This window comes from Rhinopithecus roxellana, chromosome 20, assembly GCF_007565055.1.
Source record: "Rhinopithecus roxellana isolate Shanxi Qingling chromosome 20, ASM756505v1, whole genome shotgun sequence".
Taxonomy (NCBI): domain Eukaryota; kingdom Metazoa; phylum Chordata; class Mammalia; order Primates; family Cercopithecidae; genus Rhinopithecus; species Rhinopithecus roxellana.
Genome location: NC_044568.1, coordinates 70,716,874 through 70,849,581, shown reverse-complemented (window position 1 = coordinate 70,849,581; position 132,708 = coordinate 70,716,874). Strand labels below are relative to the sequence as shown.

Here is a 132,708-nt window from a genome sequence, read left to right as displayed (position 1 = left end):
GCTTTCACCTGAGAAAAAATATATTCCCCTTTCTGTCCCCGGTGGAAAAATGTTTTCTGTAAATGAAAATCTCATTTTTGTTATAATAATAGTATGTAAAAATTAAAGCATATATTACATTTGGGAAACAAAAAGATTGAGAAGAGAAGAAACTTCCTGCTATCCGAGGTTTTTTTCTTTCTCGCAGTCATTTTTGCTTCAATCACATCCCCACAAAGAGTGCATAACCTTTAATTCATTCTTTCATTAAATATTTACTGAGTTCCTACCATGTACCACCTCTGTTCTTGTGTCTGGGGATTCAGTGTTGGGAAAAAAAAAAAAAAAAAAACAGAGCAAAAGATTCCTGCTTTCACAGAACATAAATTTGAGTACGGATGTCAGATTAAAGAAGCAAATAAATAGCATGTAAATCATTTAAAAGTGCTAAGAAGAAAAATAAACATGGAAAGTTGATATGACATCTATAGGGATGTTGAAATTTTATATAGAATGATCAAAAAGGCCTCACTGAGAAAGTCATATTTGAGGAAAGATCTGAAAGAAATAGGGGAGCTAGCAGTGTTGATACACAAGGGAAGTGTGTACTTGACAGATATGAATTTTGAGGCAAAAGTGTGTTTGGTGTGTTTTAGGAATAGCAGCTATGCCTGTGACACAGGAGCAGGGAGAAGGAGAGAAGTAAAGTAGGAGACAGAATGAGATAAGAAAGTGAACAGGCAGTATATCATGTAGAACTGTGTAGTTCATTGTAAGACAAGGCCTTTGCTTAGAGTGAGATAAGAGCCAGTAGAGAGTTTTGAGCAGAGAAGGAAGCATGACCTGACTGAAACGGGGTCACTCTTATTGCTGCATGGACAATGGATTGCAAGGTGGCAAGGGCAGATGTACTGGTACCACCAAAGAAGGTATTGCAGAAATCCCAGCAAGGGACGATAAAAATAGGGGCGGTGAAAGGGATTGAATTCTAGGTCTGTTTCAGAGGTAGAGGCAACAGGATTTGCTGACTAACTAGATTTGGAATGTGAGAGAGAGAGAAGTCAACAATAATCCTGTACAGAATTAAATACTGGGCCGAGCACGGTGGCTCACACCTGTAATCCCAGCACTTTGGGAGGCCGAGGTGGGCGGATTACGAGGTCAGTAGATCAAGACCATCCTGACTAACACAGTGAAACCCTGTCTCTACTAAAAATACAAAAAATTAGCTAGGTGTGGTGGCAGGCGCCTGTAGTCCCAGTTACTTGGGAGGCTGAGGCAGGAGAATGGTGTGAACCTGGGAGGCGGAGCTTGCAGTGAGCCCAGATCGCGCCACTGCACTCCAGCCCGGGCAACAGAGCGAGACTCCATCTCAAAAAAAAAAAAAAAAAAAAAGAATTAAATAATGTTGATATTTCGGTATTTAACCTTCCAGTTTTTTTATATACATGTTCATAATTTTACATATTTTTAATTAAAATTGAAGTCATCCTCTACCTACTACTTGTAACCAGTTCATTTTGTAACATGTTGCTTTCCTGTATTATTAAAAAAGAATAAGGCCAGGCCAGATGGCTCACACCTGTAATCCCAGCACTTTGGGAGGCTAAAGTGGGCAGATCACCTGAGGCCAGGAGTTTGAGACCAGCCTGGCCAATATGGTGAAATCCCATCTCTACCAAAAAATACAAAAATTAGCCAGGCGTGGTGGTGGGTGCCTGTAATCCCAGCTACTCGGAGGCTGAGGCAGGAGAATCGCCTGGATCTGGGAAACGGAGGTTGCAGTGAGCCAAGATCACACCACTGCACTCCAGCCTGGGTGACAGAGCAAGACTCCGTCTCAAAAAAAAAAGGGTAATAATCCTATAACTCAAAGAATGCAACTGGCATTAACAGTGAAGAAGACTGTAAGACAATCTGTTTTAACAGGAATGAGAAAGCTCAGTTTGGGCATGTCAACTTTGAGATGAAACACATGGAAATACTGAGCCAGCAGTTGGGTATCTGGATCTAGAGTCAGAGGCAAGGTCTCGGCTGGAGATACAAATTTAGATGTCATCAGCATATAGATGGATTCAAATCTAACAGCTGAATGAGATCACCTAAGGAGAGCACAGACTGAGCGCTGGAGTGCATTTAGAGATGGGAAAGAGGAGGAAGTATCAGCAAAAAAGACTTAGAAGGAATTGCTAGAATGATAGGAGGAAAAGTCCATCACAATGATCTAGAAGCCCCAAAGAAGAAAGTTTTCAAGGATGAAAAAGTAACGCAACACTTTTGTACTATGCATAACATTTCTCCTCATTTGTTTGCTGACTAGTGGTGACCCCTCCTCTTCAGCTAGGAAAATGGCAGTGTTCAGAAAGTTAAAATAACTTCTTTGGAAGCATTTCATCTTAAAGATGGGTATGGTTATCTGTGGGAAGATATAAGTCCTTGGGAGGGATTGAATGTTTCAGTTACATTGGTTCATAATAACGGGTTAAAGAACAATTAAGAACTTTACATGGACAGGGGCCCTTTTCTGCAAATGAGTCATGTCGTTATTAAAGATGACATCATTGTTACTGATTTCCGGCCATTGGTGTTACAGAAAGGTTAAAAGGAGATGTTTCAAGCTAATTCTTATTATGTGTTTTTCTTTTTCATGTGTGGGGCAGGGAGACTGGAAGAAATTAAAGTGTTCTAAATGGAAGAGCATTCACCACATGTGTTCTGTTTGGGGTTAACATTTAGCTTTTGTTTTTATTTTAGAAACAGAAGACTCTGGTAGCAATCCTTGAAATCTTGATGCCATTGCCATTTTCTGCAATTGTATTGTATCTTCGTTGTAATAGTGCTCCAATAAAAAGACCTGCCACTAGCTACCATGCAATTGATACCAGTTCATTGCCAGACTGCTTCTACAATTTTCCTTGGAAAAATAGATTTCAGCTAGTTTATATCCCTTCTAAAAGTGACATTTTGAAGGCTGTCACCGAAATGGTGGAACAGACCTTTGATGTTGAGTTTGAAGGTTAGACATAAAGATGGGTAAGGATTGGGAGGACATTTTTATAAAGTGTAGTTTGAAGTTTTCCCCTGAGAGTTCTTACCATAGTGATTCGAAATCTAGTGTCTCCAAATTCTAAAGAGCCTATGAGGTGGTAGTTGGGGGGAAGCTGTCCATAAGATATTTTTATTATTTCAAACAATATATGGAGTTGTGTCTATATATGTCAGAAGGCTTCAAGGCCAATTAAAATGTTAAATGTTAAGTATTTGTTTTTAACTCACTATCATGACACCTGTTATCTCATATTAATCCAAAGGTCTGATTGGCAATTATGTGTCTCTTATAAAAAATGGAAGGCATTCAGAGGGTCAGAGGGTCTGAAATCGCTTCTAACTTTTTTTTTTTTTTTTTTTTTTTTTTTGAGACAGAGTCTGGCTCTGTCGCCCAGGCTGGAGTGTGATGGCCAGATCTCAGCTCACTGCAAGCTCCGCCTCCCAGGTTTACGCTATTCTCCTGCCTCTGCCTCCCAAGTAGCTGGGACTACAGGCGCCCGCCACCTTGCCCGGCTAGTTTTTTTTGTATTTTTAGTAGAGACGTGGTTTCACCGTGTTAGCCAGGATGGTCTCGATCTCCTGACCTCATGATCCGCCCGTCTCGGCCTCCCAAAGTGCTATGATTACAGGCTTGAGCCACCGCGCCCAGCCCGCTTCTAACTTTTTAACTGGTCCCTGCTTCTCCTCTTGTCCCATTCTACTCCAGTCTCCATGTGGAGGCACAAAGATCTTCAAAAGCTCAATAGGATCTGGCTAGTCTCCAGCTTAAACCCCTTCAGTGGCTTCCCATTGCCCTGAGAGAAAACCAACTCTTCTCCAGGTTCTGACCCTGCTTTTTTCCCAGTCTTAATCCAGTTTGGTTCTTTACTGTACTCCCACAGGCTGGTCATGTTGGTCTTTTACTTCCTAGAAAGCAGCTACATGAGGTTCTCTCCCAACAGGGTCTTTGCACCAGCTGTTCCTTCTGACAGTGCCTTGCCCCCAGTCCTCCCTGTGCATTGCTCCTTCTTAGTCTTCAGGTTTCAGCTAAACTGACACCTAGGAAGTCAGCTAAATCGGTTTTAGGTTTCTCACCTCTGCATTGAACCCTGTTTTATACTTTCTATCAAAAAGGGAATTGTTTTTTTGTTTTTTTTTTGAGATGGAGTCTCGCTCTGTCGCCCAGGCTGGAGTGCAGTGGCGCGATCTCCGCTCACTGCAAGCTCCGCCTCCGGGTTCCCGCCATTCTCCTGCCTCAGCCTCCCGAGTAGCTGGGACTGCAGGCGCCCTCCACCTCGCCCGGCTAATTTTTTGTATTTTTAGTAGAGACGTGGTTTCACCGTGTTAGCCATGATGGTCTCGATCTCCGGACCTCTTGATCCACCCGCCTCGGCCTTCCAAAGTGCTGGGATTACAGGCGTGAGCCACTGCGCCCGGCCCAAAAAGGGAATTTTAATAAATGTTTACATACATATTCACCTTCTTACTTTCTGTGTATAGTCTGCCTTTCTCCACTGGACTCCACCTCCATGAGGGCATAGGACCATGTCTGTTTCATTCATCACTGTGCCTGTTGTAGTACCTAGCCCATAGTAGGCGCTCAATAAATATTTATTGAATAAATTAATGCAATTAGGTAGATAAAATTCTTCAAAATATGCAGTTTATAGGAGAAATTTTTCAAAATTACTGTAATTTCTCTACATGCTATTGTAAAAGTATTATATAGGACATAAAGTAATAGAGATTTTTCTCTTCAAACTTTAGTGCCTTTAGTGGCATTCAGTGGGGATAGGTCTTTTTTTTTTTTTTTTTTTTTTTTTTTTTGAGATGGAGTTTTGCTCTTGTTGCCCAGGCTGGAGTGCAATGGTAAGATCTCGGTTCACTGCAACCTCCATCTCCCGGGTTCAAGCAATTCTCCTGCCTCAGCCTCCTGAATAGCTGGGATTATAGGCACCCGCCGCCATGCCTGGGTAATTTTTTTTTTTTTTTTTTTTTTTTGAGTCTTACTCTGTCGCCCAGGCTGAAGTGCAGTGGTGCGATCTCAGCTCACCGCAAGCTCCGCCTCCCAGGTTCATGCCATTCTCTTGCCTCAGCCTCCCGAGTAGGTGGGACTACAGGCGCCCGCCACAACACTCAGCTAAATTTTTTGTATTTTTAGTAGAGACAGGGTTTCACCGTCTTAGCCAGGGTGGTCTCGATCTCCTGAGCTTGTGATCTGCCCGCCTCAGCCTCCCAAAGTGCTTGGATTACAGGCGTGAGCCACCGCCCCCACGCCACGCCCGGCTAATTTTTGTATTTTTGGTAGAGATGGGGTTTCACCATATTGGCCAGGCTGGTCTCAAACTCCTGACTTCAGGTCATCTGCCCACCTTGGCCTCCCACAGTTCTGGGATTACAGGCATGAGCCACCATGCCCAGCTTCAGAGGGGATAATTCTTTTAAAGGCTTTCAGTTCCAGGAGTTTGAGACCAGCCTAGGCAACATAGTGAAACCCTGTCTCTACAAAAAATGAAAAATTAACCAGGTGTGGTAGTCGATGCCTGTAGTCCCAGCTACTTGGGATCCTGAGGTGGGAGGATCTCTTGAACCTTCATACAAGTTAGAGGTTACAGTGAGGTATGATGGTAGCACTGTACTCCAGCTTGGGCAGCAGAATGAGACCCTGTCTCTAAAAAAATAAAAAATAAAAATAAAGTCCCTCAATGGTAAAATGTGGGGAATCACTGTTTTGAAAGTTGTTCTTCAGCCGAGAGCAGTAGCTCATGTATGTAATCCCAGCACTTTGGGAGGCCGAGGTGGGTGGATCACTTGAGATCAAGAGTTTGTGACCAGCCTGGCCAGCATGGTGAAATCCCATCTCTACTAAAAATACAAAAAAATTAGCCGGATGTGGTGGCACATGCCTGTAGTCCCAGCTACCTGGGAGGCTGAAACAGGAGAGTGGCTTGAACCTAGGACACGGAGGTTGCAGTGAGCTGAGATTGTGCCATTGCACTTCAGCCTGGGCGATAGGGCAAGACTCTATCTCAAAAAAAAAAGAAAGTTGTGCTTCATGCTTGTCTTCTATCCTAGTTATTGCTGTCATTATTGATAATCTTATGGACTTCAGATATTGTATGAGTGTGAGTTTCTATGTATTCTATGCATTCTAATTCAGTTACCTTATACATATGAGATTATGAAATTTCTTTCTTTCTTTCCTTCTCTTCTCTTCTCTTCTCTTCTCTTCTCTTCTCTTCTCTTCTCTTCTCTTCTCTTCTCTTCTCTTCTCTTCTCTTCTCTTCTCTTCTCTTCTCTTCTCTTCTCTTCCCTTCTCTTCTCTTCTTTCTGAGAGAGAATCTTGCTCTGTTGCCCAGGCTGGAGTGCAGTGGCACCCGTAACCTAGCACTTTCGAAAGCTGGGGCAGGCGGATTGCCTGAGCTCAGGAGCTCAAGACCAGCCTGGGCAACATGGCAAAACCCTGTCTGTACTAAAAATACAAAAAATTAGCCGGGCGTGGTGGTGCCCACTTGTAATCCCAGCTACTTGAGAGGCTGAGGCATGAGAATCGCTTTAACTCCGGAAGCGGAGGTTACAGTGAGCCGAGATCAGACAGAACAAGACTCCATTTCAAAAAAAAAAAAAGAGGCCGGGCGCGGTGGCTCAAGCCTGTTATCCCAGCACTTTGGGAGACCGAGACGGGCGGATCATGAGGTCAGGAGATCAAGACCATCCTGGCTAACCCGGTGAAACCCCGTCTCTACTAAAAAATACAAAAAACTAGCCGGGCGAGGTGGCGGGCGCCTGTAGTCCCAGCTACTCAGGAGGCTGAGGCAGGAGAATGGCGTGAGCCCGGGAGGCGAGCTTGCAGTGAGCTGAGATCCGGCCACTGCACTCCAGCCTGGGCCACAGAGGGAGACTCAGTCTCAAAGAAAAAAAAAAAAGAAAAGGAAAAAATGTCTAGATGAAGGAAAGAACCCAAAGAGATCCTAAACTGCTTTTGATCAAACATTCATCATACTAGGGAAAATTCACTGCTTGTTTTCATAGACTTGTAAGGCACAGAGGGAAAGAAGAAAAAGTTAAGGCCCATTCAAGGTGGGGTGTATATCTGGAGACTATCTCACCTGAAATCTGGGAACCCAAATGCCTACATCGTTCTGGTGGTACTTAATGTAAGGTTGTGCTGGATGTAAACATGCCCCCGAGTGCCTGAATGTTGCCTTGGAACTAAGCACAGCAGGGAGGGTCCTAGCCCTGAGATTTGTAGCTCAAATTCACATCACTTGGTTGCCAAAAAAAAGAAAGGTAGCAAGGAAGGAAGGAAGGAAGGAAGGAAGGAAGGAAGGAAGGAAGGAGAGAGGAGGGAGGAGGGAGGGTGAGGGAGGGAGGGAGGGAGGGAGGGAGGAAGTAATAAAAAGGGAAGGCAAGGAAGAATCGAAGTGCTTTTTTTGTAGTAGGATAAGTCCTCCTCCTGTCCTTTTCCCTTCTTTTTCCTTTTTTTTTCCTTTTTTTCCTGCCGCTCCCTCTCCCCTATCGTTCCCTTCCTTCCTTCCTTTCAAGCCTTCCTTCCGTGTCCTCTTCGCTTACACGCCCGTCCTGAAGGAAGGCAATCAAAGAAGAAAAGAGAAATCCCTCAAACTGTGAAGTGGGACAGTGGGACTCACATTGACAGATGCAAATACATTTTTTTCCCTGGAGGAATGTACCTTCATTCTGTATCTCAAGACTCACCACAAGACTATCAAGGTCAGTGAACAAACGTACTAGGAAACAGGACACCGAGAATGATTATCAGTATAAAAACAGACAGCAAAAACAGACCTGGAAAGATTCCAGATAATGGAATTATTAGTCTCATGTTATAAAATCACTATGTTTAGCTGGTTTGAAGAAATAAAAGACAATGTAAAAGGATTTATAGGTAGCATGTCATTATAAAGAGTCACCTAGCAGATTTGGGGGGAAAAAGGAACTAGAACTTCTAGAAATGAAAAATAAAGTCATCAACATGTAAAACGCAGGCTAGAAACAAGCCTTGAAAGGATGAAACTGAACTTAAACTTCCTACAAGAACAAAACTCATTCTTTAATGAAAAACCACAAGGCTTGATCCAGGTCTCAAATCATGTGATCAGCACTTACATTCTCTCTTCCTTCTTAGCATTACTTTCTTGATGCCCCAAGATAGTTGCCAGCAGTTCTTGGGACTATAGACCTCCCAGTTAAAGTTATGACTTGAAATAACGAGAGTCATTTCCCTTAACTTATCTCCCTTATTTTCTGTTTTGTGTATTTGCAGAACGAATGCTTGAGTGAATGCAGCAGTCAGCTGTCAATCTTAAGTCTCCTTAGGTAGAGAACGGGCAACTGGGCAGCCTTTGACTTCACACCAGCCATTCACTGATGGGATTTTTCTCTCTGTAGTTTTAGGCTATTCTTCAGTGCCTTTGTTTGAACATTATATAATTGATGATCCCAAAGCTTTCTATATATTGGAATTGTTTTTGACCATAGCATCAATAACAGCAATGGATCTTTGCCACTTGCAGTAAGAGCATTCTTTCTCTAACAATTGTACTGTGCTACTAAGACTTGAGCATGTGTTCCTTCTGTAGTGTTGTTGGCTGACCTGCCCCCTGCTTTCCTCTGTGGCAGCTTTGTCATCTTATTTCCAGAGGAGATAAGTAAGGGCTCCTGTGTTTCATGTCTTACAACCTAGACTTTGAGGTCCCTTCCAGTTTTCAAATTCTTTAGAAGACTTGTTCTGAGCAACTCTTTATCCTTAGGGTACAAGATGGCATATATTAAACTGCCTGATGACAGATGCAGACTACAACACCAAGCTCCACAGACTTGAGTCCCAGCCCTGCAACTCACTTGGGAAAACGTTTCTGGGCCTCAGTGTCCTTATTGTTGTGAGGGCTAAAAGAGTTTTATGCCTATAAAGTGCTTAGAACAAAGCCTGGAACAAAATAACTTTCCAGAAGAATTAGTTATTGTCATTACTAATAATCTTATGGACTTCAGATGTGGTATGAGTGTGAGTTTGTTTTTTTTTTTTTTGTTTTTTTTTTTTTTTGAGACGGAGTCTTGCTCTGCCGCCCAGGCTGGAGTGCAGTGGCCGGATCTCAGCTCACTGCAAGCTCCGCCTCCCGGGTTTACGCCATTCTCCTGTCTCAGCCTCCCGAGTAGCTGGGACTACAAGCGCCCGCCTCGTCGCCCGGCTAGTTTTTTGTATTTTTTAGTAGAGACGGGGTTTCACTGTATTAGCCAGGATGGTCTCGATCTCCTGACCTCATGATCCGCCCGTCTCGGCCTCCCAAAGTGCTGGGATTACAGGCTTGAGCCACCGCGCCCGGCCGAGTGTGAGTTTGTTTAAGGAAAAGTTCGTGTTGTAAACATGGGAATGTTTGATTTATGTTCTGGGATGGGAGAACCACTCATGTATAGCTTTTGTGTTGTGCAGTGTATATGATGATTAATTGTTGGAAGTTGCATGGGCTATTGGTAGATGGAAAGAGACAAGTTAATAAAGTAACCAACAATGTTTTTCAAGCATTTATCAATGCTAGGCAACACAGATACCATCTGGCTCAATCCTACTGTAGCCTATGAGGTAGATGTTGTTAATATCATCCCCATTTTACTCATGAGGAAACTGAGGAATGAAGTTTACATAACTTGTCCAAGGTGATGAAGTTATTCAATAGGAGATTTGGGGTTAGAATCTGGGTGGTCTGGCTCCAGAGCTCTTGCTCTGAACTGTTCTGCAGCACACCATTCCTGAAGGGGGCTCAGTAGCAGCTTTGTGTTTCCCAGGCTTGCAGCAGGGAGAGTTTCTAGAGTCCACAGGGAAGACCACTGTTGCAGCATGCTCCCCCAGGGGACATCTGCCAGTGTGGGCGCCCTTCATCCTGTTACAGCTGACATCAAGCACAGATTTGCTGCCCTGTGCCTTTGCTGAGTTTCAGGATTTCATAACCAAATTTGTTTTCTCTTTGTTCTTCACAGGTTAATTATAAATTGTGCTTCAGTTACTTTCAGAAGAATTTTATACTGGGGAAGAATATATTTTTTCAAGATGACAAAGAAGGCTGGTGCACATCCTTTCTTTACTCTCCCAATCCATGACAAGAACCCTGGGAATTTCCATTTGCTGATGGGGGAAGTCCTGGTGAGAAAGCCCCGAAGCCTGTTCGTGTTAAGAGCATGGCCGCAGCTGGACGCGGTGGCTCACACCTGTAATCCCAGCACTTTAGGAGGCTGAGGCGGGTGGATTACCTGAGGCTAGGAGTTCGAGACCAGCCTTACAACATGGAGAAAGTCCGTCTCTACTAAAAATACAAAATTAGCTGGGCATCGTGGCTCATGCCTGTAATCCCAGCTACTCAGGAGACTGAGGCAGGAGAATTGCATGAACCTGGGAGGCGGAGGTTGCGGTGCGCTGAGTGAGACTGGGCCATTGCACTCCAGCCTGGACAACAAGAGCGAAACTCTGTCTCAAAAAAAAAAAAAAAAAAAAAAAAAGCATGGCCACTTTTGTTGTTTTGCTTGTTTTGCTGCCAGCACATAAACTAACATTTCAGAAGAGGGTGAAGGAGTTACATTTAGAAATGTGGCGTTCAGTAAAATGCTTACATTCTAGAGTAAGTAAAACCGGTAGTTATGAATTTGATTGTAACAATATTGAATTGTTTGAAGGAAGGATGGAAACATTTTACTGGAACAAGGAGTACAGGCACCAGTGGGTGGCCAATTTAGCAGCTACATTTGTCATCATGGAAGAAACATGATCTGTGCTTTATGCATGTTAAGATTTTCTTGGCCTCCCTTTTCCACCTGCAAGTACGACTGCTATTCTGCCTTTATTTTATTTTATTTTATTTTATTTTATTTTATTTTATTTTAAGACGGAGTTTCATTCTCATTGTCCAGGCTGGAGTGCGATGGCACGATCTTGGCTTACTGCAACCTGCATCTCCCAGGTTCAAGCAATTATCCTGCCTCAGCCTCCTGAGTAGCTGGGATTACAGGTGCCCACCACCACACCTGGCTAATTTTTTGTGTTTTTAGTAGAGATGTTGGCCAGACTGGTCTCAAACTCCTGACCTCAGATGATCCACCCACCTTGGCCTCCCAAAATGCTGGGATTACAGGCATGAGCCACCACTCCTGGCCCTATTGTAGCTTTTTAAACACATGTCCTGTTCAACACACATGCCACATTGTGTGATCTACATCTAACATGCCTCCATTGTGATCTCCACTGACCGTGTCCTTTGCATTTCATCCATCTCATTTAATTTAATGAATAGGAAACAGAAGATAATCATCCACACTCTAGCGACTCCCTGCGTGCCTGTGCAGCTCCTAAGAGTGGTGGTGCATGCGTGTAATCCCAGCTACTGAGGTGGCTGAGGCAGGAGAATCGCTTGAAACCAGGAGACGGAGGTTGCAGTGAGCTGAGATTGTGCCACTGCACTCCAGCCTGGGCTACAAAAGCGAGACTCCATCTCAAAAAAAAAAAAAACAAAAAACAAAAAACTCGTATCAAGTACAAGAAATAAGCAGAAGACTAGAAATAAAAGACAAATACCAATGAGGTCAGAAGCACAATAAATCAGGACCAGAGGGGAAACAAATAGAAAGGAAAAGTGCCAAGTCTTGGGGTGTATATACCATACAACCCAACATTTATAATTAGTTGATTTTCAATAGAGGGGCCAAGACAATTCAATGAGGAATGAATAGTCTTTTCAACAACTGGTGCTAGAATAACTGGATATTCACATTCAAAAGAATGAACATGACCAGGTGCAGTGACTCACACCTGTGATCCCAACACTATGTTAGGCCGAGGCAGGAGGATTACTTGAGCCCAGGAATTTGAGACCAGCCTAGCCAATATGGTGAAACCCCCATCTCTACTAAAAATAAAAATGTAGCTGGGCATGGTGGCGAGTACCTGTAATCCCAGCTACTCAGGAGGCTGAGGCAGGAAAATCGCTTGAACCCAGAAGCAGAGGTTGCAGTGAGCTGAGATTGCCTCCCATTGCACTCTAGCCTGGGCAACAAGAGTGAAATTCTGTCTCAAAAAAAAAATACCCAGGCATGGTGGCCTAAGCCTGTCATCCCAGCAACTCTGGAGGTTGAGGTGGGAAAATCAGTTGAAGCCAGGAGGTCGAGGCTACAGTGAGCCATGATCTGCGCTCCAGCCTGGGCAACAGAATGAGACCCTGTCTCAAAAAAAAAAAAAAAAAGAACATGGAGACCAATATCACATCATACACAAAAATTAACTCGTGATAAAAACAAACCAGGATATAAAGGAACTTTGTCAACCTGATGAAGGGGCATTTATGAAAACCCCACAGTTAGCATTATATTCAGTGCTGAAATACTGAAAGTCTTACCCCTATGATCAGTTACTAGGATGCCTATTTTCACCACTTCAACAGTGTACTGGAAGTTCTAGCCAGAGAAATTAGGAAATAAAAAATGCATCCAATGGGAGAGGAAGAATTAAAACTGTCTCTATTCAAAGATGATATGATCTTATATAGAGAAATCCTGAAGAATCTACTACTAGAGTAATAAATGAATTCAGCCAATTTTCAAAAATCAGTTGTGTCTCTATAGACTAGCAATGAACATTCTGAACAGGAAATTAAGAAAACAATTCCATTTAGAATAGCATCCAAAATAAGATACCTAGGAATAAATTTAACCAAAGAAGTAGAAGACTTTTACACTGAAAACTATGAAATAATGCTGAAAGATAAAAAAAACTTATCAAAAACCATCCCATTCTCATGGAGTGGAAGGCTTAATATTGTTAAGATGGCAATATGCCCCAAATTGATACAGATTCCATGCAATCTCTAATAAAATTCGAGGCCAGGTGTGGTGGTTGACACCTGTAATCCCAGCACTTTGGGAGGCCGAAGCGGGCGGATCACGAGGTCAACAGATCAAGACCATCCTGGCCAACAAGGTGAAACCCTGTCTACTGAAAATACAAAAATTAGCTGGGCATGGTGGTGCATGCCGGTCGTCCCAGCTACTTGGGAGGCTGAGGCAGAAGAATCACTTGAACCTGGCAGGCGGAGGTTGCAGTGAGCCGTGATCACTGTGCTCCAGCCTGGTGACAGAGCAAGACTCCATCTCAAAAAAAAAAAAAAAAAAAAAATTCCTGAGGCCCTTTATTTTTTCCGGCAATACACAAGTCAGTCCTAAAATTCTTATGGAATTGCGAGGGTCCTCAAAAACCAAAACAATATTTTAAAAGAAGAACAAAATTGGAAGACTCACATTTTCTGATTTTAAACTTACTACAAAGCTACAGGGATCAAAACATAATTTTTTTTTTTCCTTTTGAGATGGAGTCTCGTCACCCAGGCTAGAGTGCACTGGCATGATCTCTGCTCACTGCAACCTCTGCCTCCTGGGTTCAAGCGATTCTTGTGCCTCAGCTTCCCGAGTTGCTGGGATTGTAAGTGTGTGCCACCATGCCTGGCTAATTTTTGTTTTTTTTTTTTTTTTTTTGAGACGGAGTCTTGCTCTGTCGCCCGAGCTGGAGTGCAGTGACCGGATCTCAGCTCACTACAAGCTCCGCCTCCCGGGTTTATGCCATTCTCCTGCCTCAGCGTCCGGAGTAGCTGGGACTACAGGCACCTGCCACCTCGCCCGGCTAGTGTTTTGTATTTTTTAGTAGAGACGGGGTTTCACAGTGTTAACCCGGGATGGTCTCGATCTCCTGATCTCGTGATCCGCCCGTCTCGGCCTCCCAAAGTGCTGAGATTACAGGCTTGAGCCACCGCGCCCAGCCTAATTTTTGTATTTTTAATAGAGACAGGGTTTCACCATGTTAGCCAGGCTAGTCTTGAACCACTGCCTCGGCCTCCCAAAGTGCTAGGATTACAGGCATGAGCCACCGCGCCTGTCCAAAACAGAATGATTTTGACATAAGGACAGACATGTGGACCAATGGAATAGAATTAAGAGTCCAGAAGTAAACCTATACATCTATGGCCAATTGATTTTTGGTTTTCTTTTCTTCTCTTCACTCAGGCTAAAGTGTAGTGGCACGGTAACAGCTCACTGCAGCCTCTACTTCCTAGGCTCAAGCAATCCTCCCAACTTAGCTTCCTCAGTAGCTAGGACCATAAGCACATGCCACCATGCCTGACTGATTTTTTATTTTTTATCTTTTTCTTTTTTCTATTTATTTATTTAGAGACGGAGTTTTCCTTTCTTGCCCAGGCTGGAGTGAAGTGGCTCGATCTTTGCTCACTGCAACCTCCGCCCCCCTGGTTCAGGCAATTCTCCTGCCTCAGTCTCCTTAGTAGCAGGGATTACAGGCCTCTGCCACCACACCTGGCCAATTTTTGTATTTTTAGTAGAGATGGGGTTTCACCGTGTTGGCCAGGCTGGTCCCAAACTCTTGACCTCAGGTGATCCACCCACCTCAACTTCCCAAAGTGTTAGGATTACAGGCGTGAGCCACTGCGCCCTGCCTTTTTTATCTTTTTCTAGAGATAGGGTCTCTCTATGTTACCCAGGCTGGTCTCAAACTCCTCAGCTCAAGCACCCCTCCCACCTTGAGCTCCCAAAGTGCTAGGATTACAATTATGAGTCAGAATACAGGCATGTGCCACACCTGGCACAACTGACTTTTGACAAGGGTGCCATGACCATTCTATGAGGCTAAGAATAGTCTCTTCAAAGGCCGGGCGCGGTGGCACAAGCCTGTAATCCCAGCACTTTGGGAGGCCGAGACGGGTGGATCACGAGGTCAGGAGATCGAGACCATCCTGGCTAACACGGTGAAACCCCGTCTCTAGTAAAAAATACAAAAAAAACTAGCTGGAGAGGTGGCGGGCACCTGTAGTCCCAGCTACACGAGAGGCTGAGGCAGGAGAATGACGTAAACCCGGGAGGCGGAGCTTGCCAGGAGGTGAGATCCGGCCACTGCACTCAAGCCTGGATGACAGAGCGAGACCTCGTCTCAAAAAAAAAAAAAAAAAAGAGTAGTCTTTTCAACAACTGGTGCTGGGAAACTTGGATAACCATTCATTAAAAAATGAAGTTGGGCTGGGCGCGATGGCTCACGCCTATAATCCCAGCACTTTGGGAGGTTGAGGCAGGTGGATCACCTGAGGTCAGGAGTTCGAGACCAGCCTGGCCAACATGGAGAAACCCCGTCTCTACTAAAAATACAAAAAATTTAGCCAAGCATGGTGGCGGGCACCTGTAATCCCAGCTACTTGGGAAGCTGAGGCACGATAATCGCTTGAACCCAGGAGGCGGGGGTTGCAGTGAGCTGAGATCGTGCCACTGCACTCCAGCCTGGGCAACAGTGTGAGATTCCGTCTCTAAAGAGAAACAAAGAATGAAGTTGAACTTTTACTTCACTCCGTGTAGCTCAAGGTAAAGAAACGGGTAAACTTCATGACCTTATATTTGGCCATAAATTCTTAGATTTAACATTGAAAACAGGAGCAATAAAAGAAAAAAAAATACATAAATTGGACTTCATCAAAATTTAAAACTTTTGTGCATCAAAGGACATCATTAAGAAAGTGAAAAGATGGCCGGGCACAGTGGCTCACGCCTGTAATCCCAGCACTTTGGGAGGCTGAGGCGGGCGGATCATGAGGTCAGGAGATCGAGACCATCCTGGCTAACATGGTGAAACCCCGTCTCTACTAAAAATACAAAAAAAAATTAGCTGAGCATGGTGGCGGGTGCCTGTAGTCCCAGCTACTAGGGAGGCTGAGGCAGGAGAATGACATGAACCCGGGAGGCAGAGCTTGCAGTGAACCGAAATTGCTGAGGTGGGAGGATCACTCGAGCCCGGGATGTGGAGGCTGCAGTGAGTTGTGATTGCACCACTGTACCCCAGCCTGGGTAACACAGACCCTGTCTCACATACATACATACATACGTACATGCATGCATACATACATACAAAAATAAAAATGGACAAATTAGCCAGGCACAGTGGTGCACACCTTATAGTTCTAGCTACTTGAGAGGGTGAGGCAGGAGGATTGCTTGAGCCCAGGAATTTGAATCCAGCTTGGGCAACATAGTGAGACCCCCATCTCTAAAAAAAAAAAATAGGCCGGGCGCGGTGGCTCAAGCCTGTAATCGCAGCACTTTGGGAGGCCGAGACGGGCGGATCACGAGGTCAGGAGATTGAGACCATCCTGGCTAACACGGTGAAACCCCGTCTCTACTAAAAAATACAAAAAACTAGCCGGGCGAGGTGGCGGGCGCCTGTAGTCCCAGCTACTCGGGAGGCTGAGGCAGGAGAATGGCGTGAACCCGGGAGGCGGAGCTTGCAGTGAGCTGAGATCTGGCCACTGCACTCCAGCCTGGGCGACAGAGTGAGACTCCGTCTCAAAAAAAATAAATAAAATAAAAACAAAAAAATTTTTTAAAAGGGCAGATGACTTGAATAGACATTTCGCCAAAGATTTAAAAATGCCCCCCACTCCAAGAAAAGAAAGAAGAAAGGTATTCACCACCATTAGTCATGAAAGAAATGCAAAACAAGGTCGGGTGCAGTGGCTCACGCCTGTAATCCCAGCACTTTGGGAGGCTGAGATGGGCAGATAACCTGAGGTCAGGAGTTCGAGACCAGCCTGTCTAACATGGTGAAACCTCATCTCTACTAAAAATACAAAAATTAGCCAGGTGTGGTAGTGGGCACCTGTAATCCCAGCTACTCAGGAGGCTGAGGCAGGAGAATCACTTGAACCTCGGAAGCAGAGGTTTTAGTGAGCCGAGATTGCACCACTGCACTCCAGCCTGGGCGACAGAGCAAGTCTCTGTCTCAAAAAAAAAGCAAAGGTTGTTAAATGGGATTAAAAAGGAAAACCCAAGCCATACCATGGAGGAAACCTATCATAATACATATATCTGACAAAGTCCTGGTTGCCAGAATATAGAAAAAAACTCCTAAAATTAAATAACAAAAAGCCAAACAAATCAATAAAAACTGGGATAAAGACTTGAATCAACCCTTTAATTTATTTATTTATTTTGAGACCGAGTTTTGCTCTTCTTGCCCAAGCTGGAGTGCAATGGCACGATCTTGGCTCAGTGCAACCTGCACCTCCTGGGTTCAAGGGATTCTGCTGCCTTAGCCTCCCAAGTAGCTGGGATTACAGGTGTGCACCACCATGCCCAACCTATTTTTTGTATTTTTAGTAGAAATGGGGTTTCACCATGTTAGCCAGGCTGGTCTCAAACTCCTGACCTCAGGTGATCCACCCACCTTGGCTTCCCAAAGTGCTGAGATTACAGGTGTGAACCATCGCTCCCGGCCGAATCAACCCTTTTAAAAAGAAGATACACAAATAAATGATTAGGCAGAAAAAGGTGTTTAACATTATTAGTCATCATAGAAATGCAAACTAAAACCAGAATAAGATACCACTTGAAGCCGGGCGTGGTGGCTCACGCCTGTAATCCTAACACTTTGGGAGGCCAACATGGGTGGATTATGAGGTCAGGAGTTCAAGACCAACCTGGCCAAAATGGTGAAACCCTGTCTCTACTAAAAATACAAAAATTAGCCAGACATGGTGGCAAGCGCCTGTAATCCCAGCTACTCACGAGGCTGAGGCAGAGAATTGCTTGAACTCGGGAGGTGGAGGTTGCAGTGAGCCGAGATCACGCCACTGCACTCCAGCCTGGGTGACAAAGCGTAACTCCGTCTAAAAAAAAAAAGGACTCACTGTCCTTTTCTCCATTGAATAGTCTTGACTCTTCCAGGAAATCAATTGATTATACATGTAAGGGTTTATTTCTGGGCTGTATGTTATATTCCATTGATTTTTAAATCTAGAGTTTGAAAGATTGGTGTTAATTTGTCTTTTTTTTTTTTTTTTTTTTTTTTTTGAGACTGAATCTTGCTCTGTCACCCAGGCTGGAGTGCAGTGGTGTGATCTTAGCTCACTGCAACCTCTGCCTCCCAGGCTTACGTCATTCTCCTGCCTCAGCCTCCCGAGTAGCTGGGACTACAGGCGCCTGCCACCATGCCCGACTAATTTTTTGTATATTTAGTGGAGACGGGATTTTACCGTGTAAGACAGGATGGTCTTCATCTCCTGACCTCGTGATCTGCCCACCTCGGCCTCCCAAAGTGCTGGGATTACAGGTATGAGCCACCGCACCTGGCCAAGTCTGAGTCTTGCTCTTGTTGCCCAGGCTGGAGTGCAATGGTGCAATCTCAGTTCACTACAACCTCTGCCTCCTGGGTTCAAGCAATTATCCTGCCTCAGCCTCCCTAGTAGCTGGGATTACAGACATGTACCACCATGCCCGGCTAATTTTTCTATTTTTAGTAGAGGTGGGGTTTCATCATGTTGGCCAGGCTGGCCTTGAACTCCTGACCTCATGATCCACCCACCTCGGCCTTCCAAAGTGGTTAATTTGTCTTTAAATGTTTGGTGGAATTCACCAGTGATGCCTTCTGGTCCTGGGCTTTCTTTGTTGGAAAAGAGCATGAGGGACCTGTGGGACACTATTAGGCATACCAAACAACATGTCATGGGAGTCCCAAAGGAGAAGAGAAAGAGAAAAGAGGCAGGAACAAAAAATTGGAAGAAATAATGGCTGAAAACTCTGCAAATTTGATCAAAGATATGAATTTACAAACCCCCAACGCTCAAGGAACTCTTGGCAAGATAACTCAGAAATCTACAACAAGAAATATTATAGTTAAATTGTCAAAATCCAAAGACAAAGAGAGTTTTGAAAGCAGCAGGAGGCCAGGTGCAGTGGCTCACGGCTGTAATCCCAGCATTTTGGGAGGCCGAGGTGGGCAGATCACCAGGTCAAGAGATCGAGACCATCCTGGCCAACGTGGTGAAACTCCATCTCTAATAAAAATATAAAAATTAGCTGGGTGTTTACATGCCTGTAATTCCAGCTACTTGGGAGGCTGAAGCAGGAGAATCACGTGAACCCAGGAGGCAGAGGTTGCAGTGAGCCGAGATCGTGCCACCGCACTCCAGCCTGGCAACAGAGTGAGACTCTGTCTCAAAAATTAAAAAAAAAAAGAAACTTTTCACATACAAGAGATCCTCAGTAAAATTAACAGCTGATTTCCCTACAGAAACCATGGGGTTCAGAAGACAGTGGTATGACATATTTTAAACTTTTAAAGGAAAAAAATCCTGCAATCAAGAACTCTGTATCTGGCAAAACTATCTAGAAATTAAGATATTTCTAGATAAAAGCTGAGAGAGTTCATTACCGGTAGTCCTGCCCTACAATAAATGCTAAAGGGAGTCCTTCAGGCTGAAATGAAAAGACACTAGATGTAACTCTAAGCCATTAGAAGAAATAAAGGCCACTGTTAAAGGTAACTAAAGCCAGTATTATTGTACTTTTCGTCCATAACATTTCCTTTTTTTTTCTATATGATTTAAAAGGCAAGTGCATATGTGTTAATGTGGATGTGTATGTTAATGGACACACAATGTATAAAGACACAATCTGTCACAATAACAATATAAAGGGAGGGGGCAGAGATGTATATGAGCAGAGTGTTTGTGTTGAAACTAAGTTGGTATTATTCAAATTTAGTTGTTACAAGTTTAAGATGTTAATTACTATACAGTTGCCTTTTAAACTTTGTATGTCAGTTTCCTATTGCTGCTGTAACAATCGGTTACATACTTAGTGGCTTAAAACAACATACATCTACTGTCTTATAGCCAAGATCTGAAATGCATTTTGCTGGGCTAAAATCAAGGTGTCTTCACCTTGCTGGGCTGTGTTCTTTCTGGAGACAGTAGGGGAGAATGAATTCTTTCCCTTTTTCAGCTTTTAGAAGACACCTGCATTCCTTGGCTCGTGACCCCTTCCTCCATCTTCAAGGCCAGCAGCAGATCACTTTCGAATCTCTCTCTCTCTCTCTCTCACATGTGCTTCTATCATATCTCCATTTCTCACTCCTGCCTTCTTCTTCTAAGGACTCTTGTGACTACATTGAGCCCATCCAGATAATCTGGACTAATCTCCCCCTTAATCACATCTGCAGAGCCCATTTTCTTTTTCTTTTTTTTTTTTTTTTTTGAGACGAAGTCTCACTCTGTCACCCAGGCTGCAACGCAATGGTGCAATCTCAGCTAACTGCCTCCTCTGCCTCCCAGTCTCGAGCGATTCTCCTATCTCAGCCTCCTCGGTAGCTGGGATTACAGATGTGCACCACCACGCCTGGCTAATTTTTTTTTTTTTTTTTTTTTTTTTTTTTAGTAGAAACAGGGTTTCACCGTGTTGGCCAGGCTGGTCTCAAACTCCTGATCTCAGGCGATCCACCTGCCTCAGCCTCCCAAAGTGCTGGGATTACAGATGTGAGCCACTGTGCCTGGCTTTTTTTTTTTTTTTTTTTTTTTTTTTTTTTTTTTTTTTTGAGACAGCCTCTCACCTCTCTGTTGCCCAGGCCAGAGTGCAGTGACAGGATCTCAGCTCATTGCAATCTCTGCCTCCCAGGCTCAAGTGATCATCCTGCCTCAGCCTCCCAAGTAGCTGGGATTACAGGCATGCGCCACCATGCCTGGCTTATTTTGTAATTTTAGTAGAGACAGGGTTTCTTCCTGTGGGTCAGGCTGGTCTCAAACTCCTGACCTCAGGTGGTCCGCCTGCCTTAGCCTCCCCAAGTGCTGAGACTACAGGCGTGAGCCACCGCGCCCGGCCAAGAAATCTTAATATAGAACCATGTAGCTAAGCCACTCTCGAATTCCTGACCCCCAGAAACTGTGTGAGATAATAAATGTTTACTGTTGTTTTAAGCTACTAGCTTTTGGGATAATCTGTGTCACAGTATTAGATAACAAATACACCATCTTTTACAGAGTCATACTGAAGGAAAAAAGTCAATTTCCTGGGTTATTTTGCTGTGACAAATTCTTAGTAGAATGACGGCCCAAAGCCTCTGACTAGAAATAGTTTCCTGGCACACTGACACTTTGCTGCCAACAAAACACATCTTTTTGCCTAGAGCAGGGTTCAGCAGACTTTTTCTTTTTTTTTTTTTTTTTTTTTTTTGAGACGGAGTTTCCCTCTGTCGCCCAGGCTGGAGTGCAGTGGCCGGATCTCAGCTCACTGCAAGCTCCGCCTCCCGGGTTCACGCCATTCTCCTGCCTCAGCCTCCCGAGTAGCTGGGACTACAGGCGCCTGCCACCTCGCCCGGCTAGTTTTTTGTATTTGTTAGTAGAGACGGGGTTTCACCATGTTAGCCAGGATGGTCTCGATCTCCTGACCTCGTGATCCGCCCGTCTCGGCCTCCCAAAGTGCTGGGATTACAGGCTTGAGCCACCGCGCCCGGCCAGACTTTTTCTTAAAGGGCTACACAGCTGGGCACGGTGGCTCACGCCTGTAATCCCAGCACTTTGGGAGACTGAGGCAGATGGATCACGAGGTCAAGAGATCGAGACCATCCTGGCCAACATGGTGAAACCCTGTCTCTACTAAAAATACAAAAATTAGCTGGGTGTGGCGGCCCGTGCCTGTAATCCTAGCTATTTGGGAGGCTGAGGTGGGAGAATTGCTTGAACCTGGAAGGTGAAAGTTGCAGTGAGCCAAGATCGCGCCACTGCATTCCAACTTGGCAACAGAGCGAGACTACATCTAAAAAAGGATCACATTGTAAGTATTTTATGCTATGTAGGCTTAGCAGCATAATCAAGGTTATTATGTGAGTAATTATATAACTAGTTCCAGGCCAGATACAGTGGCCCATGCCTGTAGTGCCACCTACTTGGGAGACTGAGGCAAGAGGGTCCCTTGAGCCCATGAATTCGAGGTGGCCATGAGCCATGATCACCACTGAAATCCAGCCTGGGCAAGAAAGTGAGACCCAGGCTCTTTTTAAGTGTGTGTGTGTGTAAAATTAGCCAGGCATGGTGGCGGGCGCCTGTAGTCCCAGCTACTCGGGAGGCTGAGGCAGGAGAATGGCGTGAACCCGGGAGGCGGAGCTTACAGTGAGCCGAGATCACGCCACTGCACTCCAGCCTGGGCGATGAGCAAGACTCCGTCTCAAAAAAGAAAAAAAAATGTGTGCGTGTGCATACACATATATACTATGTACTATTTATACATATATATGATTATATATACTTACATATACACTATAAATGTATATATACAAGCTATATATATGTGTATATATACATATGTAGTATGTGTATATTTAGTATGTGTATGTATATATGCACATATTAATAAATATATTTTACATACACATTACATTTTATTATATAGTACATATATACACATATATAGTATATATATATACACATATTAGTATATATATACTTTACATACACCTATTTGTGTGTGTGTGTATATATATACACTTTAAATATATTTGTGTATGTACATACCTATACACACATATTGGTTAGTTAACTCAGTACTTGGGACTTATTTAAGACTCTGCAGCCAGGCGCGGTGGCTCACACCTGTAATCCCAGCACTTTGGGATGCCGAGGCCGGTGAATCCCGAGGTCAGGAGATCGAGACCATCCTGGCTAACATTGTGAAGCCCCGTTTCTAATAAAAAAATAGGAAAAAAAATTAGCCGGGCGTGATGGCTGGTGCCTGTACTCCCAGCTACTCAGGAGGCTGAGGCAGGAGAATGGTGTGAACCTGGGAGGCGAAGCTTGCAGTGAGCCGAGATCGTGACACTGCACTCCAGCCTGGACGACAGAGCGAGACTCCGTCCCAAAAAAAAAGAAAAAAAAAGACTTTACTAGCCAGTTTATAGCCAGTATATACTATATACTGTATACATACTATATATAGTATATACTGGCTATATATATACATACACGCACACACACATACACACTTATTTATTTGTATATGTGAGTTTCAATGTTTAGGGTTATGTTAGATGGTTGTATAATTACAACCATTCCTCTGACCAGGAAGAAGATAGAATAAAAGTACTAAATCTGCTAGCCAAAAAGTGTGTATCTTTCACTAGAAAACAGATCATGTATTGTATCACTTAGAATTTAAAATTTGTTTAAATATATCCTTATGAAATATATGGACAACCTGTAATGTTCTTTTAATGTTGAAAAAAGGATATTGGGCTGGGCATGGTGGCTTACACCTGTAATCCCAGCACTTTGGGAAGCTGAGGTGAGTGGATAACCTGAGGTCAGGAACTCGAGACCAGCCTGGCCAACGTGGTGATACCCTGTCTCTACTAAAAAAAATAGATAGATAGATAGATAGATAGATAGATAGATAGATAGATCTCAAAATTAGCTGGGCATGGTGGTGGGTGCATGTAATCCTAGCTATACTTGGGAGGCTGAGGCAGGAGAATTGCTTGAACCCTGGAGGTGGAGGTTGCAGTGACAGTGAGCCAAGGCTCCAGCCTGGGCAACAAGAACGAGACTCCATCTCAAAAAAAAAAAAAAAAAAAGATATTGGTGTGTGGTTGGGCACAGTGGCTCATGCCTGTAATCCCAGCACTTTGGGAGGCTGAGGCGGGTGGATAACCTGAGGTCGGGAGTTCGAGACCAGCCTGACCAACATGGAGAAACCCTGTCTCTACTAAAAATACAAAATTAGTTGGGCGTGGTGGCGCATGCCTGTAATCCCAGCTACTTGGGAGGCTGAGGCAGGGGAATTGCTTGAATCCAGGAGGCAGAGGTTGCGGTGAGCCAAGATCATGCCATTGCACTCCAGTCTGGGCAATGAGAGCAAAACTCTGTCTCAAAAAAAAAAAAAAAGAATATTGAGGTGCATTTTATGAAGTGTTCTTGATTTAGCTATCCACAAGTATTAAGGTAAAATAAGACTGACTTTTGTGGGTTAGTCAAGAGATTAACTTTATTGTTTCATAACCTTGAATCACACAATTACTGGGAAGCTGTCATCCGCTGAGCCTCCAAGTTGGGAAAGGTCTTGGGGTCAACTAAGTCAGCCACCTATCTCATACAGGAGGCAGAACAAGACCCCATCTCGTCAAAAAATAAAAAATTAGCCAAGCGCGATGGTACACGCCTGTAGTCCCAGCTACCAGGGAGGCTGAGGTAGAAGGATCGCTTGAGCCCAGGAGGTCAAGGCTGCAGCAAGCCAAGATCACACCACTGCCCTCCAGCTTGGTTGACAGAGTGAGACCCTGTCTCAGAAACAAACAAAAAAAGTCATAAGTTCAAAGAGTTCTGGCCAGGCGCGGTGGCTCGCACCTGTAATCCCAGCACTATGGGAGGCCAGATGGGTGGATCATGAGGCCAGGAGATCGAGACCATCCTGGCTAACACGGTGAAACCCCATCTCTACTAAAAATACAAAAAAAAAAAAAAAAAAAAAAAAAATTAGCTGGGTGTGGTGGCGGGCACCTGAAGTCCCAGCTACTCGAGAGGCTGAGGCAGGAGAATGGTGTGAATCTGGGAGGGGGAGGTTGCAGTGAGCCAAGATTGCGCCATTGCACTCCAGCCTGGGCAACAGAGCGAGACTCTGTCTTAAAAAAAAAAGAAGACTTCTAACTTGAAGCAAATTTTGAACATAATTGAAAAGTTAAGGCCGGGCACAGTGGCTCACACCTGTAATCCCAGCACTTTGGGAGGCCAAGGCGGGCGTATCACAAGATCAAGAGATCAAGACGATCCTGGCCAATATAGTGAAACCTATCTCTACTAAAAATATAAAAATTAGCTGGGCGGTGGTGGTGCATGCCTATAGTCCCAGCTACTTGGGAGGCTAATGCAGGAGAATTGCTTGAACCCAGGAGGTGGAGGTTGCAGTGAGCCAAGATCATGCCACTGCACTCCAGCCTGGCAACAGTGCAAGACTCCGTCTCAAAACAAACAAACAAAGAATTATTTTGATCTGTATATCCTGATATGGTCAATGTCCATTATATACTTTTAAATGTAACAAGTAAATTGGAGAAGATAATGCATAGTATAATTCCGTTTTCATTTTAAAAGATAGTATCTAGAAAATATGGAAGGATTATACACAAAACTGTAGCAGTAGTTTTGGCAAGTGGAAAGGTACCTATACTTTCTAATTCCTACTTGTCCCTTTTTTTCCATATTGTATAATTTTAAAATACATGAATTCTGGGCTGGATGTGGTGGCTTACACCTGTAATCCCAGCACTTTGGGAGGCCAAGATGGGTGGATAACCTGAGGTCAGAAGTTCAAGACAAGCCTGGCCAAAATGGCAAACCCCCATCTCTACTAAAAATACAAAAATTAGCCTGGCATGGTGGTGGGCATCTGTAACCCCAGCTACTCAGGAAACTGAAGCAGGAGAATCACTTGGACCTGGGAGGCAGAGGTTGCAGTGAGCCAAGATGGCGCCACTGCACTCCAGCCTGAGTTACAGAGTAAGACTCCGTCTCAAAAAAAAAAAAAAGGAAGAAGATAGAGGCCTCTGAGTGTTTTTTACATGAGTGGTCAGTTGAAGTTACAGGGTGATTAATGATTGATAGAAGAGCCACACATGTAAATTTTTTTTTTTTTTTTTTTTTTTTTTTTTTTTTTTTTTTGAGGTGGAGTCTCCCTCTGTCGCCCAGGCTGGAGGGCAGTGGCACAATCTCCGCTCACTGCAACCTCCGCCTGCTGGATTCAAGCGATTTTCCTGCCTCAGCCTCCCAAGTAGCTGGGATTACAGGTACCCACCACCAAATCCAGCTAATTTTTGTATTTTTAGTAGAGATGGGGGTTCACCATGTTGGCCAGGCTGGTCTTGATCTCTTGACCTCGTGATCCGCCCGCATCAGCCTCCCAAAGTGCTGGGATTACAGGTGTGAGCCACCGCGCCTGGCCCAAACATGTAAATATTTTGTGTTTCAAATAGCTGTGATATGGATAGGGAGAACCCTTTTACTTACTTCATTTTTTAGTTAACAAAGAAAAAATTAATATATTTATTGTATACAACATGAAAGAAGTCTTTTATTACATTATTTTTATAGAACATTGGTTATAGCAAGGGAAACAAAATATTACTCTTGTTTACCATTTGCTAGGATGTGGTTATAGTACTGATGACAGTAATGCTTCCTTTAAATAATATTTGTTGTAAGAGGAATGCACCTACTATATGTAAAGGTGAAGAATAGCCTTGAAGATCACCCAGAGTTTAATAACATCTACTTGTCCTATTTTAGCAAAAGGATATGTGGTCCAAAAGAACACCTATGCCTGAGAGTCACTAGGTATGGGGAAGTACCTCACAGCTCTGGCGATTTCAGGACCTGTGTACATCATCCTGCTTTTCTTTGTTGGAACCAATATGTTCTGGAAACTGAAAACCAGGGTGTCTGACTTCTGCACGAAGCAAAATTTGGTGAGTGGGTCAACATGTAAATCTTCTAGGGGCTCCATAGCTTCCTTCCTGTGGTCTGTAGCTGCCTTGATTCTCAGCATCAGAGGGAGCCTGCAGATCATCTGGTCCCATCTCAGAGCAGAGAGGTGACAGCTTGTGCCCAGGGACTCCCAGAGAGGGAGGAAGAATGGGGCTTAGTCCCTAGGTCCTGTTAATGATGCTGGCCACCTGTGGGGCTTTCAGTCCTGCTCATCAATGAATAGAAACAATACTCTGGGATTGGTCCAGGCATGGTGGCTCACGCCTGTAATCCCAGCACTTTGGGAGGCTGAAGTGGGTGGATTGCCTGAGGTTGGGAGTTTGAGACCAGCCTGGCCAACATGGTAAAACCCCATCTCTACTAAAAATATAAAAATTAGCCAGGCGTGGTGGTGGGTGCCTGTAATCCCAGCTACTCAGGAGGCTGAGGCACGAGAATTGCTTGAACTGGGAGGCAGAGGTTGCAGTGAGCCCAAATCGTGCCATTGCACTCCAGCCTGGGCAACAGAGTAGGACTCTGTCTCAAAAAAATAAAAAATAAAAAAATTACCTGGGATTCCTAAAACCAGTCACCTTCCGGAACACCTCTTTCCCCACAGACATCCATGAGCCAGACAGGAGAAAGTTCTGCCCAGTCAGCTCTTGGTCTGACTATCTTCCAGAGGTCAAGATCACCCAAGGAAACTGTAGAAAATAGGCGTTTATTATATTTTGACATCCCCAGGTTATAAGTCATCTAGTTTTCCTCAAAAGTCAATGCCATTTTGTTTGCATGTCCAAAATATCATGGTCATGGCAATGTGAGTTCAGTTTTTGATACCTGTAGTTGCTTCTGGAATAGGGGTGGGAGGTTTTATGAGAACCAATGTCAGCTGGGCACCTTTGAGGCCTTCCCGGAGAGGATCCAGTCTTTGTAGGTCCTTTCAATTGCTACCTCCTACCATCACAAAAGCAGTTACATTTTCCCTCCTTGTCTTAGAATACAAGCAGTGTTGCACAAAGTAGCATTAGTGCCTGAAGACCAAGATGTGCAAGAGGAGGCAAAAAGTATCCAGACTAGTTTGCCAACTAGTGGAGAAAACTCCACTAGTTGTTAAAGAAATGTCAAAGTTAAAGTCAGACTTGTCTTTAAAAAGTCATGAACATTCTTCTTTTGGGCCCTTTGCATAAGGAATCAGTAAGTTGAAGGGCTCCCAGCCTTGCCTGCAGGTGTGGAGTATTGGCAAGTGCCTCAGAGTTAATCACATGAGTTCATCTGTGTACCCAGAGACAGAAATTTACAGCTCAGCCCTCCACTGTCTCTTTTCCTGGAAGACAGGAGGGCCTGGGATGGGAGAGGAGCCAGAGTCATGAACCTCAAGAACCAAGGATGTGGGCCAGGCACGGTGGCTCACGCCTGTAATCCCAGCACTTTGGGAGGCCAAGGCGGGCAGATCACTTGAGGTCAGGAATTTCTGAGACCAGCCTGGCCAACATGGTAAAAGCCCTTCTCTACTAAAAACATGAAAATTAGCAGGGCGTAGTGGTGGGCACCTGTAATCCCAGCTACTCAGGAGGCTGAGACAGGAGAATTGCTTGAACCCAGGAGGCAGAGGTTGCAGTGAACCGAGATCACAACATTTTGCTCTCCAGTGTGGATGATGAGAAACTCTATCTCAAAACAAACAAACAAACAAACAAAACCCTTCAAACATCCTCCCCAATTTTTTATTCTTATTGTTTCCCTGTGTTTACTGGTGGTTAAAAACAAAATCAAGGCCAGGTGCAGTGGCTAACACCTATAATCCCAGCACTTTGGGAGGCCGAGGCGGGCAGATTGTCTGAGCTCAGGAGTTCGAGACCAGCCTAGGCAACACAGGGAAACCCCGTCTCTACTAAAATACAAAAAAAATTAGCCGGGCGTGCTGAGGGGTGCCTGTAGTACCAGCTACTCGGGAGGCTGAGACAGAGAATTGCTTGAGCCCAGGAGGCGGAGGTTACAGTGAGCTGAGACCACGCCGCTGATCTCCAGCCTGGGTGACAGAGGGAGACTCCGTCTGCAAGGAAAAAGAAAAAAAAATAAAAAACAAACCCTCAGGTAACATCAAAAAGTTTTGTTTGCTTCAAGGACAGAAGGGAAAGGGCCTATCTTAGGGAACTAAGTTCTCAATATGCGAAGACAGTTGGAGAAGAGAAAACTTTAATAAACCCTGCTGGGAATAGCAGCTGAGAGAAGGCAAGTGCGAACCTGGGTACAGGAGAGGCCATGTGGGCCCAGAGGGCAGCTGGTACCTATCCCAGAGCAGGTTTGCACCAAGCACAGTGCAACCCCTGGACTGCTGACTGCATGGCAGCCTCCTCACTATGTCTCCTATCTTGTGTGTCTCAGATCTACATCAACAAGGTGCCCTGCTGTCTGTGAACAAAGTGTCCTTCACTGTGCAAGCACAAGAATGCTCTGGCCTTCTTGGCATCACTGGGGCTGAGAAGTCTTCCATTTTCAAAGTGCTGACTGGGCAGAAGCCCATAACCTCTGGGGACGACTTTGTCAAGGGCCTCAGCATCAGCTCTGATGTAGGGAAGGTGAGTTTGTCCCTGGAAACAAACGTGGGGCTGTGACGCAAGATTTGGGGAACAGGAACTGGAATGGGACTTGCTGTCTGAAAATTCCATGTATCTGTTTCATCTGTGACTGCCAAATCCATAGCTCTATCCTAGATTGCTTCTCTGAGCTCCAGATCATATGTCAAGTTGTTTACTTAACATAATCTCATGAATGTCCCACAGGAACCTGAAATTCAGCGGGCCCCAAGTCTCCCCACAGCTCCGTAACCTCCTCTTACTTCCTCCCTCGTGCTTCCTGGGGGAGTGAGTGGTACACATCCTCCTGCTGTTCAAGGCACCTCTCCAGACATCCAGTCAAACAGTCTGTGGATGCTCTCCCAGCAGCTCTTGAATCTGCTGCCTCTGGACCCAGTCCTCCTGCACTCCCCCTAGCTGAGGAGACTCCTGATGTTCAGTCTGTGTTTTCCAGACTGTGTTCGCCAGGCATGGTGGTGGGTGCCTCTGATCCCAGCTTTTTAAGAGGCTGAGGCAGGAGAATCACTTGAACTCATCTGCAGCATTCATAATGCTGGCCTTTTCTGCCTTCAAACTCTAGCCTTCCTCTGTTAACTTCTGTAGCTTTCCCCGCTCCTGGTCTTCTCAGTCACTGACACGTCCTTCTCAGAAAGGAGTCTTCTCTTTCATCTGCCCCTTACATTTCTCAGGGGCTGCATCATCAGCCACGTCTTTCTCACTCCCGATGCACTGTCCTGCCTGTTGGCTTCTCACTGTTGTGGCTCCTGTTAACATCTGTCTGTGGATGCCTCCCCAGTAGGCACACCCCAGCCCACTCCAGCCCTGTGCTTCAGTCCTGCACGTTGATGCCTTCTCATCAGCCTTCTTTGGGCATCTCGAAAATGTTTCAAACTTGAACTTAATATCTACTCCTAAACCTGACCCACTCTTGGAGTCTCTATCTCAATGTTGTCACTGGTTCAATGAGACACTTCTTGAAGGCCTTGTGTGCCCAGCTGTTGTGCTAGACCCAGTGGTTCTCACTTGCAAGGGGCTCATCAGCACATGAACAAGCCATTGCCATGAGGTAAGTGCATAGCCGAGGTGGGGGTGGTGCAGAGGGGATGCGGTGAAAGGCGCCCAGAGAGACCGCACTGCAGAGGTACGATCAGAGTTGTACTCTTCACAGCAGACGCATGCATGAGTCACTATTACCAAGAAGTTTATCAAGCCGACCTCGATGTTCATGCCCTAATCATGTAGAGAGAAAGCAGAAGAACCTACCCAGTCTAGTTCCAGAATCCGCACCCTCAGTTGCCACTCTATGTTGTCTTTCGGTATACCTAGCTTAGTTGGACAATTATAACCAACATAAGCCCTCCTTGGTCATGAAATATTCACTATTAATTTTGACTTTTTATTACTTTAAAAATCGTGGTGAAGGTCTTCTAGTAATGGCAAACGAGGAAATTCTGGCCCCTCCTGCTGAAGATAACTAGAAAAACTGGGCCAATGTTAAAAACATGTTTGAAAGCTTCAGAAAGCTAACAAGATAGTGAAGACTTACTGGGCCAGGAGGAAGAAGAAGATAGAGGCTCAGGTAGGTGAGCAATTCAAGGTTTCACAGCTGAGAGCTGAGTGTTGCTTTTTATGCTGAGTGACAGGGATTGGAATTCAGAGTTTACCTGGGGCAAGCACATGCCTGGTGAATGCATCTTTTCTTTGAGTTGAGACCCTGAAGGGCTGCACTATAGACACAGGGGTGAGCTATGCTTATGCAAGCTTATACAATGATTGCAAAACAGGCTGAACTTAATAGCAGTCTTTGACATGAAATTAATGTGACCCTAAACTGCCAGTGCTCCCAGACATCTATCAGAAAAAAAGGGCAGGGGCTTACACCTGTAATCTCAGCACTTTGGGAGGCTTAGGTGGGCAGATCACTTGAGGTCAGGAGTTCTAGACTAGCTTGGCCAATGTGGTGAAACCCTGTCTCTACTAAAAATACAAAAATTAGCCAGGCATGGTGGTGGGTGCCTCTGATCCCAGCTATTCGAGAGGCTGAGGCAGGAGAATCACTTGAACCCAGGAGGCGGGGATTGTTGTAAGCCAAGATGTTGCCAGTGCACTCCAGCCTGGGTTACTGAGCAAGACTCTGCCTCAAAAAAAAATACAAAAAAATTAGCTGGGCATGGTGGTGGGCACCTGTAGTCCCAGCTACTTGAGGGGCTGAGGCAGGAGAATGGCATGAACTGAGGAGGTGGAGCTTGCAGTGAGCCGAGATTGTGCCACTGCACTCCAGCCTGGGCAACAGAGTGAGACTCTGTCTCAAAAACAAAAACAAAAACAAAACAAAACAAAGCAAAAAAGAACTGGCCAGGTGTGGTGGCACACGCCTGTCATCCCAACACTTTGGGAGGCTGAGGCGGGTGGCTAAGTTGAGATCAGGAACTTGAGACCAGCCTGCTGCCCAACATGGTGAAACCCCATCTCTACTAAAAATACAGAAATTTGCTGGGCATGGTGGCACATCCCTGTAATTCCCAGCTACTGTGGAGGCTGAGGCAAGAGAATCACTTGAACCCGGGAGGTGGAGGTTGCAGTGAGCTGAGACTGAGCCACTGTGTTCCAGCCTGGGTGACAGAGTGAGAGACTCAGTCTCAAAAACAAACATACAAAAAAACAAAATCCCAAAAACCAAAGGTAAATCTTCTCCAGGGAAAGAGGATATCATCCTAGTCCTCAAATGATTTCTACAAACAATTTGGCAAATGCAATGCTTGGTGCACAATAAAAAAATACTCAGGTACATGTGGATAAAATATAACACCCCAGCCCTACAAAAAAAAATAAGAGGCCCAGTATAGTGGCTCACGCCTGTATCCCAGCACTTTGGGAGGCCGAGGCAGACGGATCCCGAGGTCAGGAGATGGAGACCATCCTGGCTAACACGGTGAAACCCCGTCTCTACTGAAAATACAAAAAAAATTAGCTGGGTGTGGTGGCAGACTTTGGGCCCCACTGACAGGTTAGCAGCACCTCATGAGAGACCCTGGCCAGCACCACCCAACTAAGCTGCTCTGAGATTCCTGATCTGATGCATAATAACCATGAAATAACAAATTACACCCATGTTTTGGAGTAATTTGTTATGCAGCAACATATGACTAATCACATAGGAAGGATACAGTGACAAGGCTTAATATGTGTGTAACAGAGGTTCCAAAAGGAAGGGAGACAAGGCAACATTTGAAACCATATGGCTAAAACTTTTCAAAATTTATGAAAGACTTCAATCACAAATGAAGCCCTATTAGCCCCAAGCGAATACATAAAAAGAAATCAGCCTCTAGGAACAGTATAGTAAATCTGCTGAAAACCGAACAAGAAAAAGTCTTAGAAGGACCCAGAGATAAAAGGTGGAGTCCCTTCACAAGAGCAACAGTTACACTGGCAGAGGCCCAATCACAGAAATAATTGAGGCCAGAAGACAATAGAACAATACATTGTAAGTGATATGAGAGGAAACAACCTACCTGGAATAAAGTAACCCATCAAACTATACTTAGGAAAGAAGTTTCCTTTGTTTGTTTGTTTGCTTGCTTGCTTTCTATTTTTTTGAGATGGAGTCTCGCTCTGTTGCCCAGGCTGGTGCATGCAGTGGCGTGATCTCAGCTCACTGCACCCTCTGCCTCCTGGGTTCAAGAGATTATCCTGCTTCAGCCTCCCGAGTAGCTGGGATTACAGGTGCCTGCCACCACACCCGGCTAATGTTTGTATTTTTAGTAAAGATGAGATTTCACCATGCTGGCCAGCCTGGTCTCGGACTGCCACCCTCAGGCAATCTGCCCGCCTCGGCCTCCCAAAGCGCTGGGACTACAGATGTGAGCCACTGGCGCCCGGCCAGAAGATTTTATTTATTTATTTATTTATTTATTTATTTTTTGAGACGGAGTCTCGCTCTGTCACCCAGGCTGGAGTGCAGTGGCCGGATCTCAGCTCACTGCAAGCTCCGCCTCCCGGGTTTACGCCATTCTCTTGCCTCAGCCTCCCGAGTAGCTGGGACTACAGGCACCCGCCACCTCGCCTGGCTAGTTTTTTTTTTTTTTGTATTTTTTAGTAGAGACGGGATTTCACCATGTTAGCCAGGATAGTCTCGATCTCCTGACCTCGTGATCCGCCCGTCTCGGCCTCCCAAAGTGCTGGGATTACAGAAGATATTTTTAAAAAGACCTTCAGGCTTTTTAAAGCGGTGGCTCAAGCCTATAATCCCAGCACTTTGGGAAGCCGAGATGGGCGGATCACAAGGTCAGGAGATCGAGACCATCCTGGCTAACATGGTGAAACCCTGTCTCTATTAAAAAATACAAAAAAAAAAAAAAAAAACTAGCCGGGCAAGGTGGCGGTTGCCTGTAGTCCCAGCTACTCGGGAGGCTGAGGCAGGAGAATGGCATAAACCCGGGAGGCGGAGCTTGCAGTGAGCTGAGATCCGGCCACTGCACTCCAGCCTGGGCAACAGAGTGAGACTCCGTCTCAAAAAAAATAAATAAATAAAATAAATAAATAAATAACAATAAATAAAAAGACCTTCAGATAAATAAAAGCTGAGAGACTTTATCACCAGCAGATGTATGCAAAAGGAGATAATAAAGAGTAAGTTTCAGGCAGAAGGAAAATGATCCCAGATGGAAACTCAAAGATTCAGAAAGGGCTAGGTGTGGTGGCAGTGGCTCATACCTGTAATCCTATCACTTTGGGTAGCTAAGGCAAGTGGATCGCTTGAGGCCAGGAGTTCAAGACCAACCCAGGCAACATAGTGAGACCCCCCATCTCTACAAAAAATAACAAATTAGCTGGGTGTAGTAGCGTGCTCCTGTAGTCCCAGCTACTCCAGAAGCTGAAGTAGGAGGATCACTTGAGCTCAGGATTTGAGGTTATGGCAAGTCATGCTCATGCCACTGCACTCTAGCTTGGGTGACAGAGCAAGACCCTATTAAAAATATATATATACAGAAAGAATGGCTGGGCTGGGAACCCAGGGGGAAAAAAAGGAGTAAAAAGTGATTTATTGATTTATTGATTTATTTGAGACGGGAGTCTCGCTCTGTCACCAGCCTGGAGCGCAGTGGCGTGATCTCGGCTCACCGCACCCTCCACCTCCCGAGTTCAAGCGATTCTCCTGCCTCAGCCTCCCAAGTAACTGGGACTACAGGCACGAGTCACCATGCCTGAGTTATTTCTGTATTTGTAGTAGAGACGGGGTTTCACCGTGTTGGCCAGGATGGTCTCGATCTCCTGACCTCGTGATCTGCCCGCCTTGGCCTCCCAAAGTGCTGGGATTACAGGCATGAGCCACCGTGCCCAGCCAAGTGTTTTTTTTTTTTTTTTTCAAGGGAGATATATGGCCTAGAGCGATGGGAGATGCGCCTGTAGTCCCAGCTACATGGGAGGCTGAGGGAGGACAATCGCTTGAACTTGGGAGGTGGAGGTTGCAGTGAGCTGAGATTGCACCACTGCACTCCAGCCTGGGCAACAGAGTGAGACTCCGTCTCAAAAAAAAAAGAAAAGGGAAATGTGTCAGTTTTGACGGAAAACTATAATAATAATGTCTTATGAGGTTTAAAATACATGTAAAAGTAAAATACATGACAACAATGGCTTTAAGTCAGGAGAGGGTAAAAGAAGGTAAAGTATTTTAAGGTCCTTACCTTGTTCATGAATAAAGTAAACAGTTAATGATATCCATTGCTAAGTCAAGGATGCATATTTTAATCTCTAAAGGAACAACCAAAGTAATGGGAGAAAGGAGTATATATTTTTAAGCTAATAGAAGGGAAAAATAGGAACATGAAAAAAATTATGTGATAGAAGAATTGAGAGAGAAAAAGGAACATAGAACATATGGGCTAGCTAGCCCTGAATAAGATGATAGATTTAGGCCGGGCTTGGTGGCTCACACCTGTAATCCCAGTACTTTGGGAGGCCCAGGCGGGAGGATGGCTTGAACCTAGGAATCCGAGACCAGCCTGGGCAACATAGCCAAACTCCACCTCTACTAAATTTAAAAATTAGCCAGGTGCAGTGGTGTGTGCCTGTAGTCCCAGCTACTTGGGAGCTGAGAGGATCACTTATGCCTAGGAGGTTGAAGCTGCAGTGAGCCATGATCACACCACTGCCTTCCAGCCTGGGCAAGAGAGTGAGACCTTATCTCAAAAAAAAAGTTATATATATATATAAAACTATATATATATATATATATATATATATATATATATATATAATGTATTATATATAATATATATAAATATATATAAATATAAAAGTTATATATATAATTTTAAAAGATTAAAATTATCAAAAAGGATACTCAAAAGGTTAAACATAGAATTACCATAGGACCCAGCAATTCCATTCCTAGGTATATAACCAAAAGAACTGAAAACCTACATCCACACAGAAACTTGCACAAGAATGTTCACAGAAGCATTACTCATAGTGGCTAAAAGTGGAAACAACCCAAATGTCCATCAATAGATGAATGGATAAACAACATGTGGTCTTGCTGCATAATATGGAATATTCCTCAGCCATAAAAAGGAATGAAGCACTGACATGCACCACAACATGGATGAACCAGAAAACCTTATGCTAAGTAAAAGAAGGCAGACACAGAAGACCATATGCTGTGTGATTCCATTAATATGAAATGTCCAGAATAGGCAAAGCCATGGAGATAGGAAGCTTATTAGTGGTAATCAGGTGCTGGAGGTGTTAAAGGGAATGGGGAGCGACTACTAATGGGTACAGGGTTTCTTTTGGGAACAATGAAGTGTTTGAAGTTGAGTGTGATGATGGATCTGAACGTGCTAAGAACAGTCGAACTGTACACACTGGTGAATTATGTGGTACGTGTATCGTATCTTAATAAAGCTTTTATAAAAAGAAGAAGGAAAAGGGGGAAGCCCCACTCTGGGAACCAAAGCTGGGCCCTTAGTTGTGTAAGGTCTCTGTAAACATTCTTCCATGCTGACGGCCTTCTCCCTTACCTCTCTTTCACTAAGCAGACACTTCATGTGGTTTCCTTTCTTTCCTTCCCTCCCTCTCTCTCTTTTTCTTTCTCTCTCTCTCTTTTTCTTCCCCTTCCCCTCCCCCTTTCCCTTCCTCCTTTCTTAGAGTCTCCCTCTGTCACCTAGGCTGGAGTGCAGTGGCATGATCTCAGTTCACTGTAACCTGTGCCTCCTGGGTTCAAGCAATTCTCATGTCTTAGCCTTCGGAGTAGCTGGGATTACAGGCGTGTGCCATGTTGGCCAGGCTGGTCTCAAACTCCTGGCTTCAAGCGATCCACCCACCTAGCCTCCCAAAGTGCTGGGATTACAGGCGTGAGCCATGGTGCCCAGCCTCCATGTGGTTTTCTGTTTTGCACTCTGTAAAGTCCTACCCATCCTCACAACCTCAGGCAGTGAAGCCCAGGGTTGTCCAGCTGTTTGAATAGGGAAGAGAAGAGGGGAGAAAATAGGAGGGAAAAACAGTGGTTACTTCTGGAAAATGGCATCCCACTCTTTTCAGCACCTGGGAGTAGACAAACATGGACACAAATGAGGGTGGTCAGCTGCAAGTTTAGAAAGGCAAAAACCTGAGGTCAGGAGTTTGAGACCAACCTGGCCAACATGGTGAAATCCCGTCTCTACTAAAAATACAAAAAAAATAGGTGGGAATGGTGGTGTGCACCTGTAGCCCCGGCTACTCGAGGGGCTCAGAGGAGAATCACTTGAACCCAGGAGGTGGAGGTTGCAATGAGCCAAGATTGCACCACTGCACTCCAGCCTGGGCAACAGAGTGAGACTCTGTCCCAAAAAAAATAAAAATAAAAGCAAAAACGTGGAAATGAGTCAAATGAATTTTTTAAACAGCTAAATGAAATCTAGAAGCCCTCCCTGGATGACTAAGTAGCAGTTAAAATAAGTGGGAGGTAGATCGGTATTTACTGACCTAGGAATATCTTTAAAACATAATGTTGAGTAAGAAAAGCATGTTGGCTGGCCACGGTTGCTCACGCCTGTAATCTCAACACTTGGGGAGGCTGAGGCAGGTAGATCATGAGGCCAGAAGTTCGAGACCAGCCTGACCAACATGGTGAAACCCCCTCTCTACTAAAGATACAAAAATTAGCCAGGTGTGGTGGTGTGTGCCTGTTACCCCAGCTACTCAGGAGGCTGAGGCAGGAGAATTGCTTGAACCCGGGAGGCAGAGATTGCAGTGAGCCGAGATCACACCACTGCACTCCAGCCTGGTGACAGAGTGAGACTCCATCTCAAAAAAAGAAAATAAGAAAGAAAAGCATGTTACAGAATGGTAGATATGGGATGATACCATTTGGCAAAAACAGCACCCAGCAAGTCCTGAGCAAGGAGCACAGGCCCACGAAGGTGCCTTTGCCAACACAGAAGTCTAGAGGGTGCACAGGTGCCTGGCCACAGCCGGCTGAGCCAATAGACTGCAGGAGTCTTTGCATGAATATTTTACAAAGAAAATCTATTTGCAGATTACATGTCTAATGGAAAATATTTCTAAAGGGGAAAAAAGCAAAGCAAGCGTCTTGAATTGACTGGATGCTTCAAAGGCACCAGGAAGTAGGGAGGCACTGTGTGCTGAGGTTTCATGCTGGGTGGGCTGGAGGAGGAGCCAAACAAGCACTCTACCCTGTCCACTACACCAGCAGCAAGGGCTGTCCCAGGCTCCCTTACGTTACTCTACTTCCACTCACAGCCCCTTAGTAGTGTGCCTGTGCATTCACGTGGCAGAGGCAGCAGCCTGGAGCAAGACCAGCAGGTGTCCAGGCCCTTGCCTCATTGGAGGCTTAATAAACCTGGTGGGAAGAGGCTTTCTTCTGACGTACCTCCCTCTCTGGGCTGTTTCTTAACTCAGATACGGCGGTGGATTGGTTACTGTCCTCAGTTTGATGCTCTGCTGAACTTCACGACAGGCCATGTGATGCTGGTCATGTATGCCTGGATCTGGGGCATCCCAGAGCGCCACATCACTGCTTGTGTGGACCAGATTCTTGAGGATTTAGTCAGGTACATGTACGCCGACAAGCTGGTCAAGACCTACAGGGGAGATCTGGGGCTTCCTTCAGCCCCTCCACCTCCAGTTACAAGATAAGTTCCAGTTCTTCCCAGACCTGGAGAGCAGGGCAGAGCCCCCAGATCTGGGCATGAGGTCACTGCACAGGTGGTTGGGGGCGGCCTCCACTGATGCAGAAAGAGGTGAGTGGCCTGGGCTGCCTCAAGGCACCACTTCCTCTTGGTCCTGGGCTTGAGCGGATTATGAAGCTGACCCAGGCCAAAGGCAGCTTACATGGCTGAGGTCAGGTTGATGGCACCACAGGTGTTACTGTCCTGATAGGTGAGGACAGACCTTTCTCCCTGCCACTTCATGAAGGGCTTTCTATTTTCAGTTAAGTTTGCATTTTAAGCCCCGTCTTACCTCATACCACTGGGCCTGGGGTACCTGAACTGCAGATGTTTTGCTAAGGAGCATGGGGTATTTCTTAGGCTTCTGTTGTCAGTGATAGAAGCCTGACTCCAATCAAAGCAAGGCCACAGGCTGCGCAGGTCCAAGGACTCCCTTCGTGTTGTGTGCAGCTCCCCCTGGAGGCACACAGCGGTACTGCATACCCAGGATTGGGATGTAGAGGTGCCCACACGGCTGGCAAAATGAGTCCAGGGTCAGATGATGGTGTCCCTTGGGTCTTCTCTCTTTGTTGGCTTCTGTTTCAAGCAGGTTTTTATGTTTCCCTGCATCTTCTGAAGATCAAATGAGTTCACATTTGCAGTTTAGAACTGTGTGTTGCGCATAGTAAATGCAATATGTGTTTTTTTGTTTTTCCTTTTTTCTTTTTTTTTTTTGAGACGGAGTCTCGCTCTGCTGCCCAGGCTGGAGTACAGTGGCCGGATCTCAGCTCACTGCAAGCTCTGCCTCCCGGGTTCACGCCATTCTCCTGCCTCAGCCTCCCGAGTAGCTGGGACTACAGGTGCCCGCCACCTCGCCTGGCTAGTTTTTTGTATTTTTTTTTTTTTTAGTAGAGACGGGGTTTCACCGTGTTAGCCAGGATGGTCTCGATCTCCGGACCTCGTGATGCACCTGTCTCGGCCTCCCAGAATGCTGGGTTTACAGGCTTGAGCCACCGCGCCCGGCCGATTTTTTTGTTTTTTCTTTTGAGGCAAGGTTTTCACTCTTGTTGCCCAGGCTGAAGTGCAATGGCGCGATCTCAGCTCACTGAAACCTGCGCCTCGCGGGTTCAAGCAATTCTCCTGCCTCAGCCTTCCAAGTAGCTGGGATTACAGGTGCCTGCCACCACGGTCAGCTAATTTTTGTATTTTTAATAGAGACGGGGTTTCACCATGTTGGCCAGGCTGGTCTCAAACTCCTGACCTCAGGTGATCCACCCACCTCAGCCTCCCAAAGTGCTGGGATTACAGACATGAGCCACCACGCCCAACCAGTATTTTTTTTTTTTGTTAGCTAAGATAGGCCAATGCCCGTCCTCTCAGATAGAGAATTGCTTGCCCTCAACACTTAGAGACCCTCAAAGAAGACTCGTCAACCATGTGCTCACCCTGGACTCATCCCTGTGTCCAGGGGAATGGGCTATTCCTTGAGTGGACAGCCCAAGCCACAGTTCAGCTCTGGGTTAAAGTGGTGGGCTGCATTGCTGAAAGCCCCATGAGGGGTGTGGGAATGCTTCCTGAATAGAGAAGGAAAGGGGGTGAGTATTGAGCCGGCAGTGCTCACTGCTGGAGACTGACCATTGCCGTCACCCAACCTTCTCCCTTCCACCCCCAGCAGTGGTAACAAGCAGAAGCTGAGCACTGGCATTGCCCTGATCAGAGAGCCTGCCATCATCTTCCTGGACGAGCTGTCCACTGGCATGGACCCGTGGCCTGGCACCTGCTTTGGAATGCTGTGGCATGAGCCGGCGAGCCCAGCAAGGCCATCATCATCACCTCCTACAGGTAGAGCCTGGGTCTGTGGGTAACTGGAAGTTTCAAAACCAGGTAGGCTGGGAAAGAACCAGGTGGCCAGGAGACCCATCAGCAGCTGGTGGAGAGTCTTTGAGGAGATTCCCTCGGCTCTGCACATGAGCCGCACTCTGAGCATGGGTATCAGGAATGGCCGGATCAGGGCACCAACGCCTTCCTGTCTGCACCAGCCTTTGGCATCCCCAGCCCTGTCTGAGGCCCCGCCCTCTCCCCAACATGGAGGAGTGTGAGGCCCTGTGCACCCAGCTGGCCATGATGGTGCAGGGGCAGTTCAAGTGCCTGGGCAGCCCCCAGCACCTCAAGAGCAAGTTCGGCAGCAGCTACTCCCTGCGGGCCAAGGTGCACAGCGAAAGGCAATAGGAGGTGCTGGAGGATTTCAAGGTCTTCGTGGACCTGACCTTTCCAGGTGTGTTTCAGCCCCAGCAGCCCCTACTGGGTGGACCCTGGGCCCCTGCCTAGGCCTCTCCCGTCTACCGTAAGGAGCATCTATGCCTCACCCCTCCCATGTCCCATCTCCCCAATCCCTGGGATGAGGACCCCAGTACCGAGCAACCAGGCACCCTCCGTGATCCTCCAGCCTGGCCGTCACAGCAATGCCATCCCTCCTTCGTGCAGGCAGCATCCTCGAAGACAAGTACCAAGGCATGGTCCATGACCACCTGCTGGGCCAAGACATCAGCTGGGCAAAGGTGAGTGCACATTTTTGACGTGACCCACTTTCTGGGGTAACTCTGTCTCTCTCTCTCCTTCTCTTTCTCTCCTCTCCATCCTCCTGAAGTCATGTTCAGCACTGCCCCTGTCCTCTGGCGTCTCCATGGCAATGTTCACGTGGATATCATAGAACAGAAGGTGTTTCCCCTAGAAGGGACTTTGAAGATCGGCTTCTCCTGCCCCCTCATTTCATGGAGAGGACAGCAGGCCCAGAGAGGGAACACCAGATGCCTGGGGACACACAGCAAGCCAGGGACACCCACCAGGCCTCTGATCTTCTGGCACCATTCCCACCCAAGAGCACAGACAGCTGAGATCCATAGCACTGACTTCTTGGGAGGTGTTCTGGAGCAGCTGAAAGAGGGATGGGCCTCTTTGGGGCCTTGTCACAGTCCCAGAGGCCAGCCCTTCCCACCTTCTCTCCTCCCCTGTGTGCGTCTGTGGGACAGCCTGGCCACAGCAGCCTCCTTCCTCCCCTCAGATGTTTGGCACTCTAGAGCAAGCCAAGAAGAAGTACATGCTGGACAATTACTCAGTCAGGTCACCATGGAGGTCATCTTCCTAAGCTTTGCCTGCCCTGTGCCCCGGTCCAAAGTGACGACCAATGACAGCAAGCAGAGCAAACGGGCTCCTCATCGTGCTCGCTGCCTCCCTCCCTGCCTCCCTCTCAGCTTTTCTCTCAGCCTCCCTCCCTACCTCCCTCAGAGCCTGTCCTGCTGTAATTAAGACAGACCAGTGCCAGGTTGGCCCAGGTGTGCATGGCCTGCCCTGTGTCTCCAGGGCTTACAGAGGCAGCTCTTGGCCCAGCTAGCTCAGCACAGGGCTCTCCCCCTAACTGCAGTGCACGGAGCAGAGTGGGGCCCACTGGAGAACTTAAGAGGCCCGCTGGGGAACCCAGGTGCGTTTCCTTAGAAAGGGATGCCCGAGTCCCACCTGAGTAGCCTGTGGTCTTGTTGAGACCTGGCTGTGGAAGCAGCCTCAGAACATCTTGCACGTCCTTTCCAAAGGCGGTGGCCAGGGAGTGACCACAGTACTAACCATGACCCGACCAGGTGCCAGCTCTGTGGATGGTCCCCTGCAGGCATCATGTCATTTGATCACACCACCCTCAGGCCCGGCCTCAAGGGGTCTGTCCTGGTCATCCCCTTGCTCATGGGCAAGAAGTCTGCAGGGCAGAGGGAAATGCTTACCCAAAGCTTGTGTTCTTCCTTCTCTAGAATCCCCTGCCCAGATGGTTTGTCCGTCCAGTGCACTCCCTCCCAGGGCAGGCCATGCCGCCCCACGCACCCTGAGACGCGAGGTGCAGCAAAGCAGCGGCTCTGCAGAACTGCGGGTGGAGTTTGGATGGGTGCGTGGGGGTTTCCACACAGATGTGCAGATCCCTTGGAAAGCAGGATAGAGCCAGAAACAGAGAGGAGGGTGCCCATAGGCCAGGGTGGGGCTAGCTCCCATGGTCACATGCAAGAGTGGAGCTTCATGGAGACCATGATTCTAAACTCACACCTGGCCTCCCAGGTGGTAATGACACTGTTCTTCTGAAGGAAGGAGGAAAGAAATATTGACAAGCTCGCTAGCCTAAGTCAGGATGTTACAACATTTAAGTATTTGGATGTGTGGGTTTTCATCCTCTTCCCTGGCTCCTGCAAATTTAGGGCTGCATGTGATCCTATATCCACCCATTAAGTGAACAGCGCCCTACCTCCCACGTGGGTAGACTGACTGAGAGGCAGCCAGTAACTTCCCACATCAACAGGCAGGGGAGCCAGGGTTGCACTGGGGCAGAGGTTCTTACAGTGGGGTCCCAGTAGCAGCAGCACCATCAGGAAACTTGTTAGAAATGTAGGTTATTGGGCCCCATCCAAAACCTACTGAATCAGAAATGCTTGGGGCAGGGCCAGCAATCCTGTTGCAACAAGCCCTATAGCAGGTGTTCTGACGCAGCTCCAGCGTGAGAACCACTGAGCAGAGGCCCCATGGGCGCCAGACCATTGCACTGTCCACATGCAGATGAATGTGGCCGCATGCCTTTGTCACGTACACTCTCCTCTCCTCTGAGACGGGCTCCATCCAGCAGCCTTTCTCTCTCTGTGGAGCTCACTCTGCCCCTTGCCACAGGCCCCTCAGCTCCCCTCTGGGAAGTGCAGATGCTGGTCTCTGTCTCTTCTCAGCTAGGACTCAGGAAAGTATCATGCACGGGCCTTGTCTATGCTTCCTGCACCCCTTGCCCAGAACAACAGCGTCACACACCCATGGTCACCAACCCACCCTCTTCTCAGTCCTTGTTTCAGGTGACTGCCCCCTGTGATGAAAGCCACTCCCTGGGCTCCCACATCCAGCTCTCATTCCTCCCATGCCCCTCTCTACCTCCACTGAAGGCCCACCTTCTCTGAATGTGGGATTTCTCAGGCTCCCAAGCTACTTCACTTTCCCTTACTCTCCCCTGCCCCTCACTACCCATGACGTTTTCAACTGACACCTCATTCTACCAGGAATTTCCCTGAGCTTCTAACAGTTTAGACTTTTCCAACAAGGTCTCACCTTCCTGAAGCCCAATGGGAAACAGGCCCACACCCTGGAGGAGCCACTCATCACCCCAGGGCAGCCAGTGCAGGGTGTGGGCCGAGAGTAGGCATGGCTGCAATCAAGACAACTCCTGCTCCCTGAAAAATAAATTTGCCTCTCCATATTGAAAGGAGAGTGATCATGACACAAAGCACAGGATAGAGCTAAACAACAACCTAGGGACCAGGGATGCTGTTCTAGATTCTAGAGGCAGCCAGTGTGGCTAATGTGGCCATGGCTGGCTCTAGTTGATTAATCCCTTCAAGATGCTATGGAAGCTAACCCTGAAAGTGCACCTCGGCCCTAGGGGAGACAGTGACAAAGTAGGAAACAGTAACCCAGGGGGACAAAAGTGAGACAAGGGGATAAGAAATCTGGGAGCTGGCCGGGCGCGGTGGCTCAAGCCTGTAATCCCAGCACTTTGGGAGGCCGAGACGGGCGGATCACGAGGTCAGGAGATTGAGACCATCCTGGCTAACACGGTGAAACCCCGTCTCTACTAAAAAATACAAAAAACTAGCCGGGCGAGTTTGCGGCACCTGTAGTCCCAGCTACTCGGGAGGCTGAGGCAGGAGAATGGCATAAACCCGGGAGGTGGAGCTTGCAGTGAGCTGAGATCCGGCCACTGCACTCCAGCCTGGGCGACAGAGCAAGACTCCGTCTCAAAAAAAAAAAAGAAATCCGGGAGCTGAGAACATGAGACATCTGGGGAGCAGGCCCCAAACTTGCTCAGCCTGTTCTCTCTTCGCCCTCCTTCATCCGCTTCCTGATTCCAGGACAGGGAATAGTCCCAACTTCCAGGCCCTCTCTGCGCCCTGTGCTGTGATCACCTGTTTGCTCTGTCTCTTGCTCCAGGCTGGCTGAAGCCTGCACGCCAGGGCTCCTGTTTGTGTGCCCAGGGCAGGCCCAGTACTTGAAGGGGTTCTGTGGGGACTCAGAAGGATGGAAGGGTGCAGACTGAGGGAAGCGTGAGGGAGGGGTGAGCAGCCTTGGCCCAGGCCCCTGCCTTCCCCAGGAAAAGCCCCTCTGTCCTCCACCAGACACTCAGGAGGCTGCATGTCTTCCCCTGACAGCCTGTGCCGTGAAAGGGGTGGGGTATGGCTGATTCCTGAAGGACAGCTCGGATGGGCTCTGCCCAAGACAGGAGTGAGCAGATGTGACACTTGCCACTGCGAGCAGCTCCCAGGTAGCAGCCGAGGAGGCGAGACAGGGGGCAGCATCTGGCCAAAGTGAGGGAGCGGGCTTGCCCCGAGGCTGGGGCACTGAGGCGTCCAGGGTGCGCCACGATTCGCGGGAAGAAGGGGTCAGCGTTTCGCGGGGGAGACTTCCAGCGCCAGCTCCGACCTCCTCTACCACGATCCGGGCCAGCATCCCCGCCCAGCAGCGGCTCGGCCACAAACCCAAGGGTCTCCACCTGAAGCAGGCGGCGGAAAGGATGGCCGTGCAGGCTGGGGGTGACAGTCGCGGGCCCAGGACCGACCCCGGGACCCGGGAAGGGCACGGCCTCGTCCTAGAAGCGCCACGTCGGGGCTGTGCCAGGCTGGATCACGGCCGCGACTGCGAGGGACGCCAAGGAGTCCTCTTTCCCCTGGCCGCAGGCATGCGCCTTCGCAGCCCATGGGGCACCGCAGATGCCAGTCGCCGGGGTCAGCGGCGATGCCCGGACCCATGCGGCCGGGAGAGAACGCCTAGAAACCGCTGCCCACGGGCCAGGAGCCGCGTTCCTCCAGGACCCCAGCCCCGCTGGGGAGGCGGGGCGGCCACGCGGGTTCCACCAGTCAGCGGCCAATGTTCGAATTCGCGTCCTGGCCCGGCCAATGGCGGGCGCCCGGAGCAGGCGGTGTGGGCGTGGAGGGCGGTAAATAAGGCGAGCCCGGGGCGGGACATGGGCGGAACCGGCGGCGGCCCCCCGGGCAGGCCAATGGGAGGGCCGGGCGCGTTTGAAAACTGGGGTGGGCGGCTGGGCGGGGTCTGCGCCTGCGCGAGGGCACCGCGCGCGCTCCAGCCGGGGCGCGGGCGCGCTCTCAGGCGGGCTCCGGCGACAGAGACGCGAGCGCGGCGATGGGGAGCGGTGGCGGTGAGTGCGAGGCGATGTCCGCCGGTTTCTGTCCCACACCCCTTCTGCCTGCCCTGCGGGGCAGACAGCGGGTCCCGCGGCAGGGGAGGCCCTGGCAGCCTGAGGAGGGCCGGCTCGAGCTCTTTAACCCGGGGCGGGTGTCGCGTCAGGCGCAGGGAGCCCCCGCGGCCGGGCGCGCGGTTTAAATGCCCGGCGGGCGCCCGAGCCCCTGGTCGCCTTCCCTCGCGGCGACGTTTTCCGGCCCTTTGCCGGGGCAGCGATCGGGTCCCGGACGGCGATCGGATCCCGGGGCGGCGATCGAGTCCGGGGGAGCCACACACCAGCGCCTCCTGGTCGGGGTTGGGGCTGCGGAGCGCGTGGGGTCGAAACGATCCCGCAGCCCGGCCCGGCCCTGACTGGGCCTCGGTCCAGCGGGGCCGTGGACCTAGCTCTGTGGAAAGCAGCGTTCGGCCCCGCGCGCGATGAGGCACAGGAAACTCGAGCTGTAGTTTCAGCTGTTATCACAGTATCTGTCCGGGAGCCGGAGAATGAGGAATATTTTATGGAGAGCTCTATAGAATCTTTGAGAATTCGTCGCCCTGGAATACGTTTGGCTTTTGCAGCTCTTTTAATTCCTGACAGGAAGACCCGGGTCAGGAGAGGGGAGCAAGGAGCAATCGCTAGGAAATCCTGGTGGGAAGGGATTTGGGCCCACAGAGGGGAGTGGCGCTTCCTTTCAGGACTGGAAGAACGGATAGAAAGGTAGATTTGTAGGTGGGGAGGCAGGATCCTGAGGTTCCTGTCTGAGGGTTTCTGTTTCGCTATGAAATAAGGGCTAAGATCATCTGCTTAGAGTGAGGAAGGGGTTGCTGGAGTAAGAGTTAGAAAATCCGGCTGTGGGAAGAGGAGAGAGCACATCTGAGAAGCATGACTGGGCTGCCTGCCTGGTGGGTGGAGAGCCCGTCTCACCTTTAACGATTGCACCTGTATACAAACCTACAGGTCTAGGTTTGTGTTGGGACCTGAGCAACAACCTTACTGCGTAGCTGTAAACTCCACATTCTACAGTGGAGGGCACACTGAGACTCTGCAGAGCTGACTTGGACGCACACTACCCCGGCCTCCAAGCCTGTGGCTTCTCTCCAGGGCCGACCTTTCTAATTTGGACTTGAAAACCAGACTCTACAAGCCCACAGATCCTTATTGAACATTATGCACCTTGGTCATGTGTGCAAAAAGCAAAGATATCCAGCAAAGACCTCAGGGGTATTCCTAAGAGTGAAATGGAAGGAAAACGGTCGTCAGCCTCAGCAGCTTTTTCCCCTTCCTGACTGTCATGTGGGCTCTGGATCAGAAAGTTTCCCAATAGCCAAGTTACATGATATGCACTATTTGCCATAAATATTTGTTGAATATTTGAAAATGAATGATCTCTTCTGTAATTTGTGCAATGCCACTCCTTTTACATAATCTTTGTTTGGGACAAGAAGTATAGTTCTGTTTTTGTGGCACAGGGAATAGTAACCATTAGATCATTTTCAGGTGTAACTTTTATCCTTTTTTTTCCCTTCAAGGCTATGTATATAGAATAATTTTTCATCTTATCAAGCCTTCTGTTTTTTTTCCTTCAGTGATTCACTGTAGGTGTGCCAAGTGTTTCTGTTATCCTACAAAGCGAAGAATAAGGAGGAGGCCCCGAAACCTGACCATCTTGAGTCTCCCCGAAGATGTGCTCTTTCACATCCTGAAATGGCTTTCTGTAGAGGACATCCTGGCTGTCCGAGCTGTAAGTCCCTGGATGAAAACAGCATGAGCCCTAGCATTGTTGATTACACTATCAAGGCCTTGTGTTCTTAACTGTCAGAACAAAACTTTGACTAAAAAGGAGGTTACAGGCAGAGGCCGGGCACAGTGGCTCATGCCTGTAATCCCAGCACTTTGGAAGGCCAAGGGGGGTGGGGTGGATCACCTGAGGTCAGGAGTTCAAGACCAGCCTGGCCAACTTGGTGAAACCTGTCTCTACTAAAAATACAAAAATTAGCCAGGCGTGGAATCTCATGCCTGTGATCCCAGCTGCTAGGGAGGCTGAGGCAGGAAAATGGCTTGAACCATTTTCAAGGTTGAAGCAGTGAGCCGAGATTGCACCACTGCACTCCAGCCTCCAGCCTGGGCAACAGATAAAGACTCTGTCTCAAAAAAAAAAGGAAACAAAGATGAGATATCATTACCAGATGCTTTCTTTAAGACATTCTGATTACAGAAATTTCCATTCCTGTCTCCCAGCACACTAACGTTGCCTCTGTTCATTACGGTGTCAACAAAAAAAGCACCTTTTTTTTCTTTTTTCTTTTTTTTTTTGAGACGGAATCTTGCTCTGTCGCCCGAGCTGGAGTGCAGTGGCCAGATCTCAGCTCACTGCAAGCTCCGCCTCCCGGGTTCACGCCATTCTCCTGCCTCAGCCTCCGGAGTAGCTGGGACTACAGGCGCCCGCCACCTCGCCCGGCTAGTTTTTTGTATTTTTAGTAGAGACGGGGTTTCACCATGTTAGCCAGGATGGTCTCGATCTCCTGACCTTGTGATCCACCCGTCTTGGCCTCCCAAAGTGCTGGGATTACAGGCTTGAGCCACCGCGCCCGGCCAACCTTTTTTTTTCTTTGAGACAGAGTCTCGCTCTGCCACCCAGGCTGGAGTGTGGTGGTGCAATCTCCACTCACTGCAAGCTCCGCCTCCCGGGTTCATGCCATTCTCCTGCCTCAGCCTCCCGAGTAGCAATAGAGTCAGGGTTTCACCATGTTAGCCAGGATGGTCTCAATCTCCTGACCTTGTGATCTGCCCGCCTCGGCCTTCCAAAGTGCTGGGATTACAGACGTAAACCACCTTACCCGGCCGAAAGTACCCTTTTATGGCAGTGAAATTTGCATCCCTTAAGAAATAGGATAGTGTTTAAAAGAATAAGAATATATTCTTGAGGACAAATCCCATGTAACATTTAACACTTAACTGAACTCTAGGAGTTATTTTCTAGATGTTGGAACCATAGGCTTACTTTGAGTGACTTAACCTAGAGTATACAGTGGATTCATGGGAAAATGCAGCAACAACCCATTTTCTGACTCCCAAAGTCACCTCCATTGCAGGTGTGACACACTTTATGGACCCCAGGGGGTGCTGAATTTCCAATGGCAGTGGAAACTTTGGTGCTTAAAATGCTCACCTGTGCTCCAGGTCCTGGCCTGGACACTTCCTGCGCTGGCCTAGCGCAGAGGCTCCAGGTTCTACCTGAGACCTCCATCATGGGTGGTGTTCTTTGCCCTGAGTCCCTGTGACCTGTTTCCACACTCCCACTAGCAAGTCCTCCAGTGGGGAAGCACAAAACACATTTCCGTCCTGCCTGCCCCCATTTAGAGTGTTTCCCCTGTCTTTGGGGGTGACACCTTTGCAGGGATGTGGGACCCTCTTTCTCAGCCTAGGTGTTTGTTCCCGCCTTCCAAGATCATTGTCCTCTGCCCTGCTTTAGAACCTCAGAGAAACTCGTTTCTGGGCTGTTTTATCTGTTCAAAGCGACAGTTACTTTCACACAGAGATTGGGGACCTCGACTACTTGGGATGGGGAGGGAGACAGGAGATCCTACATCTGCGTCTTGTCCTTAAGAACCTCCAGGTGGCCGGGCGCGGTGGCTCAAGCCTGTAATCCCAGCACTTTGGGAGGCCGAGACGGGCAGATCACGAGGTCAGGAGATCGAGACCATCCTGGGTAACACGGTGAAACCCTGTCTCTACTAAAAAAATACAAAAAGACTAGCCGGGTGTGGTGGCGGGTGCCTGTAGTCCCAGCTACTCGGGAGGCTGAGGCAGGAGAATGGCGTAAACCCGGGAGACGGAGCTTGCAGTGAGCTGAGATCCGGCCACTGCACTCCAGCCTAGGCGACAGAGCGAGACTCCGTCTCAAAAAAAAAAAAGAACCTCCAGGCGTGGAGCCTTCAGGTGGTCCCTCCATGACCCAGCCCCGGCCCCTGTTGTTCTGCAGGTACACTCCCAGCTGAAGGACCTGGTGGACAACCACGCCAGTGTGTGGGCATGTGCCAGCTTCCAGGAGCTGTGGCCGTCTCCAGGGAACCTGAAGCTCTTTGAAAGGTATCTCTGCACCCTGAGAATGGCTCAGTCTTCTCCTGTCTTGGCCTTCCTATGTGCCAGTCTGTGTCTCACGGCCTGATTCAGTAACAGTTTTCCTGTTGCTATCTCCCATGACGTTGCCTCATCCCCTGGGGAGTGACTGAGGGTGGCAGACCTCACGCATCAAGCCGCACAAGCCACACACCTTCCAGCAGGCCGTGCAGTCATTCATCCCTCGTGCCACTGATCCATTCCCACATGACCCAGACATGAGTCCTCTTCCTGTGGAAACTTCACTCAGCCTGCCTTCCTTTTGGTCAAAACCATGTGATTTCTATCCTGTAATGTTTCACTCACTGGCTGATCCCACCCCAACCTGCACTCCACATCCTGGCCTCCTGTCCACGTGTGCTCATGGTCCCAGGTACCAGCTGCCCTCAAAACAAACCAAGGAACCACAGCGCAGGCGGGGATTTTTCTTTTTTGTTTGTTTCTTTTTTGTTTGTTTTTTTCTTGAGATGGAGTCTCGCTCTGTCACCAGGCTGGAGTGCAGTGATGCGATCTCGGCTCACTGCAACCACCGACTCCCTGGTTCAAGCAATTCTCCTGTTTCAGCCTCCCGAGTAGCTAGGATTACAGGCACGCGCTACCATGCCCAGCTAATTTTTGTATTTTTAGTACAGATGGGGTTTCGCCATGTTGTCCAGGATGGTCTCGATCTCCTGATCTCGTGATCTCAGGCGGGGATTTTCTGACAGGGATTCACTGTGGCCCTTGTCCACTTGAGTTGCCAGAAATCCAGATAGACAACCAACAAGGACAGGCAGCCATGTTGCCGGGGCCATGCTTAGGCTGCTTCCAGGGGAAATGTATATATTTCTTATTGAGACATGATCCACACATCACACAGTTCACCCATTTAAAGTGTAGAACTCAGCCAGGTGTGGTGTCACAACTGTATTCCCAGCACTTTGGGAGGCCAAGGCGGGTGGGTCACTTGATGTCAGGAGTTTGAGACCAGCCCGGCCAACATGGCAAAACCCTGTCTCTATTAAAAATACAAAAATTAGCTGGGTGCAGTGATGGGTGCTTGTAGTCCCAGCTACTCTGGATGCTGAAGCATGAGAATTGCTTAAACTCAGCAGGCGGAGGTTGCAGTGAGCCAAGATTGTGCCATTGCACTCCAGCCTGGGTGATGGGGTAACACTGTCTCAAAAAAATAATAAAAAAATAAAATGTGGGCCGGGCGCGGTGGCTCAAGCCTGTAATCCCAGCACTTTGGGAGGCCGAGGCGTGTGGATCACGAGGTCAGGAGATCGAGACCCTCCTGGCTAACACGGTGAAACCCCGTCTCTACTAAAAATACAAAAAACTAGCCGGGCGAGGTGGCGGGCGCCTGTAGTCCCAGCTACTCGGAGGCTGAGGCGGGAGAATGGCGGGAACCCGGGAGGCGAAGCTTGCAGTGAGCCGAGATCACGCCACTGCACTCCAGCCTGGGCGACAGAGCGAGACTCCTCCTCAAAAAAAAAAAAAAAAAAAAAAAAAAAAAAAAAAAAAAAAATAAAATGTGGCCGGGCGCGGTGGCTCAAGCCTGTAATCCCAGCACTTTGGGAGGCCGAGATGGGCGGATCACGAGGTCAGGAGATCGAGACCATCCTGGCTAACACAGTGAAACCCCGTCTCTACTAAAAATACAAAAAAAAAAAATTAGCTGGGCGAGGTGGCGGCGCCTGTAGTCCCAGCTACTCGGGAGGCTGAGGCAGGAGAATGGCGTAATCCCGGGAGGCGGAGCTTGCAGTGAGCTGAGATCCGGCCACTGCACTCCAGCCTGGGCGACAGAGCGAGACTGCTTCTCAGAAAAAAAATAAAATAAAATAAAAAATAAAATAAAATGTGGCCAGGCACGGTAGCTCACGCCTGTAATCCCAGCCCTTTGGGAGACCAAGGCGGGCAGATCATGAGGTCAAGAGTTCGAGACCAGCGTGAGCAACATGGTGAAACCCCCGTCTCTACTAAAAATACAAAAATTAGCTGGGCATGGTGGCACATGCCTGTAATGACAGCTATTCAGGAGGCTGAGGCAGGAGAATCGCTTGAACCCAGGAGGCAGAGGTTGCAGTGAGCTGAGATTGCGCCATTGCACTCCAGCCTGAGCAACAGAGCGAGACTCCGTCTCAAAATAAATAAATAAGTAAATAAATAAATAAAATGTATAACTCATTGGTTTTTAGTATACTGAGAGTTGTACAGACATTACCAGTACTTAACTTTAGAACATTCTCCTTACCCCAAGAAGAAAGCTTGTCCCCATCGGCAGTCACTTCCCATTTTCCCCACAATCCTGGAAACTCTAGACAACCCCTAATTGATTTTCTGTCTCTCTGGATTTGCCTTTTGTGAGGATTTCACATGGAATCTTGCAACACGTGGTCTTTTGTGGCCGGCTTATTTCACGGACCCTGATGTTTTCAAGGTTCATCTGTGTCATAGCATGTAATGGATAATTCATATTTGACTACATGATATTAAGAAATGTTCTGGCCGGGCGCAGTGGCTCAAGCCTGTAATCCCAGCACTTTGGGAGGCCGAGGCGGGCGGATCACAAGGTCAGGAGATCAAGACCATCCTGGCTAACACGGTGAAACCCCGTCTCTACTAAAAAATACAAAAAACTAGCCGGGCAAGGTGGCGGGCGCCTGTAGTCCCAGCTACTCGGGAGGCTGAGGCAGGAGAATGGCGTGAACCCGGGAGGCGGAGCTTGCAGTGAGCTGAGATCTGGCCACTGCACTGCAGCCTGGGTGACAGAGCGAGACTCCGTCTCAAAAAAAAAAAAAAAAAGAAAAAGAAATGTTCTAGGGCCAGGCATGATGGCTCAAACCTATAATCCCAGCACTTTGTGAGGTTGAGGCAGGGGGATCGCTTGGGTCTGGAATTCAAAATTAGCCAGGGCAATGTAGCAAGACCCTGTATCTAGAAAACAAAAATTTTTTTGTTTAACTAGCTGAGCATGGTGGCACATGCCTGTGGTCCTAGCTACTTGGGAGGCCGGGGTGGGAGAATGGCTTAAGCACAGGAGGTTGAGGCTGCAGTAAACTGTGATTGCACCACTGCACTCCAGCATGGGCAACAGAGCAAGACCCTGTCTCAAATATTTGTGTGTGTGTGTATATATATATACACACACACATATATACATCTATATACACACATATATATGTGTGTGTGTATATAGATGTATATATATATTCAATTCAGGGAACAAGTATTCTGACTTCTTCAAGTACTATGGTGCTTCATACCGTTTGTGGCATAAAATATTGTGATGCTTTATGTTCTTAATGTTTCAGGGCTGCTGAAAAGGGGAATTTCGAAGCTGCTGTGAAGCTGGGCATAGCTTACCTCTACAATGAAGGCCGTAAGTCCTCACCCCTCCTGCGTGTTGTCGCTTTAGATAGGCGTGAGCCTTTGGCCATATGAAGAGGTGGTCCCTGTGTTAGCAGTTCAGTCACTGTCCTTGCTCTGTCCAATGGCCTACCTTCCCATTCCCTCTCAGGAGCTCGTGCCCAGATGTACCCTGCTGAAGAACCTGCTAATGATACTCTGACTTTGTAGGTTATGAGAGAGTCACCTCTTGTTTTAGCAAACCCTTTAATTTCAGTTGGCAAAGAGTGACTGAACCAGAGCCTCAGCATGGGGGCTGATCGGGCTCCCCGCCCTCTGTGCCATGAGCACGCAGACCCGTGTGTGGATGCTGGCCCTCTCCTTGGCCATCCTCTTAGAATTCTTGAGACAGAGGTCAGCGTGCCCTGTAACACAGAGCCAAGCTTCTAAACGGGAAGCAGGTATGGGCAGGTTAAAGCTGGCCTGGTTCCTGGATCCCTTCATCCCCAGAGGCCAGGTGCTCCTTGAAAGAAACTTGCACAGCCTTTTCTTCTACCAGTTCCCGCTTATCTGGCCAGCACCCCAAGGAACGAGCCCACAGTCTGTCCCAGCTCTCAAAACAAAGACTGGGGTGTAGCCTCCCACATTCCCACTTCTAAACGATCTGGTGTCTTGCTGGGAGAGAGTCCCTACCCTTGGCTGGCTGGCAGGATTGTGGTGACTGACAGGGACCATGAGCAACACCCTTCTCCAGAATCAGGGGACCCGAGGTCCTACCCCTGCCCTCCCATCAGAGAGCAGCTCCCAGACGTAAAATTCACATGCCATACAGTTCACCCATCTAAAGCATGCAGTTCTGTGGTTTTTAGTATATTCACAGGGTTGTGCAGTCATTGCCACTGTCTAATTTTAGAATATTCTCCTCGTCCCCAAAAGAACCCCCACCCCTGCCGTGGACCCATTACCAGGGGGTCGGGCGGTGGTTCCCAGCTGGAGGGAGGATGGGACATGAAGCGTCGCAGGGTCTGCTTCCCCTGACCTTCAGAATCCAGGCTTCCGGGAGGACTGCAGCAGGGGCATTGATCACAATGACCCACCTGTTCTAGACATTAACAAAGTAGGGGGAGAAAAGACAGGTGCCCCATCCTGGAGGGCTCTTCCCTCCTTAAACACCAGCTGCTTTGCACTATGGTGGACTTCAGGCGTTACACTTTCCACCAAGACCATGGAGAACTTCCCACATTCCATCCCTAAGAGACATCCCTGGGCTCTGTCCTATCTGTCCCCACAGTGTCTGTGTCTGATGAGGCCCGCGCAGAAGTGAATGGCCTGAAGGCCTCTCGCTTCTTTAGTCTCGCTGAGCGGCTGAACGTGGGTGCTGCGCCTTTCATCTGGCTCTTCATCCGCCCTCCATGGTCAGTGAGCGGAAGCTGCTGCAAGGCTGTGGTTCACGAGAGCCTCAGGGCAGAGTGCCAGCTGCAGAGGGTGAGTCTGGGCGAGGGGCAGCACCTGCGAGGCCACCTGCAGGGTCCCATGGCACAGGAAGACCCCGAAGGTAGACCCTGGACCCCGGAAAGTCAGGAGCCTAAGGGAAGTGAAGATGCAGAAAACTGAGAGTGCAGATGTGGGGAATGCATCTCGAAATTACCTGGCACAGAGGAGGAAGCCTGAGAGCCAGGGTGGGCTGCAGAGTTCTGGGCACATGTGCTGATGGCTGGAAACTGAGGGCTGAGGCTGCATGGGGCAGTTGGAGCTCAAGACCCAAATCCTGCCGGATGAGGTGGCTCACGCCTATCATCCTAACACTTTGGGAGGCCGAGGCCGGAGAATCGCTTGTGGCCAGAAGTTCGAGACCAGTCTGGGCAACATGATGAAACCTCATCTACAAAGAATACAAAAAAGTTAGCCAGGGGTGGTGGTGCATACCTATGGTCCCAGCTACTCGGGAGGCTGAGGTGGGAGGATCGCTTAAGCCTGGGAGGTTGAGGTTGCAATGAGCTGTGACTACGCCACTGCACTCCAGCCTGGGTGACAGAGCAAGACCCTGTTTCCATTAAAAAAAAAAAAAAAGACTGAAATCTGAGAGTGGCCCTCTGCAGGGAAGGGAGGGCCAGACAGCAGGGCCATGGGCATGGGACCCATAGACACAAACAAGGGAGGGTGGCCCCCAGGCAGTTCTGTCTGCTGGAAATCACACTTCTTTCTCCTTTTTTTAAAGACTCACAAAGCATCCATATTGCACTGCTTGGGCAGAGTGCTGAGTCTGTTCGAGGTGAGTCAAATTGTTCTCTGCACTTGGACTTTGTGTTTGATACATCCCTAGCCAAGATCCTGGAAGTGAAAAGCAGCAGAAGGGGGAATACAAGGCCCAAAACAAAAGGCAAGCCTTGCCCAGAAAGGCCCAGCTGAAGAAGCCAGGGAGTACACATGGGCCAGGCCGCGGGCTCCGATCCTGGCTCCATGACCCACCTGGTGGGGGAGTGGGGGGGTGGTGAGAACTGCAGAGCAGATCGCAAGGAGGCATTGAACCTCGATGCTCGCTCGTCTGCTGGCCCTGCTTTTGGTGGGCTTCTCCTGCCTGTGTGGACCTCTCTGCTCTTGATGTCCTAATGGACTTTGTGATCCGTAAACCCCCTTTGCAGCAAATTGAGGGAATGTAGTGGCTTCTAGTGACAGGCTTGGCAAACGCATCAGAGAGGGACACTGAGGGGAAGCCCTGAGAGCCACCACTGAGGGCCACCAGCACTGTCCTGGCAGTTGAGGGCAGTTCCTTTGGCAGCAGGTGAGAAGGGCAGGCCTTTGATGGTGCAGAGCTGAACCAGGGATCATGCAGTCCCAGCCCAAACATAAACCCTTCCAGGAAGAGAGCAGGGCTTTTGTGGCCGGAGTTCTTGAGTTCACACTCCTGGCTGGCTTTGGAGTGGTGCCTCTGTAGAGAAGTCACTTCTGCTCTGATTTAGATAACTCATTTTATTAAAGCTCAGAGCAATGTGTGTTACCACTTAAAAGTATAGGGGCCGGGTGTGGTGCCTCATGCCTATAATCCCGGCACTTTAGGAGGCCAAGGTGAGTGGATCACCTGAGGTCAGGAGTTCAAGACCAGCCTGGCCAAAATGGTGAAACCAGGTCGCTACTAAAAAACACAAAAATTAGCTGGGCTTGGTGGCGGGTGCCTATAATCCCAGCCACTCAGGAGGCTGAGGCAGGGAGAATTGCTTGAACCTGGGAGGTGCAGGTTGCAGTGAGCCGAGATTGCACCACTGCACTCCAGCCTGGCAACAGAGCGAGACTCAGTCTCAGGGAAAAAAAAAAAAAAGAGTATAGAAAGGGAGGAGGATGGTGAGTAGAGTGACTGAACATCAAGTAAAGAATAAGGGCCAGTCATGGTGGCTCACGCATGTAATCCCAGCACCTTGGAAGGCCAAGGCGGGTGGATCACCTGAGGTCAGGCGTTTGAGACCAACCTGGCCAATGTGTTGAAACCACATCTTTACTAAAAAACACAAAAATTAGTTAGGCGTGGTGGTGGGCACCTGTAATCCCAACTACTCAGAGGCTGATGCATGAGAGTTGCTTGAACCTGGAAAGCCGAGGTTTTAGTTAGCCGAGATCACGCCACTACACTTTGGCCTGAGTGACAGAGGAAGACTTTGTCTCAACAACAACAACAACAAAAACAGCCAGGCACAGTGGCTCATGCTTGTAATCCCAGCGCTCTGGGAGACCAAGGTGGGTGAATCACCTGAGGCCAGGATTTCAAGACCAGCCTGGCCAACATGGTGAAACCCTGTCTCTACTAAAAATACAAAAATTAGCTGGGCATGATGGCGGGCGCCTGTAATCCCAGCTACTCAGGAGGCTGAGGCAGAAGAATTGGTTGAACCCAGGAGACAGAGGTTGCAGTAAGCCAAGATGGCACCATTGCACTCCAACCTGGGTGACAAGCAAAACTGTCTCAAAAAATAAAAATGAAAAAGAGAATAAGGGAAGAATGAACTCTGCTGGGATTTATTCTAGGATGAAGAGAAGCAGCAGCAGGCCCGTGACCTGTTTGAGGAGGCTGCTCATCAGGGATGTCTAACCAGCTCCTACCTCCTCTGGGAAAGCGACAGGAGGACGGATGTGAGTGGAGCCTGCTCTGGGTTAGGGGGAGTTACGCTGGACAAAGGCATAGTTGACACTTGGTCCTTGGATGTGGTTCTGTCCGCAAAAGGGTAGTGGCTCTTGCTGCTCCCAGCCTGTCAGCCTCCAGGAGCTGCTGGTCAGTTGGCTGTTCTTGGCACCTCCAAAAATGACTCCCGCCGTTTGAGAGAGAAGAGGTGGGAAGTTAGTGTAGTGTCGGCCCTTCTGAGTCTTGGTTCTGAGTTCCTCCCAAGACATAGTTGTATAAAGGCCCCGGTGATCTTCTCTCTTTGACAGGTGTCAGATCCTGGGCGATGCCTCCACAGCTTCCGAAAAGTCAGGGACTACGCTGCCAAAGGCTGCTGGGAAGCGCAGGTGAGGTGCGGGCCTGGGATGATGTGGGGAGCTGGCCTTTCTCCCTCCAACCTTGGGGCAGGACTGTCTGGGCTCCCACAGGGAGGCCAGGATTGAGGGATGCCGTAAGATCGGTTCAGCACTGGAACTGAGTCTTAAAGGACAGGTACAGAGTGAGAAGAGCTGGGAAATATGTTATTCATCCATGCCCATCCACCCTTGCCTCTCAGCCAGCCAACCTCTTAATTTTCAAATGCTTGTGACCTATAGCTGATGTCAAAATTTGTGCCATTCTTGAAATTTGTCCCATAGGTAGAACTGATCTTAACAACAAAACTTGAGGCTGCTTGATAGCAGAGGGGCGTGTAGAGTCCCTTCCTGCTTCCTCTTCCTGTTAGGGCCTTGCTAGTCATGTCACCTAGTCACCAAGTCATCCAGGGCTAGAGGCAGGAAATCAAGCACTGGTAGACTCTCCCCCATAGCTGTAAAGAATTTGTCAGGGCCAGGCGCGGTAGCGCACGCCTGAAATTCCAGCACTCTGGGAGGCCAAGGCAGGTGGATGACCTGAGGTCAGGAGTTCAAGACCAGCCTGGCCAACATGGTGAAACCGTCTCTACTAAAAATACAAAAATTAGTCAGGCATGGTGGCAGGCGCCTGATATTCAGGAGGCTGAGGCAGGAGAATCACTTGAACCCGGGAGGCAGAGGTTGCAGTACCGCTACACTCCAGCCTGGGCGACAGAGCAAGACTCTGTCTGAAGAAAAAAAAAAGTTGTCAGGACAAATCAAAGAAAGCTCCTATTTGCCAAATGGATAGAAGCTTGTTCTTGTCACCCCACCAAGTGGGTGGCAGAGTGATCTGTGCTCAAATGCTAGGGACAAAATTACAAATTGATAATGGCCCAGCCCGAGGTGTCATAGTACATTGTGGTGTTCATATCCAAAAAGCCAGTCAGCAGATTTACAAGAAGGCCACCCGTGGTGGCTCGCACCTGTAATCCTAGCACTTTAGGAGGTTGAGTTGGGAGGATCGCTCAAGTCCAGGAGTTCAAGACCAGCCCTGGCAACATAGTAAGACCCCATCTCGACAAAAAATTTAAAAATTAGCTGGATGGTGGCGGGCGCCTGTAGTCCCAGCTACTCGGGAGGCTGAGGCAGGAGAATGGCGTGAACCCGGGAGGCGGAGCTTGCAGTGAGCTGAGATCCGGCCACTACACTCCAGCCTGGGCGACAGAGCGAGACTCCGTCTCAAAAAATAAAATAAAATAAAAATTAGCTGGATGGGTTGGGTGCAGTGGCTCATGCCTGTAATCCCAGCACTTTGGGAGGCTGAGGCGGGCGGATCACGAGGTCAAGAGATGGAGACCACCCTGGCCAACATGGTGAAACCCTGTCTTTACTAAAAATACAAAAACAAATTTAGCTGGGCATGGTGGTGCGTGTCTATAATCCCAGCTACTCGGGAGGCTGAGGCAGGAGAATTGCTTGAACCCAGGAGGAGGAAGTTGCGGTGAGCCGAGATCATGCCACACTGCACTCCAGCCTGGCAACAGAGCGAGACTTCATCTCGAAAAAAAAATTAGCTGGATGTGGTGGCATGTGCCTTGTAGTCCAGCTACTCAGGAGGCTGAGTCAGGAGGACCACTTGAGCCTGGGAGGTCAAAGCTGCAGAGAGCTGTGATCGCAACACTGCACTTCAGCCTGGTCTACAGAGGGAGACCTTATCTCAACAAAAAAATTGTTTACGAGAAATGCAGCAACGTAGTTCTGTTGGAAACTGAGGGTAATCAATAAGAATAGGAAGACTCTGATAGAAGTTCAGGGGAGCCTCAGTTGATTCTCAAAAAAGAGGAAGTAGGGCTGGGTGCAGTGGCTTACATTTTTAATCCCAACACTTTGGGAGGCTGAGGCAGGAGGATCACTTGAAGCCAGGAGTTATCTCTCTGTTGCCCAGGCTAGAGCACAATGGTGTGATCTCAGCTCACTGTGACCTCTGATGCCTGGGCTCAAGCCTTCTGAGTAGCTGGGACTATAGGCGCCCGCCACCACACCCAGCTAATTTTTGTATTTTTAGTAGAGACGGGGTTTCATCATGCTGGCCAGGCGGGTCTGAAACTCTTGACCTTAAGTAACCTGCCGGCCTCTGCCTCCCAAAGTGTTGGGATTACAGGAGTGAGCCACCGCACTTGACCAAAAAAAAATTAATAATAAATAAATAAAAAGAGGAAATAAACTCAAGTGGTTAGAAATTGGAATGTTCAACCTTATTACTAGTCGTAAGAGGGCACTTTTAAATGAGATATTTTGGGCTCATCATATTAGCAAATTATATATATATATATGTATATATATGTGTGTGTGTATATATGTGTATTTCTCTGTGTTTGAGTGACTGGTAATTTCTGAAAATAGCTATTTTTTTGTTTTTTGGTTTTTGGTTTTTTTTTTTTTTGAGGCAGAGTCTCACTCTGTTACCCAGGCTGGAGTGCAGCAGTGCAATCTCGGCTCACTGCAAGCTCCGCCTCCCGGGTTCACACCGTTCTCCTGCCTCAGCCTCCCGAGTAGCTGGGACTACAGGCGCCCACCACCATACTTGACTAAATTTTTTTTTTTTTTTTTTTTTTGAGAAGGAGTCTCGCTCTGTCGCCCAGGCTGGAGTGCAGTGGCCAGATCTCAGCTCATTGCAAGCTCTGCCTCCTGGGTTTATACCATTCTCCTGCCTCAGCCTCCCAAGTAGCTGGGACCACAGGTGCCTGCCACCTCACCTGGCTAGTTTTTTGTATTTTTTAGTAGAGACGGGGTTTCACCGTGTTAGCCAGGATGGTCTCGATCTCCTGACCTCATGATCCACCCGTCTCGGCCTCCCAAAGTGCTGGGATTACAGGCTTGAGCTACCGCGCCCGGCTGACTAATTTTTTTGTTTGTATTTTTAGTAGAGACAGGGTTTCACCGTGTTAGCGAGGATGGTCTCGATCTCCTGACCTCGTGATCCACCTGCTTCGGCCTCCCAAAGTGCTGGGATTAAAGATGAGCCACCGCGCCTGGCCTGAAAATAGCTGTTTTTAATAATCACAGTGTTTGCTGGTATGAAGCTGTGATGAAGCAGGTGCTCCTATTCCTGGGTATAAACATTGGCAGAAGCCTTTTGGAGAGCACTGGGGTGTGTGACCAGAGACTTAACACAGCTGCCCCAGGCGTTAGCCATGTAAGAAACTGAGACCTGAGCCACGGTGGAAAGGCCATTGACATTTCATTATATATCTTTTCTCATGTCATCTATGACTTATTCAAAAAAGAATAATAATTAAAACCTGAGCCATCCTCGTTCCCGAAGCTTGTGAAGGTTTAAGTTAAGTGGGGCAGTGCGTCCATATGCATTTGCTGCCTGAATGGCCCTTTGCTTCAGAAATGGAAAACCACAACACAGCTGCTGCCTCACACTCATGTTTGTCTTTTCTTCCTCAGCTGTCTTTAGCCAAAGCCTGTGCAAATGGAAACCAGCTTGGACTAGAGGTGAGAGCTTCCAATGAGATCGTCTGCCAGCTATTTCAGGCTTCCCAGGCTGTCAGTAAGCAGCAAGTCTTCTCCGTGCAGAAGGGACTCAATGACACAATGAGGTGAGTCATTCAGGCTGGGGCTTCTAATCAGAGTGGCACAGCAGCCTCCAGGGGAAGGGAGCCCTGTCATAGGGCGGCATAGAGTTCCATATCACCCTTTTTTTTTTTTTTTTTTTTGAGACGGAGTCTCGCTCTGTCGCCCAGTCTGGAGTGTAGTGGCACGATCTCAGCTCACTGCAAGCTCTGCCTCCTGGCTTCAAGCAATTCTCCTGCCTCAGCCTCCTGAGTAGCTGGGACTACAGGTGCCCACCACCACACCCAGCTAATTTTTTTTATATTTAGTAGAGATGGGGTTTCACCACGTTAGCCAGGATGGTCTCAATCTCCTGACCTCGTGATCCACCCACCTCAGCCTCCCAAAGTGCTGGGAATACAGGCATGAGCCACCGCGCCTGGTCTTGGGTAATACCTAAGTTATTATGGACTTTTTGGAAGAAAATATCCTACTCTGCTTTCTTCAGTTACCTTTTTTTTTTTTTTTTTTTGAGACAGGGTCTGGCTCTGTCACTCAGGCCAGAGTGCATGATTTCAGCTCACTGCAGACCTCCGCCTCCCAGTCTCAAGTGATCCTTCCGCCTTGCCCTCCTGAGTAGCTGGGACTACAGGTCACACCACCACGCACAGCTAATTTTTGTATTTTTAGTAGAGACAGGGTATCACTCTGTTGCCCAGGCTAGTCTTGAACTCCTGAGCTTTTCAAACGACCCTCCTGCCCCAGCCTCCCACAGTGCAGTGATCTTTTTTAAGCCATAGAACATGTTGAACATCTTTTTTTGTTTTTTTTTTTGTTTTTTTTTTTTTTTTTGCGATAGGCTGTCTGTCACTCAGGGTGGAGTGCAGTGGTGTGATCTCGGCTCACTATAACCTCCGCCTCCTGGGCTCAAACCTTTCTCCTAACTCAGTCCCCCAAGTAGGACTACAGGCACCACACCTGGCTAAATTTTGTATATTTTGTAAAGATGGGGTTTTGTCATGTTGGCCAGGCTGGTCTCAAACTCTTGGCCTCAAGCGATCTGCCCACCATGGCCTCCCAAAGTACTGAGATTACAGGCGTGAGCCACTGCTCTGAGCCTCCATTGAACATCTTAAACATCTTTCTGAGATGTTGAGATTCATATTTCCAATTCCCAAAGCTGGGACACAGCCTTTTCTTTATGGCCAGTCTCTGTAAGCATCAGCATGTCACATGAAACTCAGTGGCCCTCAGGAGCCCTGCCTTCTGGGGCAGCTGTCATGCTGACCACTAAATCACAGAGAGGGTAAAATGGAAAACATGCGTGATTTTCAACTTTATGCATGAGATTTCAGATACAGTTTGGATTTACAATGGGAAGCCTCTGGTTACCCCATCAGGAGACAACACCCAGCACATAGTAAGCACTCAGTAAACATTTACATATTTACAAAATGACCAGGTCAGGCCAGGCGTGCTGGCTCACACCTGTAATCCTAATCCTAAGTTTTTTGTTTTGTTTTGCTTTGTTTTGTTTTGTTTTGTTTTGTTTTGAGACAGAGTCTTGCTCTGTCACCCAGGTTGAGTGCAGTGGTGCGATCTTGACTCACTGCAACCTCCCTCTCCCAGGTTCAAATGATTCTCCTACCTTAGCTTTTTGATTAGCTGGAATTGTAGGCATGTGTCATGACATCTGACTAATTTTTGTATTTTCAGTAGAGACGGTTTCACCATTTTGACCAGGCCTCAAGCAATCTGCCCACCTCAGCCTCCCAAAGTACTGGGATTATAGGCGCGAGCCACTGCGCCCAGCCAATCCTAGCACTTTGGGACACTGAGGAGGGAGGATCGCTTAAACCCAGGAGTCTAAGACCAACCCCATCTCTATGAAGAAAAAAGAATTATCATCCCTTCCCTAGAGAGGCCTGATATCCCTTTCTGACACACACACACACATCACACATGCACACTGACACACAGGCCTAGGGATGTAGCACCCCTTTCCCCTACATTAAATGACACTGGCCGGGCGCTGTGCGTCATACCTATAATCCTAGCATTTTGGAAGGCCAAAGTGGCAGGATCACTTGAGGCCAGGAGTTCACTGCAGCGAGCTATGATCGTGCCACTGCACTCCAGCCTGAGACACAGAGCAAGACCCTCTCCTCACAAAAAAAGAATGAAAATCTTTTTATAAAATGGCACCAAGCTGTAGTGCTATTGAGTCCTGTGCTGCCTGTGTGGTGAAGCAGTCCCCTTCCATCTTTCTGTTGGAAGAAATATGCTGATAACACCTTCTAACCTTCTTGGTCTGCTCTCTTTTTTTGGTTTGTTGAAATTCATTTTATGTGTGTGGGCATTTTTTTTTTTTTAATTTACCAGGGAGATGCAGCATTTGATGTAAAACGAAGGTACATTCACTATTTTAATGTATGCAATTCAGTGGTCTGTTTTATTTTTACTTTTTAATTTATTTTATTTTATTTTTGAGATGGAGTCTCAGTCTGTCGCCCAGGCTGGAGTCCAGTGGTGCGATCTCGGCTCACTGCAACCTCTGCCCCACTGGGTTCAAGCAGTTCTCTTGCCTCAGCCTCCGAGTAGCTGAGATTACAGGTGCCTGCCTCTGCGCCTGGCTAATTTTTTTATTTTTAGTAGAGACGGGGTTTCACCGTGTTGGTCAGGCTGGTCTTGAACTCCTGACCTCATGATCCACCCGCCTCAGCCTCCCAAAGTTCTGGGAATACAGGCATGAGCCACTGTGCCCCGCCCTGTTTTTATTTTTATTTTTTTAATTAATTAAATTTTTTTTTTTTTTTTTTTTTTTTTTGAGATGGAGTCTCACCCTATTGCCCAAACTGGAGCCTACTGGTGTGATCTCAGCTCACTGCAGCTTCCGCCTCCTGGGTTCAAGCAATTCTCACACCTTAGCCTTCCAAGTGGCTGGGACTATAGGCATGCACCACCACACCTAGCTAATTTTTGTATTTTTTTGGTAGAGACAGGATTTCACCATATTGGCCAGGCTGGTCTTGAACTCCTGACCTCAGATGATCTGCCCTCCTTGGCCTCCCAAAGTGCTGGGATTATAGGCCCCCATGCCTGGCCCAGTGTTTGTTTTTAGAAGTCAGATCATTAAGCGTGTTAAATCTATCTGCTTTGAGTAAGCTTTGTAGTCTGTTCACAGTAGAGGCCAGTTTAAACTGTAAACACCTGGCTCTTGCATGTTCTCTGTTCTGGGAGGAAATAGAGGCTCATCTGCTCCTCCTCTGCCATTCTTTTCACGCCTCGGCCCGTCTTCCTCTTCTCCCCTCCACCTCTGAAGATGCCTGTGTCTGGGCTGACACCTGGTACCTGCGCTGCCTGTCCAGCAGAATCACCCATCCTCCCACTCCTCTCTTGCTTTCTGTTCACTCTGACCCCTCTACTTTAAGACAAGCATCTACAGCCGGGTGCGGTGGCTCACTCCTGTCATCCCTGCACTTTGGGAAGCTGAGGCAAGCAGATCACCTGAGGTCAGGAGTTCTAGACCAGCCTGGCCATCATGATGAATCCCTCTCTCTACCAAAAATACAAAAATTAGGCCGCGTGCAGTGGCTCACGTCTGTGATCCCAGCACTTTGGGAGGCCGAGGCAGGTGGATCATGAGGTCAGGAGATTGAGACCATCCTGGCAAATATGATGAAACCCTGCCTCTACTAAAAATAAAAAAAATTACCTGGGCGTGGTGGCACGTGCCTGTAGTCCCAGCTACTCGGGAGGCTGAGGCAGGAGAATCACTTGAACCCGGGAGGTGCAGGTTGCAGTGAACCAAGATTGTGCCACTGCACTCCAGCCTGGATGATAGAGCGAGACTCCGTCTCAAAAAAAAAAATACAAAAATTAGCCGGGCGTGTTAGTGTGCGCCTGTCATCCCAGCTACTGGGGAGGTTGAGGCAAGAGAATCACTGGAACCCGGGAGGCAGAGTTTGTAGTGAACTGAGATTACGCCACTGTACTCCAGTCTGGGTGATAGAGCGAGACTGTTTCAAAAAAAGACAGGTGTCTCCACTCTATTCAGAAAGGCATTTACCATATTGGGGCATATTGTGGCATTCTCTTGCGACTGTCTACCTTCTGCCGCTACCTGCATGCCCTGAGGGTCAGGGTTCATCCACTGTGGGTGGATCAACGGCTGTGGGCTGACTTTTCACTTTGTGCCAGGTCGAGGTCTCGAAGCGCTTGGGTTTGGGAGCACCAGGAACATGTGGTCTTGGAGGGAGGGCGGGTGCAGAGATCTGCAAGTCCATCCACCTCCCAGGAACACAGTCGAAGGATGTGGGGCCTGCTTCGGGCTGGGACCCATGGAGCCTCCCGGGCTTCCTGTGACATGGCCTCTCCAGCCTGGGTTCCAGGGTAAACCCATGATTCCAGAGCTAGCCAGGTTATTTGGTCAGGCCCAACAGGTGGAGTTGAAATTGCAGACAGGGACGCATGGAGAATGCCTGCCCTAGTTCCCACGCGCTGCTCTTTCCGCAGGTACATTCTGATCGACTGGCTGGTGGAAGTTGCCACCATGAAGGACTTCACAAGCCTGTGTCTGCACCTGACCGTGGAGTGTGTGGACCGGTACCTGCGGAGGAGGCTGGTGCCGCGGTACAGGCTCCAGCTGCTGGGCATCGCCTGCATGGTCATCTGCACCCGGTGAGAAGCCCCCTCAGCCCAGCTGGCAGGGACATGCTGGCCCTTCCTGGGTTCAGGGTCACCTGCCCTTCACGTGCTCCTCACTGGTTTTTTTCTTTTTTTTGGAGACCAAGTCTCGCTCTGTCACCCAGACTGGAGTGCACTGGTGCGATCTCGGTTCACTGCAACCTCCGCCTCCCAGGTTCAAGCAATTCTTCTGCCTCAGCCTCCAGAGTAGCTGGGACTGCAGGTGTGCACCACCATGCCTGCCTAATTTTTTTGTATTTTTAGTAGAGATGGGGTTTCACCATGTTGGTCGGGCTGGTCTCAAACTCTTGATTTCAAATGATTTACCCACCTCGGCCTCCCAAAGTGCTGGGATTACAGGCATGAGCCACTGCACCTGGCCCTTACTGGTTCTTGACTCATGAGCCGTGAGTGTCCCACCTGGTCAGATGTGGAGTGCTATACTGAGGGCCCTCCACAGGCAGGGGTGATGGAACAGCCTTCAGCGTGTGGGGGCCACTGTGTGGGGTGCCTGCATGCAGACAATTTGTCCTGGTGTGCGATCTCAGGACCCAAAGTGTGGCCTCACTCTGGCAGGCGCAGGCTGAACAGCCCTGTCACCTGGCTCCTGAGGGCGGCAGGATGACTGATCGGGGAGGGTGGCAGTCGGCTGCCCTTCTCTGAAGTCAGGTTCTAAAGTCTGTTGCCAGAGTTTCCTACACTCTTGGAGTTAGAGGGTTTTTCGTCCCCCACTGGTGCCCTGCAGAGCCCACTCCAACCACGTGGGTGTCTCTCAGCAGTAGGGTGCATCCTTACCTGGCAGCCTGTCCCTTTCACATCAGACTACTGCTTTCCTTTAACTAATGCTGGATCCCCTAGTTCCGCCTTTGGGAATAACGTGGAAATGATTCTCACAATACGTTTTGCATTTCCTAAACCCGCTGTCCCCAGCATGGTCTACATTTCCCAAGGAAGTACTTTCCAGACCAACTCCTCTGTAGAGCATGGTGGCTGAGGATAGGCTTGGCTGCACACAGCATATGTGTAAGCTACAGAGACTTGTTTCTCTCTTGCACAGGTAACCCAGAGGCAGAGGGTCCGGGCTCAGGTCATTGGGATGTTTTTTGTTTGATGAGGAAGCAGAGGAGCCCCATCTCCCATGTTAATCTCTGCCACCAGCTAGGGTGCTGCCCTTGTCCCTGTGACACCTGTACCTGCCACATTTACCTTTGCACTGAGATTAGTCTTGTGGCCACGTCTCACCAGACGGGAACTGGGAGGTGTAGTCTCTTTGTGCCTGTGTGTGCCGGCTCGATGCAGTGTCATTCCCACGGAAGGAGGGAGCAACCCCTGCCACAAGCATCCAGAGCTGTCTTCAGATGTGCTCTTGGGCCTGAATCCAGCGTCCCAGGTCTTCCTACCAGAGACAACTGAGGAGGTTAGGTGGCCGCCTCCCTGGATCTGACCACATATCCATCACCGCAACCTACGACCAAGCTCCTGGGCCACAAACCGGCTGGCAATGAGAGAATAACCACTAAAAATGTTTCAGGGAGCTGAGTCCAATTTCTTCCTCAACCACAAGACCTGATTGCAGTGGTCTATATAACTATCACCACAGCTCCCTCAAATCAATTCTGCCTTATCTTTTTTTTTTTTTTAAGCTGGGGGACCAGGCACGGTGGCTCACACCTGTAATCCCAGCACTTTGGGAGCCCAGTGTGGGCAGATCATGAGGTCAGGAGTTCAAGACCAGCCTGGCCAACATGGTGAAACCCTGTGTCTACTAAAGATACAAAAAATTAGTTGGGCATGGTGGTGGGCGCCTGTAATCCCAGCTACTCAGGAGGCTGAAGCAGGAGAATCGCTTGAACCCGGGAGGCAGAGGTTTCAGTGAGCCAAGATCGCACCATTGCACTCCAGCCTGGGCAGTGGGGCAAGACTCTGTCTCTAAATAAATAAATAAATAAATAAATAAATAAATAAATAAATAAGCAAGCTGGACGTGGTGGTGGGCGCCTGTAGTCCCATCTACTTGGGAGGCTGAGACATGAAAATCGCTTGAACCCAGGAGGCGTAGGTTGCAGTGAGCCGAGATCACACCACTGCACTAATCCAGCCTGGGTGACAGAGGGAAACTCTGTCTCAAAAAAAAAAAGGTTTTAAAGGCTGAGCTGCCTGCCACCTCTGCTCTCAGAAGTGCCCTGCCCCAACCACCAGCCACCTCACACCCCACGCTGGGCTCCCTGTTGGCTACTGACATCCCATCTTTTTGGCGTCTGCAGTCCCTGCGCTGGCAGGCATAGTGCCCGTGCCTCTTGTCCTCTTTGTCAAGTGAATGACACATGCAACCTGCAGAGTCCCCAGGACGGAGCAGCCGAGATACTTGGCCTCAGTCCAACGGGAAGGTGCCTTGCGGGGGCCACTGGAGCAGCGTGTTCCCTGATAGTTGACGCTGGTGGACAGCAGAGAACAGGGTGACCCCTGCCTGGGGACAGTCAGGATTCCTGTGGCCACACAGTACCGGGCACAGACTTTCCAACAACCCTTGGGCCCTTTGCCTCCAATTCCTAGATCTGGTGGCTCACCCACCTTCTGGGTCTAAAACATTTCCATCCCACTGATAGAGCTGTCATGTGATGGGCAAATCTCTGTCTTTGGTGTCTTTTAGCAAACTGAATGCTGGTGGCACTTTGGCCTTTTGCAGACATTTGTGAGTCTGCCTAACAGCCCTGCTGCTTTCTGTCTGCCTTGTGGCTCTCATCCTTCTTTCCAGCACTTTCTGACCTCCCCCCTATTGTTATTATGATGATTATTTTTTGAGACAGGGTCTTGCTCTGTCACGCTGGTTGGAATGCAGTGCTATAATCATAGCTCACTGCAGCCTCAACTTCCTGGGCTTAAGCAATCCTCCCACCTCAGCCTCCCAAGTAACTGAGACTATAGGCACATGCCACCATGCTCTGCTAATTTTTTATTTTTTAACTTTTTGAAGAGATAGGGTCTTGCTTTGTTGCCCAAGGTGGTCTCGAACTCCTGGCTAAGCTGTCCTCCTGCCTGGGCCTACCCTTTTTTAAATGCCCCTTGTCAGCCACAGGCAGCTGGCTCCATTATGAAGCCTCTGTTTGTCACCAAAGCCCAAAGCCATGGCTCCCTCCCTACCTTGAAGCCTCCTAAAGCCTTGGGTCCCTGCGCCCCACCCCTACCCCAGGAAGTGGGCTCTGCGCTGAGACCCCTTCTCGGCGTTGCAGGTTCATCAGTAAAGAGATCCTGACTATCCGGGAGGCCGTATGGCTCACAGACAACACGTACAAGTATGAGGACCTGGTGAGAATGATGGGCGAGATCGTTTCTGCCTTGGAAGGGAAGATTCGAGTAAGCAGTGGTTCCATTTTCCTTATTAATCCTAGTTGTCGCTGTGCTGGAGGGTGGGGGTGGGCATTTGGCTTTCCTGCTATGGGAGGCCGCACGGACTCAGAGGGCAGCTCTCTCTGCTGTGCCCAAAGCCACCGAGCAGGAGGCCACGGTTGCACCACATCGCCACTTGCGCTGGTGCGCTGCACGTGCAGCATCAACGTGAACATCACCTGGGCCAGACCCTGCGCTGGGCCTGCATGTGGCACTGCACCAAGGAGCCCCCAAGCACTAAGAGCCCACACCCGCTCCCGGCTGTCTAGGTCCCCACCGTGGTGGATTACAAGGAGGTCCTGCTGGCGCTAGTCCCCGTGGAGCTGAGAACCCAGCACCTGTGCAGCTTCCTCTGCGAGCTTTCCCTGCTGCACACCAGCCTGTCCACCTATGCCCCAGCCCGCCTGGCTGCTGCAGCCCTGCTTCTGGCCAGACTGACGCACAGGCAGAGTAAGGAGAGGCCCTTCCCAGGGATGCCTGTGTCAGGGAAGGTGCTCACATAGGAGGAGGCTGTGGGGAGGAAAAGAGTCCAGCATCCATTTGTCCTGGTTACTTCCTCAGGGATGAGATACAGCTCCTAGCTTCAGTATGTCCCAGATTTCTGACTGTGAGCCTGCACGCCCTACGTATGGGTTTTTTCCAAAACTGTTTTAAAAGGATTGCAACCCTGAGCTCCAAGAAACTCCACAGCAGAGCCCACAGAGCTATAGAGTGGAAGTGGCAGGCGGCTGTCACCACAGCCCCTCCATCCCCTCCATCCCTGGCCTGCTTTCTTCCCCAGCACAGCCCTGGACCACTCAGCTGTGGGACCTCACCGGATTCTCCTATGAGGACCTCGTTCCCTGCGTCTTGAGCCTTCATAAGAAGTGGTGAGTTTTGGCCGGGTGCAGTGGCTCACGCCTGTAACCCCAGCACTTTGGGAGGCCGAGGCAGGCAGATCATTTGAGGTCAGGAGTTCAAGACCAGCCTGGCCAACATGGCAAAACCCCACCTCTACTAAAAATACAAAAATTAGCCAGGCGTGGTGGTGCATGCCTGTAATTCCAGCTACTCGGGAGGCTGATGCAGGAGAATTGCTTGAACCCAGGAGGCAGAGATTGCAGTGAGTTGAGATCACGTCACTGGACTCCAGCCTGGCTGACAGAGCAAGACTCTGTCTCCAAAAAAAAAACTGGCCAGGCGTGGTGGCTCACACCTGTAATCCCAGCACTTTGGGAGGCCAAAGTGGGTGGATCACCTGAGGTCAGGAGTTCGAGACCAGCCTGGTCAACATGACAAAACCCTGTCTCTACTAAAAAAACAAAAATTAACTGGGCGTGATGGCGTGCGCCTGTAATCCCAGCTACTCAGGAGGCTAAGACAGGAGAATCGTTTGAATCTGGGAGGCAGAGGTTGCAGTGAGCCGAGATTGCGCCATTGCACTCCAGCCCGGGCAACGACTGAAACTCCATCTAAAAAAAAAAAAAATTCCAGGACTTTCTTATCTCACACCTTTTTCACATTGAGAGCAGCTGCTCCCAACCCAAGCTCATTGCATAGGCAGCAGAACGTACTACAAAAAAATGAGGGCGTCTCCCTGACCTGTGGTAACTTGTACCTGTGTCAAGTTGTCATCTAGCTCAGGCGCTGGCACAGTGTGGCCCTCAGATGGCATCTGGCTGCTTTTGTGAATGGGGTTTTCTTGGCAGCAGCCGCCCTCACTGGTTTCCACATCGTCTGCAGCTGCTTTTGCTCTGGCAGTGGCTGAGCTTATAGTGCAGCGGAGACCACATGGCCCCCAGTGGGGAAAATACTCACTCCCCTTCCCTTGAGAGAACAGCTTCCATCCCAATGCAGCCGTTGATATAGATCTATCCTCTGTCTCACTGAGAAGATGGAGCCTGCGGGCAGGTCCCTTGCCCCATCCTGCCCAGCTGTGGCCCCCTCTCTGCCCCAGCCCCACTGGGCTTCCCTCCACCTGCCCCGGCCCCTCTGCCCTTCTGTCTGCTGAGCCTGGCCCGGCCCTCCCTGCATCTGAGTCCCTTCACCTGCCCTGGCAGCTTCCCTTCAGCCCACGTTGGTTTGTTCTATGCAGTGCATGAAGCCCCCACCGTGGGCCGGGCGCTGGGGGAGAGGCCAGGACAGAGAGTTCAGAGGTCAGGTCATGATGGGAGAAACAGCAGGCAGGAGTGGGGCATGTGGCACGGGTGGGTGCAACTCCCTTCAGGGAGTGTAGCCGGGGTCACTCGGGCATCTGAGTCCCAGGCAAAGGGGGCAGCCATGCCAGGGCCCAGTGCAGACCAGCGGGGCCAGGGGCTGAGTGGAGTCATGCCAGTGAGGGGCGAGGGGGACAAGCATGGGGCTGAATTTGCATCCGACCAGCCATCTCCCTCTCGCCTCCTCAGCTGTGCTCACAGACTTGCTCCTCCCACCTCTCGGCACCACCACTCCCTGGTCTCCCCCTTCCCTGCTTCTGCCATGACTTCCCTTTCCTCAGCCAAATCCAGCAGACTCAGCGGTGTAGGCTTTTTTTTCCTTTTTTGAGTTGGGGGCCCAGGCTGGAGTACAGTGGCGCCATCCTAGCTCACTGCAACCCTGACCTCCCAGGCTTAAGGGATCCTCTTGTGTCAGCCTCTCGAGTAGCTGAAACCACAGGCACCACCACACCAGGCCTGGGTGGCTTTTCTCCAGCCAGCCTTACGCTGACCCTCCCTCCCTTGGGTGCCTCAGCTTCCCGCCCTAGGCCATGCGGCCTGGGTATTAGTCTCCCTTCTCACCCACCCCAAGGGGCCAGGGAATTCTGGCTTTCTGCCACCCCTCAGACTCCTTTCCTGGGAGACTTCATCACTTCCAGGATTCAGACCACATCTCAACCTTGACCTGCCACCCACCCTGCCAGTGTGACTCAGCCTATGGCCTTTTCTGGCCCTGGTGGGTCGTGGTGCATGAACCACTGTGCGCCCAGCTGAGGCCTCCACCAGCCGCTCCTGCTTCTCCATCCCTGCATCCTTGCCAGTGCACTTTCCTCGTGCGCTCACCGCTTGGGGGCTGGAGCTATCCATGGTGACTGCCCAGCCTCCTGGAACACTGGCAGCCACCCCGCACGTGTCCCGTGTACACTACCCAGGGCCTTGCTGTCCGGCTTCCAGGATGAGATCAGAACTCCCTGGGGGTCTCTTTGCCCTTGAGCAGCTCCTTCTCTGGCTCATCTGCTGTTTCTACCCCATACTGTACTTCAGCCACAGGGGACCTGGTGGCATCTCCCGGGCTTTGGCATGTGCTGCTGCTCATGGTGCTTTCTCCTGCAGTGTCCGGACCCTGTGCCTTCTGGGCAAGGAACGAGGGTGACAGTAGAAGGGTCGGCATGGATCTTACCCCCCCACCTTTGCTTATGGGGAGCACAGATCGTCCCAACGCTGGCCACCAAAAGCTGTTTCTGAGCTGCATTTATTCTCTTCTGCCTGAAAAAGTTAATTTTTTTTTCCAAACCAGATAAGTTAGAAACATTATTTACAAACTAAACTTCCTTTTATTGTATGATTTAATGGGCTTTTAGTTTATTCACACAGTTGTGCTTGTCATCACAACAATCAAATTTACAACATTTTCACTTTCTGAAAAGGAACAACACACCCCTCAGCTGTCACCCTCTGGTTCCCCGCCATTTCCTCAGCCCTAGATGACTCAGTGGTCTACTTTCTGTCCACAGATTTTTCCCATTCTGGACATTGCATATAAACGGAGTCATAGGACAGGTGGCCTTTTGTGTCTAGGTTATTTCCCTCAGTGTCACGTTTGCTGGGTTTGTCCATGTTGTGGCGTGTGTCCCTGCTTTATTCTTTTTCTTTTCTTTTTTTTTTTTTTTTGAGACGGAGTCTCGCTCTGTCGCCCAGGCTGGAGTGCAGTGGCCGGATCTCAGCTCACTGCAAGCTCCGCCCCCCGGGTTTATGCCATTCTCCGGCCTCAGCCTCCGGAGTAGCTGAGACTACAGGCGCCCGCCACCTTGCCCGGCTCGTTTTTTGTATTTTTTAGTAGAGACGGGGTTTCACCGTGTTAGCCAGGATGGTCTCGATCTCCTGACCTCGTGATCCGCCCGTCTCGGCCTCCCAGAGTGCTGGGATTACAGGCTTGAGCCACCGCGCCCGGTCGCTTTATTCCTTTTCATGGCTGAATAATATTCCCCTGCATGGACCACATGTGTTTATCCATCCCACAGCTGGTGGACATTTGCCTATTGTGAACAGTCCTGCCGTGAACATTCTAGTACAGGTTTCTGTGTGGACATAGTTTTTCCTTTTCCCTGGGTCTTTACCTAGAGAGAATTGCTGGGTTCTGTGGTGACTAAATTTAACCATTCGGGGAACTGCCAGGTTGGACTCCAGAGTGACGGCACCATTTTGCATTCTCATTGCTTACTTCAGTGAACTAAGGCTAAAAATGGGGTGGGGGTGCCTCACATGTCCACTCCACGTGACTATTTCCAGCTTCCACGATGACGCCCCCAAGGACTACAGGCAAGTCTCTCTGACTGCCGTGAAGCAGCGATTTGAGGACAAGCGCTATGGAGAAATCAGCCAGGAAAAGGTGCCTCTCACCTGCCATCTGGGCGTCTCATGGGGTGCTGGGGTGTCGGTGGGCCTCACCCTTGGGGCCTCTGCACCCCCTAACTCTGGCTTCCCCTAAGGTGCTGAGCTACAGCCAGTTGTGTGCGGCATTAGGAGTGACACAAGACAGCCCCGACCCCCCGACTTTCCTCAGCACAGGGGAGATCCACACCTTCCTCAGCTCTCCCTCGGGGCGGAGAACCAAACGGTTAGTTACCCTGCGCCATACAATGCTCGCACCCTCATGCCGGCCCAGTTCCCTCAGCGCTCCATCACACAGAGAGGCCCCTAAGGCTTGTCAGGGGAGCAGCAGATCCCAGGACAGTGACCCTGGGACGGAGCCCTGCAGTCATGCCTGGGCTCCCTGTGGAGGAAGATGGTTTCGAGCATGCGGGAGCCCAGCCTGGCTCTAGCCCTGTCCGTGCCTGTCATGCGTGTCCTGTACTTATCTGCTCCATGATGCTGTGTCACTCCCAGCACTCGAGTTGTGACCTGAGTCACATCCCTAGCACTTCCCTCACTACCCGTGTGAACCTGTTTACCTGCTTCTGCTATCTCAGCACCTTGGCTGTTCCTCCTGGAGTTAACTTCCTCTTTCCACCTTACCCACCTGGAGAGCTGCTATTGATCCTGCAAGGCCCCCATGAACAGGGCCCTCCCTGTGCTGCTGGCCCTGCCCCTGTGACCCGTAACTTTCCCAAGGGCGGGCACTGGGTGGCTGGGTCTGCCCTGTCAATACAGGACCAGGCAGGGCTGCCTCCAGGAGTGTTGTGTGGGGAGTGGGCCCCGGCAGGAGACCTAAATGCCTGGGAAACCCTGGGGAAGCAGCCGAAGCCCCTGCTACGGCTGCTTCCTCCCCAAGAAGCGTGATAGCACTTTCCATTTTGCGGAAGGCAGGAGACCTGACCCTCCTGTCTCACTCCACACACGCACCGACTCCCTGGGGCCAGGGTCATCAGGAGGAAAGTCCATGTAGACACGCATAGCTACTCCAGGAGGGGGCCTGGCCCTGTGCTCAGCCTCACTGTGTTAAACCCGCTTCTCCAGAGGCCCCCCAAAGCCCCATCAGTCTCTGAGACAGACCCCCATGGGTGACACGGGTAGCTCTCTCCACCCCCGCTCCCCACCAGGCCCTGGGTTCAGGAAGTGGAAAGGCTCAGCTGGTGTGGCAGCTTTTCCCAGGCTCAGGCCCACACTCTGGCCTCCAGCCCCATCCCGAGCAAGACTTGACCCCAGTTGGCCGTGGGTGCCGGCACCGCCCAAGGCCAGGCCATTCCATGCAATCTGCCTGGCCCCGGGCTGAGCACTGCCTGGCCCTTATTAATCAACACCAGAGGGGCCGGGCACAGTGGCTCACGCCTGTAATCCCAGCACTTTGGAAGGCTGAGGCGAGTGAATCACCTGAGGTTAGGAGTTCGAGACCAACTTGGCCATCATGGTGAAACCCCGTCTCTACTAAAAATACAAAAATTAGCTGGGTGTGATGGTGGGCACCTGTAGTCCCAGCTACTCAGGAGCCTGAGGCAGGAGAATCACTTGAACCTGGGAGGCTGAGGTTGCAGTGAGCCAAGATCACACCACTGCACTCTAGCCTGGGTGACAGAGCAAGACTCCACCTCAAAAAAAAAAAAAAACACTGGAAGGTGGCATCATCCTGGGGGTGTCCAGGGGACCAGATGGTTGGCCCAGGCCCCACAGCTGAGCCAGGTGGGCTGGGCTTCACACCCAGACCTGGGGCCTGAGTTTGCCTGAGCTGTCCTCCAGGATGGCCCTGCCTCAAGGGCTTATACCTGTTCTAGCTTCACCAGCATTTTCTACGCAGCAGACCCTTTGGGAGCATGCAGTGACAGTCCGGGGCACGCGGGTGTTAGAGGTAGGTGCAGAGGGTCTGGCCTCCCAGCACTGCCACCCATGACCAGGTCTCCTGGGCTCTCTCCACCTTGCAGGAAGCGGGAGAACAGCCTCCAGGAGGACAGGGGCAGCTTTGTTACCACCCCCACTGCGGAGCTGTCCAGCCAGGAGGAGACGCTGCTGGGCAGCTTCCTCGACTGGAGCCTAGACTGCTGCTCTGGCTACGAAGGCGACCAGGAGAGCGAGGGCGAGAAGGAGGGCGACGGTGAGTGTAGGGCCAGGGCGCACCAGAAGGGACATCACACAGGATGGCTCTCACTGAGGGTCTCTGGGCACCTGGCCCTGTGCGAGTGCCGTGGCAGGGAGGAGGATGTGCACAGAGCTCCTGCCCTGCCGGGGAGTGTGTCCAGGCATGGGGAGAGTGAGAGGAGGGGAGAACCCCCAAAACACCACAGCTTCTCCCACCACACAGGGATGAGAGGACTTAGGCCACACCTATCTGGCTCCTGCTCATTCTGTGCTGGGAAGACCTCACTAGGATGAGGGAGGTAGAGACCTGTCTGGAGTTCATGGAGATCCTTCTAGGCCAGGTGTGGTGGCTCATGCCTGTAATCCCAGCAATTTGAGAGGCTGAGGCAGGAGGATCACTTCAGGCTAGAAGTTCAAGACAGTCCTGAGTGACATAGCAAGACAAAAAATTTAAAAATTAGCTGTACAGGCTAATTTGTCTTTCTAGAATGTTGTTTGAGATGTGCCCACGTGGTTTACATGACACTCCTCACTGCCCTGCTGGGATCACTGCCCTGTACAAACCCCAGGCAGACTGCATGGGTCCTTACCAGAAGCCCAGTTAGTGTGAGTCCTGTCGATTTCCCAGTTGCTTGCTTCTGCATCCACTTGGCTTGAGCTAGATGCCCAGCTTGTCATCTCCACTGTTGTTGGAGTCATAGCAGGCAGCTGTCCAGCCTTGGAAGAGGCATGTCACCCACACTTCTCACCACAGGAGAGTAACACAGGGGACCATAGCAAGGTAGAAGATTCTTGACCTGCACTTCAGGGTCCTGACCTGGCAGGGGGTCTCCCCTGATGCTTGGGTGTGACATGATCTCCCTCCCCACCAACTTTCCTGCAGTGACAGCTCCCAGTGGCATCCTCGATGTCACCGTGGTCTACCTGAACCCAGAACAGCATTGCTGCCAGGAATCCAGTGATGAGGAGGCTTGCCCAGAGGACGAGAGACCCCAGGACCCACAGGCACTAGCGCTGGATACCCAGATCCCTGCAACCCCAGGACCCAAGTCCCTGCTCCGCACCAGCCTGGAGCCAGGGAAGGACGTCACGACCTCAGGGTACTCCTCCGTCAGCACCACGAGTCCCACAAGCTCTGTGGATGGTGGCTTGGGGGTCCTGCCCCGACCTACCTCAGTGCTGTCCCTGGACAGTGACTCGCACACACAGCCCTGCCACCATCAGGCCAGGAAGTCATGTTTACAATGTCGTCCCCCAAGTCCCCCCGAGAGCAGTGTTCCCCGGCAACAGGTGAAACGGATAAACCTATGCGCACACAGTGAGGAGGAGGACACGAACCTGGGCCTTGTGAGGCTGTAAGTGTGTCAGCGCATTTGCCGCAGTGGATGTGTACTGAGGGGGCTGGAGGCGAGGGGTGGGAGCACAGCATAGGAATGCTGTGTAGATCCCAGAGGCCTTCGCACAGAGAGCAGAGAGGGTAACTTGTGGCCACCAAGTTTCTTTCTCCGCAGGAGTCCCGTGCTAGCCATGAGAATGTTGAAATGAGAGTGAAGAGGTCAGATCCCTCTCTGGAAAGTTTAGCCTCAAAGCAGTTGGCCGCACTGCATGGAGGGCACCTCTCTGTCCCTGCCATGTCTCACTGTCTCTGGAAGCTTCAGCCCATGTGTGTCCTGGTCTTCCCAGCCCCAACAGAGCCCGGTGCCAGGAGCTGACAGCGTTCCTGCTCAAGGCACGTGTGACCTGGGTAGTCGGACACCACTTGAGCTCCTGCCCACATCTGTCTGGTTTGGGGCTCCAGTGGGGAGCTGACAGCTCTGAGCACACCACTGTCCCCTCATCCACTTTGGTCTGCATGGGGCACCCACTTGCTTCTGGGTGGGGATTCCATGGTAAGGGGGCCTGTGTCCCTGCACACTGCGTGGACTGCCTTGGCCACAGGCCCACTCCCTATGACACGTTATTCATTTTAGAGCTCTGTCCCAGAGGCGTTTGTCTGTGACCCACAGATGTTGTCAATGTGAACACCTCTCTTTATGCTGAATTTCTGGGCCATTCTTTTCCTGTCTTTATTTCTAAATTTCCTTCTTCTAAGATGAAAACAAGAAAAACTTAAAACAGAAGGTATTAAAAAAACAAGAGATTCCTACCATTATTTAGGTTCAACTGCAAAACAAAAATCTTACTCCAGCCCCTCAATGCCATCCTGACACACTTTATGTAAAAAGAATTTTCCCAGAGAGGCTAGCCAGAAAAAACTTGAAGTCCCCTATAACATCTGAGGTGACCAAGAGGCAGAGGAGTAGAGCAGTCAGGGGCCGTGTCCTGGCTGATCCCAACTGCAGCTGTGCTCTGGGGGCCCGTGGGAGGGAGGCAGACCCCTGGGCTTTCCTGCTGGCCACGGAGACTCCGCTCCTGCATGGAAAGGGAGCCTGGGAGACAGCAGTCCACGCCTGGGGAGCCTGTCTGGGGCCATGTGACCGTGGCCTCTCCCTGGGGATGGGCTTACCACAACACACTCACCCTGCTGCCATCCATTTTTTTCCTCTGCAAATGTAAGAAAGAACCACTTGGCTAGAAGTGTCCCCCAGATGCTTTTCTTTTTTTTTTAAGACGGAGTTTTGCTCTTTTCGCCCTGGCTGGAGTGCAGTGGCATGATCTCAACTCACTGCAACCTCCGCCTCCCAGATTCTGCCTCAGCCTCCCAGGTAGTTGGGATTACAAGCACCCAACCATGCCGGGCTAATTTTTGTATTTTCAGTAGAGACGGGATTTCACCATTTTGGCCAGGCTGGTCTCGAACTCATGACCTCAGGTGATCTGCTCACTTCAGCCTCCCAAAGTGCTGGGATTACAGGCATGAGCCACTGCGCCTGGCCCCCCAAATGCTCTTGAACGAGAAACCCAGGGCTGGGAGATGCTCACTGAGCTGCTGCTTTTCTGTGTGCTGGTGTTGTGTGTGTTCGTGTCCACGGCAGCTGTCTTCTTGCTACTATAAGGGAATTCTGGCCACCCTGGGTGGGGCGTGGTCGGAGTGAGAACTGAAGCGTTGGAACTGTAGACCCGTCCTGTCGACTGTGTGCCCCTGGGCATGTGTGAGCCTCAGTTTCCTCATTTGTAAGAGGGGGCGATGATACCTACCTCACAGGGGTGTTGTGAGGATTAAATGTGAGGATAGTGACAGATCTGAGTGATGGACGTCCTTCGCTGCCTCAACCCCTTGTCCAGGGGCTCTTTTGTCAAAATCCCAACTCTTCATGGAGTCAGTTCTCTGCTTTCTCCCAGCTTGCACCTGAAGGAGGAAACCACTCCGGGGGAGCCTGGCATCACCTGCTAGAGTGGGTGGGCTCCTGCATCTCGAGTGCTGCCTCCTCCTCCACAGAGAGCCTCCAGGGAGGCAGGGCCACCGTCACCCTCCCCCACCGCTGATGGAGGGGCCCACCTGGAGCGCTGGGCCAGAGTGGCCTGGTTCCCAACCTCCCTGACAACTCCCTTTGTGCCCTCCTCCCCTTCTGCGATGACACCTTCCCATTAACGACTATGGAATGGACTCACCTGTCCCATCTTTAAACAGCACCCCCAGGTCTGTCTTTCCTCCAGCTACCGCCTGGGATTTCTTGCCCGTCATTGTTTATTCTTGTTAACACCAACTACATGGGGCCCTGCTGCCCTCCTCACTTCCTCCCCCAGATGTCCCCTGCATCACTGAAGGCCCTGTCCGCCAACCCCCCCACCCCTCGGTGCTGTGTACATCGCCGAGACCTCAGCAGCGCTTGGCCTGTGACCCACTCCCTCCCGCGACAGCCTCTTGTTGCCTCTGTGACACTGTCCTACTGCTCCTCCACCTCCCTGGCCATTGTCTGGGCCCCGTCACCTGTCCCTACCCGTCCCCTGCCCCACCAAGGGCCGCCTCGCCGGGTCCACTGCTCCAAGGTCTGAGCTTCCTCCCCTCTGCCCAGTGCTATCACGTCACATGTCCAAAAGTGAACACTTTCTCCTCCCTCATCCCCGCTCCTGACAGGCGGCATCCTCACCTCCAGCAACCCCTTCCTTTCCCTGTGCTCGGTGGCCCGGTTGTCAGCAGGACGGCCGGTCCCTGCGTTGGAGCACTTTCAGTAAGGACAGGTGGAGCCTCTCGTATAACCTTCACAGGCGCCCTACAAGAGAAGCGCGATAATGGCGCCCCCATCTACCCAGTTACCCAAACCAAAATCCCGGCGTCGCCCGCAGTCCCCTCCCTGGCGGCCTCGGAGACCTAGGGGGCAGGAGTGGGCGGGGCTTGAGGCTCGCCCGCAATGAGGGAGAGAAAGCTTCGGGGGCGGCCCCGGAGCCCCGGACCAGGACTGGGCAGCCCGGCCGGGAAGGGGCGGTCTTCCCGCCCGGAAGGGGCGTGGCTCTTCAGAGGCGGCAAATTGCAAGGAGACGCCGCTACCTTCATGCTGCCCGCGGACTGCTCGCGCCGGTGAGGCCTGCGCGGCGGGAGGGGGCGGGAGGACGCGGGCGGGCTGGCAGTCAGGCGCGGGGCCCGTGGCCCGACGCTGGCCGAGGTGATGAGCCGCCGGTGCGTCCCCCAGGCTGGTGGCCGAGCTGCAGGGCGCCCTGGACGCCTGCGCACAGCGACAGCTGCAACTGGAGCAGAGCCTGCGCGTCTGCCGTCGGCTGCTGCAGGCCTGGTACGCGGAACCCGGGACCCCCTGGCCAGACCTCCCTCGGCCCCTCAGAGTCCCGTGGCTGGGAGACTGGGCGCAGCCGCCCACTTCGGAGCTATAGGTTGTCAGTGCCACCCCCGTTACTCTGCAAGCTCTGAGCTGGGGGCCTGCCGCGGGGCCCGGCGGCCCCCTTTCGTCTGTTTGGCTGGGCCCTGCCTTCTGGCCGTGCGACGGCTGCCCATGTCTTTGTAGGGAACCAACTGGGACCTGGGCTTGGGAGCCACCTCCAGAGCCAGAAACTAATGAAGAGGACCCCCTTCCAGGTAAACCTCCACCACCCACCTAATCCAGGTGCTGCTCTGGTCTGTCTTCTGGAGTGCAGTTGTGAGGGACTCTCCTGGGGGACAGTGGGGAGAGATCCCTGCATAATTCTTGGCTTTCACAGCATGCACACCCAGTCCACAAGACCTCAAAGAGTTGGAGTTTCTGACCCAGGCACTGGAGAAGGCTGTTCGGGTTCGAAGAGGCATCACTAAGGCTGGAGAAAGAAACAAGGCCCCCAGCCTGAAATCTGGGTCCTTTGTCACCTCTCCTGGCACGACAGCCTCCACCCCACCCCAGCCCCCAGGCCAAGCTGGTGGCCATGCTTCAGACACGAGACCCACGAAGGGCCTCCGCCAGACCACGGTGCCTGCCAAGGGCCGCCCTGAGCGCTGGCTGCCATCAGGGCGGGATAGGACCCGTGTTGGGATAGGAGCCCGAGCCCCCAGGCCTGGAGCGGGCCTCAGGAACCAGCATATGGCCCCATCGGCTGCTCCTCAGGCCCCAGAAGCCTTCACACTCAAGGAGAAGGGGTAGGTTTCCCAGACACTCACTGGAGGGACTTCTATCTCTGCCTCCTCAGACCCTGGCTAGCAAGGAGCCTGGGATTTGGGGTGACAGGGAGGGCAGGGCATTGAGGCCTGGGGTGCACCCCTGAGGCTCGTGCTCAGAAGCTGGCAGAATGAAACAGTTTGGTGGTGGTTTGGCACCATCAGGACCGGGAAGTACTAGAGCCTGTCCTGCCCTCTCCTCTGTGGCTGTCCCCTTATTTGCTCAGGCCAGAGGCTCCAGATGGGCTCTGGAGGGTGTGGGCTCTGCTCACGGGGCCCCCTCTTCTCTCTACTGGGGCAGCACTGGACTGTGCTTCTCCCATGGCCACTCTGGAAGCCCTATCCAAGGGGGCTTATCCTTGGTGGGATCAGGTGTGGGAAAGGGGCAAGAAGCCTCATCCCTGATTGGGCTCTGAGCAGGAAATGGGAGTTGCAGACCCCAGAGCAAAGCGATGCTCCTCTGAACACCGGCTTCTCTGACAGGCACCTGCTGCGGCTGCCTGCGGCATTCAGGAAAGCGGCTTCCCAGAACTTGAGGTGAGGCTGAGGTCTTTGGCTAGACAGGGGTAGGGGAGAACCTGGAGGCATCACCAGCTCGGGTGCAGGTTCGAGATACTTTCCAGTGGGTCTCTTTGCCCTCTTTGGTGAGTGGGGTCATTGTTGACATTAAAAGTCTGCCAGCCTGTTAGTTCTGTTCCCTAGTTCTGGTCAGTGTCCTCTTGGTTCCCTGCATCCTCTGGAGACCCCTCCGGGCATTCAGCAGAGCCAGATGCCCAGCCTGGGGTCCCCACCCTGGCCCTTGCCTACCTCCCAAGGCCCAGCTCATCAGCTGGAATAACCGTGTCCCTCTGTGGTTCCTGGGGCGCCCCACGTGTGCACCCCAGACTGTGGGTCCAGCTCAGTTCCCTGCAGACCAGTGATTCCATGGATGCCGCTGCCGCCAAAACCCAGTTCCTCCAGAACATGCAGACAGCTGTATCCTTGCTGGGCTTGTGGGAGCCTGGGGGGGGTACTCTGGCTCTGAACCTGGCAGGTTTGTGGAGCAGCCCCAGGAGGGGCTGGTGTGGGATGGCCAGGGCCCTGTCCTTGGTGGGAGCAGAGGGGCTTGGCTGCAGGGAAGTTTTCCTGACCCATATCCAGTCAGGCGGGTCCCAGCCCAGGCTCAGTGCTGCGGAAGTGGAGGCGGAGGCAAGGCGCCTGCGGAAGGCCTGTTCACTGCTGAGACTGCGTGTGAGGAAGGAACTCTCCGCAGGTCAGTGGGTCCTGGGTCTGTCTCGGGAGGAGTGTGGACGGCTAGTGCAGGGAGGGTTTCCAGACTGCCACAGACCCCACCTGCCCTCCCTGACTCTTCTGCAGCCCCTGTGGACTGGATGCAGGAGTACCGCTGCCTGCTCACACTGGAGGGGCTGCAGGCCATGGTGGGCCAGTGTCTGCAGAGGCTGCAGGAACTGCGTGCAGGTGAGACCCCGCCCCCACCCTGCCACCTGCACTGAGGTCTGGGCCAGGGACAGGGTGCTTTAGCCAGCTTTGTCTGTACCTCAGGGAAAGGTGAGCAGCCCAGGGACCAGATGCAAGTTGGTGACCCCCCCCCCCCCCCGCCCAATGCCACTCCCCAGTGTGCTGGGTCCTCACCAGTTGTCCTATGGGAGCAGTCAGCCTTCCTCTCCTCCTCAGGGCAGCTCCCCTACCTCGCTGCTCCCCACACACAGAACCTCACTGCTCTGAGCTGTTGCTTATTCACCCAGTTGTTGAAAAAGTGGCGTGTGAGGGCCGGGCACTGTGGCTCACACCTGTAATCCCAGCACTTTGGGAGGCCAAGGCAGGCGGACCACAAGGTCAGAAGATCAAGACCATCCTGGCTAACACCGTGAAACCTTGTCTCTACTAAAAATACAAAAAATTAGCCAGGCGTGGTGGCAGGCGCCTGTAGTCCCAGCTACTTGGGAGGCTGAGGCAGGAGAATGGTGTGAACCTGGGAGGAGGAGCTTGCAGTGAGCCGAGATCGCGTCACTGCACTCCAGCCTGGGCGACTGAGCGAGACCCCATCTCAAAAACAAAAAGAAAAAGTAGCGTGTGAGGCCAGGCACGGTGGCTCACGCCTGTAACCCAGCACTTTGGGAGGCCGAGGCAGGCGGATCGTTTGAGGTCAGGAGTTCAAGACCAGCCTGGCCAAAATGGTGAAAGCCCATCTCTACTAAAAATACAAAAATTAGCTGGGTATGATGGTGCACACCTGTAATCTCAGCTGCTTGGGAGACTGAAGCACGAGAATTGCTTGAACCCAGGAGGCGGAGCTTGCAGTGAGCTGAGATTGCGCCACTGCACTCCAGCCTGGGTGACAGAGCGAGACTCCATCTCAAAAAAAAAAAAAAGAGAAAGTAGCTCATGAGAATCAGCTCCCGTGAAGTGGTTATTTATAGAACTTGTTTCCTCCTTTGTATTTTCTAATTGCTTGACATTTTAAGAGTGAAAATACACCATTTGTCAAAAGGAAAGCCAATCTCACAAAAGTCGTGCATAAACACAGTAAAGAAATTAAGCAGGCAGAGGGCCACCCCACAGAGGACTCCCTGCCAGCAAGTCCAAGCTCAAGACACACAGTCTTGCACGGGACTGTCCTGAAAGCCCACCTTTCCCCTAAAGTCAGGGCAAGTGGTGCAGATGCCTGGGAGAGCCAGGCAAACAGGAAAAGCGGGGCCGCGGCTTTGGCTGCCACCCCAGTGGCCACGTTGTCCTGTGCACACAGCGGTGGCGGAACGGCCACCATTACCGTGTCCTGTGGGGAGGCCTCCCAGAGCCTCGCTGTCCTGTGGGGGCGGAGCGGAGCCTACATGGAGCCCCCAGCTGCTTGTCTACTCCAGCACCCAGGAGCTGCAGACCCTGGCGGCCCTCAAGCTACGAGTGGCCGTGCTGGACCAGCAGATCCACTTGGAAAAGGTGCTTCTGGAAGAGGAGATGGGGGTGCAACAGAGGTCTGCAGCGTTGAGGAGGACCTGAGGGTAGGGGCTTGACTGCTCCACCCCCCAGAACCCAGGAGGATGGGGGCAAGCCTGGGGTCTGTGTGTGTGGGTTGGGAAGTGCACAGGCCAGACTGAGCTAGGGGTGGCAGGAGGGAGAGGCTGAAGCATTGGGGCCTTGAAGCCTGTCCCAGGATTGCCCCCAGCCTAGGTGCCCCTGAGACCTTGGCCCTGCCCTGCTCCCAGGTCCTGATGGCTGAACTTCTCCCCCTGGTAAGTGCTGCACAGCCGGAGGGGCCGTCCTGGCTGACCCTGTGCCGGGCTGTGCACAGCCTGCTCTGCGAGGGAGGCGCACGTGTCCTCACCATCCTGCGAGATGAACCTGTGGACTGAGCCTTTCCCATGCTGCACCCACCAGGCCTCAGGACCACCTGGGCGCTGGCCTGCCAGGGAGCATCCCCTCAGCCCTGTTCAGATGGGGATTGGGAGTGTCTTCTCTGGCACTGTGCTCGGGGACCCAAAGATGCCTGTGCTTCCCTGGGAGACCTGGTGAACTGGACCAGGTGGCCTCAGAAGCTCTTCTCAGGACAACTAAGCCTGCTGGTCAGGGCTGACTTTCAGCCTTCCCAAGGCTCCTGGACTCCAGAGGCCAGCGGGGAGCCTTTCCTGCTCCCTCTGTTTTCTCTCAGTGTAAACCAAAGAGCTGCTTGTGTGATATTAAAGCCACTTTAGAAAGCATTTGTACTTATTTTTGTTGAGACAGTCTCACTCTGTCGCCCAGGCTAGAGTGCAGTGGCATGATTCCAGCTCACTGCAACTTCTGCTTCCCAGGTTCAGGTGGTTTTCCTGCCTCAGCCTCCCAAGTAGCTGGAATTACAGGCTCCAGCCACCACGCCTGGCTTTTTTTTTTTTTTTTTTTTTTTTTTTATGTTCAGTAAAGATGGGATTTCACCTTGTTGGACAGGCTAGTCTCCAACTTTTGACCTCAGGTGATCCTCCCACCTCGCCCTCCCAGCGTGCTGGGTTTACAGGTGTGAGCCACTGCGCCTGGCTGAAAGCATATGTATTTAAATCATGCCAAGGTGGGACTTGGGCCCTTGTTTCTTTATGATTTTGTTTATCAGGTTACATCACTGGTTGATACATGTCATGCTGAAAAGGAATATATCAAGTGTATTTATCAAGATTATAAATGGACTGGGTATGGTAGGTCACACCTGTAATCCCAGCACTGGGGGAGGCTGAAGTGGGAGGATTGCTTGAGGCCAGGAGTTTGAGACCAGTTTGAACAGTGAGACCCCATCTCTACACAAAATTTTAAAATGAGCCGGGCATGGCATGTCTGCCTGTAATCCCAAATGCTTGGGAGGCTAAGGCGGGAGGATCGCTTGAGCCTAGGACTTTTTTTTTTTCTCTCTGTCACCCAGCCTGGAGTGCAGTGGCGCAATCTCAGCTTACTCCAACCTCTGCCGTCTGGGTTTAAGCGATTATTCTGCCTCAGCCTTCCAAGTAGCTGGGATTACAGGCACGTGCCACCACGCCTGGCTAATGTTTGTAGTTTTTTAATAGAAACGGGGTTTCGCCATCTTGGCCAGGCTGGTCTTGAACTCCTGACCTCGTGATCTGGCTGCCTCGGCCTCCCAAAGTGCTGGGATTACAGGCGTGAGCCACTGCACCCGGCCGAGCCTAGGACTTTGAGACAGGACAAGGTCACTCAAGGTGGGCCCAGCACTGCTGAAAGCCCCACCCTCTATAGGCTATAAGTTATACTCATTCATTGGAGAACACGAAAACCACAAGGCCATATTGGAGAACAGGCCGGTCACTGTCTCTGCCACAGCCACCCAGCTCTGCTTCCCACTGTCTCCTGGTGCCTACGCCCAGCTCCCCCTCCTGGCGCTGTCACTGGGGCAGGTGTGGGGTCACCGGTTCACATGGCTTCCACCAGGAAGGGCCTTTTACCTCTTCACCCTTTAGCCACTCTACTCTCACCTCCTCTGAGCCTCCTTCCCTTCCCCATGAAGGCAGGAAAGAGCAGAGGTCAGGGTTGGGCCCTCTGCAACCACAGAGGTGGATTTGCAAAATGACTTGTTTTTGGCCCTGGGACTGGGCAAGATTCTCAAGGACTCAGCCCCAGTTGTCCAGGTTTGTCTCCACTGTCATGCTGGGTGATGGTGGTGATGACCTCAGGGGCCGGCATAGAGATTACTTGTTGCATCTCAAGTGCTGGCCACAGGCGGGGCGTGGTGGCTTACACCTGTAATCCCAGCACTTTGGTAGGATGAGGCAGGCGGATGACCTGAGGTCAGGAGTTCATGACTAGCCTGGCTAACATGTTGAAACCCTGTCTCCATTCAAAATATAAAAACTAGAGGACAGGCGCGGTGGCTCATGCCTGTAATCCCAGCACTTTGGGAGGCCAAGGTGGACGGATCACGAGGTCAGGAGATCGAGACCATCCTGGCTAACACGGTGAAACCCCGTCTCTACTAAAAATACAAAAAAATTGGCTGGGTGTGGTGGCATGTACCTGTGGTCCCAGCTACCTGGGAGGCTGAGGCAGGAGAATCGCTGGAACCCAGGAGACAGAGGTTGCAGTGAGCCAAGATGGTGCCACTATACTCCAGACTGGGTGACAGAGTGGGACTCCATCTCAAAACAAACAAAAAAATTAGCTGGGCATGGTGGCGGGTGCCTGCAGTCCCAACTACTCAGGAGGCTGAGGCAGGAGAATTGCTTGAACCTGGGAGGCAGAGGTTGCAGTGAGCCAATCTTTAAACGAACCTGCACTGAGGGCCCGAGGCAACCCAAACATGTTGGGAGCTGGGGCCAAGTGCTCTGTGTGGACAGCGCAGGAGCTCCACCAAGCCCAGCTGTAGGCAGGTACCTGCGACAGGGAAGATTACCAGCCTCTTCCCCAAGGTGCCCCCCTGGACAGGGCAGCAGGACAGAAGGTGGGTGGCACTCGGAGAAAGCTGGGTCTACTAAGAACCAGATGAAGCATCGCAGGTAGGTCCTGCTTGTAAAGGGCCTGACAGCCCCGCAGGCCAGAAACGCTCAGACCCAGAGTCCCGAGTTGAGGGCTGCTGGGGACCAGATGACAGAGACCAGGACAGGAAACCAAAAACCATGATCCTCATTGCATTGAGGGGGCGCCTCCAGGGACAGAGCAGCTCCACCCCCTGCCCCTGCAGCCTGGCAGCAGCCCCAGGGTCACACCCCTTGTGCAGATCAGCCAGCCTTGCCCCTCCCAGCCACCCCATTGCTGCCTCCAGGCTTATGCCCAGGTGCCTCTATCTGCAGGAGCCGCTGACTTACTTGAAGCCCCAACCGCGCCCGGACTGTACACCCGTGTGGCTTTCCAGAGCAGGTGGTCTCTACCCAGCCTTATTTCACTGGCTGACTTGGTGCATCCCCCATGCCTACTGGATATGTGCCTCAGGAGGACGGGGGTGCTGTCCCCCTCTACCCTGGTCAGGCCCTGATGGGAGCCAGACGTGCACTGACTCAATGATCCACCAATCCCGGGGCCAACCCAGAGGACAGTGGTTTCCTGGAGCAGGGAGGCGGCCTAGATAGCTTTGTGGGGGTCCTGGGGAGGCCCCGACACAGGGGTCCAGGGCAGGAAAGACAGGCCTCCTCCTCCGACTGATGCCCGCCCACCCCGATTCCCCGCCAAAACCCAGAGGCAGCTGCTGACTCCCCAGGCTCCCAGCTGGCGTCACCACCTCTGGAGCCAATGGGCTCTGAGGTGGCGATCCCGGAACGCCATTGGGACTGCGCGGGCGTCCACACCACCCACCGAGCGCGGCCACCGGGTTAGCGGCATGAGCGCGCTCGAGCCTCCGCCCGCGGCGCCCGCCTCGCCACCCGGGCCGGGTCTGGTGCACCCTGAGCCCCCCGGGGCCCTGCGCGCCCTGCTCTTGGTCACCGGCGGCGCGGGGGGCTCGTGGCCGCGCTGCATTCTGCCGTTCGGTGCCGTAGCCGTGCTAGCTGGTGCAGCTGCCACGGCCATCACCTTCTCGCTGCGGGGACCCCGCCTGGACCTGGCCCAGGGCTCGTCGCTGGCCGCGCTCAGTGCGGGCCTGGGGCTCCTGACCGCCGCCTTCCTGTGCTGGCGCGCTCGGCGGAGGCGAAGGGCCGGGCGCAGGGAGCCGGGGGCGCCCTGAGCCGCGGGCCAGGCCCCCTCCCATCGAGGTCACCGCGAGCCGGTCGCCCCTCCCTCCGATCTCGCCCCGGCGGGGCGGGCGCAGTGCCAAGCGCGGTCGCAGAGGCCGCCTCCCATACCCCATCCCCAAATCGTTTCTTCTGGAACCCTTTGGGCAGAGGAGGCCACCGGCCGTTTCCCTCCCTCCCTCTCTGCTTTCCCTCTCCTCCCTCCTCCGTCCAACGTCGCATTTCAGCTTTTGACTTGGCGCGCAGAGCTGGCGCGACCGCAGAGCGGCCTGGCTGGGCAGCGGTCTGCGCAGCTCGGAGATCGACCTGGCGAGAGGGTGTTGGGTGCAGGACAGCGCGACGCGGGTTCGGCCACACCACTCGCCGCTGGGAGCCAGCACTGTGTCCACTCGTGGGCTGTCTGCCTTCGGGGCTCGGTTGGAAACCCCCCGAGGCATAATAGGCGCTCAATAAATGTGCAATAGGTGAATAAGTGGTGGCTTGCAGGCGTCTGCGGGGAAACAGCAGGTTCTGGGCTGCGCGGGGAATTATTGGATCAATGGGCATCTTACAGGAAAGACTCTCAGCTCCCTGCTGCCTGGGACTGTCCAGCCCCTCTATGCCCTCACCCCAGCCTGTGTCCCAAAGCTGGAGCTGCCACTCTAGGGGCAGAGGTGGGGTGGGGTGGGGGAGGCGAAGCACTGCGGCCTGAGTTGCAGGTAGGGGGAGGGGAGGCGGAGCTTCTTTGTTACAGAAGGTGCCAGGAGGGAGTAGGGCCAGTGGAGAGGTGGGAGGTGGGAGAGGCCCCAGCCAGAGGCTGGGACAGGTGGCTGGGTCCCTGGAGAGCAATAGGTCCCACTTGGGGGCTGTGGGGAGGCCCTCCCTAACTTCCAAACACCATCTGTGAGGGCTGGGGGTGGGGGCAGAGTAGCGTGTGCAGAGGTCTGTTCCTGGGGAGAGGCTCTGTGGCCAGCGGCCTCCTGCCTGGGGAGCTGGAGATACAATAGTCCTCTGGGCCTACGGGGCCTCCCGCGACCTCTGCTGACCCAGATGAACAATTGCACCAGGGCTGAGCCCCAAGCACCTACTTTCCCTCACCCCAGAAGCCACCAGATGTTCTGCAGACCCCAGTCCCGGCTCACAGGGAAGCTGAGCTGGAGACAAAGCTGGCCCCTCTGATGAAGGTGGAAGAGGATGCTGGCCACTGTCCCTCCTGCAGCCTGGCTGGCAGCCAGTCTGGCAGTGGCCCTGCTCTGGCAGTGGCCCTGACGTCCAGAGACAGCCTAGGTTTCCCCAGAGGCTTGTCACTGGACAGTGGGACCCCTCTGTCAGGCCTGGGCTTTTCTCTCTACTGTCCCAGAATGATGATCTCAGCCCCCATACTCCCCCAGGGTTCCTCCCACCCTTAGGGTGGGGTGGCAGGAGGTGGGGGTTGGGAGCCAGAAGGACCTTGAAGAGGGTGGTTGGGAGTTTCAGGTTCTAAGTTTGACCCACAGAGCAGAGCGTGAGCCCTGTCAGATTCAGGTCCCTTACCTTGTCAAGGACACAGTTCCCATTCTCTTTATCAGGAAGCTGAGGGGCAGGGGCCCTGTGGTAGAGAGAGAGCCCCCTGGCCCTCTCTGCTCAGTCCTCCCATGCCCCCATCCCTGTACATCTGTGGCTGTCACATGCAGATGTGTGGCCAGGAGAAGGTGCCTACCAGCCAGTGTCAGTTGCTCCAGGAGCCAAGCCAGGTGCCCTGTCACTCTGTCTTCCCGTTCCTCCCCTCCATGGTCAGGCCCTCCTGCTCCCTCCTCTGGTCCTTCAGTTTCTCCTAGGAGGCTTCTGCGTCCTCCAGTCCCTCCTCTCCCAAACAGTATGATGCTTCTGCCTCTCCATCCTCTTTCTCTTGGTTCTTGCTCATCTCTGGCGGTGTCCAGGGTAGCACCCACGTGGCCCCCTCCACCAGCTGCAGGCCTGGCCTCCCATCTGAAATGGGACATTCAGGCCTCGATGATGCCCCTGCATGGAACTTGTTCCCTGCCCCGCCCTGGGAGGCTCAGCCTCCTCTGTCAAGGACCTAAAAGTAGGAGGGGAGGAGGTTTCTCTGACCAGAGCTGTCCCTGGACCCTCTTTGGTGGTGTCGCTCCCAGGCACAGCTGCCCCATCCCCAGCTAGTCCCCAGGCCACCCAGCTGGGCTTCTGCCTTAGTTTCCCTGCCCAAACGTGCTGCGACGTGGGGCAGTGGGCTCCAGGTTGCCACCAGCCCCTTCCCATGATTAAACCCTACTCTCTGCCCCTGCAGAGAGGTCCTCAACAGCTAACCAAGTCCCTGAACCCCAAGGAGCCACCCCATCCCACCCTCCAGCTTCCATGTCCTCCCTGCCAGCTGGGCCCATGGCAGAGATGCAACTAGAAACTTGCAGACCCAGGGAGCTTTGGGATCAGAGTCTGGCCTGGTGCGGGGGATGCTGGTCTCGTGTCTTTTTTTTTTTTTTTTTTAAATGAAAGGCCTCACATATTTATTACTGAACCCAGCCAACCAATGCATTCATAATAGATTCAGAGAGGAAAACACGTCGAACTCTCCAGATAGTGGTGACATTTTCAGTTTGATATGGTAATGTGATCGTGACCTTCAGACAGCACAAATATGTGGGCCATCTCATGTGCAATTCCTTATAGACCCAGCTTGGTTCTTCTCCAATGTCTCCTTTTGGAGTTGTACCTGATTTTATTTCCAGTTTTCATCTGAATCCACTGGGGAATGGGACGATTTTGCTTTTGTTTCCTGGCCAGGAATCGCTTAATCCTGAAAGTCTTGTGAGAAGACATGGTGAGAAGCGAGGCAAGAACACATCACGATGGCGGAGAAAGGAAAAGAGAGGGTGGCCTCATGTCTTAGCCCAGCTCAGGCCCACAGGGATGCCCCCCTTCCTCAACACAGACAGGAGACACTCCAGTCTGTGCAGCTCCAGACTTGGGCCTGATACTACTTTGGGTTCATCAAATCCGACAGCTTCAGAGAGCTTCGTGAGTAACAGGCGTCTGGCGGATGAGGAAACAGGACCCCATGCTATGCAGCCAGAAATGGAGCAGTTTGGATTCAAAATTAGACCTGACCCAATCCTGGGTTCTTTCTACTCGAGTAGATACTGTTTTGGGGATGACCCTTCAACTGGTGGTTACTTGGCTTCCCTACCCGGGGAGCATCCAGGCCTTCTGCTGTCAGACCTGGTCCTTGCCTGCCTGACGGGCTTCAGGGAGGAGGTGGCCCAGACCCCCGTCCAGCACGTGGCACAACCCCAGGAGCAGTAAAGGCCTGGCTGTGGGCCCAGGACCCTGCTGGGTGGTCCTCCACGGGCTGCGAAGGCTGAGCTGCCCCCTCCAGACCCCTCCCGCCAGCGCATTCCTGGCTCCCCGGCCCCTCCCCTGGCTCCCAGGCCTCCCAGCCCCCTTCCCCGCTGGCCCAGCCCGCGTCTGAATCTGCTTCTGATTCCAGCTCTGCCGATGAGGCCCCCTCCCCTCCCCTCCCTCCTTCCCGACCCGAGCAGCCCCGCCCCCGGCTGGGCCCGGGCTTGCGCCTGCTGCGCCCCCCACCCCCTCCTGGCACAGCTCGTCCGCCCTCGCTGCAGCCGGGAGGAGGCGGCGGCCCGTGCACCGCAGGCCCCGCCCGCCCACGGTCCTTCCCGGGAGGCCGGGAGACCTGCTCCGCCCGGCCCTCGGTGGGTGAGTGCGAGCGGCGGGTGGGGCCTCCGCGGACTGAGGCACCGGGAGCCGAGGCGACGCCTGTCATCGCTCTAGGCCCAGCGGGAGGACACGCCAACATCCTCGCTGCTGTGCTGAGCCCGGGGCGTGCCCGCCGCTGCTCCCACCTCTGGGCCGGGCTGAGGCCGCCCGGGGGCCCTGTTCCTCGCCATTGCGGGGCCTAGTGGGCAGAGCCGCGGAGGGGGCTTTTTCTCCCCGAGGGCAGCATCTTGGGGCCCGGCCGCTGGCTGACCCGCAGCGGCTCCGGCCATGCCTGCGTGGCCCTGGGGGCTGCTGCTGACGGCAGGCACGCTCTTCGCCGCCCTGAGCCCCGGGCCGCTGGCGCCCGCCGATCCTTGCCACGATGAGGGGGGCGCACCCCGCGGCTGCGTGCCAGGCCTGGTGAACGCCGCCCTGGGCCGCGAGGTGCTGGCGTCCAGCACGTGCGGGCGGCCGGCCACCCGGGCCTGCGACGCCTCCGACCCGCGACGGGCACACCCCCCCGCCCTCCTGACTTCCCCAGGGGGCACGGCCAGCCCTCTGTGCTGGCGCTCGGAGTGGCTGCCTCGGGCACCCCTCAACGTGACTCTCACGGTGCCCCTGGGCAAGGCTTTCGAGCTGGTCTTCGTGAGCCTGCGCTTCTGCTCAGCTCCCCCAGCCTCCGTAGCCCTGCTCAAGTCACAGGACCATGGCCGCAGCTGGGCCCCGCTGGGCTTCTTCTCCTCCCACTGTGACCTGGACTATGGCCGTCTGCCTGCCCCTGCCGATGGCCCGGCTGGCCCAGGGCCTGAGGCCCTGTGCTTCCCTGCACCCCAGGCCCAGCCTGATGGCAGCGGCCTTCTGGCCTTCAGCGTGCAGGACAGCAGCCCCCCAGGCCTGGACCTGGACAGCAGCCCAGTGCTCCAAGACTGGGTGACCGCCACCGACATCCGTGTAGTGCTCACAAGGCCTAGCGCGGCGGGTGACCCCAGGGACATGGAGGCCGTTGTCCCTTACTCCTATGCAGCCACTGACCTCCAGGTGGGCGGGCGCTGCAAGTGCAATGGACACGCCTCACGGTGCCTGCTGGACACACAGGGCCACCTGATCTGCGACTGTCGGCATGGCACCGAGGGCCCTGACTGTGGCCGCTGCAAGCCCTTCTACTGCGACAGGCCATGGCAGCGGGCCACTGCCCGGGAATCCCACGCCTGCCTCGGTGAGGCCTTGGAGGGTGGCCTGGGGACCTTGGACCCAACCAGTCTGCCCCTGACCCATCTCTCCCTGCAGCTTGCTCCTGCAATGGCCATGCCCGCCGCTGCCGCTTCAACATGGAGTTGTACAGACTGTCTGGCCGTCGCAGCGGGGGTGTCTGTCTCAACTGCCGGCACAACACCGCTGGCCGCCACTGCCACTACTGCCGGGAGGGCTTCTATCGAGACCCTGGCCGTGCCCTGAGTCACCGTCGGGCTTGCAGGGGTGAGCCCACCACCAGCCACCAGCAGGCCCTCATCCTCTGGCTTCCCAGATCCCCAGACAGGCTTCTGACCAGGCCCTTCCCACCTCTCCTCAGCCTGCGACTGTCACCCCGTTGGTGCTGCTGGCAAGACCTGCAACCAGACCACAGGCCAATGTCCCTGCAAGGATGGCGTCACTGGCCTCACCTGCAACCGCTGCGCACCTGGCTTCCAGCAGAGCCGCTCCCCAGTGGCGCCCTGTGTTAGTGAGTGACCCTGCCCTACCTCAGCCACCAAGCCAAGGCCACCCAAGCTCCCTGCTGTTGTCCCGTCTTTTCCCTGAGCCCTGCAGATCTCTCTGCCCCTCCATCGCAGGCCATTCTCCCTCCCTCTCTGCAGAGACCCCTATCCCTGGACCCACTGAGGACAGCAGCCCTGTGCAGCCCCAGGGTGAGTGGACACAGGACAGGGCCCCAGACTGGCATTGACTTTGGGTGAGGGGGCTCTGGGAGGAGACGGTGGGGAAAGGGGGGATGGGAGTCTGTCAGCCTCCCACCCTCTACCCAGACTGTGACTCGCACTGCAAACCTGCCCGTGGCAACTACCGCATCAGCCTAAAGAAGTTCTGCAGGAAGGACTATGGTAAGTGCCCTCAGGCCTCCCGCGGACCTTCCCTCCTCCACCAGCTTCCTCTTGGAACGCCTTGACCCTTGCTGGGCCCCAAGGCCCATCGATCCTCATCCCTCAGGTCCGCCACGGGGGGCGGCCCCGCTCCTTCAGCCCCCACTGTCCAACGGGTGTCCTCCCCGTGCCTCCCTCTACCCCGGGCAGGCCGCCCCCTCCTGACCCCACCCCCTCTCGCTCTCCCCGCAGCGGTGCAGGTGGCGGTGGGCGCGCGCGGTGAGGCGCGCGGCGCGTGGACGCGCTTCCCGGTGGCCGTGCTCGCGGTGTTCCGGAGCGGAGAGGAGCGCGCTCGGCGCGGGAGCAGCACGCTGTGGGTGCCCGCCGGGGATGCGGCCTGCGGCTGCCCGCGCCTACTCCCCGGCCGCCGCTACCTCCTGCTGGGTGGCGGGCCTGGAGCCGCGGCTGGGGGCGCGGGGGGCCGGGGGCCGGGTCTCAGCGCCGCCCGCGGAAGCCTCGTGCTCCCCTGGAGGGACGCGTGGACGCGGCGCCTGCGGAGGCTGCAGCGGCGTGAGCGGCGGGGGCGCTGCAGCGCCGCCTGAGCCCGCGGGCTGGGCGGGGCGGGCGCCGCTCCCACATCCAGGCGCACGTTCACGCGGTGCCTTCGCCTGCCAAGGAGTCCTTGCTCGTGTCGCGCGTGTCGCCACCTAGGCCGCCGCCCCGTCCCCGTTGGCAGCTCCCTCTGTACCTCCCGTCTGGCCCCGGGGGGATGTGACCGGCGCAGCGACAGCCCGCCCCGCACAGAGGCGGGTGATATGGCACACCCTGAGGACCCCATGGTCTCCTGCCCTCTGGCTGCCGGCCCTGTCCCAGGGGCACTGTGATACCCGGAAGGCTGTGAATCCTTAGTGATGCCGGGCCCTCTCGGGGATCTCAGATTGTCCCCGGGGCCGCTGTGATGCACACCCCCACCCGTGCGGCGACCCGCCAGGGAGCGCGCTGACCTCCCCAAAGACTGTGGCCACCGCAGGCGCCTTGGACCCCCATGGGGGGACAGGGCGTCCCCTGCCTCCTGCAGCCCCGCGAGGGCGGTGGCCTTGGCCCCTGCAGGCTGGGCGTCCACGTTCGGGTGCACCGCGGCGTCTGCTGCCGGGTCCCGCATCTTTCTTGGCCGCCTGTGTCCCCGTCTGCGGGCTCTGTCCGGCCATCCCTCTCTCTGCCGCGTCTCTGACCTTCGGCGCCAGGACTTTTCAGCTCAGGGCCCGTCCCAGAATCCCCTTCCAGCCCTTCTCCCCCGGCTCGGGAAGGGACGTCGCGCCCACGCGGTTCCAGATTCACGCGTGACCCGGCCAGGCGGCGACTCCGACAGGCGGCTGTCCGGGCCCCCGATGCCCTCGGCAAGCCCTTGCTACCCCCGCCCCCCTTGGCTCGTCCCCCTTGGCTCGTCCCCCCGGGACCGCACTGCAGTTGCCTCCCCTCCGCGCGGGACCGGTCCTCGGCCGGCCCCTGCTTCCGCCGCAGCAGCCGCCGACCGCCAGCGCGCATGCCCAGAGCCGGGCAGGCCGGAGGCCCGCGGGGGCTCCGGAGTGGGCACAGGGCGGGAGCTCGGCAGGGGCGGGGCCCAGCGCGCGCGTGCGCGGAAAGGCCGGCGCGGCGAGCTGAGGAGAAAGCGGCGCGCGGAGGTGGGTGCGCTCGGGGCGTGCAGGGGGTGCGCTGCGGTGTGGCCGGGCCAGGTCCCCGCTGTCACCGCAGTCGACACGTGCTGGGGGCGAGAACGTGCGGTTCCGGCTGCGGGCCCCATTCGAGGCGGGGATCCCCAGCCACGCGCGGGTTGGGGGCTCCGGAGCCCGGCGCTGCAGCTGCGGCTTGGCCTACGGGCGGGGGCGCAGGAGCGGGACCCCATGGGCGCGAGGCCCGATCCCCGCCCGGTCCCTGGCCCGCGACTCGGCCCGGGGCATGGTGTCGTCGGGAAGGGTGACTGTGTCACTCTTTCCTTGGGGCGTTTTCCGTCTCCGCAGGGTCGGAAATCCTCTTCGGGGCTCGGTGAGATTGCAACAGATTCTGATACGTCCTGCCCTGTGGACCTGCAGCAGCCCCAGGCCCCGCCCCGCCCTGCCCAGGGATGACACACGCCCCCACCGCCCACCCGCTTGGGGGTCCGCTAGTCCCCGGCCCTGTCCGGTGGGGGCCCCTCTGGGTGCGCCTTGCCAGGCGGCCGCTGTCCTCCCGGCCCTGGGACTTGGGAGCCGGGGACCCCCAGCTCTGAGCCAGCACGGCGGAGGGGAGAGCCGGCCCCACCTGGGCTGGACTGCACCTGTTCCCGCCCCCTCCAGGCGGGGAGTCCCCGCGGGCTAGCCACAGGCTTTCTTTGATGGCCGTGCCCCGCAGGGAAACGCGCTGTGGACCCCCGGGTTACTGCTTGCGGGGTGATATTAAAGGCCAAAGGCTGTCTAAAAGCCAGCTGGGTGGTGTGGAGGTGCAAGTGGACTGTTAGGTTGGTGGCTGTGGTTGTGAAGCCGGTGTCGCTGTCTTTCTCCAGCAGCTTATTCCAGAAAGGCGGCGTCAGCCTGCCCTTCCAGGGCGATAGAAGCACTAGCGGGTGATTTTTCCCTGTTTTGCTGTGTTTGCTCCGGAGTCACCAGGTGACTTCCAGGCAATGTGCAGAAGGAACCGTTCCATTATTTGGCACGTGGGCCGTTTCCTCCACCCGAGGTCCCGGGCTCTGTCTTCACAGTCTGTCCTCAGCACACAGTAGGCACCTGTAGATGTTTGCTCAGTTGCAGCAGAGACAAGCAGTCAGTTCTTTTCGTTTTAAGGAACACACGCTGGGAAAAAAAACAATCCAGATAAGAGAAGATCAGGAAATCTTATACAGATTTTACAGTTACTGTTCCTAGCCTGTGGCATGACCCCTGCGTGCCCTGCCTTTTATTTTGAGGGTTGATCCTCATCTAATCTGAGCACTCAGATAAAGGCTTTACATAGAGTACTAATTAGAGAGTGCTTGCTCTACTTAGAAGCCTGTCTTTCCCTGTGAACAGGGCTAGAGCCACACTGTTCATCTTTGCTTCCCCCTGGCCTGGCCAGGGCTGGGCCAGAGGTTTTCTCTACATGATGGTTGAAGTGGATCAAGGTCCTTTTGTCAGAATGATAGATGTGAACTATTGCAGTTGCTTTCCACTGGGTTGAGGGTGACCTTCTGAGATGCAGAAGTAATCTAGGCAGGGTTTTCATAACAACAGTAAATTTGGCCACCCAGGGTCTGTAAAGTCACCTGTAGGGTAGCCTTCCTAGCTCTCGCTGACCACACCTGCCAGGATTGTCCAGCAGGCTCGAGTGACCTTGGGCATGCAGTGTTGCTCTTAATTATCTGCAGATTGAGCCAAGCTCAGAAAACATATTAAATGTTTGCCTTTAGATGGTTTCTGGTTTAAAGTACATAAAGACGATGAAGCAGGTTATAAAAAAAGCACTTAACATTTACCCTGTTGAATGTTTTCCCTGTCTGAGCATGCCTTTTCTGTTGTGACAACTCTGTAAATGGAAGAAAGAAGTCCTTTTCTTTCTTTCTTTTTTTTTTGAGATGGAGTCTTGCTCTGTCGCCCAGGCTGGAGTACAGTGGCCGGATCTCAGCTCACTGCAAGCTCTGCCTCCTGGGTTCACACCATTCTCCTGCCTCAGCTTCCCGAGTACCTGGGATTATAGGTACCCGCCACCTCACCTGGCAAATTTTTTTTGTATTTTTTTTTTTTAGTAGAGACAGGGTTTCACCGTGTTAGCCAGGATGGTCTCGATCTCCTGACCTCGTGATCCGCCCGTCTTGGCCTCCCAAAGTGCTGGGATTATAGGCTTGAGCCACCGCATCCGGCCAAGAAGTCCTTTTCAACTCAAAGCAGCAATTGCAGTAGCTGTTTCAAACATTGCCCTTCAATTGGAGATAAAATCAAAGAAACAAAACCTCAGGCTTTTTACTGAGGACCAACTTGAATTCATTATTCAATGATTTTCTGTATCCTTTCAACATGCGTTTATTAAGCCAAGTGCAGTGGCTCATGCCTGCAATCCCAACACTTTGGGAGGCTGAGGTGGAAGGATTGCATGAGCCCGGGAGTTCGAGACCACCCTGGGCAACATAGGGAGGTCTCGTTTCTATAAAAAATTAGCCAGGTATGGTGGTATGTGCCTGTGGTCGCAGCTACTTGGGAAGATGAGGCAGAAGGATCACTTGAGCCTGGGAGCTGAAGACTGCAGTGAGCTGTGATTGTGCCACTGCACTCAAGCCAGGACGACAGAGTGAGACCCTGTCTCTGAAAAACAAAACAACAAAAATGCATTTATTGAATTCACACTTCATAGGAGGCACCATGCTGTGCGTTCTGTGGATTCGGTGTTGCGTAAGACTTGGTCTCTGCCCTTGATCTTATAGTGCAGTGAGGAGACAGGAGAATAAACACATGGTAGAAGCTCCAACAGAGGTGGACAGAGCCTTCTGTGGGTACAAAGGCATGGCATCCAGCTGGATTGTGGTGGGGGTGGGGCTCTGAGATGGACTTGAGCTTCATTTTGAAGGATGATCAGGAGTGGCAAGAACAAGTGAGGGAAAGCGCCTTCCCCCAGAGGAACAGTGGATATAAAGTGACGGGCGTGGTGCCTGCCCACCAGCTCTTGGGAGAAGGGCAGTGGTGGTCCTGGGTTAGATAGGGTGAAGTGAGTGAGCTAGGCTGACAGCAGACTGGGACAAGCCTTGATTGCCACCTGGGAGTTTGAATTCACCCAGAGTGGCATGAAGATCTTGGGTTTGTGAGTGACCTGATCAGAGGTGGCCAGGGAGGTGAAGGGCCTCACAGAGGCCCAGGCCGGTTGAGGGACTGTCATGGCACACCCAGAGAGACATCAGCACAGAAAGGAGCAAGACTCAGCCGGGCCTGGGGGCTCACACCTGCAAGCCCAGCATTTTGGGAGGCCAAAGCAGGAGGCTCGCTTGAGCCCAGGAGTCGCAGGCTGCAGTGAGCTGTGGTTGTGCCACTACACTCCAGCCTGGTCAGCTCTGTTTCAGAAGAAAAAAGAGAGCAAGACTCTGAGACAAGTGGCTGCAGGATGGGAAGAGCCAGAGAGGAAGGAGGGTATGTTCCAGGATTGAGTGGCGGGCAGTGCCACACCCCATGCAGAGTGTGGAGGGAGGGAGCAGGCTGGCACCGTGTGGAGAAGGCAATGAGGTTACTGCGAGACGTCTGGGCAGTAAGCACATGTGTTTTGGCCTGGAGCCAAGGAGAGCGTACTAGACGAGAACACTTTGGGGATGCTGTGTGCTGTCCAAGCTGGGGGTTGGGTTGGGTCTTCCCAGGAGAATGTGTAGAGTGAGAAAAACAAAATAGAACCCTGAAGCCTGTGGACTCCTAATACAGTCTTAAAACAAAGTCAATAAGGTAACAGAAGGCCAGTCAGTAACCCATTGCCTTTTGTGGGAATGGGGCAGAGTAGTGGGCTTTTAATTTTCTTTTTTCTTTTTTCTTTTTTTTTTTTTGAGACAGAGTCTCACACTCTGTCACCTAGGCTGGAGTGCAGTGGCCAGATCGCAGCTCACTGCAAGCTCCGCGTCCCAGGTTTACACCATTCTCCTGGCTCAGCCTCCCGAGTGGCTGGGACTACAGGTGGCTGCCACCTTGCCCGGCTAGTTTTATATATATATATATATGTGTGTATATATATATATATACACACATATATATATATAGTTTTTTTTTTTTTTTTTGAGACGGAGTCTTGCTCTGTCGCCCAGACTGGAGTACAGTGGCCGGATCTCAGCTCACTGCAAGCTCCGCCTCCCGGGTTCATGCCATTCTCCTGCCTCAGCCTCCCGAGTGGCTGGGACTACAGGCGCCCGCCACCTCGCCCGGCTAGTTTTTTGTATTTTTAGTAGAGACGGGGTTTCACCGTGTTCGCCAGGATGGTCTCGATCTCCTGACCTCGTGATCTGCCTGTCTCGGCCTCCCAAAGTGCTGGGATAACAGGCTTGAGCCACCGCGCCCGGCTTTAATTTTGTTTCTTTCTTTCTTTCTTTTTTTTTTTTTTTTTTTGAGACAGGGTCTTACTCTTTCTCCTAGGCTGGAGTGCAGTGTCAGGATCAATGGCTCACTGTAGCCTCGACCTTCTGGGCTCAAACGATCCCCTTACCTCAGCCTCCCAAAGAGCTGGTACTATAGCCTTTTTTATTCTTTTCTTTTCTTTTCTTTCTTTTTTTTTTTTTGAGACAGGATCTCACTCCCATTGGCCGGACTAGAGTACAGTGGTAGGATAATGAGATCGTGGCTCACTGCAGCCTCGACCTCTCGGACTCAATCAATCTTCCCACCTTAGTCTCCTAAATAGCTGGGACTACAGGTGCACACCACCACGTCCAGTAATTTTTGCATTTTTTATAGAGACAGGGTCTCACTTTGTTGCCCAGGCTGGTCTCAAATTCCTGGGCTCAAGCAGTTCTTCCACTTTGGCCTCCCAAAGGGTGGGATTACAGGCGTGAGCCACAGTGCCTGGCCTGGGCTTTTAATTTGTCGCAGAAACCCAGTGTGTCTCTTGGAGTGAAGGATGGAGTGTGGGACGGGGGGATGCCAGTGTCCTTGCAGTGGCCTTCCTGTCTCACGTGTCTATTTGCCTTTTGGGGAACCTCCAGCTTCAGTGTCACTCTTCTCAAAGGACCTAGTCCACCTGCAGTCCAAGGGTTGCTCCTCTTGGAGCATTCCCACAGGTAGGGCTCTGGAAAAAGCCTTCTCAGACCCAGAGACTGAAGGCTGCAGAGCCCTCAAGGGCTCCTCACTCTCCTTCCAGGACCCAGTTTCTGTGTGGTCCATCAGCACTGGCAGCAGGCACAACTTTGGAAAAAATCTACTAAGAACAGAGGCCGCGCATGTGGTGCGTCCCCACCCCCGCCATTCCCCCACCCTGAGGGGCCGAATGGGTGAGGCTGGGGAAAGGGTGTGCTGCAGAAGCAGCCCCTATCTGCTCGCGGCCTGCACGTGGCCCCCAGGGCTGGCTGAGCCTCTGGATAAGGTTGTGAGCTGTTATCTACACCCTCCAACAGAACCTGCTCACAGGGGCGCAGGCTTCACAGCCTCCGAGGACTGCGTATGCAGCCATGGCTTCCTGCAACCCTCCCCAGTGTGCTCTCTTCTTTTTTTCTCTTTTTGTTAATTTTTTTTTTTTTTTTTGAGACGGAGTTTCGCTCTGTCGCCCAGGCTGGAGTGCAGTGGCCGGATCTCAGCTCACTGCAAGCTCCGCCTCCCGGGTTCACGCTATTCTCCTGCCTCAGCCTCCGGAGTAGCTGGGACTACAGGCGCCCACCACCTCGCCCGGCTAGTTTTTTTGTATTTTTTAGTAGAGACGGGGTTTCACCGTGTTAGCCAGGATGGTCTCGATCTCCTGACCTCGTGATCCGCCCGTCTCGGCCTCCCAAAGTGCTGGGATTACAGCCTTGAGCCACTGCGCCCGGCCTTTTTTTTTTTTTTTTGAGATGGAGTTTCGCTCTTGTTGCCCAGGCTGGAGTGCAGGAGTGCAGTGGTGCGATCTCAGCTCACCGCAACCTCCGTCTCCTGGGTTCAAGCGATTCTTCTGCCTTATCCTCTCTAGTAGTTGGGATCACAGGCATGCGCCACCACGCCCAGCTAATTTTGTATTTTTAGTAGAGACGGGGTTTCACTGTGTTAGCCAGGCTGCTCTTGAACTTCTGACCTCGTGATCCACCTGCCTCCGCCTCCCAAAGTGCTGAGATTACAGGCATACCTGCCTGGCTGTTGTTTGTTTGTTTGCTTGAGACAGAGTCTCGCTCTGTCGCCCAGGTTGGAGTGCAGTGGCGCGATCTCAGCTCACTGCAAGCTCCGCCTCCCGGGCTCACACCATTCTCCTGCCTCAGCCTTCCAAGGAGCTGGGACTACAGGGGCCCGCTACCATGCCCGGCTAGTTTTTTGTGGTTTTAGTAGAGACAGGGTTTCACCGTGTTAGCCAGGATGGTCTCCATCTCCTGACCTCGTGACCACCCGCCTTGGCCTCCCAAAGTGCTGGGATTACAGGCGTGAGCCACCATGACTGGCCCGTTAATTGTTTTTTTTTAAGACACTGGGTCTCGCTCTGTTGTCCAGGCTGGAGTGCAATGGTGCAGTCATGGCTCATTGCAGTTTCAACCTCCTGGGCTCAAGCCATGCTCCCACCTCAGCCTTCTGAGTAGGTGGGACTACAGGTGCATGCCACCACACCTTCCTGATTTTTTATTTTTTTGTAGAGACAGTATCTTACTATGTTGCCCAGACTGGTCTCGAACTCCTGGCTCAAGGGATCCTTTCGTCTCAACCTTCTAAAGTGCTGGGATTACAAGCATGAGCCACTACACCGGGCTATTCCCTTTTTCTTACAGGTCATTGAGAACACACCACAGGGGACCTGGGAATCTACTGAGGATACAGATTTCCCATAATCTGAAACTGTGTGTCTGCCTGATTGTTACACAGTTTTAATTGGGTGCCATACACCGAGAGAGACTGTTTGCTTGTGGGCCGTCCTGTTTCCAGCAAAAGCCTTTCCACTCACTGTAGTGCTAAATGGAGCTGATCACCTCGGCCCCTTCAGCCTTTCCTTGAATCATTTCCACCCCTTCCCTAATTATCCTCTGTGATCCCTTTCCTGGCAGGGGTCCTTCTAGCCTTCCTACCTTGGTAAACCTGTGGCCTTAGAAGGATCGAGGTGTGGACATTAACTTTTCTGCTTTGGCAGCTACCTGGGCTGTCTTCTCCCTGTTCCCAGCACTCAGGAGTACTGCCCTTTCCTGGCAACCTGGTAAATCCCAGGCCTCTGTTTTGGGCCCTTTGGCTTCTTGGTGCCTGTTATGCTGAACCGTAGAACTGTCTTAACTAGAGCCCCAAAGGACACTCACTGGCCCACGCGCTTATGGAGCTGGGTAGCTCTGACCAGGCTTGCCCTCCGGGGCCCTGTCCTTTGACCACACTGTCTCTATCACTTCTGAGGCTAAGGCCTCCTCACACTGTAAGACCCAACGGAGGCAGGCGTTGGCTCTGGGAAAGCACCCTGTCGCAGCACCTGCACCTTGAATTGGCATCATCAGTACACCTGACCTGGGCTGGGGTGGGGCCATGCCTCTGTACTCCTCTGTACTCAGGTACCTGGCACACTGGCATTCAGGAAGCGTGCCTTGCATGCCTGTTAAAATGATTAGGACCCGGCGTGGTGGCCCACACTTGTAATCCCAACACTTCGAGAGGCCAAGATGGGAAGATTGCTTGAGGCCAGGAGTTTGAGACCAGTCTGGGCAGCATAGTGAGACTTTGTCTCTACCAGATCTAAAAAGTAAATAAAAATAAAATGATTAAACCTGCACAACTCCACTCTGAGCTGGATCTCTCCTTAGGTCTAAAGACACTTGCTGAGAACCTGATGTGAGCCTGGCCTTCCAAGGCACACCTGTCACAGGCTTGGAACTCGGACCAGTCGGAGTCCTGTGCTGCTGACAGCTGAGCCCTCGTCCTCTGGTTCTCCTCCTGGGTCCTGGTTCTCCTCCTGGGTCCTGGGGGTTCTCTCCTGTGGGGAGAATCTTTGGGCTCAGATGGTAAAGATCCTGAATTACCAGAGCCCTGTGCCAGCTCCATCCCCTGCCTTTGGGTGGACCAGACCAGGCTGGGGAAAGAAAGATGTCTGCCTATGAAAGGGAACAGGGAACTGTCTTGAGTGGCTGGCCAAGGTTGAGGCTCAGCCTGCCTCTGCTCAGGCACCGAGCAGTAGGCTCAGAAGCCACAGTTAGGCAAGTTGGCACTGCCGACCAGCACAGGCAGGCAGAGCAGCTGGCCCGTGGTGCGGTGACTAACGCCTCGTTAATGGTCACACCCCTTTTGTACCTGGCACGTGCCCTCCATTGTGTGCCTCCAGCAAGGAGCCCACTATCAAGTTCCCCAGGTAGCAGCTACTTGGTAGTCACTGTGGCATGTCGGTCACCATTAATATTTGAAAGATGCCTATGCTCTGCTTCAGGCTGAGGCAAGCACCCCTACCTTCCTGTCATGTGCAGATGCCTGCAGGAAAGGTCACTCCTAGGGTGGGTGGACTAGTAATGCTCCCTGTTGTTATTTGGCCTTCAAAATTAAATTTGTCTTGGGCCCAAGTGGTTTGCGATTTCTCTGAGTCTCTGCCTGTTTTCTTCTCTGTTCCCTCCTTCCCAGGATACATTGGACATAGTGTGAGACACTTGGGTGCAGAAGTCATGGTCCAGTAGCAGGGCTGGGTGGATAAGCCAGCACCATGATGGTGGGTGTGCTGGGTGAGGGTGAGGACAGATGTGGACAGGAGGTGTGGAGCTCTGTGAGGGCTCGGCTCTGCGCCGGAGGTCCCATGGAGGCCTGTGAAGAAGGGGCGATTGTACTGAGAGCAGAAAGTGAAAGGGGACAGGTGTGTCCTGCCTCTCTGGACAGTGACATTCCCACAGTAGTGTGGGGACTGCAGTTAGCACTGTGTGGCCGGGGCTTCTGAAGCTGTTGTCCGAGGGGCAGGGAGGGGCCGGGTCCTGAAGGGCGGGGGACACCAGGAGAGGGTTTTGGGTGGAGAACGGTGACCGGGTGAAGCCCTGAGCAGGCAGGAGGCTGGGAGTGGGAGCTGAATTGCGCTGGAGTCACGTGGAGTGTGAATGTTGTGAGCTTCCCGGAGACAGCTGGGAAGGAGCTGGAGGGACGGGCCTGGACCTCAAAGAAGGATTCTAGGCTCAGGAGACGGTGAGCTCCATTGGAGAGACAGGCACAGGAGCTGGAGGAGCAGCCGTGGAGAGGTGAGGAGATGCCTGGCAGGGAGGCAAGTGGGATGCGGCCCAAGGCAGCTGGGAGATCTGGCAGCCAGCGCGGCCAGTGGCGGGAGGGCCGGAAGCCGGGTGTCATCTGCTCTTGCCAGCAGCTCGGCTCAGAAGAAAAATGGAGGAGAGGTGGAGCTGGAGCGGAGCCCCCGGCACTGTGATTTGCTGTGTTTGGGGCCCGTGTCACAGCACTGGGGAGCCTTGGAGAGAGATGGGGAGCTGGGGTCCCCAGAAGGTGAGAGCCAGGACTGAGGGGGGCCTTGGTCTGTGGTGGGAATACAGAGAGCTGGGAAGCTCCTGCCTGACAAGCCCCCTTTCTTGGGGTAGAGTGGGTGGGACGGGGCAGCTGTGAGCTGGAGAGGAGACAGTGTCGGTGAAGTGTGCCGCTAAGGCTGCCAGGTGACACCGGGGGCTGGGCCACTCGAAACCGCTGAGCAGGCGGCAGGACTTCTCCCTCTTCCCTCGGCTGCTCTCGTGCCTCAGGCTGACTTCCTCGTGCAGTTTATCCATATGGCTGAGACAGGAGTGTGGGGTTGGCGGGTGGGAGTTGGAGCTTGGCATGACGGTCCAGGCTGAGCTGGCAAGAGAGAAAAGCCAGAGCGGCTGGTGGATGGGGCAGTTGCAGCTCCGAGTGGGAGGAGGGCACTGAGGGCTCCAGGACAGGGTATGGGCGGGTTTATGAAGGTGCCGCCTCTGGAGTGGGTAGAGTGGTTTTCTGGAATGCCCAGGGACTGGATAAAAAGGTAGAGATGTAAAGGCTTTTAAAGTTCTAGAGGCCACGGAGCTTCCAGCCAGGACTGCGAACTTAGCCCTCAAGGGAGGGCAGCACAGAGAGGAAGGCCCTGAGCCGGAGAGAGAGGAGGTGGGTGGTGATGGCGAGAGCCTGGCCGCTGCTCGGCCCAGAGGAGGAAGGGTACATTCGGGAGAGGACGAAGACTTGGGAGTGGTGTGTTTGCTGTAGAAAATTTCCAGAGCAAGAAGGCAGGTTGGGAGCAGGGGCCGGGGGTAAAAGGCAGATAACAAGGTAAGGAGGCGTGGGTGAAGACTGGTGGCTGTGCCCACCGTGGTTAGTGATACTTTCACCATCCAGCCCCGGTCAGACATGGTCCTATAGCTGAGGGTCTCACCAGGCGGTGGGGGCACAGGTGAGGGGAATGGGATCGCCAGAGGAGCATTCTCAAAACGTGCCTGTGCAGGCATCTCCCACCCCTGACATTCTGCATGGGAGGTCCAGGGGGTGCCCACCCCACATGCAGCAGATCCCTGGTGGTCATCCTCCTCTCAGCCTCCCCTCCTCCCCTCCCCACCTCGCCACCCCCAGTGGATGTTTCCGATGGCTGTGGCCTTTGCACATGCCCTCCAGGCTGCCATGCCACAGATCTTTCTGGCATAAAAGCTTGATCTCGCTCCCCACCCTGGTACTCTGGTGGTGCCCTGTCAGTATCGGGATGGGGTAGGGTGCAGGCCTTGTGACTCGGAGCAGGTCTTGTATTTCCCTGCTGCTGAGTGCAGGTCCTCCCCCTGCCCCCCACCCACACACCTCCCCCGCCAGTCTGCCCTGCCAACCGCAGCACACTGTAACCACCTCCTAGGAGGGCTTCCGGAACCCCTCCAGCTCTCCAGGGCATGTGACCACCCCGGGGCCTCTCTGCCTCTACACGTGCCTACACAGCGGCTTTCCGACCTCGCTGCCAGGTGACTGATTTATCTCTCAGCTCTTTCTAGCTCAGTGCCAGGTGCCTAGGAGGCACTCAGAAGAAGGTTCCAGAGAGAACAGGTACACCTGGGTGCACAGATGAGTCCAGTAGCTCTCTTCCATCGTGGTCCACTGTGCCAGCTCCATTGTTCCAGGGCTGAGGCCTAGGGTGGTGGGGCTATATGGCAGGAGTGTCTGCACTTTGGGACTCTGCCTGGGATTTGTTTGTGTCTCTGAGGCATCCAGTAGATTCTTGGAGAACAGGATTAGGTGTTCCCTGGCCTTTCCCAGCAGGTAGGTGGGAGGCCTGGGCCCCTCATGAAGAAATCAGACTTGGCCTGGACTTGTGAGGAAGGTCCCCCAGCCGGAGGAGGCGTCATCCCCTCCCTGGGGCTGAATGCTGGGGCCACCTCTCCCCTCATGCCTGTCATCCATACCCCACTCCAGGTCTGCTTTTAGGCCCCATTCCCTGCCCCGTCCAGTGTGTTCCTCCAGCCTCCCTCCACCTACTCTCCCAGCACCTCTGTGATGTTGTGAAATACCTATTTGGTCTTTGTCCTTGTTTTGTAACATACAACTCCCGAAATCCTCAGGATCTCCGTGGCGCTCTTTCTGTGCACTGGTGTTGACTGATGGCTTCTGGGTGGCGCTGGTCACTGGAAAGACCAAGGCAGGATTAGCGGGTTAGGACTTTCAGCCCCAGCCCCAACCGCAGGGACGGGGGAGGTCCAGGGGTGGAAGGTCAAGTTGATTGCCAGTGGGGTAATCAATCATGCCTACTTAACAAAGGCTCCATGCCAACCCTAGAGGACAGGACTTGGAGAGCTGCTGGACAGCTGAGCAGGAGGGGGTGCCTGGAGGGTGGCACCGTGTCCTTCTCCCATACCTCACTCTAAAGTCCCCTTCATCTGTGTCCTTTGTAACAACTTTTATAATAAACTAGTGAATGTAAGTGTTTCCCTGAGTTCTGTGAGCTGCTCCAGCAAATTCATTGAACCCAAAGCAGGGTTGTGGGAACCCCAACTTGAAGTTGGTCACTGAGAAGTTCTGGAGGCCTGGACTTCTGACTGGTGTCTGAGGTGTGGGCGTCTTGCGGACTGAGCTCCCGACCGGTGGGATCTGAGCTATCTCCAGGTGTTGGGATTGAATTGGAGGATGCCCTGCCGGCACCCACTGCAGAATGGATTGCTTGCTGCGGGGAGAAACCCCTGCATTTTCTGGGTCGCAAATCCTGTGCCAATTGCTGTGCTGGCGTCAGAGCAGAGGAAAACATGGTATGAGAGTTTTTCCAAACAGTCCGGACAGCTTCCAGGCTCTCTCAGCCACCCCACGCTGCCCCTACCATTCCCACCTGGCCCGCTGCCGCCTCTGCCCCAGGGTTTCCGGGCACTCCGAGCTTCCCTGTCAGGCAGCGAAGCTCTCATCCCTGGACCTCGCGCCTAGGGCTGGAATGCCTGTGCTGCCCTCCCCTACCTGGCAGGTGTGGTTGATGCTCAGGAGTGGGCGGGGCCTGCCGGTCTCCCCAGCCCACCGGCAGGTTTCCTCCATATCCCTGCAGCACTTAGCAAGGTCCAGGGTCTTCTGTGGAGAGTGAGAGTGTTTTGGATCCCGCTGGGGGAGTCCGCTGAGAGGAGCGTTTATCTCCTATCACGTGAAGCCCGTAGGGACCAGAGCACCTCATTCCTGTGGTCCCTAGCTGCGGGCATTGGGGTTCCCCACCCATGGGGCCCGGCCTCGTTTCCTCTTCCTCTTCACTCCCAGCCCCACTCACAGGAAATGGTGAGGGATTGCGCAGACCAGACGGGAAGAACTGAGATGAGCGGCAGCTGACGCCCATGCCCTGTTCTGCTGCCCCGTGACTGAGGTCCAGCCACACAGAACGCTGGGTCCTTGTTAGCTGCTGCTGGGACGGGGGCTGTTCCTGTGGCCAGGATGGGTATGGTAGTCAGGCTAGGGCGGGATGGGGCCCAGGCCTGCAACCCCAGCTCTTCAACCTGGAGTCCTAGCGAATGCTGACCTATGTTGGGACAGGGCTGCCTCTTGCCCAGGGGGCTACAATTGGCCCCTTGGTGGCGTCTGGGAGTGCATGGGGGTGCCCTCTGTGCTGTGGACCTCACCCCCAGGGCTCTACCTCCAGCCTGAGCTGTTCTGGCATTTGCCTAAGAAGCATCTGTATCGAAGCTGGCTGTGAAAACTTCACAGTGGAGCTTCCCTGGACTGGGATTCTCTGTCGCTTGCCCCGACCTCCAGCATCCCCAAGTGGCCTCTGACTCCCACTGTCAGGCCACAGTCCGGTGGGATCCAACCCTGAGCGGTCTCTGGGGGTCCCCCTATCTTCTCCACCCTCCTGGTCTAGACTCTGCCTTCCTTTCTCCCTGGCGCCTCTGTCCCAACGCTTCCTCCTCCAGAGCCACCAGGGGGATTTTTGTAAATGCAGATCTGATTGAGTCACCTGCATAGACTCTCCTCCTACCCCGTGTGGGGACACCTGCCTCTTAGCCCACCCCAGCCCCTCAGCACTGCCAGGGCTGCCCAGCTCGCCTTTGCCCACTCTTGCCTCCTCATCTGAGGGGCACTGTCCCCACCCACAGGCTGCCTCCACACCTTTCCGCCCCTTCCACAACAGCAGGCACAGCCCTGCCCGTGGGGTTCCCCCAGCACTTTCCAAGCTGCCGCGGTTGGCGGCCTCCTCTCAAGCCGTCTCGCTGGCACAAAGGAGGCGCTTCAGTCAGTGGAGGTTTGTCATATGACGACCTGCGGGACGAGGGAGCCATGGTCACATGCTGTCTCCTCCCGTTTGCTGTGACCTGGGACAGGAGCAGTCCCCAGGAAGGGAGGCGCGGTGTTGGGGTTGCCGTTGGCGGTGTTAAAATGTCATCACTGAGGCTAAATGTGTGTTCTGTCTTTGTCACATGAAAGAGTTTGTTTTCAAATCCAGTTGTTTGGGAAAATCACATTCCCCCTGAAGAAGTGACATGTGCAGAGGCCTCATGACTCAGGCTGTCAGGCCTGGAGTTTGGTGTTTGGGGATGGCAGGTGGTGTTGCTAGCAGGAGCCCTGCCAGGGTGACCTGTGTCTCCAGGACCCATGGGAGGGCCCTGGCACTAGAAGTGGCCGAGTGCTCTGGAGTCCCAGACCTGGGTGGGTCCTGCCTGTGCTCAGGGACCCTCTGGAGCCTCTCTCGGAGGTCCTCACTGTCCCAGGATGAAGGGAGACAGAGCAGGAAGTTAACTCATCAGCAGCCAGCAGCTGTGGGGTTGTGTTCTGGCCCAAGGCTGGGGTGAGCTGCTAGTCTGCTGGAGCGGAGGGGCCAGCTGCCCAATCCAGGCCCCTCCTGCCCCACTCTCCACAGTGAGGATCCACTTCCTCCCACATCCATGCTCTTTCCCACCTGCCTCCTGGGTAGAAATTAGCTCAGGGTGCCATACCCCTGATGGACGCCCCCCGCCCAGCCCTGGCAGCCTTTCTCTTCCTGTGGACACCTTCAGGGGGTTTGCTGCAGAGGATGGATTGGGGCTTTCTTGGAGCTCCCATGGGGTGTGGACATAGGCGGCTGGGATCCCAAAGTGCTGGGATTATAGGCATGAGCCACCGCGCCCAGCTGCTTTTTGTTTTATTAAGAAATATTTGCGGCCAGGCACAGTGGCTCAAGCCTGTAATCCCAGCACTTTGGGAGGCCGAGGCGGGTGGATCACGAGGTCAGGAGTTCGAGATGAGCCTGGCCAATAAGGTGAAACCCCATCTCTACTAAAAATACAAAAATTAGCCAGGCGTGGTGGGAGGCGCCTGTAATCCCAGCTACTCGGGAGGCTTGGGCAGAAGAATTGCTTGAACCCGGGAGGTGGAGGTTGCAGTGAACCCAGATGGCGCCACTGCACTCCAGCTTGGGTGACAGAGCAAGACTCTGTCTCAAAAAATAATAAATAAATAAATAAATAAACGAAAGAACGAATGAATACAAACGTTTGCTTCTGATCTGCAGGTACCCTGAGCTCTCAAACAGGCGTGGTGTTTATGAGGAAAGGCCATGTAGGTCCCTGGAGAAGCTTCCTGGGTGGGAAAGAAGCCGCACTGGGTATGGAGGGCAGCTTGACTGTGGAGAGAGGCACTGGGAGGAGATGGTGGCCTGTGAGAGAGCTGCCCCTGGCCCGTGCGGTTGCACCTCCCTCTGCAGGACCAGCTGGGCATCAACCCACTGGGACTGTCACGTCCCAGGCATTCTAGAACACCTTTCTAGCACCTGGCCTGCAACCCTGTAAGGATGAGAGAGTCCTCAGGCAGCTGAGCAGTCCTGGCCAGACAGGCTGGGCTGAGTGCTTTCTATCAACAGGCTCAGTAAATTTCTCAAAGAACAGGGACTGGAGCCCATCCCTTGCCAGTTTCCCACTGTGCTTAGAATACAATCCACGGGCCCGTGGGTGTGTCCGTGCTGCCCTCTGCGCCCTGGGGTGCGACAGGCCTGTTCCTTCCTCGGCCTTTGCACCTGCTCTGCTGGTGTCTGGAGTGCTTCGTCCTTAGCAATCCCGGCTGCTTCCTTCTCACTGCTCTGGCTCAGTGTCATCTCCTGGGAGAGGTGTGCCCTGAAGACCCTCAGTAAAGTAGCTGTCATCCTCCAGACCCACCATGTGGACCCCCACCATCTGGAACTGTCTCTGTCTGTAATTCTTGTGAGTCTCATGGGTGTCAGGTGGAATTTTTCCTGTTTTCCTGGAATTGCAGGCTGGGCCCAAGGCTGGGGACCAAAGACAGGAGGAGTGCTTCTCCGCTCCACACTCAGGGAGCTGGTGGCAGCCGGGCTGACAGGTGCCACCTCGGAGAACCAGCGCCACCTCACTCCATGCCTCTGCAGGGAACTGGAGACTGGTGGGGAAGCACTCTTTAGGTGAGGGCAGTGCAGTGTCCGTGGTGAGAAGCAATTTGCTCGCTCCCCAGAGGCTTCAGGAGGCTGGCTTCCCCGACAGGAGGCACCCTCACAGTGCCCTGCTGGCACTGTCTGCCCTGGGCTGCCTGAACCCGGAGAGAGAGTGGGATAGACTGTTCACAGGCTGTCACCCTAATGTCACCTGCACCCCACCCTGTCAGTCCAGAGTAGGGCTCAACCCACAGGGGTTGCTTGGGAATTGTTGCCCGTGAGGAGTTGGGTGTTATTATCGGCTCCGCTCTACAGACATGGCAACTGCAGTTTAGGGAAGATGCACGGCTTGTCTGCATTTCAAGCAAACAAGTGGCAGAGCTGGACTTTGCGACCAGGCCTGTCTGACTGCAAAGCTGGACCATTTCCACGGTAGCCCCTGCCTCCCCTCTCACTCCCTCCGCGGCCGCCACCTCCAGCTCCGCACCTTCGTCAGGGGTTGGGGGACTGCGGGGAACAGACCAGGCCTTGTTTGCTGCGTAGGAGCAGGTGCAGCTTATGATGTACAACAGCAGCCAGCCAGCAGACAGACAACAGGGAAAGCCACTCGGCCGTGAAAACTCACCTCCAGAGTGTGGGCACTGAAGCCCATAAGTGCACCGGCCCGGGATAGTTTATGTTTTTCCTCAGTTTCCACCTCCCCTTACTTCCTCATCTCAGTAGCCAGTTTAAAGAAAACCTCACTCAGTTGTGAATGCAAGAAAAAGGTTTGGCAGGATAGATACCAAAATGTGAATAGCGATTATCTGTATGTAGAAGGGGAGTAGGATTGGAGAGGTAAACAGAACTCTACACTTTCACTCCCTAATTTTGGTACTATTTGATTTTTTGTGATTTTTGCATTCAAATATCACAGGCATAATAAAAGACTTTTTTTTTTTTTTTTTTTTAACCTAAGGAAACCAATCTGGACCTCGTTTTTATTTATTTATTTTTTATTTTATTTTATTTTATTTTTCAGACAGAGTCTTGCTCTGTCACCGAGGCTGGATGGAGTTCAGTGGTGCAATCATGTCTCACTGCAGCCTTGACCTCCTGGGCGCTAGTGATCCTCCCACCTCAGCCTCCTGAGTAGCTGGGACTACAGGTGTGCACCACCATGCCTGGCTAATTTATTTTTATTTTATTTTTATTTTTTGAGATAGAGTCTCACTCTGTCGTCCAGTCTAGAGTGCAGCGGTGTGATCTTGGCTCACTGCAACCACTGCCTGCTGGGTTCAAGCAGTTCTCCTGCCTCAGCCTCCCAAGTAGCTGGGACTACAGGAATGTGCCACCATGCCCAGCTAATTTTTTGTATTTTTAGTAGAGATGGGATTTTACCTGCTGGTCAGGCTGGTCTCAAACTCCTAACCTTGTGATCCACCTGCCTCAGCCTCCCAAAGTGCTGGGATTACAGGCATGAGCCACCGCGCCCGGCCTGCCTGGCTAATTTTTGTATTTTTTTTGTAGAGATGGGGTTTTGCCATGTTGCGTGGGCTAGTCTTGAACTCCTGGGCTTGGCCTCAAAAGATCCTCCCCCCTCAGCCTCCCAAATAGCTGGGATTATTGGTGTATGCCACCATGCCTGGCCATTGTTTTTTTTTTTTTTTTTTTTTTGGTAGAGATGAGGTCTCATTATGTTGCCCAGGCTGGTCTTGAACTCCTGGGCTGAAGTGATCTTCCCACCTCGGCCTCCCAAAGTGCTGGGATTACAGGTGTGAGCCACTGTGCTGGCCTGGACCTGGTTTTTGTTTTGGTTTGGTTTGTTGTTGTTGTTGTTGTTGTTGTTGTTGTTGTTGTTGTTGTTTTTGAGACGGAATCTCGCTCAGTCGCCCAGGCTGGAGTGCAGTGGCGCGATCTCGGATCACTGCAAGCTCCGCCTCCTGGGTTCACGCTATTCTCCTGCCTCAGCCTCCCAAGTAGCTGGGACTACAGGCGCCTGCTGCCACGCCAGGCTAAATTTTGCATTTTTAGTAGAGACGGGGTTTCACCGTGTTAGCCAGGATGGTCTCGATCTCCTGACCTCGTGATCTGCCCGCCTCGGCCTCCCAAAGTGCTGGGATTACAGGCGTGAGCCACCATGCCCGGCCTGGACCTGGATTTTATAGATGCCTTAAATGGTTTGTTGCCTTGTGTGCACAGCTCCAGAAATGTTGTGCCACTCTCTTTTTTGAGTGAGGGATTGGGGAACAAGAAAGAATCCAAGGGCTCCCTCGGGGTCTTCTGCACACGTCCTTGGCTCGGGTGTCCCTCTGAGTCCAGCGCATCGCTGGACCATTCGCGGCAGCAAACACAACTTGGGATCTGCATCTCCGTGAGGGAACTTTGCGAGGTGCAGTCACAACTTTTGCTGTTTCCAGTTTAATATTCAACCTGAATCTGGGGCCAGCTGAGTGGAGGCTGGTGCTGCTCTGCCCAACTCCTGTTCTGTTTAGAAACATGTTTATTGCCTTAAGAAGGAGCCAGTTATTTCACCCAACCAGGATGGGCCTGGAGTTCCTCCAGAGGCTAGTGGGCCCAGAGCTGGGAAGGAGGGATGTAAGCTGTGGATAACCGACACATGGAAGATCGTGCAGTGTGACCTGAGCATTGCCGTGCGCATGTGAGTGGACCTGTCCGCCTGGCCTTCGGGACCAGGGATAGGGGGAGCCCTCGCCGTCTTCCCTCCCAGGACAAAGCAGACCAATCAATGGTCTTAAGGGTTTCTTTTCTTCTGAGGCCTGGTCCTGCTGTAGGCATGGTTTTTCCAGTGGGATATATTAAAATCAATCAGTGGCTCACGCTTATAATCTGAGCACTTTGGGAGGCTGAAGTGGGCGGATCACCTGAGGTCGGGAGTTCGAGACCAGCCTGACCAACATGGGGAAACCCTGTCTCTATTAAAAATACAACATTAGCCAGGAGTGGTGGCAAATGCCTGTAATCCCAGCTACTCGGGAGGCTGAGGCAGGGGAATCGCTTGAACCCAGGGAAGCAGAGGTTGCAGTGAGCTGAGATTGCGCCACTGCACTCCAGCCTAGATGACAGTGCGGCACTCTGTCTCAAAAAATAAAGAAATAAAAAATGGCTACAATGGTAAATTTTTTTTTATTTTTTATTTTTTTGAGACAGAGTCTTGCTCTGTCGCCTGGGCTGGAGGGCAGTGGCGCGATCTCGGCTCACTGCAAGCTGTGCCTCCCGGGTTCACGCCATTCTCCTGCCTCAGCCTCCCTAGTAGCTGGGACTACAGGCGCCCACCACTGCACCCAGCTAATTATTTTGTATTTTTAGTAGAGACGGGGTTTCACCGTGTTAGCCAGGATGGTCTCGATCTCCTGACCTCACGATCTGCCTGCCTTGGCCTCCCAAAGTGGTGGGATTACAGGCGTGAGCCACTGTGCCCGGCCTAAAATGGTTAATTTTATGCTATGTGTATTTTACCACACACACAAAAACACAGTATCGAGGTACTTTCCCAAGACAGTGTCCCACAGACATAGGTTTTACACTATGATTTTTACCCTTCACGAACTGTTTTAAAGTAGTATTTGCCTTATAATAGATAGGTGAATGTTTTAGCTGCAAGAGAAACCAGAGTGGTCTGGTCACTTAACCAAAACCTGCTGAAGCAGACCCCTGTGGCACTCCAGGAACTTGTACCATCCCAGGCGGAAAGGTTAGTCTGATGTGCGTAAGCAAACCTTGCACTTCTGTGCCCAGGACAGTAGCCTTGCGCCAGGGCAGTCACCTGTTGTCCAAAATCCCACAGGGCACATCTTACCCACTCCTTTTATGTTTGCCTGAGCCCAAGGGTTGCTGTTCTTGGAGAAACACCAACCACCCCCACTTGACTTCTGGCTCATTTGGATGCAGAAATAGGCAGTTTTAAAGCTGCAGCACCTTCCATTTAGGTCCCAGCTCTCCCTCTGGAAACACGCCTGCTCCTCACCAGAGATTTCTCCCTGGAGCACCTGCCTGAAGCATAGCTTTCAAGCTGGTGGTTTTAGAAAGTTAAGAGCTGACTTCAGAATTCCGACAGGGTGAGATAGCATAGGCTGTGACTTTCTTACCATGCACAGCTGGTTAAAGAGAACTGGGAACGGGCCGGGCACGGTGGCTCACGCCTGTAATCCTAGCACTTTGGGAGGCTGAGGCGGGTGGATCACGAGATCAGGAGTTCGAGACCAGCCTGGACAACATGGTGAAACCCCATCTCTACTAAAAATACAAAAACTAGCTGAGCGTGGTGGCGGGTGCCTGTAATCCCAGCTACTCAGGAGGCTGAGGCAGGAGAATTGTTTGAGCCCGGGAGGCGGAAGTTGCAGTGATCCGAGATTACGCCACTGCACTCCATCCTGGGAGACAATGCAAGACTCCGTCTCAAAAAAAGAGAACTAGAACGAAGCAACTCTTTGCTCAAAGTGATCTTCTCAACTGGGGGCTCCCTTTCAGAAGGACCCCAGGGTGCAGGGTGGTGTTTGGGAGCCTGGGGTGGACCATGCTGGAGGGGGGGAGGTGTTTTCAGCAGGGTCAGGCTCTTTTTTTGGTAGAAATGGGGTTTCACCATGTTGTCCAGGCTGGTCTTGAACTCCTGGCCTCAAACAGTCCTCCCACCTTGGCCTCCTGAGTAGCTGGGATTATAGATATGGGCCACTGTGCCCAACCAAGGGCCAAGCTCTTGAAACCCTTATAGAAACTCTATCTCTAGCCTCTTATTACTCAGAATCTATGTGACCTATTCCGGTAACTTCATAAGTTCTGTGAAAAGAAGGTATACTCCGAAGTTTGTAATGGCTTCTCAGAACAGTCACTTATCTTAAGTGGAAGCCCTTCTAATACTTACACAAAGATTAAGACAAATAATGTGGCTGGGCACCATGACTCTCACTTGTAATTCCAGCATGGTGGGAAGATCACTTGAGGCCTACGGTCAAGGCCAACGTGGGCAACAGAACAAGACCCTGTCACACACACACACACACACACACACACACACACAAAATAATAATAAACAAAACAGGCCAGGTGCACTGGCTCACACTTGTAATCCCAGTACTTTGGGAGGCTGTGGGGGGTGGATTGCTTGAGGTCAGGAGTTCAAGACCAGCCTGGGTAACATGGCAAAATCTCATCTCTACCAAAAAGATAAAAAATTAGCTGGACGTGGTGGCGCCTGACTGTAGTCCCAGCTACAGCTGAGGTGAGAAGATCACCCGAGCCCAGGAGGCAGAGGTTGCAGTGCGCCGAGATGGTGCCATTGCACTCTAGCCTGGATGTCAGCGCAAGACCTTGTCTCAAACCAAACAAAACAAGGCCAGGCACGGTGGCTCATACCTGTAATCCCAACATTTTGAGAGGCCAAGACAGGAGGATTGCTTGAGCCCAGGAGTTCAAGACCAGCCTGGAGGGCATAGTGAGACCCCGTCTCTCCAAAAAAATAAAAAATTAGGCCAGGGCAATGCCTCTCGTCTGTAATCCCACACTTTGGGAGGCCAAGGCGGGCAGATCACGAGGTCAGGAGTTCGAGACTAGCCTGGCCAACGTGGTGAAACCCTGTCTCTACTAAATATACAAAACAATTAGCCAGGCATGGTGGTACATGCCTGTAGTCCCAGCTACTCAGAAGGCTGAATCAGGAGAATTGCTTGAACCAGGGGCTCAGAGGTTGCAGTGAGTGGAGATGGTGACACTGTACGCCAGCCTGGGTGACAGGGTGAGACTCCACCTCAAAAAAAAAAAAAAAAAATTAGCTGGGCACGGTGGTGGACACCTGTCATCCCAGCTACTCGGGAGGCTGAGGCAGGAAGTTTGTTCAAGCCATTCAAAGCTGCAGAGAGCAAGGTCACGCCACTGCACCACCCTCCAACCTGGGCCACAGAGCGAGACCCTGTCTCAAAAGAAAAAACAGGCAGGGCGCGGTGGCTCACGCCTGTAATCCCAGCACTTTGGGAGGCCGAGGCGGGCGGATAACGAGGTCAGGAGATTGAGACCATCCTGGCTAACACGGTGAAACCCCATCTCTACTAAAAATACAAAAATTAGCCGGGCGTGGTGGTGGGCGCCTGTAGTTCCAGCTACTCGGGAGGCTGCGGCAGGAGAATGGCGTGAACCCGGGAGGCGGAGCTTGCAGTGAGCCCAGATCGCGCCACTGCACTCCAGCCTGGGCAACAGAGCGAGACTCCGTCTCAAAAAAAAAAAAAAAAAGAAAAGGAAAAGAACACCACATTTGAAAAAAATACGTTCTTTGAAATGTGAACCTTGAAACAGATGCAAAAAATGTTTTTTTAATCCTGCAGAGTGTGAGATGGCAGACAGGTTTGCTGAAAACCGTCAGCAAGGGGGCTGGAGGATTTAGCCGCTCTGTCCTCCCCTCCCTGCAGCCCAGGGCCTCCTCCCTAGCACAGTGGCGCTATGGACTCTCCGGTATACAACTGCTTCGTGGACAGAGACAAGATGGACGCTGCCATCCAGGACCTGGGGCCCAAGGAGCTGAGCTGCACTGAACTGCAGGAACTGAAGCAGCTGGCGCGCCAGGGCTACTGGGCCCAAAGCCACGCCCTGCGGGGAAAAGTGTACCAGCGCCTGATCCGGGACATTCCCTGCCGCACAGTCACGCCCGACGCCAGCGTGTACAGCGACATCGTGGGCAAGATCGTGGGCAAGCACAGCAGCAGCTACCTGCCGCTGCCCGAGTTCGTGGACAACACGCAGGTGCCCAGCTACTGCCTGAATGCGCGCGGGGAGGGGGCTGTGCGCAAGATCCTCCTGTGCATCGCCAACCAGTTCCCCGACATCTCCTTCTGCCCCGCCCTGCCCGCCGTAGTGGCCCTGCTGCTGCACTACAGCATTGACGAAGCCGAGTGCTTCGAGAAGGCCTGCCGCATCCTGGCCTGCAACGACCCGGGCAGGAGGCTGATCGACCAGAGCTTCCTGGCCTTTGAGTCGTCCTGCATGACATTTGGGGACCTGGTGAACAAGTACTGCCAGGCGGCCCACAAGCTGATGGTGGCCGTGTCAGAGGACGTCCTGCAGGTCTATGCGGACTGGCAGCGCTGGCTGTTTGGGGAGCTGCCCCTCTGCTACTTCGCCCGGGTCTTTGACGTCTTCCTGGTGGAGGGCTACAAGGTGCTGTACCGCGTGGCGCTGGCCATCCTCAAATTCTTCCACAAGGTGAGGGCCGGGCAGCCCCTGGAGTCAGACAGCGTGAAGCAGGACATCCGCACGTTCGTCAAAGACATCGCCAAGACAGTGTCCCCGGAGAAGCTGCTGGAGAAAGCGTTCGCCATCCGCCTCTTCTCCCGCAAAGAGATCCAGCTCCTGCAGATGGCCAACGAGAAAGCCCTGAAGCAGAAGGGCATCACTGTGAAGCAGAAGAGGTAGGTCTCCGGCAGCCAGTGAGGGGCACGCCCAGGGTGGGGGGCTGGGGCAGGACGTGTCCGGCATGAGCGCATCCTGTTGGCCTCCAGGCGGCCTCTGCCCACGGTCCACCCACCCATCTGTGCATGGCTGGAAAGACACTGAAACAGGAAGGATCTTCCCAGTTACAGCCACAGACGAGGGACATCAGTTCCTATCCTCTGGGACCAGGCCCACGGCTGAGATGAAAGCTGATGCTGGCCATGGGGTCAGAAGGCATCGTGGGAGGCCAGGCCCACTCCCAGGGTTATTTCAGGGCAGCCCTGCTCCACCCCTCCAGCTCTGGTCTCCATGGCTGGTCTCTGCTGTGGTTGCTGGGTGTGGCCTCCCTGCCTGGAGCACAGCCCCAGGGGAGGAGGGTCAGGGGTTCATGGTGTCCTATGTGCATTTGGCAGCCGGCGCTGTGGTGGTGCCACGCTGTGGTCTGTTGACATGCAGTCCTCTTTCTTCTGGGCCAGCAAAGGCCTGTCAGGGGATCGGTACTCACACTAACTTCTCCTTGTCTGTTTTATTTTTCTTCTCCATGTCCGTTGCTTTCTCCTGTTTTTCAGTGTGTCACTTTCTAAAAGGTAGGTCTGAAACTGCATCCGCACACCTGGCTTTGTCTTTCCACCAGGCTGACTCTAGGCCAGCTGATGCTCTGGGTCCCAGGGCTGCTCTCACGTGCCGGCTTCAGCAGTGCTGCCTCTGAGCCGGACTGCTGCTCAGGCGCCTTCTGTCTGTGCGTCTGCCTGCCTCCCTGCCTGTCTGTCTCTGTCATGCTATCTCCTGGTGCTTGGCTCACCCCGAAGCCTTGTCTTGCCAGAGCAGTCACTCTCTGTCCTGATTTCTTAGAGAAAAGGTGCATTGTCCCCATTCAAGCTGGGCACTCTCCCTTCTGTAACGGGTGGGAGGTGGGGCTCCCGGGAACTTTCTCCCTGTTGGGCACCTAGAACCCGGCCCTAAACGGGGGCAAGCAGGCGAGAAGTTCCCTCTGGGCTTAGTTCCAAAGAGGCTCTGGGGCATACTTTGGGAGACATGGCCTGGCCCCGGACATGGCTTTGGGCTCTGACCCCTGCTTGCTCCCCTCAGGCAGTTTGTACACTTGGCCGTCCATGCAGAGAACTTCCGCTCAGAGATCGTCAGCGTGAGGGAGATGAGAGACATCTGGTCCTGGGTCCCCGAGCGCTTTGCCCTGTGCCAGCCCCTCCTGCTGTTCTCTTCCCTGCAGCACGGGTACAGCCTGGCCAGGTAACATCCCAAGGGGCCAGAGCGGGCGGCAGAACTGCCCAGCCACATGTCCTGCCCACAGAGGCTGGAAATGGGTCTCAAACCTGGGCACCTGGTGAGGCCCTGCTTCTTCCTGTGGGGCCTAAGAATCAGGGTCCTTTTCTGGGCTTCTGTCCTCCCCAGGCCACCCAGGCTTTGGGAGTCATGGCCAGGCATGCCACAGCTTGGGGCTGTGCAGGTGTCATGAAGACGTGGAAGGCAGAATCCCCACCTCGGAGCTCACAGCCTTATCTTGGTTGGGGGACCATGTGCGTGGCAGGTCCCGGCTGTGCTCGCTCCCCACCCTGTCATCCACATGGTGCTCTGTCAGGGACCCCAGACCTGCTGCCCTCCAGGGTGGCACTGCCAGGTGCAGCCAGGGAGCCTCCCTCCAGCCTTGGACAGCATGTGGCCGTGGGAGCTCTGGGTTGGGCCTGGGATGACCTGGAGGTGAGGTAGGCAGAGCTGGTCCAGCCCCCACCCGGCACCGTTCACAGGTTCACAACGCCTCAAGCTTTTTGGCATAGCTGGAGCCACTTCTCCTGGCCCTGCCAAGGACACAAGCCAAGCTTTGGGTGCCACATTGGCAGACATGGGCCTCTTTGGCTTCCACGTGCCTGGGCTGCGAGGATGAGCCAAACCTCCCTACCGCGGGGACCTGTTCCTCTGGTTCCTACTTCCCCAGCCCCTGGCGCTTGGCTCTGCACTGGGTCCTTCTGCTGCAGGCCTCTCCCCTGAGTCACACGAGGGCAGGCTGTCCTGGGGATAGCAGAAGAGGGCCAGGTGAGAAGAACACCTGGGTGAGGGTGTTGTCGGGACCCAGAGAGAAGGAAGCATAGTTCCCAGGTCTTCCGCCCCAAGACAGCCGAGGCCAGTGGAGGCTGTGCAGGGTGACAGCTGGCATGCGTGTCTCTATGCCAGGTTCTACTTCCAGTGTGAAGGACATGAGCCTACCCTCTTGCTCATCAAGACCACGCAGAAGGAGGTGAGCAGGGACCCGGGAGCCAGGGCTGGCTCTGATGGGCTCCGGAGCCTAGGCCTCCTGGGCTGGAGCCAGAGTTAGAGCGTGGGTGTGGCCAGCACATGGGGCTCATCCCATGCTCAGGGTCACAAGGGGAAATAAGACTATCCCCAACACAGCCCCCGCCCACCCTCATTGCCAGCCCCAAGCCAAGGGCAGGGTGCATGCACCTGCAACGCTGCCTTGCCTACAAGACCCCTGCCCTGGGGTGGGGGTGGGAGACGGCGATACCTGCACCCCCACCTGTGACCTAGTGGGGCTGGAGTAGACTGGAGCACAGGGACGCTCCTGGGGGCCTGTGAGCACAGCCTCACCCAGACCTTTCCCCCAGGTGTGTGGTGCTTACCTGTCCACTGACTGGAGTGAGAGGAATAAGTTTGGAGGCAAACTGGGCTTCTTTGGGACCGGAGAATGCTTTGTGTTTAGGGTGAGTGGGGCCAAGTGCCCCCCAACCCCCATGCAGACCCTGTAGCTGCATCCCTCTGGGAGCACCTGCCTGCCCTGGGGACACTGTTTGATGTCACCATGGCAGTCACCCAGCAGCGTCATCGCCATGTGTGCTTCTAGGTTTGATCTTTCGGCCGCACACTGCTCCGAGGCAGGGGGCCTTATCTGCTCGAGCCGCCACCTCCCTAGTCCCTGGCTCGGGCTGCACCCACCTTGGGCTCTGGGTGCAGATGCGTGGGATGAAACAGGCTGTGGATCTGGGGCAGAGGGTCCTGCAAGTGCCTGCACCAGCTCCTCATGCTCCGCTTCCACCCCAGCTGCAGCCTGAGGTGCAGCGCTACGAGTGGGTGGTGATCAAGCACCCCGAGCTGACCAAGCCCCCACCCTTGATGGCTGCTGAGCCCACCGCCCCGCTTAGCCACTCCGCCTCCTCAGACCCCGCCGACCGCCTCTCGCCCTTCCTGGCCGCTCGCCACTTCAACCTGCCCTCCAAGACCGAGTCCATGTTCATGGCGGGGGGCAGCGACTGCCTCATCGTCGGTGAGTGCCAGCAGACAGGGCCCTGGGATGAGGGTGTGGGGGTCCGGGCAGCTGAAGCTGCTGTACCCAGCCCTTGCTGACCGGGGTGGCAGAGAAGAGGCCCTGGGTGTTGGGGTGGACCAGGCACGATGGGTGGGAGGGAGCTGGGAGGGAGCGACCAGCCTGGACAGCTAGTCCTGGGGGCTATGGAGGGTCAAGGGTCTGTGCGGTTTCAGAGAGGCCCGTGCAAGGCAGGACAGCTGGGACAGCAGGTGAGGTGCCTGGGGCAGTGCTAATGGGGCAGTCAGGCCGCAACTGACCTGAACATCCTGCAGGGGGAGGAGGTGGCCAGGCGCTCTACATCGATGGGGACCTGAACCGGGGCCGCACAAGCCACTGCGACACCTTCAACAACCAGCCCCTCTGCTCCGAGAACTTCCTCATCGCTGCTGTGGAGGCCTGGGGCTTCCAGGACCCTGACACCCAGTGACAGCCTGTGCCACGGTGACTGAGCCGCGGTGGGGTGGTGGGCCAAGGCTGGGCTGCCGCCTCGGGCAGCAGAGAGCAGATGAGACCCCTATGTGGTGGGCAGGGTTGGGGGACAGCAGGGCCCCGTGGCCGAGCCTGGCGTTGACCTGCTGCTGCCTCTACCTGGGGTTTGGTCTGGGCTTCCCCAGTCCACCTGCATCTGGGTCAGAGCTGGAGGGGCTGCCGTGCCCCCAGCCCCACCCAGAGCTGGCATAGGAAATACCTTCCTCCTCCTTGGAGGCTTCCTTAGCCCAAGGCCTTGGAAGTGTCTGAGTCTTGCTGCCCCTGAGCTTCTCTATGCAGCCTGAGCCCCTGGGGTGGGAGTGGTTTGGCAGCGGGAACGTGCAGCTAAGGGTGGGCTTGTGGTGCCCCCTGCTGGTGCCACATAGCATCGCACCCTCCCGAGCAGGGCCCTGCAGCCTGGCTGACGGGCGACTGAATCCCAGAGTAGATCCTGAGAAGAAACTGGCACCCTTGGGCCTGCCCCCTGGCGGACCCCACCTCCTGTCCTGGGCCTTTGCCCCAGTTCCCTCCCCAGGCCTCCTGGGCCACCTCTCTCAGTAACCCTGCTTGGCCGGCTGTGAGGCTCCCCTGGGCTGCGTTTGGGAGCTGCTGGGTGGGAGGAGGAGGGTGGGATTTGTGCTGGACTCCACCCCCAGGGAGGGTGGGAGCTGGAGGGAATGTCACATGTCCTTGTGTTTCTGCAGAGCCTGAAGCTTTTGCTGGGCCTCCCTGCATGTTCCCATCTGAAGAGGTGGCCCCAGGAGAGGCCCTCAGGGACCGACCCAGACCAGCAAGCTCCATTTCCAGGGTTCTGCCCAGAGAAGCCTGGACCCGGGGGACTTCTCAGCCCCCCTCCCTTCCAGCCCAGGCCTCCTTGAGTTCTTGTAGCCTCTGCAGCTGCCCATTTCACCTCTTTGTCATTGCAGGGACCTGGGGCCCAAGGTCACGCCCAAGCCCCTCTTTGTGGCATGCTCATCTCAGTTCATCCCCAGCTGCTTCTGTGCACCAGGTCCTGCGCCCTCCCCAGGCCCTGGCCACCCAGCACCTCCTTGGCTACCTTGCATGGATGCATGTCCTCCCTCTGTCCCTCTTGTGGTGCTGTGGCTGGCCACATGTCAGGGTTTTCTCTCATCTTACAGCCTTTGGGCCCCTGCCCTGCCTAAGCCCTGCACTGGCCAGACACAGGCAGGTGCCAAGGGAGGCCTTGCCTCTGGGCACTGTAGGGGGCAGCCCCCTGCCTTGTGACCTCCTTCCGTGCCCTGTGACCTCCTTCAGCTGGTATTGAGGGTCTAGGCACCACGGAGGGGAGAAGGGAGAAGTGGAGGCCTGAGTGGCTGTTCTGGGACCATGGAAACCTGGGTCACAGATACAGGTACCAGCAGTCCTGCCCCTACTTCTGTCCCTGCTGGCCTCCAGCCAGTGCCACTTGGAGTCCCCTGCACCGTGCCACTGTCCATCCCCACACCGTTGCCTGCTCCTCCCATGGGGCTTCAGCCTACCCTGAGCATCTGCTCACATAGCCTCTGACTGGGCCCACAGTGGTGCAGGAGGAAGGACCGGGAACCCTGTGTGGCTTTGGGCAAGCTGACAGACCCATCTGGAACTGAGTTTCCCCAACTGTGAAATGGGGCCAGTCCCCATGCCCTGCTGTCCTCCTCACAGTACTGTTGAGAGGCTCGCAGGGGACAGGGTGAATCCCTCTCTCCGGGAGAGGGATGGGAGGGAAGTCGCCACTCATCTCACAGCCCACCGCAGCCCTCCAGGCCCCGCCTGAGTCCCCAAGGCCCTCATCTGTACCGCCAGCTTTGGTGTTCATTAAACATGGTCTTGCTGCATCAACTTCAGGGCTCCAAGCTGAGTCTGATCTCTTCAGCCAGGGGCCTCCGGGGGCTTCCTGGGCCTACAGCCAAGCAGGTGTGGGAGGCTGCCCGCTGCAGTGCTCACCCACATTCTATGACTGGAATGCTGCAAGCCTCTTCCAGAGGGAGCCCTCCAGAAGCAGGGAAGTCATATCTGAGGACCATTTGTAGGTTTCCCTCTGCAAACTTCCTGAACTGGGTGGTGACTTTTCTGGCGAGTTAAGTCCAGCAGGTTCTGCGTGGCTGCCCCGGGGGCCCCACCCTGGCCTTGCAGTGATCTGGACCAGGAAGACGGATTGCTGCTGGCTCATGATTTCCACATCATGAGCGAAGTTCTTTGTTTTTTGTGTGCATGCAAAATATTGTTTCCTTAAATTTAATCTCTTTTCCTAACTTTTCTACTAACCTAGAAGGTATGTGTGATTATTATCTTTTTTATTCTTATCACTATCCTTGTTATTATCTGATATTAGGCATTCCCAAATAGAACATAATTTATTTTGTTAATGTTCTCTATTTCTTCTTGATTATTTATTAGCTTTGGATGTTAAAAATTAGCCAAAAGTGGCTGCTCTGCCTATGGAGTAGCCATTCTTTGTTAAAAAAAAAAAAAAAAAAAGCCAACATTTGATGAAATTGCATAATGAATTCTCATTTGTATTTAGAAACATTCAAACATTTATTTAGTTAGTTTTTTTTTTTTTTTTTGAGACGGAGTCTCGCTCTGTCACCCAGGCTGGAGTGCAGTGGCACGATCTCGGCTCACCTCAAGCTCCGCCTCCCAGGCTCCCGCCATTCTCCTGCCTCAGCCTCCCTAGTAGCTGGGACTACAGGCATGCACCACCAAGCCTGGTAATTTTTTTGTATTTTTAGTAGAGACGGGGTTTCACCATGTTAGCCAGGATGCTCTAGAGCTCCTGACCTCGTGATCCGCCCATCTCAGCCTCCCCAAGTGCTGGGATTACAGGCGTGAGCCACTGCGCCTGGCCCTTTTTTTTTTTTTTTTTTTTTTTGAGACGGAGTCTTGCTCTGTCGCCCAGGCTGGAGTGCAGTGGCGCGACCTGGGCTCACTGCAACCTCCGCCTCCCGGGTTCAAGCGATTCTCCTGCCTCAGCCTCCTGAGTAGCTGGGATTACAGGCACACGCCACCATGCCCAGCTAAATGTTTTTTTTGGTATTTTTAGTAGAGGCGGAGTTTCACCATGTTGGTCAGGCTTGTCTTGAACTCCTGACCTTGTGATCCACCCACCTCAGCCTCCCAAAGTGCAGGGATTACAGGCGTGAGCCACTGCGCCCAGCCTATTTAAAATGTTTTTAATAGACCGCTTTGTGCTGAATAAATGTTTAACATTTATTTTCAAAACAACAATTGAACCTAATTTAAAATAGTTTATTACATGAATTCATTAAAGCAGATTATATGCCTTTGGGGCTTCAGAAAATCAGTTTAAACAAAAGAACTTATGAGAGCAAGTCATTTGTACTTGAATTTTTTCAGAGTTTTAATGAACTAAAGTATTTTCATTTTTTCTATTTTTGTAAGCCGCGTACTTCATTTTTTGAGTTTTTCAGTGGAATTTGTTTTAAAACATTTTGAAGATTTCAGAGGCCTTCATATTTCTCTTATCCACTTTCTGAGCCCATAAAGCCTTCGCAGTATCTTTGAGTAGTTTATATTTAATAATTTAGTTGTGTACCTTTTTATTTTGAAGTAATTTTTGATTTTTGCAGAAGAGTTGCAGAGATGGTACAGGGTTTCCATGGACCCTCACCTTCCGCCATGTCAACATCAAAACAAAGAAATTAACATTGTTGCATTGCTGTTAAGTAAACCACAGGCCTATTGAGATTGCCCCGTTTTTCCCACTGTCCAGGAATCCATTTAATTTTTACAGTTATTTACTTTCTCACATTTTTACTAAGTCCAGAATGTTATCAAACTCACAAAAGCACTGGTCAAAAAACCCAAATGGCCACTAATTAGGCAATATGGCACCTGCCTCAAATTTGGGTTCATATGGATTTTTTTTTCTCCCTTTTTGTGGAGAACAGTCTTGCTATGTTGCCCAGGCTAGTCTTGAACCCCTGGGCTCAAGCACTCCTCCCTCCTCCCGCCTCTGCCTCCGTAAATTCTGGGATTACAGGCATGAACCACTGTGCCCAGCTCATCTGGATTTTTGCTGGTTCTCTTTCTCAGCCTAATTGTCTTGTTTGCATGGAGAAATTAATAAATGAAGCAGGAGTGCCAAACAAGCCTCATAGGCTCTTCACCCTACAACATCTACGTTAGGTAGAAAAGTATGTGGATTTTTTAAAATAATCTGGTATAACGAGTTTTTAAGAATTATCTTCATCATCCTAGTATCAGATTGTGCTTGGGAAGTTAGGTACAATGTAATGTGATTCATTGCTAAAAACAAAATGCCTTCCACAGTTGCAGACTCACTCATTTTACCAAACTATGGAATCTGTCAACACCTTTGCTTGGGACCAAGCAAGCAAAGTCAGTGAATACCGTGTTCTGTAGACATGTGACCTGTGATAAGGCACAGACAACACAAACTGGCAAAAACATTGGCGTTTGCTCAAAAGCTTATGAGCTAAGGATCGAAGGGAAAAAAGAGTTGTGTGAATAATTTTACCTCTTAGTTCTTATGAAGGATGGTTATCGGGCTGGAAAAATGTTTATTGGACTGATGCTTTGGAGCCTCTCAATGAATGTAATAAAAAAATGTGTAGTGAGCACAAATGTATGAATTTGCACTGCAATCCAACTTTGAAAACGTGAAAATAAGTGATTTAGTGATATGTTTGGTTGGTGTTAATTTGAGTCCTAAATAAAATTGAGAACTGGTAAAAGGTCACTGTGGAATAACTTGCTATGAGAAGGCTTAGAGGGATTGGAAGTCCTAGACGCCTCTTCTCCAGGATGTCGGAAGAGAGGGGGGGCGCTAGGTTGACAAGATCGCATCTGTGCACTGTGGTCACCAGTGAGCCTCTCCGCTGAGGCAACAGGTACGTGATGCCGCATCTGCAGACATGGCCGGTGAGAACAGCACCATTCCCTGATCTGTCTTGTTTTCTTTTGTTCCTAGTGCCTGTTGTGTGGACAACTGCACTCAGCAGAGTTTTAGGGAGACTTTGAGGAGCCGATATGAAGAATCCGCATCAGATGCCTCATCAGGAATCCCTGGCAAGGCCGGCTGTGGTGGCTCACACCTGGAATCCCAAGACTTTAGGAGGCTGAGGTGGGTGGATTGTTCGAGGCCAGGAGTTTGAGACCAGCCTGGGCAGCATAGGGAGACTCCATCTCCACAAACAAATAATAAAGAATGTCATGTGTAAAACCGAGTATCTAAAAGCAAACTCAACTTTTCTCATTCAGAATTTCAAAATGAGTATTTCCTTTGGAAGTTTACATATATATATATAGATATATATCTATATATCTATATATATATATATATATTTGTTTTGAAATGGAGTCTTGCTCTGTCGCCCAGGCTGGAGTGCGGTGGTGCAATCTTGGCTCACTGCAAGCTCCGCCTCCTGGGTTCACATCATTCTCCTGCCTCAGCCTCCCGAGTAGCTGGGACTACAGGCGCCCACCACCATGCCCGGCTAATTTTTTGTATTTTTAGTAGAGACAGGGTTTCACCATGGTCTCGATCTCCTGACCTTGTGATCCACCTGCCTCGGTCTCCCAACGTGCTGGGATTACAGACGTGAGCCACTGCGCCCGGCTGCGTCAATATTAATGAATGTCTTTTCTTTTTTTTTTTCTTCGTTTGAGATGGAATCTTGCTCTGTCACCCAGCCTGGAATGCAGTGGTGCGATCTTAGCTCATGCAACTTCCACTCCCAGGTTTGAGGGATCCTCCTGCTTCAGCCTCCTGAGTAGCTGGAATTACAGGTGCCTGCCACCATGCCCGGCTAATTTTTGTATTTTTAGTAGAGATGGGGTTTCACCACGTTGGCCGGGCTGGTACCTAACTCCTGGCCTCAAGTTAGCTCCTGCCTCGGCCTCCCAAAATGCTGGGATTATAGGGGGGTGAGCCACCGTGCCTGGCCACATGTCTTTTCTAGTACCTTGTGTTTAATTGTGGATCTGTATAATACAAAGAGAAACAGAATGCCTTTTCTCTTTTGAGCCCCGCACAGATGCCCTCTCCCTGTCCAGTTCCTCCAGTGAGACGGAGGCTGCCGGGGATCCTCCCTGCAGCTGCTGCGGAACCTCTGCCTGCTGTCACGTGAGCTGCCTCTGCCCACTCTATCCTCTCCCCGAGACTGGCCACGGGGGTGGCCCCTTCCTGCCAAGCCCTCTTTCTTTGCTTCTCTGAACACCTTCCTGCAGTGCCTTCAGGGGACTGTTGGGGCAGCGGCTCGGAGGCCTGTCCCGGGTCTGAGAGGCCTCCTGGTCTGCTAGCCTGGCAGGAAGCTTGGCCCCCAACACAGCCACAGCTCTCTGGCACCAGGTTTCTTTCAGTTCCTCTGAACTGACAGCCTCTGCTTCCCGGCCTTTGCATGTGCTGTTTGCCACTCCTCATGCCTGGGCCCCAGTGTCCCTCCCAGGATTTTCCTGAGCTCCCTGCCAAGGCTGGGTCCCCATTCTAGCTTCACAGCACCTGAGACAGGGGTTGGCTGGTCTCCCCGCCCCTCGTCCTGAAGGCTGTCAGCCTCAAGGGGCAGGAGCGCCCAGCACTGCAGAATGAACTGAAGCCCCTGTGGGTTGGTCTGTGCTGCTGCTGTGTGTCCAGGGCAATCGGAGATTCTCCCGGTGTGCTCCTGGGGCCTATGGTGGCGGGATACCCCCTTCTCCCGCCCACCACGCTCCCTGCAGTAACTCTTCCACTTACTGTAAGTGCACGGACTGTCTTGTGGTTGACGTTAGGACATACACTCAGGCCAGAATTGGGCAAGACTGTTCCTGAGCGGGGCGTGCAGAGCACTCTGGCCTGGGAGGTGGGGCGCTGAGCTGCTTCCTCCTGCAGGCCAGCTCAGGGTGGGGCTGGTGTCTGCCCAGAGCTTGGCCAGGCAGTGCTGCCCCCTCCCTTCCTGCCGCCTCTACCACCAGCCTTCCCTCAGGCTGCTTTCTGGACCTAGTCTGTGGCAGGTGTCCGGGGCACATTTTCCCCTCTAGGTTGCCATGAAACTGTTTCATTGTCCTTTAAAAAAAATTGAAGTGAAACTGACATACTATCCAATCATTTCAATGACCCCAGACAGAGGTGGTGGGTGCATGAATGAGAGTGTTGTGCATCCACCACCTCTAGTTCCATGGCATTTCCCCATTCCTAAAGGAAAACCTGTCCCCAGCAAGTAGTTGCTCCCCATTCCTCTCTATGTTATGGCTTTGGGTTTCGTTTTCATGTTTTTGTCTTTTTTTTTTTTTTGAGACAGAGTCTCGCTCTGTCGCCCAAGTTGGAGTGCAGTGGCACAATCTCGGCTCACTGCAACCTCCCCTTCCTGGGTTCAAGCGATTCTTCTGCCTCAGCCTCCCTAATAGCTGGGATTACAGGCACCCACCACCACGCCCGGCTAATTTTTGCATTTTTAGTAGATTTAGTAGATTTTGCATTTAGTAGATTTAGGGATTTCACCATGTCAACCAGGCTGGTCTCCAACTGCTGACCATAGGTGATCCGCCTACCTTGGTCTCACAAAGTGATGGGATTACAGGCATGAGCCACTTGCACCTGACCAGTCTGTGACTTATTTAAATACAAACTGGATCAGTTTCTCCCCTGCTCTATGCCCTCTCTTCATCTTTTAAGTCCTAATTCAGAGATCACCTCTTCTGGGACCCACTGAGCTAGTCCCAGCACCTCCTTCCCTTGTCCCTGCTGCTTCTAGGAGCCACGTTTCTGGTGTAGCGTTGGGGATGCTACTGCCCCCTGGTGGGCTGCCAGGTCTTGTGGGACTCTAACTTGTCTTTTGCAGGGGCCTCACTCAGCACCTGGGACAATAGTAGGTGTTCAGGGAACTGAACGAATGGGTCAGGGTCTGAGACGGGCAGGGGCTGCGGTGGTGACCCCTGGCCCCCTGGGTGGAATGTGAGAGGCTGTGTTGGCCTTCAGGGTGCACCCCAAGACCAGACATGGGGTCTGGGCTGCCCAGGGCTGAGCATTTATCTGACACCCGTTCTGAGAACCTGGTCGTGGTGCAGGTGCAGCCCCTGGCCCTGGTCATTTGGAAGTTTGTGTCAAAAAAAACCCCAAATGGCCACTAATTAGGCACTATAGCACCTGTGAGCCAATGGGGTCCTCCGCCTGCCCACCTGCCTACGGAAGAAGCGCCGTACACTGCCACCTGGTGGTCAGGGCCGGCGGGACTCCCTGCCCACCCCGCCGGGTCCTTAAAGAGGAGGACCCACTCACGCCCTTCTCCATCAACCCTCAAAGCTTGGGATGAGCAAGAAGGGGGAGCTGCCCTGTCCTTGGGGTCATTGCAGTCGTCTGCCTCCGACCTCTCTCCCCCTCAGTGCCTGCTGTCCAGCGGGAGCAGCTCAGGGCTCCACCTCCCCTGCCACCCTCGACTTTGGGGAGCCTCCTTGCACCAAGCAGCTTGTGCGGCGCCGAGTCCTACTTGCACCTTGTTGTCTTTACCTCTGGCATGTTTTTTTTTATTTAAAAAAAAAAAAAAATTCCGGCCCGCACGGTGGCTCACGCCTGTAATCCCAGCACTTTGGGAGGCCGAGGCAGGCGGATCACGGGGTCAGGAGATCGAGACCATCCTGGCTAACACGGTGAAACCCCGTCTCTACTAAAAGTACAAAAAATTAGCCTGGCATGGTGGCGGGCGCCTGTAGTCCCAGCTACTAGGGAGGCTGGGGCAGGAGAATGGCGTGAACCCGGGAGGCGGAGTTTGCAGTGAGCTGAGATCGCGCCACTGCACTCCAGCCTGGGCGGCAGAGCCAGACCCCGTCTGAAAAAAAAAAAAAAAAAAAATTCAATGTATCATTGTTGAAGCCTTAATGATAACAAAATAAAGCACCTTTGGTCATACCCCTGATGGTACACCTGTGTTCTTGGCCCATTTCCTCTGGCCCTGCTGAGGCCACACGTCTCTCTTGGAAGCAGGTCGAGAGTGCCCGGTGCCATCTCCCAGCGTTGTGCATCTCTGGGTGTGTCCTCAGGGCCACTCAGAAGGATGGCTGTCTCCAGGAGCAGGCATCTGCAGGGACACTGTCGTCTGCTGATGAGGCTGCACCCCAGCCCTTTGTGATGGCTTCCTCGGGAGAAGTTCATCTCCCCAATGACTCATGGGACTTTATTCCTTAACTCTTTATCCCCATCCTCCCCTGCCCTTGCTGGGGTGTCTGCAAAATGCCGCTGGTCCCTCCTGCAGGAGCCCACCCTGCATCTCTCTACTGTTCCTGTTGGGGTCTCTGAATTGAGTTTCTCAAAGTCCCTCCCCCAGTTCCTGGAAATCCCCGTTGCTGTAGCAGTGACAGGCCAGGGGCTCGTGACCTGTGGTTTCACGCCAAGAGGGAAGTAGCTGTGAGGGAGGAGAGAGATGTATTTCCCTGGCCATCCCCACCCCAGAGACCCCTCCACCCTGGGGTCCTGCCTGGTGCTGGGAGACCAAGGGGAAGGAGATCTGGGTCCTTCCTGGCCCTGTCACTGGTCATCAGTCAGCTGCAGAGCCCACCACAGAGGCAGGCCCTGGAGCTCCAGTTTCAGGTTCCCTCGGCAGCTGCTACCTGGATGCCTGGCAAGGCTCTTAACCTTCTGAGGCCTGTTTCCCTGACCAGGAAATGAGGGTCACGGTGAGAGTGAGGGGTGATGGTGCCCAGACAGGGCCTGGCCCACCCTGGCGCTCAGGAAATACCACCTGTGTGTGGCCGGCACCCTACCAGGTCAAGGACACAGAAAAAGGGACACAGCGACCCTCAGTGCGGAGGCAGTGAGTGAAAAAAAAAATCACAGGCCAGGCGCGGTGGCTCACGCCTGTCATCCCAGCACTTTGGGAGGCCGAGGCAGGCGGATCACGAGGTCAAAGGATTGAGAGCATTCTGGCCAACATGGTGAAACTCCGTCTCTACTAAAAATACAAAATTTAGCCGGGCGTGCTGTCGTGCACCTGTAGTCCCAGCTACTCGGGAGTGTGAGGCAGGAGAATGCTTGAATCTGGGAGGCAGAGGTTGCAGTGAGCCGAGATCACGCCACTGCACTCCACCCTGCCAATAGAGCAAGATGTTGTCTCAAAAAAAAAAAAAAAAAAAAAATCACAGAGTGTGAGGGGAGCATCCAGAAAGGCCTGAAGGAAGTGCCTGAGGAGGAAGAAGGAGGGGAAG

The 132,708-nt window shown here is 52.6% G+C and overlaps 5 protein-coding genes, 1 long non-coding RNA gene and 1 pseudogene across 14 annotated transcripts; 5 read left to right on the top strand and 2 right to left on the bottom strand.

Annotated features, from left to right (window-relative positions):
- The first annotated feature begins 28,764 nt into the window (after positions 1–28,764).
- LOC115895272 (ATP-binding cassette sub-family A member 3-like) lies at positions 28,765–40,191 on the top strand. Its single transcript, XM_030925395.1, has 5 exons — positions 28,765–28,912; positions 29,117–30,488; positions 37,814–37,965; positions 39,734–39,903; positions 40,101–40,191. The coding sequence occupies exons 3-5, from the start codon at positions 37,880–37,882 to the stop codon at positions 40,124–40,126; spliced, it is 282 nt and encodes a 93-aa protein (XP_030781255.1). The 5' UTR covers positions 28,765–28,912; positions 29,117–30,488; positions 37,814–37,879; the 3' UTR covers positions 40,127–40,191.
- A 5,011-nt stretch (positions 40,192–45,202) lies between these two features.
- On the top strand, positions 45,203–78,735 carry CCNF (cyclin F). Its single transcript, XM_010387886.2, has 17 exons — positions 45,203–45,280; positions 46,891–47,045; positions 49,287–49,393; positions 52,720–52,787; positions 54,045–54,238; positions 54,972–55,025; positions 56,771–56,875; positions 57,173–57,250; positions 60,695–60,846; positions 65,315–65,479; positions 68,716–68,839; positions 69,142–69,322; positions 69,654–69,741; positions 73,336–73,435; positions 73,536–73,663; positions 75,402–75,571; positions 76,439–78,735. The coding sequence occupies exons 1-17, from the start codon at positions 45,265–45,267 to the stop codon at positions 76,912–76,914; spliced, it is 2,361 nt and encodes a 786-aa protein (XP_010386188.1). The 5' UTR covers positions 45,203–45,264; the 3' UTR covers positions 76,915–78,735.
- A 1,194-nt stretch (positions 78,736–79,929) lies between these two features.
- TEDC2 (tubulin epsilon and delta complex 2) lies at positions 79,930–84,767 on the top strand. 2 transcript variants are annotated; one of them, XM_010387888.2, is made up of 10 exons: positions 79,930–80,014; positions 80,127–80,225; positions 80,454–80,524; positions 80,647–81,055; positions 81,557–81,610; positions 81,958–82,048; positions 82,214–82,325; positions 82,430–82,531; positions 83,820–84,010; positions 84,277–84,767. In XM_010387888.2, exons 1-10 carry the CDS (start codon positions 79,989–79,991, stop codon positions 84,421–84,423), a joined length of 1,302 nt encoding a protein of 433 aa, XP_010386190.1. In that variant the 5' UTR covers positions 79,930–79,988; the 3' UTR covers positions 84,424–84,767. The 2 variants fall into 2 exon arrangements, with proteins under 2 accessions (XP_010386190.1, XP_030780156.1); XM_030924296.1 differs by having other exon boundaries at positions 83,935–84,385.
- A 5,899-nt stretch (positions 84,768–90,666) lies between these two features.
- On the bottom strand, positions 90,667–91,318 carry LOC115895150 (annotated as a pseudogene). The gene has a single exon (XR_004055305.1). The product of XR_004055305.1 is annotated as a 60S ribosomal protein L39 pseudogene (transcript).
- A 447-nt stretch (positions 91,319–91,765) lies between these two features.
- Positions 91,766–95,130, top strand: NTN3 (netrin 3). The gene is made up of 6 exons (XM_010354691.2): positions 91,766–93,109; positions 93,181–93,369; positions 93,464–93,613; positions 93,747–93,797; positions 93,915–93,989; positions 94,221–95,130. Exons 1-6 carry the CDS (start codon positions 92,182–92,184, stop codon positions 94,568–94,570), a joined length of 1,743 nt encoding a protein of 580 aa, XP_010352993.2. The 5' UTR covers positions 91,766–92,181; the 3' UTR covers positions 94,571–95,130.
- A 475-nt stretch (positions 95,131–95,605) lies between these two features.
- Positions 95,606–125,012, top strand: TBC1D24 (TBC1 domain family member 24). 7 transcript variants are annotated; one of them, XM_010387890.2, is made up of 9 exons: positions 95,606–95,650; positions 117,668–118,747; positions 119,339–119,356; positions 119,859–120,017; positions 120,957–121,020; positions 121,388–121,483; positions 121,821–122,043; positions 122,358–122,526; positions 123,258–124,392. In XM_010387890.2, exons 2-8 carry the CDS (start codon positions 117,783–117,785, stop codon positions 122,510–122,512), a joined length of 1,680 nt encoding a protein of 559 aa, XP_010386192.1. In that variant the 5' UTR covers positions 95,606–95,650; positions 117,668–117,782; the 3' UTR covers positions 122,513–122,526; positions 123,258–124,392. The 7 variants fall into 7 exon arrangements, with proteins under 7 accessions (XP_010386192.1, XP_010386191.1, XP_010386195.1 ...); XM_010387889.2 differs by having other exon boundaries at positions 122,358–124,392; XM_030924994.1 differs by having other exon boundaries at positions 95,613–95,650; positions 117,752–118,747; positions 122,358–124,392.
- On the bottom strand, positions 105,039–108,218 carry LOC115895230. Its single transcript, XR_004055426.1, has 3 exons — positions 107,975–108,218; positions 107,044–107,157; positions 105,039–105,382 (listed from the first exon to the last, which is right to left on the bottom strand). It is a non-coding gene; the product is annotated as an uncharacterized LOC115895230 (long non-coding RNA).
- Positions 125,013–132,708: the final 7,696 nt, after the last annotated feature.

What these genes read in the sequence shown, in the direction of transcription:
- LOC115895272 (XM_030925395.1), top strand. Translation starts at nt 37,880, where the DNA reads ATGCTGGTCATGTATGCCTGGATCTGGGGCATCCCAGAGCGCCACATC. An exon ending in ATTCTTGAGGATTTAGTCAG is followed by an intron (nt 37,966 to 39,733) that starts GTACATGTACGC and finishes TTCCACCCCCAG; the next exon opens with CAGTGGTAACAAGCAGAAGC. An exon ending in ATCATCATCACCTCCTACAG is followed by an intron (nt 39,904 to 40,100) that starts GTAGAGCCTGGG and finishes TGTCTGCACCAG; the next exon opens with CCTTTGGCATCCCCAGCCCT.
- CCNF (XM_010387886.2), top strand. An exon ending in TTGAGCCTTCATAAGAAGTG is followed by an intron (nt 69,742 to 73,335) that starts GTGAGTTTTGGC and finishes GACTATTTCCAG; the next exon opens with CTTCCACGATGACGCCCCCA. An exon ending in TCGGGGCGGAGAACCAAACG is followed by an intron (nt 73,664 to 75,401) that starts GTTAGTTACCCT and finishes TCCACCTTGCAG; the next exon opens with GAAGCGGGAGAACAGCCTCC.
- TEDC2 (XM_010387888.2), top strand. Translation starts at nt 79,989, where the DNA reads ATGCTGCCCGCGGACTGCTCGCGCCG. An exon ending in TGAAGAGGACCCCCTTCCAG is followed by an intron (nt 80,525 to 80,646) that starts GTAAACCTCCAC and finishes TGGCTTTCACAG; the next exon opens with CATGCACACCCAGTCCACAA. An exon ending in GAGGAAGGAACTCTCCGCAG is followed by an intron (nt 82,326 to 82,429) that starts GTCAGTGGGTCC and finishes ACTCTTCTGCAG; the next exon opens with CCCCTGTGGACTGGATGCAG.
- NTN3 (XM_010354691.2), top strand. Translation starts at nt 92,182, where the DNA reads ATGCCTGCGTGGCCCTGGGGGCTGCTGCTGACGGCAGGCACGCTCTTC. An exon ending in GGAATCCCACGCCTGCCTCG is followed by an intron (nt 93,110 to 93,180) that starts GTGAGGCCTTGG and finishes CTCTCCCTGCAG; the next exon opens with CTTGCTCCTGCAATGGCCAT. An exon ending in CAGCCCTGTGCAGCCCCAGG is followed by an intron (nt 93,798 to 93,914) that starts GTGAGTGGACAC and finishes CCCTCTACCCAG; the next exon opens with ACTGTGACTCGCACTGCAAA.
- TBC1D24 (XM_010387890.2), top strand. Translation starts at nt 117,783, where the DNA reads ATGGACTCTCCGGTATACAACTGCTTCGTGGACAGAGACAAGATGGAC. An exon ending in CACGGGTACAGCCTGGCCAG is followed by an intron (nt 120,018 to 120,956) that starts GTAACATCCCAA and finishes TCTCTATGCCAG; the next exon opens with GTTCTACTTCCAGTGTGAAG. An exon ending in TCAAGACCACGCAGAAGGAG is followed by an intron (nt 121,021 to 121,387) that starts GTGAGCAGGGAC and finishes CCTTTCCCCCAG; the next exon opens with GTGTGTGGTGCTTACCTGTC.